Source organism: Salvelinus alpinus, chromosome 30 (genome assembly GCF_045679555.1).
Source record: "Salvelinus alpinus chromosome 30, SLU_Salpinus.1, whole genome shotgun sequence".
Classification (NCBI taxonomy): Eukaryota; Metazoa; Chordata; class Actinopteri; order Salmoniformes; family Salmonidae; genus Salvelinus; species Salvelinus alpinus.
The window spans coordinates 39,009,225-39,151,227 of NC_092115.1; the positions used below are offsets into that span (position 1 = coordinate 39,009,225).

A 142,003-nucleotide genomic window follows, 5' to 3' on the forward strand; every position below is an offset into this window, starting at 1 on the left:
GAGTAACTACAATGTTGCTGATCCATCCCCGGTTATCTCCTATCACAGCCACTAAACTCTGTAACTAAACTCTGTAACCACTCCCTGAGTGGTTATCTTCCTCTCCGGCGACTGAATTAGGAAGGGCGCCTGTATCTCTGTAGTGACTGGGGGTATTGATACACCATCCAAAGTGTAATTATTAACTGCACCATGCTCAAAGGGATATTCAATGTTTGCTTTTTTTACCCATCTACGAATAGGTGCCCTTTGCGAACCACTGGGAAACTTCCCTGGTCTTTGTGCTTTAATCGGTGCTCGGAATTCACTACTTGAGTGAGGGACCTTACAGATCATTGTACTGTATGTGTGGGGTACAGAGGTGGGGTATTCATATACAAATCATGTTAAACACTATTATTGCTCACAGAGTGAGTGCATGCAACGTATTATGTGACTTAAGCACATTTTTACTGAACTTACAGTATTTAGACTTGCCATAACATAATGGTTGAATACTTATTAACTCAAGATATTTTAGCTTTGAATTAATTTGTCAACATTTCTAAAAACATAATTCCACTTTGACATTATGGGGTATTGTGACACAAAATCTCAATTTAATCAATTTCCAGCTGTAACAACAAAATATGGAAAAGGTCAAGGGGTGTGAGTACTTTCTGAAGGCACTGTACATAGAGGCAGGGTAAAGGCAGGTAGATAATAATAAGAGTAAAATAAAGAACAGAGTAGAAGCAGCATATGATGTGTGAAAGTGTGTGTATATAATGTGTGTGTTTTTGGCGTCAGTATGTGTGTGTGTGTATGCATATGTAGTGTGTGTGAGTGTGAGTGTGTGTGGGGGGGGGGGGGGTGTGAGACTTTTAGTTTTTTGTGTGTGAGTGTATTTATAGTATTGTGAGTGTACATAAAGTCACTGCACGATAGGGTCAACGCAGATAGACTGGGTAACCATTTGATAAACAATTCAGCAGTCTTATGGCTTGACGGTAGAAGCTGTTTCGGAGCCTGTTGGTCTGAAAGCCGATGCTCCGGTATCGTTTGTCGGACTGTAGCAGAGTGAAAAGTTTATGGCTTGGGTGGCTGAAGTCTTTGGCAATTTTTCGGGCCTTCGTGTGACACCGCCTGAGTGATTAATAGAAGAGAAACTAAAGCCAGAATAGAAGTGTACCTGGTAGTTGATGTCCTGGCGTCCAGCCCTCCTGTTCATAGTGCTGCTAGTGCTGGGAATGTAGATGAGGAGTCAGGACAGTCTGGGGCTAGACAACTCCGCTCTTCCCCTTCACTTCCCTCTCTTCCTTTTTTCCCTCTCCTACCTGTCTCTCCTCAGAGGACCACGAGGCACTTCTCCTGAAGACTTTCTCTCTTTTCTGCTCACAAACAACAGCATCAATGACCAAAAACACACAAGAACAACAACAACCGCTCATCAAGAAGGCTGTGACTTTTTTGGCCCGATGTCTGTCCACCCTGCTCAGACAACAGTTTGCCCTTCTCGCTCCTCCTAACACACACACACACACACACACACACACACACACACACACACACACACACACACACACACACACACACACACACACACACACACACACACACACACACACACACACACACACACACACACACACACACACACACACACACACACACACACACACACACACACACACACACACACAATCCTGACATGGTGAGCACACAGCAAAGACAGCCTAAAGCTTCACATTTTTCCTTGGTCGTAATTTCCATCGTAGAAAAGATATTCAAATTCAAGGCACTGCTTTATCATGTGTCAAATGCTGCACCCATCTCTCTCTGTGGCTGTACTGTCATGCTGAGGAGAATGAGGCTTGATGTGTAGGGGTTGTGACCCCGGAGTCTCTTCTACACAGGGCTGAATAAGACTGTCACTGTTCTTTTCTCCTCCTCTCTTCTTCCCCCTATCATCTACTCTCCCGCTTTCCTCTCCTTTCCTCTTTTCCTGGATCCTCGCTGTTGTACTCTTTCACACAGCGCAGAGCTGGTGTCTGACACAGAGAGAGAGAGACGTTGTTTGTGTGTATAATATTTGGTGTGTTTGTTGATGTGTGTGTGTGTGTGTGTGTGTGTGTCATATCTACCTGCCGCCTCTGAGGGGTGAGGGTGTGGCTCTACAGGACAGAGCTGTAGGAGTAGGATACACTGGGAGAGACACTGGCTGGGGAAGAGGGGATGTGGGGGGAGGGGCGAGAGAAGTGGAGGGGAGGCAGGGGAAGGAAGGGTGATGTGTCATGTGCCTTTAACTGAGGAGTGGCTTCCGTTTGGCCACTCTACAATAAATGCCTAATTGGTGAGTGCTGCAGAGATGGTTGTCCTTCTGGATGGTTCTCCCATCTCCACAGAGGAACTCTAGAGCTCTATGAGAGTGACCATCGGGTTCTTGGTCACCTCCCTGACCAAGGCCCATCTCCCCCGATTGCTCTGTTTGGCCGGGCGGCCAGCTCTAGGAAGAGTCTTGTTGGTTCCAAACTTCTTCCATTTAAGATTGATGGAGGCCATTGTGTTCTTGGGGACTTTCAATGCTGCAGACATTTTTTGGTACCCTTCCCCAGATCTGTGACTCTAATAAATTCTGTCTCGGAGCTCTACGGACAATTCCTTCGAACTCATGGCTTGCTTTTTGCTCTCGCATGCACTGGCAGGTGTGCCTATCCAAATCATTTCCAATCAATTGAATTTACCACAGGTGAACTCCAATCAAATTGTAGAAACATCTCAAAGATGATCAATGGAAACAGGATGCACCTGAGCTCATTTTCGAGCCTCATAGCAAAGGGTCTAATTTAATCAATTTTAGTATAAGGCTGTAATGTAACAAAAAAGTCAAGGGGTCTGAATACTTTACGAATACACTGTACTCCTGAGAAGCTGACCTGTTGCACCTTCTATAACCACTGCTATTATTATTTGACCCTGCTGGTTTGAACATGTTGACGAACGATCTGGCCTCAATGGCCATGTACTGTTGTAATCTCCACCTGGCGCAGTCAGAAGAGGACTGGTCACCCTCTAGGTTTCTTCTTAAGCTCCTGCCACTGTGCTTCTTCATCTGCATTGCTTGCTCTTTGGGGTTTTAGGCTTGGTATCTGTATAAGCACTTAGTGACAAATGCGGATGTAAAAAGGGCTTTATAAAATACATTTGACTGATTGAGTAGTTGTAGGACATAAATACATAGAGTTTGCTGACTAAATATTTGAAACGGTCCTTTATGGGATAAATGTCATTATTACGTGTGTGATGTATGTGTATTTTCAAAATGGTAGGCTACATATTTGAAACAGCATGTTAAACTTTCATTGAGTCTCCAATATGGGATATATATTATGGAATATGCGATGAAACTAACCCAGTAATTACTTGCATTGGCAATCTGTTTGAATTATCTTTTACATTAAAGTCATAACCATTTAAATATTATACATGATCATATTTGACAATAGGTTATAATCATTATAAAAATCCAACCACGACTTTATTAAACATAATATGATTTTCATCAGATCTGTGCCTTTATAAAGTGCTTAGATGTTTCTTAGGGCAGAAATGCAGTCTTGCAGCAATTTCATGACATTCAAATGCAGTCATGGTTATGTGGAATCTCAATCACTGAAGAGGGTCTAACCGAACTACCGCCTGGGAGGCATGTGCTTCCGCGTATGATGCGAGTTGCTAGCGAACCGAAACAAAAAAAGTGTGAATAAAGTCAATACAAAAAAAAAATTTCTGAAGTTACTGGGTATAAACATATCACATAATCAGAATACAGTTCACTGGCGACAGTATATTTGTTTAGAAGAGGTTCAGAGATCAGAGCTTTTCTCCCTATGGCGAATAGAACAGCCTGCGAGGCAACAACCTTGTCCTCCTCGAGAACCCCTGCCGAACTCCCCTCTTTGTCCAAGAAGATGGCTAAAATAATATAGTAGAAGAAATAACTTTATTACCTTTATTCACTTGTGGCAGTTATTACAACAAATGTGTAGGCCAACAATACAGGTGAGGTGTTTAACAATAAAATAAAATAAATACTAATGTGGGTTACTTAACCAGTTTGACATGGTTTTAGTGAACTTAAGTTGACATAAAACTTTCTTATTCAAACGAAAAGCATAAAATCCAAAGCAGTAGCCTAGATTCAATTAGGTCAAGCATTAACCAGCACCCATGTAGCTTTTAAAAAATATATTTTTTATTGAATCCTTGTTTTACCAGGTAAGTCAACTGAGAACACATCCTCAATTACAGCAACAACCTGGGGAATAGTTACAGGGGAGATGAATGAGCCAATTGTAAACTGGGGATGTTTAGGGGACCATGATGGTATGGGGCCCAGATTGGGAATTTTGCCAGGACACCAGGGTTAACACCCCTACTCTTACAATAAGTGCCATGGGATCTTTAGTGACCACAGAGAGTCAGGACACCCATTTAACATCCCATCTGAAAGACATCACCCTACACAGGGCAATATCCCCAATCACTGCCCTGGGATATCATTTTTTAGACCAGAGGAAAGGGTGCCTCCTACTGGCCCTCCAACACCACCTACAGCAGCATCTGGTCTCCCATCCAGGGCCCAACCCTTCTTACCTTCAGAAACAAGCCAGCAGTGGAATGCAGCGTGGTATGCTGCTGGGTAGCTGATGTTTTTGTGGTGTTGGAGGTGTAACAGTGAGCTGTCAAATCGGATGTTTTTGTGGTAGGGCCCAGGGGTCTCAAACCCTGTTCCTGGAGAGCTACTATCCTGCTCCAGCCCCAGTTTTAACTAACCTGGTTCAGTTTATCAACCAGCTAATTAGGGTAGGCTATTAGAATCATGTGTGCTAGACTAGGGTTGGAGGGAAAACCTACAGGATGATAGCTCATTGGGAACAGGATTTGAGAGCCCTGGTTTAGGCTATATAGAAATAATGATGCGCAAATTCATTGGTGACGCGTCATTCAGGGCAGGTGAGCAGCCACACCTGTTTTGAGCCCCACCTGTTTAGCAAAAAAAAAAAATGTTTTTTGGGGGGCCTGTTTTGCATGTTATTTTGGCATTAGTGACATATCAGTTTGCAAACAATATAAAAAAAAATGGAATTATAAAGCTGCATACAAAAAAAGCTGCATACAAATGTAGTCTATTTTTTGCTTTCTTGAGTGAGGCAGCTCCAAAATGCAGGTGTTTCCGCCTAGCTTAGTGCTTTCTGTGGTGTTGGGGCAGCCAGCTGAAAATACGGAGCGTAGGGGTTGGTAATGTTCTCTAGTTGCTCCGTGATTGGCTCAGTGTTCTGTCACTCATGGGGACACTACATCACTGCAAAATCTACGGGTAGAGCTCGACAATTCAAGCCCCTTGGGTGTTGCCATAGACTTACATTATACGTGCCCGTTCAAGAAGGCTCAAGGTCATTGGCCACAGATAAAATGACATCAGTTCACATTATATCTACCGTAGCTTTGATTGGACTGATCATGTCCACATCATACTTTCAAAATCTTAGCTAGCAAGCTAGACAAGCACTCATCATCATGAATCAAGTCATCAATCTATTGGTAAATCCTTTTGTCTGTGTCTGTGCTCATCGGCCATTGGACATAAACATTACACAACAAGTTGGAAATCTCAAATTCAACAATGAGTGCTGGGGTGCGACTGCAGCCCCGGGTTCAATCCCAGGCTGTGTCACAGCTGGCCGTGACCGGGAGACCCATGGGTCAGTGTCATAGACGTGTGTATAGGTGGCAGGGAAGTCAGGCGCAGGAGAATCGAACTTGGTAAAATGGAGTAGTTTAATAACTTAAAAACATAGCTCCAAAACCATGACAATAATCAAAACAAAGTGGGTACGAGGACCCGTCGCGCACCAATGAAAAATGGATCAATGATGGCTAGAAGACCGGTGACGTTGACAGGCGAGCACCGCCCGAACAAGGAGAGGTATCGACTTCGGCAGAAGTCGTGACAGTCAGCGCACAATTGGCCCAGCGTCGTCCGGGTTAGGGGAGGGATTTCCTTGTCTTATCGTGCTCTAGTGACTCCTTGTGGTGGGCCAGGTGCCTGTAAGCTGACTTCAGTCATCAGTTAGACTGTGTTTCCTCTGATTCATTGGTGTGGCCGGTTTCCGGGTTAAGCGAGCAGTCTGTCAAAAAGCAGTGCGGCTTGGTTCTCAACCTTTTCCGAGTCCATAGGGGAGTTGCAGCGATGAGACAAGATCGTAACTTCTGGCCCATGGCGTCACGTGAATGTTTATCCAGTTTTTTTTTTACCCCCTTTCTCACGAATTTCGTGATATCCAATTGGTAAAATGCATTCAATCCAGCATGACTTCTGCTGCATTCAAAACAACTGGAAACTCTGAACTAGGAAATCTCAGACATCAGTGAGTTCAAGAAAAATGGTAACTGAAAAAAAACTAGTTCAGACTGGGAAAATAATTTTGAACGGTCATCCAACTCAGAATTCCAAATTGGGAACTCGGGCCTCTTTCTAGAGCCCACAAGAAGGACCGCCACGTCACCTTCCTGTTCAAGTGAGCAGAGTACAACAAGGTGAGTACAAAAATGTATTGTATGGTGCTGCATAAATGATGTAATATGCAAGGGAGATATGTATACTGTAGCCAAGAAAGTAATACTAAGTGTATGTTGTATAGTAAGCTGTTAGTAGCCCATGTGCCTCACCCAAATAATTTGGTCCCTTTCCCCCCTCATAACTTAATAATCATCAAATATTGTAAGAGCTTTCATTGTCTGCTTTATGCCCCCTTTATTTATTGGTGTACAGGGAGAACACTGTGAGAACGGCTCATGTTCTGAATTCTGTCGCTGTACATTTCAAAAGTGCTGAACAAATAGTTATATTGACTAGGTCCGTCCTAGTTCGCTCGTTGTCTTAATCGAAATTACTGATTGCCTCTTATCCGCTCGTACAAACTATGGCATAAGGGAACGACATCTCAATTGTCAGTAGAAACCACATTTGTTTAAGCAAGTCAGCCATATCAGCTATGTTTTTAAAAAAGGAAGGAAATGAGGCTGAATTAACTGTTTCGCTGCCAAACAAGGCTCTGCTAATAGCCAGGTGTAGCAGTAGTAAGGATTCACTACATGGTGCTGAAAAGCTCCGCTGTTGGGACAGCTATATGTAGGCCATGACAGTTTGTAGGCACCGTTTGTCACCGTTATAGTTCAATGAATGTATTGTTTAGTGTTCTGTTGTGTAGTGGCTTTGCTGGCATGCACCCCCCTCCCCCAAAAAAGTTTGCCCCACCAAGATTTACATGTTAAAATCTGTTCTGCTCAAATTGAAAATTATTAAACAAAATAATGAGGATTTCTATCAGCCAGATCCGGGTGAAGGCGGCATTGGATTTCTCTTCATGCAACTCCGTGCATCCAATGGAAATGTTCGCTTTAGGCAATAATGCCGGGACCTGCTTGTGGATTTGACAGCTAACGGAGTTCCACCTCCGGCACAATCAAAACATCTGCAATGCGGATGTCGGCTAAAGCGTATCTGATTGAATCGGCCCCTGGGTGTGAGTCCCACACCCATCCAATGAGGTATACCATCACAGCTGAGTGAGTTCCAAGTCAGTGTTTTCATACCTGTCTGGGACGCATGCGAGTCAAGGTTCGAATCCAAGGACTTGGGCCCGGTTTCACAAAAGCATCTTAAGGCTAAGTTTAAGGTTCTAACTTCTAACAATTAACTTGTCCTTACGATGCCTTTGGGAAACCGTCCCTGGCTCAGTTTCTGCGCTGGCGACCACTTATCTCCCACTTCTCTCCCAACAACAGGGATCGATTTGTTATTTTACTACTCTACCGTAAGCCATGTTGTCTTGCGTTTTTTTCCTGTTTTTCAGGATAAACTGACCTAAATCCACTTGCCGTGCATAACATCCAATGGAACGCAGACAGGGGAGTACACTCGGTTCAGGGGTCAATATCTTGCAATAATACAGATAAAGTTGTGGTTTCTTCATGAGTTTTTAGGCTATACTTATTCAAATACAATGGCTCTTTTCTAGTTGTTCTTGTGTAGCAACACTGAACAAAAATATAAACACAACATGCAACAATTTTAAAGATTTTACTGAGTTACAGTTCATATAAAGAAATCAGTCAATTGAAATAAATTCATTAATCTATGAATTTCACATGACTGAGAATACAGATATGCATCTGTTGGTCACAGATACCTTGAAAAAAAGGTAGGGACGTGCATGGATCAGAAAACCAGTTAGTATCTGGTGTGACCACCATTTGCCTCATGCAGCGACACATCTCCTTCACGTAGTGTTGATCAGGCTGTTGATTGTGGAATGTTGTCCCGCTCCTCTTCAATGGCTGTGCGAAGTTGCTGGATATTGATGGCAACTGGAACACACTGTCGTACCCGCCAATCCGGAGCATCCCAAACATGCTCAACGGGTTACATGCCTGGTGAGTATGCAGGCCATGGAAGAACTGGGACATTTTCAGATTCCAGGAATTGTGTACAGATCTTTGCGACATAGTGCTGTGCATTATCATGCTGAAACATGAAGTGATGGTGGTGGATGAATGGCACGACAATGAGCCTCAGGATCTCGTCACGGTAAATCTGTGCATTCAAATTGCCATTGATAAAAAATTATTTTGTTTGTTGTCCATAGCTTATGCTTGCCCATACCATAATCCCACCTCCACCATTGGGCACTGTGTTTCATAACGTTGAGACCAGCAAACTGCTCGCACGCACGACGCCAAACAAGCTGTCTGCAAACTGTCTGGTACAGTTGAAAATGGGATTCATCAATGTAGAGCACACTTCTCCAGAGTGCCAGTGGCCATCAAAAGGGAGCATTTGCCCAATGAAGTCCGTTATGACGCCGAACTGCAGTCAGGTCAAGACCTTGGATGAGCATCCCTGAGATGGTTTCTGAGTTTGTGCAGAAATTCTTCAGTTGTGCAAACCCAGTTTCATCAGCTGTCCGACTGGCTGGTCTCAGACGATCCCGCAGGAGAAAAAGATGGTTGTGGAGGTCCTGGCCTGGTGTGGTTTCAAAGTGGTCTGCGGTTGTGAGGCCGGTTGAACGTACTGCCAAAATCTCTAAAACGACATTGGAAGCAGCTTATGGTAGAGAACATTAAATTCTCAGGCAACAGCTCTGGTGGACTTTCCTTCAGTCTGCATGCCAATTGCACTCTCCCACAAAATTTAAGACATCTATGGCATTGTGTTGTGACAAAACTGCACATTTTAGTAGCTTTTTTGCCCCCAGCACAAGGTGCACCTGTGTAATGGTCCTGCTTTTTATTGCGCATCTTGATATGCCACACCTGTCAGATGGATTAATTATCTTGGCAAAGACAAAATGCTCACAAACAGGGATATAAATCATTTGAGAAAAAAGCTTTTTTTGTGTATGGAACATTACTGGGTTATTTTATTTCAGCTCATGAAACATGCAACCAACACTTTACATGTTGCGTTCATATTTTTCTTCAGGGTACATTTTAAGCAGACAATGGAACATGCAAGGCAAAAACTTAACAAGTAGGCTATTCTATAAAATGTTAAACATTTTTTAAGTCAACAAAAGTGCATCTTTTTAAAAACAATATAAAAAACGCACAAATAAAATGTAGTGTAAAATTCCATTGGCTTTATTGCTCGAGTATGTATGCACAGGATGTTAACATAAAGTTGGTACACAGTGCCCTCATTTGGTTGAACATCCCCACTGCGCCTTCCATTTCCAACCATCTGGCCATGCCAGAGAGGACGGTACCAAATACTTTATAAACTGGGTGGTTTGAGCTCTGAATGATGATTGGCTGAAAGCCGTAGTATATCAGACCATATACCATGGGTATGACAAAACATGTTTGTAATCAGTTCATAATAGCAATAAGGCAACTTGGAGATTTGTGGTATATGGCCAATATACCACGGCTAAGGGCTGTATCCAGGCACTCTGCGTTGCATCGCGCTTAAGAACAGCCCTTAGCCGTGGTATATTGTCAAAATATACCACACTCCCTCATGCCTTATTGCTTAAATAACTAACCCAAGATAGACCACAGCCTGTCATTTCCAATGGGAGCAAATGAATCATAGTGGGCAGAGCCAAGCAAGAGCTAGCAAGATCCTATTGGCGTGTTCTAGCATGTTTTTGCATATTACCATTAAGGAACGTCTACTCTGAAGTGCGTGTGTGCAATAACTCAATTCGTCCTTGCACTTCTAAACTCCTATTTTTAAAAACTTTTGCAAAGGGTAGTTAGTCCCCTCTGTTTGTAACATATTCGAGTTTTGGGAACAGAACTGTATTGAGATCAAGTGTTTAAAAATCGCTGAGAAAATGTGCATAATGTCAGGCAAAATCCATCTCGGGCTATCTTCTCCCACTGCTGGACACTGGGCTTCCTCTCAACACCATATTTGGAGGCGAGAGGAAATGCCAACTGGATGCTTCAGATTTATACATACCGTGAGACATCTGTCTCATTGTTCTATCTGCGATGGTACTACAGCGCAAAACAGATATGATTTTAACCAGATACCCTACCCCAGCCACAAATGGTTCATGTTCATAGTTCTGACGAGATCTCAATTTCGGTTACGTCTGGTATAGACATCTAGTGATTAGCACCCTCACAAGCGTTCAGAGTTTTGTTTAGACGAACGGTGCATAGAAACGTATTACATAGGTACAAGCATGCATGCCTAATGATTTCAACACACAAATGTGGCATAAAATAATGCAGATTTCATTCTTTAAAGCAGCAATCAGCAGTTGAAACAAACCGTACTCCCTGCCCCGGTTTCGGTAAAAAGCTTAGGGATGGGGAAATGCAAGGAATGAACATTCATGATATCAAAATTAAAGTTAGTTTTAGGCATGTTTTGTGTTTGATTACATCTACTTTGTTTACCAACATTGGTGTAAAACAAGCTTATATTTTGGGGTAGAATGGGGCTCAAGAATTAATGGGTACATATAATTAATTTATAAGTCCAAAAATGTATGTAACAACTGCAGATTGCCCCTTTAACAGAAACAATCTAAGCAATTTAACAAAAATGAATATATGAAGGAATATCTAACTAAGAGATTTCTGGGTTTACTAAAGGGTTGGGAGGTTATAAAAAAAGCTGATGAATTTTGTATGAAACAGAGGCCGGGTGGGACAGGCAGGCTGGTAGGGCTACTCTGCTTCTAGCCACTGCCACTCCTTCATCCATCTGTCCATCATTCATTCCTCTGCTCCACGTTTCCAACTGACTGCCTTCTGAGTGCGCCAGCCTCACTGCTGGAAATATGCTTCTCTCCCTCCTGGCTAAATAAATAGAGGGCGAAAGAGAGAGAGAAGGAGACAGAGAAACTGGTAGGTGTGGTTCTGGGTCTGAGACTCTTCCTGTGTTACGACGACGTTGTCTCCGTGGAAGCCTGTGATTCCGTGGGGGCGGTTTCCGAGGCGACAGCTGATTCTGTGGCAGTAGAGGGAACTGTGGCATCAGGGAGGGTCTGCTTCTCTGGGGCGACTGTTGGAAGGGTGAAGGAAGAGAGGTCGACCGGGGGAAAAGATGTTACCCCTGGGGGCAGGAGTGGTAGCTGGGACAGCATGGCAGGCATGGGGGGGAGGGGGGCGACACAGGGCAGGTTCAGAGGAGGGAAGGGGGCGAGTGGAGGGAAACCTGCAATGGAGCGTGGAGAAGAGAGAGATCTGTAAGTGAACACAAGAACATGTACACTAATACATAATGTTAACATTGAGTTACCGCCCCCAGGGGTTAACAATAGCTGCTAACATTAGCTGCTGGTAGTATAAACCCGCTGTTCCAGGTGGCGGTAGCCCATTAATACCTGCTAACGACACAGCGCTGAGGTCTGGTAGTGCGCCGAGGTTGAGGTTGGTGAGGTTTGGAAGTAGGGGGAAGCTGCCCGGGAGAGGCATCAGACCTACAATAGCACACGAATAAACATATATATTTAGTCAGTGTAGAAAAGTGTATGATTTGATCGTTTCAATTTGATCATAAAACTAAATTCTGAGGAGAAACGTGTGCTGACCTGGTAGCGTGGTGGCGGGGTTGAAGGTCGTGGAGGCAGGGTTTAGGGGGCTCAGGGAGGGGCTGATAGAGGTGGGCAGCAGGGGAACAGTGGGGAGACCTGAGAGAGAAAGATGAGCCGTCAGCAGGGTTGGGGTCAATTCCATTTCAATTTCAGTGAATTCCAAACACTGAAACTCCAATTCTCTTCAATGCTTTCAATTAGGAAAGTAGAATTGGGTTTACTTTCTGAATTGAAATGGAATTGACCTCGACCCTAGTCATCAGAACAAAAATGCATTGGAGAGAGAGGATCTTTTTTGACCATCCATAGCATTGACTTAGATCATTCATTTCCAATGGGAGTTTGATAGGAGCAGGGAGGCCATCTGGAGCAAAGTCAAAAATTATAAGTTTAACCCTGGTGTCACATTCCATTTCATAACCATATTATGTTGCGAAAGAGTAAGAGAGATGAGGTACCTGTCTGAAACTCGCTTGGGGTAGTGGGCGGGGCTGAGCTGATTGACAGGCCGGACAGCGAATCCTCAAGCCCCGTGGGGACAGAAGGCATGGCAGGCGGAGGGGTTACAGCTGACAGCTGAACCTGAGCGGGGGAGATAAATAAGACAGGGAAGAAAAAAAAAGAGATGAGAGGGAGGGAGGAATATGAGAGAGGGGCGGTTGATGAACAGGTAAGGTCAAGTGCATTTAAACAAGTAATTATTCATTTGAATGAACATCTTTCCTCTCTGACGTGCCTGTCTGCATTGGGAGTGACATTCTGACATAATGAGCCTCTCATAGCCTTCCCTGATGAGGGGGTTGAGGGGAATCAAATAAGGGGGGGAATGCAAATAAGTAGACACTTCAAATCGATGGCATACTATTATGAGGCTGAGACTAAAGCTACAGTATGGGTACTGTAGACTTGGTCTGGTCATTTCAGCCCTCTAGTTCCAAAATACAGTGGGGCAAAAAAGTATTTAGTCAGCCACCAATTGTGCAAGTTCTCCCACTTAAAAAGACGAGAGGCCTGTAATTTTCATCATATGTACACTTCAACTATGACAGACAAAATTAGAAGAAAAAAAATCCAGAAAATCACATTGTAGGATTTTTAATGAATTTATTTGCAAATTATGGTGGAAAATAAGTATTTGGTCACCTACAAACAAGCAAGATTTCTGGCTCTCACAGACCTGTAACTTCTTCTTTAAGAGGCTCCTCTGTCCTCCACTCGTTACCTGTATTAATGGCACCTGTTTGAACTTGTTATCAGTATAAAAGACACCTGTCCACAACCTCAAACAGTCACACTCCAAATTCCACTATGGCCAAGACCAAAGAGCTGTCAAAGGACACCAGAAACAAAATTGTAGACCTGCACCAGGCTGGGAAGACTGAATCTGCAATAGGTAAGCAGCTTGGTTTGAAGAAATCAACTGTGGGAGCAATTATTAGGAAATGGAAGACATACAAGACCACTGATAATCTTCCTCGATCTGGGGCTCCACGCAAGATCTCACCCCGTGGGGTCAAAATGATCACAAGAACGGTGAGCAAAAATCCCAGAACCACACGGGGGGACCTAGTGAATGACCTGCAGAGAGCTGGGACCAAAGTAACAAAGCCTACAAAAGTAACACACTACGCCGCCAGGGACTCAAATCCTGCAGTGCCAGACGTGTCCCCCAGCTTAAGCCAGTACATGTCCAGGCCCGTCTGAAGTTTGCTAGAGAGCATTTGGATGATCCAGAAGAAGATTAGGAGAATGTCATATGGTCAGATGAAACCAAAATATAACTTTTTGGTAAAAACTCAACTCGTCGTGTTTGGAGGACAAAGAATGCTGAGTTGCATCCAAAGAACACCATACCTACTGTGAAGCATGGGGGTGGAAACATCATGCTTTGGGGCTGTTTTTCTGCAAAGGGACCAGGATGACTGATCCGTGTAAAGGAAAGAATGAATGGGGCCATGTATCGTGAGATTTTGAGTGAAAACCTCCGTCCATCAGCAAGGGCATTGAAGATGAAACGTGGCTGGGCCTTTCAGCATGACAATGATCCCAAACACACCGCCCGGGCAACGAAGGAGTGGCTTCGTAAGAAGCATTTCAAGGTCCTGGAGTGGCCTAGCCAGTCTCCAGATCTCAACCCCATAGAAAATCTTTGGAGGGAGTTGAAAGTCCGTGTTGCCCAGCAACAGCCCCAAAACATCACTGCTCTAGAGGAGATCTGCATGGAGGAATGGGCCAAAATACCAGCAACAGTGTGTGAAAACCTTGTGAATACTTACAGAAAACGTTTGACCTCTGTCATTGCCAACAAAGGGTATATAACAAAGTATTGAAATAAACTTTTGTTATTGACCAAATACTTATTTTCCACCATAATTTGCAAATAAATTCATTAAAAATCCTACAATGTGATTTTCTGGATTTTTTTTCTCATTTTGTCTGTCATAGTTGAAGTGTACCTATGATGAAAATTACAGGCCTCTCTCATCTTTTTAAGTGGGAGAACTTGCACAATTGGTGGCTAACTAAATACTTTTTTCCCCCACTATGTTATTGCAAAAAGGATGACAAAAAAAAAGCATAAAGTGACTGATTGTCTACTGGCTGTCCAGGCAGTTCTAGTTGTTCTGATTCTTGGGTCAAGTTCTGGGTTGATACTAACCTGAGTGAATCCATCCTTGAGTGGGCTGATGGGCTCACCACTGGGAAGAGGACCTGGAAAACTGATCTTCTTCCCCTCTTCAAATGGTCGGGTGGGAATTCTGTGCAGGTATCCGTATCCTATCCCACATCCCAGACTGGAACAAGAGAACAGTAGATGATGTCACTCGTCAGACTGAGGTGTGTGTGTGTGTGTGTGTATGTTTGTTACCTGCCCTCCCCTCCCCAGGCGCTGTTCGGGGTGATGACCACCTCTCTGCAGTTGTCTGTGTCTGTGTTATAGACATACAGCTTCAGCCCCTTCCCTTCATGGGTCTCTATCAGAGAAAACAGGTCCTCCGACTGAGGGAGAGAGGTGGAAGGGAGGGAGAAACTTCAATGACTTATATCAAAATGCTTATTGGCTAGTTTGTGAAGCTCGCAGTCTTTACTCCTAGAGTAGAACGCATGGTGTAGTTTTGTCACTATATGCACCTCGTTCATAACGGTGTCGGCTCCTATGATGTAATCAGTGTGGGGCCGCAAGCCAGCCAGGGCTGCTGGAGAGTTAGGCTCCACCTCCTGAGAAAGAGAAAGATACCAAGAATTACACCTGCCATGACCTAAATTGGGCACACCTTTCGGCTACTGGCTACTCACCAGCACGTGCCAGATGTTCTCATTGGCTCCCTCGAAGCTGCAGAAGCGTATGGAGACTCCCAGCAGGCCCTGGCCACCCCAGAGGTTGCTAGGGATGACGGTGGACTCCCTGAGCTCCAGGGTCTTCGAGGAGTAGACCAACATCCTGACCGGCTTCTCCACACTGGCCTTCAATAGGTCCTTCAGGGTGTCATTGTCCTTGTTCTGAAACAGAGACAGGATAAATTATAGAATTAGAATGAGTAGAACGGACATCCATTAGAGCTGGGATGGGCAATTGGCGGCCCCCTCCTTTTGTAGGCCCGCGGACCAATTAAAACTTACTGTTGAGAGTTAGAATAATACAATACAGAAGGTGCAATTTAGAAATGTGGTTGTGCATCAGCACATTGGTAAATTAGTCTAGCGGTCAGCTATCTAAACTTGTAGTAAGCATGATCTAATTGCCGACCGGGGTGGAGCCAAATTATCATCAGTTATCATATTCCACCCTATGGCAAAATGTGTGGAATTGCAGGGGAGCCGCTAAATGTTTTGCTCACAAGGAGGAGGGGGAGGGGGGGGGGGGGGGTAATGGAGCCACCTCATGATGAGTTCCGTTTTTTTTGGGGCCCCCACCCCAATCAAAGATTCCCCATCCCTGCATTTGAGCTATGTATTATACACCAGCATCCTCACCGCCAGTGGGGGGTTTGTGTATGTGCATACAGTTAGTGTGTTGAACATGCTTATCCCGACAGCATGTCTACGCATACCAGTCTTTCATTGTTGATGGAGACGATGAAGTCAAAGAAAGGCTCCAGTCCTGCCCGGTGTCCTGGAGAGTTCTCCTGAACCTTGGGAGAAGACAGAGACATCATGACTTGTAACAACTGCATTTTGAGATTGAAAGGGAGCAGCTGGAGCAAGGCTTGAACAAGGAGCAGTTACAGGGTAGTCACACTACTGCCTGTGCCATGAGGCCCAGTCTTCTTAGCAGAGGTTAGGGAGCGTCACATCACCTTTGAACATTTAGCAGTAGCCTTAGAATTAAACAGGTATTTATTACAAGCTTCACCTGTAATACCTGAAGGTTGTCTATCTCAACATCAAATAGATGCTTGTCACAACAACATATTCATGTGAAGGTCTGAACATGGAGGTCAGACAAATGTGTAGAAAGAGGCATGATACTGTGACGCTGAGGATTCTGTCAGCAACGTGGCTGCCCCTATAAAAGCTATTGTTTTGACAACTAGCTAGCGTTGAGCTGGCTAGCTCATTCAAACCCCATTCGTATCTGTCTGGTTGTTTTTACAGCTAACCTTGTTTGCTAAACAATACACGCAACCAATAAAACAAATACCTTTCAAACGTTTGACTTGCACAATTCCAAAATGCCACTGTAGCAAATGCTGGGGAAAATAGCGTTAACACTGCTTATTAGTATTAGCTACATGTAGGCCAGAATGTGATCCCCGGCCTCTATTTGACCGTGAGGCAACAATTGCAGTAGGTCCTGCTGAGGGACCACTACTGCGGATTCTTGCTAGCGAGCTAACATTCTTTGCAGACATAAAAAATAAAACCAAACACATTGCTACCCGAAGAACATGGTAGCCTTCGGATCCTCCTCCCGGTATCTCGACACTCTGCAACCCCCCCATGACACCCCTAGTATATATCGTATTTAGGATATATTGTGAGATATTTTCCTGCTTCGGTAATATTGCTACCCGGTACACGTCGCCCACTCTGCCAGCTGAGCGCTTGTGTTGTTACGTGGCAGACCACCAGGAAACAAGGCTGATGGGAGTTTTCCCTAACCGCAGATCTGGCATCAGTTTATCCACCCCAAATTCTAACTTATTCACTTGTGGGGGGGAAATGCAAAACTGACATAAGATCAGTGTGTTGGGGCAAGTGTAGGCTGGTGACGTGACGTGCGCAGGTGTAGTTCTTCAGGTGCTGCTTTTTAATTGTGATATATGATATTGGTATAAATATACTGATATATTACATTATATTGATATGAATCATAAAAGATAAGTATATATGCTGTGAAATGTTCACCTTTTAGATTGATAGTGAATCTAAACTGTCACCGATAAAATACACTACAACAGTGTCATATTATAAACCAATAATCATAAAACAAAGCTATTTGATATGTTTTCATGGTTCTACAACTAGACTATGCTACCAGTGTAATATTTCACTTAGTCACCTTCTGGTGTGTTAACATGTAATTGTTGGAAAGACTTTCAGGGTCGTTCCACCTTAAAAAGCACAAGAAAGAGGATTTCGACACCCGCCATCTTAGATTGTTCTGAAATCAATTCTGTAGTTATCTGTAGTAACATTTATGATTAGCATTCCTAAAACATTACTTTGTTGAAATCTAATGCTATATCTGAGAAATTAAGCTAATTAATTGCACCCAAATTGGTGTTTTTAATTTATAAGATTCAGATATTATTTAAAAAATATAGAACCCAACATCCGATTTGGACCACACGTCCTCCTACCAATGAGTAAGACATGAGGAATCCCCCAAAAATATCAAAAGCCACCCTCGGAATCCCCACATCGATCCCACCCCAACAATCAGTATACCATATCAGTTCTCTATCTCTGACAAGAAGTATGAAGCTGCGGTTTGGAGTATTGCTTCTTCACACTATGTAATGTATTCCCTGTGAATCTGGTGATGTTTTTTCCCCCCAGTTCAGAGAAATTAGTCATTGAAGTCGCTTGCATTATTTACCATGAATCAGTGTGCAAGATGCCACTGTTCCTGCTATAGTGTCAATCTCTTTTATCCATTTTGCTGGTCTCTTCTGTTTATTAAATAGATCACAACATTTCCTTTCAACTTTGGGTAGTAAACCAATAGCTTTTGCACATGATGAAAATAAATTGAGTGGTTGTCCTGACAGTTAAAGCCAGTAAATTCCCAAACACACACTGTATAGTATTTTGTAATGGAGTTTGGGTTGGTTGGGTTTAATGGTAAATGTCACTAATCACACTATATATAGAGCTGTTTAAAAAAAATATTGTTGAAAAACACAAGACTGCCATGCAATGGTTTATAATAGTATTATTTTATTAGGGTTGTCACCGCATTTGAATCCCTAGCCCATTTCTCCATCAAAGGTTTTCATATGAGAATTGTACCATAGGGACAGTCCTCTCAGAGAGCTGACACTTTTGGACTATTCAAGGAGATTTGGGTTGCTAAGAGAAGTACAAACTACATTTCTTTTTAAATAGAGTACTGGCTCGAATTGTGAGGATCTATTAGTTTTCTACACAAAGTTGCAAAGGAAATGTTGTAATCTACACTGAACAAAAATATAAACACAAAATGTAAAGTGTTGGTCCCATGTTTCATGAGCTGAAATAAAATATTCCAAACATTTTTATGAGCACAAAAACGCTTATTTTTCTCAGATATTGTGCACAAATTTGTTTACATCCCTATTAGTGAGCATTTCTCCTTTGCCTAGATAATCCATCCACTGACAGGTGTGGCATATCAAGAAGCAGATTAAACAGCATGATCATAACACAGGTACACCTTGTGCTGGGGACAATAAAAAGGTAACTCTAAAATGTGCAGTTTTATCACACAACACAATGCCACAGATGTCTCAAGTTTTGAGGGAGCGTGCAATTAGCATGCTGACTGCAGGAATGTCCACCGGAGCTGTTGCCAGGGAATTTAATGTTAATTTCTCTAATATAAGCCTCTCTCAATGTCGTTTGAGAGAATTTGGCAGTACGTCCAACCCACAGGAGTTGGTGGCACCTTAATTGGGGAGGACGGGCTTGTGGTAATGCCTGGAGCGGAATAGGTGGAATGGTATGAAATACATCAAACACATGGTTTCCACAAGTTTGTGCCATTCCATTAACTCTGTTCCAGCCATTATTATTAGCCGTTCTCCCCTCAGCAGCCTCCACTAGACCAACCGGCCTCCACGTGTTGGCAGTACGTCCAACCACAGACCACGTGTATGGCGTCCGTGATGAGATCTTGAGGCCCATTGTCGTGCCATTCATCCGCCGCCATCACCTCCATGTTTCAGCATGATAATGCACGGCCCCGTGTCACAAGGATCTGTTCACAATTCCTGGAAGCTGAAAATGTCCCAGTTCCTCCATGGCCTCCATACTCACCAGACATGTCACCCATTGAACACGTCTGGGATGTTCTGGATCGACATGTACGACAGCGGGTTCCAGTTCCTCCATGGCCTCCATACTCACCAGACATGTCACCCATTGATCACGTCTGGGATGTTCTGGATCGACATGTACGACAGCGGGTTCCAGTTCCTCCATGGCCTGAGTCCTCACCAGACATGTCACCCATTGAGCACGTCTGGGATGTTCTGGATTGACATGTACGACAGCGGGTTCCAGTTCCTCCATGGCCTGCATACTCACCAGACATGTCACCCATTGAACAGCGTCTGGGATGTTCTTGGATCGACATGCTATCCAGACAGCGGGTTCCAGTTCCTCCATGGCCTGCATACTCACCAGACATGTCACCCATTGAACACGTCTGGGATGTTCTGGATCGACATGTACGACAGCGGGTTCCAGTTCCTCCATGGCCTGAGTACTCACCAGACATGTCACCCATTGAACACGTCTGGGATGTTCTGGATCGACATGTACGACAGCGGGTTCCAGTTCCTCCATGGCCTGCGTACTCACCAGACATGTCACCCATTGAGCAATTCTGGGATGTTCTGGATCGACGGCATGGAAGAGCACCAGTAAGCCAGTGACTCAGCCCCTGTAATAGGGTTAGAGGCAGAGAATCCCAGTGGAGAGAGGGGAACCGGCCAGGCAGAGAAAGCAAGAGCGGTTCGTTACTCCAGAGCCTTTCCGTTCACCTTCACACTCCTGGGCCAGACTACACTCAATCATATGACCCACTGAAGAGATGAGTCTTCAGTAAAGACTTAAAGATTGAGACCGAGTCTGCATCTCTCACATGGGTAGGCAGACCATTCCATAAAAATTGAGCTCTATAGGAGAAAGCCCTGCCTCCAGCTGTTTGCTTAGAAATTCTAGGGACAATTAGGAGGCCTGCGTCTTGTGACCGTAGCGTACGTGTAGGTATGTACGGCAGGACCAAATTGGAAAGATAGTTAGGAGCAAGCCCATGTAATGCTTTGTAGGTTAGCAGTAAAACCTTGAAATCAGCCCTTGCCTTAACAGGAAGCCAGTGTAGGGAGGCTAGCACTGGAGTAATATGATACTTTTTTTTGGTTCTAGACAGGATTCTAGCAGCCGTATTTAGCACTAACTGAAGTTTATTTAGTGCTTTATCCGGGTAGCCGGAAAGTAGAGCATTGCCGTAGTCTAACCTAGAAGTAACAAAAGCATGGATACATTTTTCTGCATCAATTTTGGACAGAAAGTTTCAGATTTTTGCAATGTTACGTAGATGGAAAAAAGCTAAAGCTGTCCTTGAAACAGTCTTGATATGCTCATCAAAAGAGAGATCAGGGTCCAGAGTAACGCAGAGGTCCTTCACAGTTTTATCTGAGACGACTGTACAACCATCAAGATTAATTGTCAGATTCAACAGAAGATCTCTTTGTTTCTTGGGACCTAGAACAAGCATCTCTGTTTTGTCCGAGTTTAAAAGTAGAAAGTTTGCAGCCATCCACTTCCTTATGTCTGAAACACAGGCTTCTAGCGAGGGCAATTTTGGGGCTTCACCATGTTTCATTGAAATGTACAGCTGTGTGTGTGTCATCCGCATAGCAGTGAAAGTTAACATTATGTTTTCGAATGACATCCCCAAGAGGTAAAATATATAGTGGAAACAATAGTGGTCCTAAAATGGAACCTTGAGGAACACCAAAATTTACAGTTGATTTGTCAGAGGACAAACCATTCACAGAGACAAACTGATATCTTTCCGACAGATAAGATCTAAACCAGGCCAGACCTTGTCCGTGCAGACCAATTTGGGTTTCCAATCTCTCCAAAAGAATGTGGTGATCGATGGTATCAAAAGCAGCACTAAGGTCTAGGAGCACGAGGACAGATGCAGAGGCTCGGTCTGATGCCATTAAAAGGTAATTTACCACCTTCACAAGTGCAGTCTCAGTGCTATGATGGGGTCTAAAACCAGACCGAAGCATTTCGTATACATTGTTTGTCTTCAGGAAGGCAGTGAGTTGCTGCGCAACAGCTTTTTCACAATTTTTTGAGAGGAATGGAAGATTCGATATAGGCCGATAGTTTTTTATATTTTCTGGGTCAAGGTTTGGCTTTTTCAAGGTTTGACACATCCGGTGGATAGAGAGCCGTTTATTATGTTCAACATAGGAGGGCCAAGCACAGGAAGCAGCTTTCAGTAGTTTAGTTGGAATAGGGTCCAGTATGCAGCTTGAAGGTTTAGAGGCCATGATTACTTTCATCATTGTGTCAAGAGATATAGTACTAAAACACTTAAGTGTCTCTCTTGATCCTAGGTCCTGGCAGAGTTGTGCAGACTCAGGACAACTGAGCTTTGGAGGAATACGCAGATTTAAAGAGGCGTCCGTAATTTGCTTTCTAATGATCATGATCTTTTCCTCAAAGAAGTTCATGAATTTATTACTGCTGAAGTGAAAGCCATCCTCTCTTGGATGCTGCTTTTTAGTTAGCTTTGCGACAGTATCAAAAATAAATTTAGGATTGTTCTTATTTTCCTCAATTAAGTTGGAAAAATAGGATGATCGAACAGCAGTTAGGGCTCTTCGATACTGCACAGTGCTGTCTTTCCAAGCTAGTCGGAAGACTTCCAGTTTGGTGTGGGGCCATTTCCGTTCCAATTTTCTGGAAGCTTGCTTCAGAGCTCGGGTATTTTCTGTATACCAGGGAGCTAGTTTCTTATGACAGATGTTTTTAGTTTTTAGGGGTGCAACTGCATCTAGGGTATTGCGCAAGGTTAAATTGAGTTCCTCAGTTAGGTGGTTAACTGATTTTTGTCCTCTGACGTCCTTGGGTAGGCAGAGGGAGTCTGGAAGGGCATCAAGGAATCTTTGGGTTGTCTGAGAATTTATAGCACGACTTTTGATGCTCCTTGGTTGGGGTCTGAGCAGATTATTTGTTGCGATTGCAAACGTAATAAAATGGTGGTCCGATAGTCCAGGACTATGAGGAAAAACAGTAAGATCCACAACATTTATTCCATGTGACAAAACTAGGTCCAGAGTATGACTGTGACAGTAAGTAGGTCCAGAGACATGTTGGACAAAACCCTCTGAGTCGATGATGGTGCCGAAAGCCTTTTGGAGTGGGTCTGTGGACTTTTCCATGTGAATATTAAAATCACCAAAATTAGAATATTATCTGCTATGACTACAAGGTCCGATAGGAATTCAGGGAACTCAGTGAGGAACGCTGTATATGGCCCAGGAGGCCTGTAAACAGTAGCTATAAAAAGTGATTGAGTAGGCTACATAGATTTCATGACTAGAAACCCCACCTCTTTAAGGAATACCTAGGATAGGATAAAGTAATCCTTCTAACCCCCCCCCCCCCCCTTAAAAGAGTTAGATGCACTATTGTAAAGTGGTTGTTCCACTGGATATCATAAGGTGAATGCACCAATTTGTAAGTCGCTCTGGATAAGAGCGTCTGCTAAATGACTTAAATGTAATGTAAATGTAGAAGCTACATAAATTTCATGACTAGAAGCTCTAAAGACAAAAACGCCTGTTTTTGTTTTGTAAATTGAAATTTGCTATCGTAAATGTTAGCAACACCTCCGCCTTTGCGGGATGCACGGGGGATATGGTCACTAGTGTAACCAGGAGGTGAGGCCTCATTTAACACAGTAAATTCATCAGGCTTAAGCCATGTTTCAGTCAGGCCAATCACATCAAGATTATGATCAGTGATTAGTTCATTGACTATAACTGCCTTTGAAGTGAGGGATCTAACATTAAGTAGCCCTATTTTGAGATGTGAGGTATCACGATCTCTTTCAATAATGGCAGGAATGGAGGAGGTCTTTCTTCTAGTGAGATTGCTAAGGCGAACACCGCCATGTTTAGTTTTGCCCAACCTAGGTCGAGGCACAGACACGGTCTCCATGGGGATAGCTGAGCTGACTACACTGACTGTGCTAGTGGCAGACTCCACTAAGCTGGCAGGCTGGCTAACAGCCTGCTGCCTGGCCTGCACCCTATTTCATTGTGGAACTAGAGGAGTTAGAGCCCTGTCTATGTTGGTAGATAAGATGAGAGCACCCCTCCAGCTAGGATGAGTCTGAAGGTGTGCGTGAATGTGTTATGTGTTATTATTGGGGTCAGAGAATGACAGCTTACCACAGGAGGTTGGTGGCACCTTAATTGGGGAGGACGGGCTCGTGGTAATGGCTGGAGCAGAATCTGTCGAATGGTATTAAATACATCAAACATATGGTTTCCATGTGTTTGATGCCATTCCATTCTCTCCATTCCGGCCATTGTTATGAGCCGTTTACCCCTAAGCAGCCTCTGGTGCAGCTTATATACCCATTTCAGACAGAAGTATATTACCTGTAAAATTGTAACTTTCAAACAGCCTATTATTTACCACTTTCTTGCAGGCAGGAAACCTGCCTGTTTGGCCCTGTCCGGGGGTATCGTCGGACGAAGCCCCAGTGTCTCCCGACGCCTCCTGTCTCAGCCTCCAGTATTTATGGAGTATTTCTCCTGTCTTATCTGGTGTCCTGTGTGAATTTAAGTATGCTCTCTCTCTCCTTTTCTCTCTCTCTCTTTCTTTCTTTCTCTCGGAGGACCTGAGCCCTAGGACCATGCCTCAGGACCAACTGGCCTGATGACTCCTTGCTGTCCCCAGTCCACCTGGTCGTGCTGCTGCTCCAGTTTCAACTGTTCTGCCTGCGGCTATGGAAACCTGACTTGTTCACCGGACGTGCTATCTTGTCCCAGACCTGCTGTTTTCAACTCTCTAGAGACAGCAGGAGCGGTAGAGATACTCTGAATGATCGGCTATGAAAAGCCAACTGACATTTACTCCTGAAGTGCTGACCTGTTGCACCCTCTACAACCACTGTGATTATTATTATTTGACTCTGCTGGTCATCTATGAACATTTGAACATCTTGGCCATGTTCTGTTATAATCTCCACCCGGCACAGCCAGAAGAGGACTGGCCACCCCTCATAGCCTGGATCCTCTCTAGGTTTCTTCCTAGGTTCCGGCCTTTCTAGGGAGTTTTTCCCAGCCACCGTGCTTCTACACCTGCATTTCTTGCTGTTTGGGGTTCTAGGCTGGGTTTCTGTACAGCACTTTGTGACATCAGCTGATGTAAGAAGGGCTTTATAAATACATTTGATTGATATACCCTTTTTCATACATATCAGAGGGTGGCAAATTGGCAAATTGGGAAGGGTGGGGTGTTGTTAAACCACATAAATATACCACATCCATGTTCTCCTTTTGGTAGGTAATTTCATTATTAAACATGCAATGAACTACACAGAGGATAAAGTACACTGTGCATTCAGTACCACGGACAGAACTCTTGTTATGCATCTTGTTATACATCTGTGAAAATGTAGGAATCATCACTAGGTCTTTAGGTGGATTTTATTTGACCATGTTTTTTACCCCCTACCCCTTTCAGAGTGTTTTTTTAAATGTATTTTTAAAATGTAACCTTTATTCAACTAGGCAAGTCAGTTAAGAACAAATTCTTATTTACAATGACAACCTACCCCGGCCAAACCCAGACAACGCTGGGCCAATTGTGCACCGCCCTATGGGACTCCCAATCATGACCAGATGTGATACAGCCTGGATTCAAACCAGGGACTTTAGTGACTCCTCTTGCACTGAGATGCAGTGCCTTAGACTGCTGCACCACTCGGGAGCCACTCAGGAGATATACAAAAAGCTGGTATAAAAATGTAGGCGTGGTTAATTAGTGGGATTTTGGTCTGTGTATGAAAGGGATAAGTGATACACAGACCAAAATCCCACTAATTTACCATGCCTGTTATGTTCTACCAGTTTACAAATTGCAAAGGGAAACCCAGCTGCGAGCTGCCCAGTGATGCAAGCCTACCAGACAAGCTAAATGCCTTCTATGCTCGCTTCGAGACAAGCAACACTGAACCATGCATGAGAGCACCAGCTGTTCTGGATCACTGCGGGATCACAATCTCCGTAGCCGATGTGATTACAAAGGAAGACCCAGCCGTGATCTGATGTGAGGCTCGCCAACGACCCAAAATATTGGGAGATCTTGCTCTCCGAAGCCGACTTGAGTTTTTAATTAGGTCAACATCCACAAGGCCGATGGTATTCAAGGGCGTGCTCTCAGAGAATGCGCAGAACACCTGGCAGGTATATTCACAGTCATTTTCAACCCCTCCCTTGACCACCATAATTTCTGTTCCCAGGAACTCAAAGGCTTCATGCCATAATGACTACCACCCTGTAGCACTCACATCTGTAATTATGAAGTGCTTTGAGAGGCTGGTTATGGCAACCCTTAGCCTACAATTTCCACTCCCCCCCCCATCCGTCTGTTTAAGATAGAGCATGGGCTGCATCTCAATCCACCGTATCTGACGATATCGTCGTTCTTCATCTGCGGTAAAAGGTGGCAGAGCTAGAGCGTAGTTTGTCAGACCATGAGACATCCCGAAATGTCTGTAGCGTTCGAACGGTTTGGGCTACACACTAATATAGCTTAGGACCCTGGGACAGGAATGCCTCCCTCTGCAACTGGATCCTGGACTTCCTGACGGGCCCAGGTGGTGAGGGTAGGCAACATAACCTCTGCCATGCTGACCCTCAACACGGAGGCCCCACGGGGGTGTAGGCTTAGTCCCCTCCTGTACTCCCTGTTCACCCATGAGTTCGTCGTCGCTCACGACTCCAACACCATCATTAAGTTTGCTGACGACACGATGGTGGTAGGCCTGATCACTAACAAAGATGAGACAGCCTATATTGGGAGGAGGTCAGGGACCTGGCAGTGTGGTTCCAATGTCAGCAAGACAAAGGAGCTGATCGTGGACTACAGGAAATGGAGGGTCGAGCATGTACACATTCACATTGACCGGGCTGTAGTGGAACTGGCTGAGAGCTTCAAGTTCCTCGGTGTCCATATCACCGGATCTATCATGGTCCATACACACCAACAAAGTTGTGAAGAGGGCACAACAACACCTCTTCCCCCTCAGGATGCTGAAAGGATTTAGCATGGGCGTTCAGATCCTCAAAAAGTTCTACATCTGCGCTATTGAAGGCATCTTGACTGGCTGCATCACTGCTTGGTATGGCAACTGCTTGGCATCCGACCTCAAGGGCACTGCAGAGCCCTCAGATCCTCAAAAAGTTCTACATCTGCACCATTGAAGGCATCTTGACTGGCTGCATCACTGCTTGGTATGGCATGTGCTGGGCATCCGACCGCAAGGCGCTACAGAGGGTAAGGATCTCTCATGGCCCATACACACCAACCTAAAATAGTTAAATAGTTAACCAAATAGCTACCCGGACTACCTGCATTGACCCATTTTGCATCAACCTTTTTAGCTCATCAAATACGCTGCTGCTACTGTCTATTATCTATCCTGTTGCCTAGTCACTTTATTCTAGGTTATACAGTGTATTCGGAAAGTATTCAGACCCCTTGACTTTTTCCACATGATGTTACGTTACAACCTTGTTCTAAAATGGATTAAATAGTTTTTTCCCCCTCATCAATCTACACACAATACCCCATAATGAAACACAGGCAAAACATTTTTAGAAATGTATTCAGACCCATTTTTTGTATTTCACCCCCTTTTTCGATCTTGTCTCATCGCTGCAACTCCCCAACAGGCTCGGGAAAGGCGACCTGCCAAACCGCGCTTCTTAACACCCACCCACTTAACCCAGAAGCCAGCTGCACCAATGTGTTGGAGGCAACACAGTTCAACTGATGACCAAAGTCAGCCTGCAATTGCCCAGCCCGCCACAAGAGCGCAATGAGCCAAGTAAAGCCACCCAAGCCAAACCCTCCCCTAACCCAGACAATTGTGCACCACCCTATGGGACTCCTGGTCACGACCGGTTGTGACACAGCCTGGGGTCTGTAGTGACGCCTCAAGCACTGCAATGCAGTGCCTTAGGCCACTGCGCCACTCAGGAGACTGTATTCAGACCCTTTACTCAATACTTTGTTGAAGCACCTTTGGCAGCGATTACAGCCTTGAATCTTCTTGGGTATGACGCTACAAGCTTGGCACACATGTATTCGGGGAGTTTCTCCCGTTCTTCTCTGCAGATCCTCTCAAGCTCTGTCAGGTCGGATGGGGAGTGTCGCTGCACAGCTATTTTCAGGTCTCTCTAGAGATATAGCCAAGTTATCGTTACTCATTGTGTATTTATTATAACTTTTATTATTATTACGTGTTATTACTTTTCTATTATTTCTCTATTTTCTTTCTCTCTACATTGTTGGGAAGGGCCCGTAAGTAAGTATTTCACTGTTAGTCTACACCTGTTGTTTACGAAGCATGTGACGAACACAATTTGATTTGGCAGGTAAATTCATTAACCCTTCCATTGTTTAACACCTCCTTCATTTGAACTGCAAACAGCACCCATGATGGTAAATAAGGGGCTGTTTGAAAGGGGGTCATATAAACATTGCCTTATATTTTTTTTACAGGTAACATACCCATTTCAGACAGAAAATGTGGTATCTGTCTGCTCTCTCTCTCTCTGTATCTCTGTCTCCGTCTCTCTCTCTCTCTCTCTCTCTCTCTCACTCTCTCGCTCTACTGCCTCCTCCATATTCATTAGTTATTATTGTTATTGCAGGCTTGGAACACCTGCTTCCAAATTACTGCTGTAATGACCAATTACAGTCCAGACTATATTAACACTTTCTACTGTGTGTGAGCTGCTGATAGGCTCTTTGGTTACCGTCAACATAGAACATTCAATGGAATTCCAAATCAACAATTGAAAAGTGGAATTCATTGTCAATGACAATGTTTCTGTTCTTGAATAGGAATCTCAATTCACTAGACATCTATATCTTCATTACTCTGATGTAGACATGTCAGAACTACACAGGGTTCCTTATTCGACAATCGGCACACTTGACTACCTCTGATTGACGCACGGTCTAGAGCCACCACCAGGGGGAGTCATGCCGCATCACGCCACTCAGATGGGTGGCTGACAGCCATAGTGAGCGGAGAGGAATAAAGGTGTAGGAGAGTAGGCTGATTAAAAGGAGAGGAGAGGAAGAGAGGTGAGGAGGCTGAGAGAAGATGGGGAGCTGTCAACAGCTCATCAAGCAGCGGTAGACAGCTGGGGCCAACCAAATCATTTCCCTGGGTGATTAGGTGTGTGTGTGTGATAGCATAAGGGCAATTGGGGTGATTACCACTGAGATTTTGGAGCTGGAGAGAACACTGTGGGTAGGACACAGAGGAGTGAAGTTTCCTTCAGAGGTACAGAGAGAAAGAGAAGTGAAAACGATAAGAGAGAACTGGCTTCTGACTGTAAAGGAGGTCTTCTTTCTTCTAGATGAAGTTCATTTTGCAATATGCTGTCATGTGTCACTCTGGAATGAGGTGTGAGTCTATTTTGTGTGTGTATGTGTGTTTTCTGTACATTTATCAACATGTACAGCGGGGGCTTCAAACTCATTCCATGGAGGTCCTAGCATCCGCTGTCTTTTCCCCTTTCAATTAAGACCTAGACAAACAGGTGAGGGGAGTTCCTTACTAATCAGTGACCTTAATTCATCAACCAGGTACAAGGCAGGAGCGAAAACCTGTGGAATGATGCAAATGTATACACACTCCTATCCAACCAGAAACAGTTGAAACAATAAGACACACTCTGTTTCTTAATAGACTTTATTGTAGCTGCACATTGCATGATTGTGAGTTAAAGTGCCTACTGTACCTTCCTAAAGACAATTCTCCCACTACGGCTTCATACACATTAAGATTGGTCACATGGTTGAGGTCACTGTGCAGTTTACTTAGCTGGTCCCTACATACCATCAAGATATTCAGTCTATTTCTATAAACACATCATTCTTAAATTACTGCAATACACATCCATTTAAAATGGAAGAAATAAAGAAGGATATTACTGTGCAAAGACACTAACTGAAACTCTTAGATTTTCCAATGAGTTCCCAAAACACTGAAGGTACAGTAAATACGTAACATAATACATATATAAGTAAGTATATTACATTTTTGTAATTCTATTTCTGTCAGACAGGAACAATCCTCTTTCTCTCCTTCTTTGAAGAGTACATTCCCCTCTCGATAGCCTTGTGCTTCTTGCTAGATGAAAGACTGGCAAGTTAACACCAGAGTTGACACCGAAGCCAGTAAGGTTGTTTCTCAATTGACACCATCAGTACCATATATATGGCTCTTGGCATATGAATACATGTAAAATCTCCTTATAATCTTATAATAATGAAGTATCATACAGTCAATCTGATCACTGCAAAACATTCAGTCAGAGAGACACAATCACAGATACACACTATACAGATTGCACTGAGGATCAGGGTAATTAAGTAACGTATTTAGAATATCTTACATGTGATTTAGTGTATTTCTGCAATCTCAAGGGCTGTGGATTGCCGTACGTTCCCGATTCACTTTCTTTGGCTCACATATTCACTATAATATATTAATATATCATTGACTAATAACATTATTAATCAAAACATACAGATTACATAGAGGCTATAGAATATACATAAAATATACATTTACAAATGGAGGAAAATACTTCACTTTTGAAACACTGGTAATGTCATAAATAACCCATATTTTAACTTCATATATATTTATAGTAATCATATTAGTATTTAAACATCTTCAAAAATGAAATACTGTTTGCTTGTTCCACACAGGCCAGGAGCCAGTGTTTTACACTCTGCAAGTATAATTTGCCTTTAGACACAGATCCAGGATCAGCTTACCCTCCCCAATACCTAAAATTAATAATATTAACCATTAGGGAGAAAAACATAATACTGACCCTTGATCAGTAACTAGGGGCATTTTCAGCCAATAGTCAACACTAAGGTCATAGTTCAAAGGTCAATACAGCATTATGTTACAGCATGGGATACATACACTGTTACACACACACACACCTTCTCCACAAAACACACACTGGAGATCAAGGTTTAACACTAGGAGAAAGGGTTGGTGCATCTGTCTCTAGAATTATATATATGCTGAGCGCAAGTGATGCATCGTGTATATCATAATATTCATATATCATAGTATATTGTATACTATATGTGCTCTCAGGCATTTCTTTGTTTTCACACACACGCGCATACACACACACACCGATGTAGAGGGTTTCCCTGTGTTACCTTACCTTACATAATTGAATCTACTGAAACTACTGTGCAACACAGACAAATGACTGCTTTACGGACTTGAACACACACACAACACAGTACTCTACTGCAAACACACACATACAAACATTAGTCAAACTTTAGTATTGGAGTGTGCACCCATCATGCCATAAAAGCTGTGGTTTACACATCCTACCTACAGAGAGAATTGTTTAGGACAAATCAAGAACAGCTCCAAAATTCTGTCAGAGCCCGATTAGTGTGGTCACAGGTAAAACATTGAACACTGCAGTGCCGGGCCTCCGGCTACTGTGTTGGCGCTATCTACAGGTCACGCCCCAGCCTCTCGATCTCATCAATAAGGAAGTCGATGTCTGACTGGAGGGCTGCAGGGTTGGAGATGACCATGCGAAAGAAGTTGACCTTCTGGCCCTGAGGCTGGTAGCCCACCATGGTCGTACCAGACTCCATCATCATTGCTTTGATATTGGGCGCCACCTGGAGGATGGGAGGGGAATAGAACATCTTTAGAATACTGGAATTACGTGTCTGGAACATTTGAAAAGATAGAAGACGGTATAACAATGACCTTGTGAAGTTTCTCTCGATACTCTTTGCTGTTGTGTTCCATGCCTCTCAGGCTGGGTGGAATGTACCAGAAACACACATTGGTGTGCTGGGGCTACGGAGAGAAGACACACATTTAGAATATTTGGACCTTAATTAAGGATTTGTTTTATTACTATAATTCTTTCAGCACCCCTACTTCCCTGCGGCTGTGGAAGGAAGGGGGGGGGGGGTGACTGAGGGAGGAAAGGAAAAACTAGGACAGTTGCTTACCACTCCCTCGAACACCATCTCGTATCCCTCTCTGTTTCTGATCTTGTCGTAGAGGTACTGAGACAGGTCCAGACACTTGTCAATGTGCTGCTCAAATCCTACGGTGCCCTGCGGAAAAAAAGATAAATATTACAATGATTAATAAGAGCTGAAAATACAGAGGTGCTGGCTGGGGACAGCAGGGCATTCCTATAAGTGTTGAAACCCCATTGGGGTCTATATGTAATTAGAAGCCTGGATATGACCAAATACTAGATTCATGTAACATTGACTCACCTTGGCCTTCCACATGAGCCAGAACTTAAAGATGTCAACGTGGCGCCCACACTGGATGGCTTTGTCACCCGTGTCATAGCTGACATCATACTGTTTATCAGGCTGGAACAGGTACCCTGCGCACATCGAGTTACAGCCCGCCAGAATACCCTACAGAGAGAAATAACAGGGTTATATAGAGAGTGAGAGTGTCTGTGTGTGTGTGTGTGTGTGTGTGTGTGTGTGTGTGTGTGTGTGTGTGTGTGTGTGTGTGTGTGTGTGTGTGTGTGTGTGTGTGTGTGTGTGTGTGTGTGTGTGTGTGTGTGTGTGTGTGTGTGTACGTGTGTGTGTGTGTTTGTCCTGACCTTCTCTCTGACCAGGATGGCAGAACACTGTAGAGGCACTCCCATCATCTTGTGAGGATTCCACGTGACAGAGTTAGCCCTAAAAGAGGAACAGCAGTCGTTACTGTGTTTGTTGTGTGAATTAAGGAGTGTGTGGGTGTGTGTGCTTGTGTGTGTGTGTCAGTACCTCACCACGCCGCTGAACTTATGGCGATGCTTCCTGGACATCAGGAGACCACCTCCCCATGCACCCTGGAAAAAGAACACACTTACCATTAGAACAATAGGAAAAAAATATATTGTCCCCAAACACACACACACACACACACACACACACACACACACTGTACTCACGTCTACGTGCAACCACATGTTGTATTTCTCGCAGATGTCAGCGATCTCATTGATGGGGTCAAATGCTCCGTAAACAGTGGAACCAGCTGTAGCGTTCACAAACAGTGGATGATAACCCTGGAGGAACACAATATCACAGGAGTCGCAAAGTGACATAACCCTTCATGTAAGAAACAGAGAGAGAAAGAGAGAGAGAGAGAGAGAGAGAGACGGACGGACGGACAGACAGAGAGAGACAAAAAGAGATAGATAGACAGAGAGAGACAGAGAGAGAGATACAGAGACAGAGGGAAGGAGAGAGAGAATCACCTTCTGCTTGACATCGAGGATCTTAGCTTCTAGATCAGCAGGAATAACTCTCCCCCTGAGAAAGAACAGGAACAGAGAATTAGCTGATCTATCTTAATGTATATCTACAGTGGGTCAGGTGCGACCTTTGTGTGTAGCTGTAGTGTACCTCTCATCTGTGCTCAGCAGGACCACGTTCTCTGAGCCAAAGCCCAGAGCTGCCCCTGCCTTCTTGATAGAGTAGTGGCTCTGTGGGATTACAGGAAAATACAGGAACTTAAACAACTTAAAACCAACATTATTGAGGATTTCTTCAGAGTGTGTTTTTGCTTGTGAGTGTGTGTGTGTGTGTGTGTGTGCGCGTGTGCGTGTGACGTACATGTTCTGATGTGAAAAGCACCAGGCGGGGAGCGGCAGACATGCCCTTGGTCTTGACCTCAGGGAAGTACTTGTAGCGAGCGATCATCACACTGTACATGTTAGAGATGGCACCACCTGTGGACAGAGAGAAAATGACTGGTCAGTACAGGACCCTGGACAGCAGCTAGTCCAATACAGGCAGACATGACCACCTGATTTTCGCACTATCCAATGATACATTTCCACATGACAGGACAATAAAGGTATCCAGTCCTGTTGTACATGATCACTTCTATATTGAAAAGATATCAAACAGAATCGGACATGTAGTAACACACATAACGTACTCACATACTGTATGCCTGCACACACACACACACACACACACACACACACACACACACACACACACACACACACACACACACACACACACACACACACACACACACACACACACACACACACACACACACACACACACACACACACACACACACACACACCATATCCTACATACCTGGTGAGAATATGCCGTCCCCCTCTCCTGAGGGCCAGCCTATCATCTCTCTCATCTTCTTCAGCGTCAGCTGCTCCATCAGGACAAACACTGGAGCGATCTCATAGGTGAACCTGCCGGTCAATATATTAATACACGAATCAATCAATTCACACAACTATCAATTCACTCAAAACAATATTTATTGCAACATTTCACTTAAAATATTTCGGTCACATAGACCTTTGACCCTTTTCCTACGTTCCAGCTAAGACTTTACTTCAGGTGAACAAATGTTAAACATATTCAAGGATGTTATTTTTGCACGGCTAAACTGAGCTGAGGACCCAGAGCTACTGCTAGAACTGCAAGACGACCCTATGGACTCAACGTTCCATTAAATTAGCCTCACACACACACACACACACACACACACACACATTTACGCACACAAGCAAATTTTGCTGACAGAGTTGAACTAATTAAAATCTGCCTGATATGAGACAGGGAACAGACATTCATATTCAAATCCCTTTAAAGTATCAGTCAGCGTTTAATTAAAGCACACAAAGCTCTGATGGCTATCTGTCAATTCTGTCAATCACAACAGAGGCTTTGATGCGACTGGCTGAAGGGTGTGTGTGTGTGTGTGTGTGTGTGTGTGTGTGTGTGTGTGTGTGTGTGTGTGTGTGTGTGTGTGTGTGTGTGTGTGTGTGTGTGTGTGTGTGTGTGTGAGGAGGGAGGGAGGGAGGGAGGGAGGGAGGGATTGAGGGAGGGAGGGAGGGAGGAAGGGGGGAGGGAGGGGGGGGGCTTGTGTTGGGGAGAGATAAGAAGGCTTTAGCCCCAAATCTATTTCCTGCTTCAGAGTGGAGGAAGAGGAAGAGAGAATGAAGGAGAGAGCGAAGGAGAGAGAGAGGGAGCACAGATGTGGAACCAATGGAATGGAGAGAAAAGGGAAGACAAGATGCAGATGTAGAGACAGAGGGAGATGACAACAGAGAGGCTTTTGTTTCAACCTCTATTGAATATTGAGATCAGGGTTTGGCTCATTTCAGAATTGAATTGAGAATGCTTCATAAATTAAATTCTTGAATTTGAATTACATTTGAATTGAAGTAGTAAACAGGACACAGAATCACAATTCAAATTTGAATCAATGGAAAAACAATTGAATTCAGTGAAACTCAATGAAATGCCTCTTCTATTCCACATTATGTGTAGTCTATACAAATATACATCTTGTACATAAAACATCAAACAGGTCGTTATATACATGCATATAAAATATTGTTGAAAAAAATTGAAATTAATCTTCAAATTAATGGTCAAGGAAGACAAAACTTGTATGCGAATCAGTGGAGGCTGCTGAGGGGAGGACGGCTCATAATAATGGCTGTAACAGAGCTAATGGAATGGCATCAAACACATGGAAACCATCTATTTGATGTATTTGATACCATTCCACCAATTCCGCTCCAGCGATAATCACAAGTCTGCCCTCCCCAATTAAGGTGCCACCAACCTCCTGTGATACGAATATTCTAAGTTACTATATTTAATTAATCACTTACATTTTTCAATATGGGGAAAATACAACATTTCCCAGAATGCATTAGTTTAACCCTCAAGTTGACCCCGAGGCCTTCAAAAAGAAGCAAAACAAATGAAATGGTTGGTGGAAAAAGAATAGTCTATTCTAAGCACTAAGGTTAAAAGGTATACAGTATGAGCATTGTTTCCAGAGGAAAGTGATATATTCTTTGGTATCTGGAAGTGTGACCTTTAAGATTCAATGAAACTCTCATGTTCTATGACTGAGTGGAATTCATTTGAAATGCACTGAATTGAATTCTACTTCCTGTTATTCAAATTAAACTTCTACATCCTGTGGGGAGTGGCCAATTCAATTCAAATTTCAATGAGTTGAACGGGAGTCAATTCAAACATTCTAAATTGAGCCCCACCCTGGCTGAGATGTTGTGATCTGATCATTTCAGAAAGAGAGGGCAAAATCTCTGGTTGACTGAAAGGATCTATGACATTTGTAAGCGACTCTGGGTTGGGTTGTGTGAATTTTGTGGCCCTAAGGCTATGTACCTCTGATGCCTGACCTCCCCACATCCTTCCCCTTCCTTCCCCGCCTCTCTCACCCCTCCACCTACTGGTGCATTTCCAATGACAATTTACCCCAGAGTTTTACCCAAAAGGCTCAGACTATTCTGTTTCCACTTACGAGTGCCGGCACCCGTGTTTCGCCATAGCTCTGGTGGACTAAATTGGAGCCAAGGCAAGGCCCTGGGTATATTTCAGCTAGCATTTACATAACAATGGCTAACTGTGAACTTTGACACCTTCTCACAAAAGCAAAAGTCTTGAATGATGCAAAGGCTGTTGATTCTGCTCGTCACAAGTCTTTAGTGTCACACTCCTGATGGAAACATGATCACATTAGCAGCACACTAGTTTTGGGGGTAAATCTCATTGGGAAAGCACCACTACTGTGTAACAAGGCCAGTTACACAACACACACACAACCCCTCTTCTACCCTTCACAGCCCTCACCTCATCATCTGGGGACAGGGGAGCCGCACTGACAGACACACAAATACACACAGAAGAGGGGAGGAAGAGAGAGGGGAAGGGGAATAAGACATGGCCGAGAGAGGAATGGAAGACATTTGTGGCAAAGAGGGTAGTGGGGGGAAGAGAGCATTTAAAAAAAAAACTTTATGTAACTAGGCAAGCCAGTTAAGAACAAATTCTTATTTACAATGACGGCCTAGGAACAGTAGGTTAACTGCCTTGTTCAGGGGCAGAACGACAGATTTTTACCCTGTCAGCTCAGGGATTCAATCTAGCAACCTTTCAGTTACTGCCCAACGCTCTAACCACTAGGCTACCTGCCGCCCCAAGAAGAAGGAGGAAGGAGGGAGAGAAAAGTAAAGGGAGAGCAAATGAGAATGAGAGCGAGAGAACAGAGAGGGAGAGAGAGAGAGGGAGAGAGAGAAAGAGCGAGAGAGAGAGAGCGAGATAGATAAATCTCGGCAGCAGCCCTATAATTAATGTGCATTTATTCTGGTTGTAGCAGCCATCCTGGAGAGAGTTTGATTAGAACATTAGGTGCCAGTCAATACACCAGCACAGATTATGACTGACGGGCCCTAATTACAGACAAGACAGACAGACAGACAGACAGACAGACAGACAAGACAAGACAAGACAGACAGACAGACAGACAGACAGACAGACAGACAGACAGACAGACAGACAGACACACACACACACACACACACACACACACACACACACACACACACACACACACACACACACACACACACACACACACACACACACACACACACACACACACACACACACACACACACACACACACACACACACACACACATGGCCGGCTTAAGAAATCATAGGTCCCGGGGCTTTTTTTTTTTTTTCAATGATTGGCAACTCTGACTGACAAACTGAGATCAATCTGGTCTTCAATTCAAACAATGAATAGCCCAGGCCAATGAAGCGACACACAGATTGTACAATATTAGCAGGCAATATATATATATATATACAGTACCAGGCAAACCATATCATTCAAGGGTTTTTCTTTATTTTCACTATTTTCTGCATTGTATAATAATAGTGAAGACATCAAAACTATGAAATAACACATATGGAATCATGTAGTAACCAAAAAAGTGTTAAACCTTGAATTCTAAATAAATCACAACAGTGTCACCAGCAAGCACCCCACAACATCACACCTCCTCCTCCATGCTTCACGATGGGAACCACATATGCAGAGATCATCCGTTCACCTACTCTGCGTCTCACAAAGACACGATAGTTGGAACCAAAAATCTCCAATTTGGACTCATCAGACCAAAGGACAGATATCCACTGGTCTAATGTCCATTGCTCGTGTTTCTTGGCCAAGCAAGTCTCTTATTATTATTGCTGTCCTTTAGTAGTGGTTTCTTTTCAGCAATTCGACCATGAAGGCCTGATTCACGCAGTCTCCTATGCACAGTTAATGTCGAGATGTGTCTGTTACTTGAGCTCTGTGAAGCATTTATTTGGGCTGCAATCTGAGGGGCAGTTAACTCAAATGAACTTATCCTCTGCAGCAGAGGTAACTCTGGGTCTTCCTTTCCTGTGGCGGTCCTCATGAGAGCCAGTTTCATTACAGCGCTTGATGGTTTTTGCGACTGCACTTGAAGAAACTTTCAACGTTCTTGAAATTTGACTGACCTTCATGTCTTAAAGTAATGATGTACTGTCGTTTCTCTTTGTTTATTTGAGCTGATTACCAAATATGGCTATCTTCTGTATACCACCCCTACCTTGTCACAACACAACTGATTGGCTCAAACGCATTAAGAAGGAAAGACGCATTAATAAGGTAAAGGTAAATGGTGGCTACTTTGAAGAATCTCAAATATGAAATATATTTTTATTTGTTTAACAATTTTTAATTTTTGGTTACTAAAATATTCCATATATGTTATTTCATAGTTGTGATGTCTTCACTATTATTCTACAATGTAGAATATAGTAAAAATAAAGTAAAACCCTGGAATGAGTAGGTGTGTCCATACTCTTGACTGGTACTGTGTGTGTGTGTGTGTGTGTGTGTGTGTATACTGTATATATATATATTATACTAAAGGGCTCAATGACTCAGAAAAACACAGACTAAATGTTGTAACCATATTACAAAATGTCACTGTTAGAACATCCTATTTGCCTTACTTACAAGCAGAGCACAATCTTATATAAGGAAGACAGAATATTTTGACAAATCTGCCGATTTTGGCTGAGAACAAAGGATAATCATTTTTCCTAATCTCGGGCAATAATATCTATAATGGCGATCATTATCACAATCACAGCCAATCATTGGTCTTTTCAGGGTGAAAATTACCCTTCAGTCACCTGCCTGTCCTATGGGACAGCCCCTAAATGCCCTCATATTATCCCCAACCCAGACCCCCTAAGTGACTCTGAGCACCATTGTGTCAGTTGTGTGCATGTGTGTGTGTGTGTGTTTGTGTGTGCAAGTGCAAAGGAAAATCAGTCTTTATCTACAGGGACAATAGAGCCAGAATGAGTCCTCCACAGGGAGCCGGGGCAGTCAGTCGCTGAGTGTGACAGGATTTTCAGTGCCGCCGGGCGGCCATTGTGTGTGGGGCCCAGCTGGGCTATCTGCTAAGACCAGCTCACAATGAGCCTGCAGTCAATGGGGCGTTAACACTATCTCCTGAATCTGGGCCAGGCTGAACTGGTGTGTGTGTGTGTGTGTGTGTGTGTGTGTGTGTGTGTGTGTGTGTGTGTGTGTGTGTGTGTGTGTGTGTGTGTGTGTGTGTGTGTGTGTGTGTGTGTGTGTGTATCACAATTTAGTGTTCCTGCTCTCTGAGTCTCTCTCTCTCGGCATGGTTCCAAGTTTCCAACCGAGAGATGAGATGGAGTTTTCCAAGCAGGGTGATTGCCTAAGCTAATGTTTAAGAAAGAAGTGAAGCGTCTCTTCTTTTCAATCTTGTTCTGTTACTATCAAACTCTGATCTTGAATTCTTCTTGTTTTATTACCATTAATGAACATGTCTGGTCTCTCAAAATCCTGTGTTCTAATAAAGCAATAAGGCCCGAGGGGGTGTGATATATGGCCAATATACCACAGCTAAGGGCTGTTCTTAGTCACGACTGTCCCTGAACAAAGCAGTTAACCCACTGTTCCTAGGCTGTCATTGAAAATAAGAATTTGTTCTTAACTGACTTGCCTAGTTAAATAAAGGTAAAATAAAAAAATTAAATAAAAGGAATATATATATATATATATACCATGGCTGTCAGCCAATCAGAATTCAGGGCTCAAACCACACAGTTTATAATTAAGCAATAAGGTCTGAGGAGGTGTGGTATATGGCCAATATACCACGGCTAAGGGTCTTATGCATGATGCAACGCGGAGTGCCTGGACACAGCCCTTAGCCGAGGTATATCTGCCATTTGTCACAACCCCCCGAGCTGCAGTATTGCTATTATAAACTGGTTACCAACGTAATTAGAGCAGTAAAAATAAACGTTTCGTCATACCTGTGGTATACAGTCTGATATACCACGGCTGTCAGCCAATTAGCATTCAAGGCTCGAACCACCCAGTTTATAATCATGTATTGTCTGTGATCTCTCTTGTATGTGTATTTCTCTCTTGCAGCTCTGGCATTGCCCTGCTTGCTCTCTCTTGTAATGTTGTAGTCATTTCTCTTTGTTATTTATTTGGTCTTTCACGGTCCTGTATTACTATTAAGTTATTAACCCGTTTCTCCTCTCTACATATGTGTTGTCATTGCATTCTCTCTTGTAGCCCAGTCCTGTATTGTGTGTCCTGTATCCTGTGTTGTTTAGCTCTGCAGAGCTTCATGCCCTCTGTCAGAGTGGGCCACCAACTAAAACTGAGTTCTGATCAATGTTCAATAACCAGCCCGTGGGGCGTGTGTGTGTGTGTGTGTTATCTGAGATGTACAGTATTCAGGCCTACTGTTCGATACACGGTTGGTACAATGCCAACATCAGTCAGGTCAAAACCAAAATTGTATACAACGGTCTTATATGAACTTCATTTTAAACACCTTTGACCTAACCAATCAGAGGCCCTGGCCTTTGTTTAACCCCAGAGGTTAAAGATTTCCGATTCCGATTCTGTACTGAGCAGGTCTGAGGGGAACCAGACTTCCTGAGAAATAATGATTTTATTATATTTTTTGCTACATGGCGGAAATCCTTTAAATGTCAATCACAACCCACGGGGGCTTTCCAGCAAACGTTAGCTAGCCAGCACTGTGATGTCCACATCACACGCACACACACACACACACACACACACACACACACACACACACACACACACACACACACACACACACACACACACACACACACACACACACACACACACACACACACAGCAGTGTATGTCTCACATGTTGGTGTTGGCTGTAGATGTGAGCCACTCTCCAGCCAGCCCAATGATGTCCAGCCCAGTAGAGAGCTGGTTGAAGAACCGCGGATGACCTGGGACACAAAGAGAGAGAGATGAGAGATTCTATCTCAATGGGACTTCCTGGATTAAATAAAGGTTCCTAAAGAAACAAAAGAACATAGTGGAATATTTGCCTGGATGGTTTCTATAACCTTATAAAAACACTCCGTGTTTTCTTCGCCCTGGGGGCTGAAACAGTGTGTGTGTTCTTTTCTGCTATTAAAACAAACCACATTCACTCTTCTCTGTATTCCTATTGTGTCCCGAGCCGCAGTGAAACATTTGCCCTGGAGGTGCAGAGAAACTATACTGGGGACACAAAGCACGTATCCACTGATAACAAGGTTACATGACAACCACTTTGTCTGAATTCACATGAAGATGCTCACAAAGCTTGAAGTGTAAGTTTGAAAGATATTAAACAAACAACAATCATCATCACTAGGCTACTACTGTTGTATTTACAGTTGAAGTCGGAAGTTTACATACACTTAGGTTGGAGTCATTAAAACTCGTTTTCAACCTACCACAATTTTTTTGTTAACAAACTATAGTTTTGGCAAGTTGGTTAGGACATTTACTTTGTGCATGACACGAGTAATTTTTCCAACAATTGTTTACAGACAGATTATTTCACTTATAATTCACTGTATCACAATTCCAGTTGGTCAGAAGTTTACATACACTAAGTTGACGGCGCCTTTAAACAGCTTGGAAAATTCCAGAAAAGGATGTCATGGCTTTAGAAGCTTCTGATAGGATAATTGACATAATTTGAGTCAATTGGAGGTGTACCTGTGAATGTATTTCAAGGCCTATCTTCAAACTCAGTGCCTCTTTGCTTGACATCATGGGAAAATCAAAAGAAATCAGCCAAGACCTCAGAACAAAAATTGTAGACCTCCACAAGTCTGGTTCATCCTTGGGAGCAATTTTCAAACACCTGAAGGTACCACGTTCATCTGTACAAACATTAGTACGCAAATATAAACACCATGGGACCACACAGCCGTCATAACGCTCAGGAAGGAGACGCGCTCTGTCTCCTAGAGATGAACGTACTTTGGTGCGAAAAGTGCAAATCAATCCCAGAACAACAGCAAAGGACCTTGTGAAGATGCTGGAGGAAACCGGTATCTATATCTAAAAGTATCTATATCCACAGTAAAACGAGTCCTATATCGACATAACCTGAAAGGCCGCTCAGCAATGAAGAAGCCACTGCTCCAAAACCGCCATAAAAAAGCCAGACTACGGTTTGCAACTGCACATGGGGACAAAGATTGTACTTTTTGGAGAAATGTCCTCTGGTCTGATGAAACAAAAATAGAACTGTTTGGTCATAATGACCATCAATATCTTTGGAGGAAAAAGGGGGAGGCTTGCAAGCCCGAAGAACACCATCCCAACCGTGGAGCACGGGGGTGGCAGCATCATGTTGTGGGGGTGATTTGCTGCAGGAGGGACTGGTGCACTTCACAAAATAGATGGCATCATGAGGTAGGAAAATTATGTGGATATATTGAAGCAACATCTCAAGACATCAGTTAGGAAGTTAAAGCTTGGTCGCAAATGGGTCTTCCAAATGGACAATGACCCCAAGCATACTTCCAAAGTTGTGGCAAAATGGCTTAAGAACAACAAAGTCAAGGTATTGGAGTGGCCATCACAAAGCCCTGACCTCAATCCTCTAGAAAATTTATGGGCAGAACTGAAAAAGCATGTGTGAGCAAGGAGGCCTACAAACCTGACTCAGTTACACCAGCTCTGTCAGGAGGAATGGACCAAAATGCACCCAACTTATCGTGGGGAGCTTGTGGAAGGCTACCCGAAATGTTTGACCCAAGTTAAACAATTTAAAGGCAATGCTACCAAATACTAATTGAGTGTATGTAAACTTCTGACCCACTGGGAATGCGATGAAAGAAATTAAAGCTGAAACAAATCATTTCTATTATTCTCTACTATTATTCTGACATTTCACATTCTTAAAATAAAGTGGTGATCCTAACTGACCTAAGACAGGGAATTTTTACTAGGACTCAATGTCAGGAATTGTGAAAAACTGAGATTAAATGTATTTGGCTAAGGTGTAAGTCAATTTCCGACTTCAACTGTATGTCATGTAGCCCCCTAGACGGACTGACTGAAAGACTGACTGACTGGTTGAAGAGCGCAATATCGGAGATATGAAAGGCGAAGCGGATTTGCTCCCTCTCTGTTGGCATAGTGCAGTACCGTGGACAGAGAGTCATTGGAATGAAGGCATGGGAATCAACTGCGGTAAGCTAATTAACACAGACAATTTTTTCTTAGCTATCATCACCTTGTGTGTGTAAATGATAAATGATTTAAGCTAAAGGTCTTTAGGAAGGAAAACCCAAGGGACAGCTTGAGTGTTGTTGTTCCTAACGGCTTGTAAAAGCACATGCAGGCTTGCATCCCTGCCGGCGGTACTTGGTTTAATAAGAAGAGAGAAGGAGAAGAGGTTGTCAACAGAATTACCAGGGGAATAGCAACCCGTCATTGTGATTGGTTGTAGCCTATCGAGGGAAAAGCTTATGCTTAAATGGTTTTGTGTAGAATTCCATTTTGCTCATGTGGTGTTAACACTAGCAGATGACCGTGACAAAGATAAAACATATTGTAGCCCAATGCACTAATTAACGTGAAAAACATGACATGCAATATGTTCAATAAAACAGTGCATTAAACACTTCCAGATAGCCTATACAATATAAAAATATTATAGGCTATAGTCCTACTATATAGGTTGGTTTAGTTTCATATAACCTAACCATTTAAGCGTACAGCAATCTTGTTTGTTTTGGATTGGAAAGTAGCTTTAAAGAGCAGAATTTACTGTCTTTATTTCTAATCTAATTTCCAATTAACGAAGGAGAGAAATAACAGCCTATCTTAATTAGCTTTATAAGTTAAGGCTTTTTCCAATGAAAAGCTTTTAGTCTGCCTGGCTTGGTGAGAGAACTGATTTTATAAGAAATACAAAGAATAGAAAAGTTATACACACAAAAACTGTCCTAAAAGCATGAAAAGCAAACATCTGGTCTAAAACTTGTAACATATTTCACGGGATTATGTTGTGGCCAGTTTAGTGGTCTATGGTGTACAGTACGTACCTGTTCGCACGCCGTACTTGAGCGTGTCCCTGCAGTCCACAAGGATCTGCTCAAGGGACTCTGGCTGGTCAGAGAGCTCGAGGTTGAATCCCTCCATGCCCTCGAGCAGCTGATGCGGATGGTGGAAGTCCAGAACCTTGGTGGAACGGTCGAACGTCTTCCTGACGTAGTTGGTGAGGATGTCCACAAGTTCCAATAAGAACTGCATAGTCGCCTCTTCTCCATTTTTGGCGGGAAGTAAATCTAGAAGAATTAGGGGAAAAGCATTTACAAAACAAAAACAAATGTATGTAGAGGCTGGATTCCCTCATAGATAAGGGGGCCTGTAACGGCTATAACAAACAAACAACATTGTAGGTCTAGACCAGCGTTCACTATGTCTAGAAAATGAAAGATAAAAAAGAGTAGGCCTATATTGAAAGTCTGGCAAGAATAAACTTCTCTTACCTCTCGCAAACATGTTGGAGAAATCGGTCTCAGTGCGGCGGAAGCGCGTATCCCGGTCGCTGTTGACACAGGAGAACAGGTTCTTCTGGCGTTCTGAGAGCGAGCCTGCGAGCCGGCCTTCCTCCCCTAGACTGTTATTCTTCTGCAGGAACCCTAGGGTGTTGCACGGAGGGGCAAGAGTGGGGGAACACGCTTGGTTACCACTGCCCAACATCACTAGATAAATAACTTGATAATAACTTTTATTCAAAGACCTGAGTTTTATCTATCCTTGTTATCAGTTACAAATGCAACACAGGTCTTGTGGTGTCCTCTCTCAGACAGCGCTTATATACCCGGGTGGTAATCCCCATATAGCAGGAGGGTTATGGATCAATGTATGGATGAGGGTTGCCTGTGTATTTCTGTGTGTCTGTGTATGTGAGTGTGTGTGTGTGCTTGCATGGGTGCCCTGCCCAACTCTGCACAGTGACATCAACCCATAACCCAGCCATGCTGGAAATAGTTTTTTTTGGACAGTAGTTACACCTAACAGAAACAGGTCGTTTTGGATAGTCGGTACACCTAATGGAAACAGATTCTTATGGACAGTATTTACACCTAATAGAAACAGGTTATTTTTGACAATTGTCAAACCCAATGGAAACAAGGTATTTTGGACAGTAGCAATACCTAATGGAAGCAGGTTGTTTTGGACAGTAGTTACACCTAATGGAAGCAGGCAATTTTGGACAATAGGTACACATAATGGAAACAGGTTCATATGGACAGTATTTACACCTAATGGAAACAGGTTATTTTGGAAAGTATTTACAACTAACAGAAACAGGTTATTTTGAACAATTGTCAAACCTAATTGAAGCAGGTTATTTTGGACAGTAGTCACACCTAATGGAAGCAAGTTGTTTTGGACGGTAGTTACACCTAATGGAAACAGGTTCTTTTGAACAGTAGATACACGTTATTTTGGCTAGAAGTTACACCTAATGGAAACAGGTTTTTCGGACAATTGTTACACCTAATGGAAGCTGGTTATTTTGAACAATTGTTACACCTAAAGGAAGCAGGTTGTTTTGGACAGTAGTTACACCTAATGGAAGCAGGCTATTTTGAACAGTAGGTACACCTAATGGAAGCTGGTCATTTTGGCCAGGAGTCACACCTAATGGGAGCAGGTTGTTTTGGACAATTGTTACACCTAATGGAAGCAGGCTATTTTGGACAGTAGTTGCACCTAATGGAAACAGGTTATTTTGGACAGTATTTACAACTAACGGAAACATGTTATTTTGGACAGTAGTTACACCTAATGGAAGCAGGTTTTTTAGGACAGTAGTTACACCTAATGGAAACATGTTCTTATGGACAGTATTTACACCTAATGAAAACAGGTTATTTAGGACTATTGTCAAACCTAATGGAAACAGGATATTTTTGACAGTAGTCACACCGAATGGAAACATGTTATTTTGGACAGTAGGTACACCTAATGGAAACAGGTTATTTTGGACAGTATTTACAAATAATGGAAACGGGTTATTTTGGGCAGTAAGTACACCTAATGGAAACAGGTTATTTTGGACAGTATTTACACCAAATAGAAACAGTTTATTTTGGACAGTATTTACACCTAATGGAAACAGATTATTTTGGACAGTATTTAAAACTAACGGAAACAGGTTATTTTGGACAATTGTCAAATCTAATTGAAGCAGGTTATTTTGGACAGTAGTCACACCTAATGGAAGCAAGTTGTTTTGGACGGTGGTTACACCTAATGGAAACAGGTGATTTTGAACAGTAGATACACTTAATGGAAACATGTTATTTTGGCTAGCAGTTACACCTAATGGAAACAGGTTTTTCAGATTATTGTTACACCTAATGGAAGCAGGTTGTTTTGGACAGTAGTTACACCTAATGGAGCAGGTTGTTTTGGACAGTAGTTACACCTAATGGAAACAGGTTATTTTGGACACTTGTTACACCTAATGCTACCAGGTTATTTTGAACAGTATTTACAACTAACAGAAACAGGTTATTTTGAACAATTTTCAAACCTGATGGAAACAGGTTATTTAGGACAGTAATTACACATAATTGAAACAGGTTATTTTGGACAGTATTTACACCTAATAGAAATGGGTTATTTTGGACAGTAGTTACACGTAATTGAAACGTGTAACTGTTATTTTGGACAGTATTTACACCTAATAGAAATGGGTTATTTTGGACAGTATTTACACCTAATGGAAACAGATTATTTTGGACAGTATTTACAACTAATTTACAACTAACGGAAACATGTTATTTTGGACAGTAGTTACACCTAATGGAAGCAGGTTTTTTAGGACAGTAGTTACACCTAATGGAAACATGTTCTTATGGACAGTATTTACACCTAATGAAAACAGGTTATTTAGGACTATTGTCAAACCTAATGGAAACAGGATATTTTGGACAGTAATTACACCTAATGGAAACACGTTATTTTGGACAGTAGTTACACCTAATGGAAGCTGGTTATTTTGGCCAGTAGTCACACCTAATGAAAGCAGGTTGTTTTGGACAGTAGGTACACCTAATGGAAGCAGGCTATTTTGGACAGTAGGTACACCTAATGCTACAAGGTTATTTTGGACAGTATTTACAACTAACGGAAACAGGTTATTTTGGAATTTGTCAAACCTGATGGAAACAGGTTATTTTGGACAGTAGTCCCACCTAATGGAAGCAAGTTGTTTTGGACGGTAGTTACACCTAATGGAAACAGGTTCTTTTGAACAGTAGATACACGTTATTTCGGCTAGAAGTTACACCTAATGGAAACAGGTTTTTCGGACAATTGTTACACCTAATGGAAGCTGGTTATTTTGAACAATTGTTACACCTAATGGAAGCAGGTTGTTTTGGGCAGTAGTTACACCTAATGGAAGCAGGCTATTTTGGACAGTAGGTACACCTAATGGAAGCTGGTCATTTTGGCCAGTAGTCACACCTAATGGGAGCAGGGTGTTTTGGACAATTGTTACACCTAATGGAAGCAGGCTATTTTGGACAGTAGTTGCACCTAATGGAAACAGGTTATTTTGGACAGTATTTACAACTAACGGAAACAGGTTATTTTGGACAATTGTCAAACCTGATGGAAACAGGTTATTTTGGACAGTAGTTACACCTAATTGAAACAGGTTCTTTTGGACAGTAGTTACACCTAATGGAAGCAGGTTTTTTAGAACAGTAGTTACACCTAATGGAAACATGTTCTTATGGACAGTATTTACACCTAATGGAAACAGGTTATTTGGACTATTGTCAAACCTAATGGAAACAGATTATTTTTGACAGTAGTCACACCAAATGGAAACATGTTATTTTGGACAGCAGGTACACCTAATGGAAACAGGTTATTTTGGACAGTATTTACACCTAATTGAAACAGATTATTTTGGACAGTATTTACAACTAACGGAAACAGGTTATTTTGGACAGTATTTACACCTAATAGAAACAGGTTATTATGGACAGTATTTACACCTAATGGAAACAGATTATTTTGGACAGTATTTACAACTAACGGAAACAGGTTATTTTGGACAATTGTCAAACCTAATTGAAGCAGGTTATTTTGGACAGTAATTACACCTAATGGAAACACGTTATTTTGGACAGTAGTTACACCTAATGGAAGCTGGTTATTTTGGCCAGTAGGTACACCTAATGCTACCAGGTTATTTTGGACAGTAGTTACACCTAATGGAAGCAGGCTATTTTGGACAGTAGGTACACCTAATGCTACCAGGTTATTTTGGACAGTAGTTACACCAAATGGAAGCTGGTTATTTAGGACAGTAGTCCCACCTAATGGCAGCAGGTTGATTTGGACAGTAGGTACACCTAATGCTACCAGGTTATTTTGGACAGTATTTACAACTAACGGAAACAGGTTATTTTGAACAATTGTCAAACCTGATGGAAACAGGTTATTTTGGACAGTAGTTACACGTAATTGAAACAGGTTATTTTGGACAGTAGTTACTCCCAATGGAAGCAGGTTCTTTAGGACAGTAGTTACACCTAATGGAAACATGTTATTATGGACATGATTTACTCCTAATGGAAACATGTTATTTTGGACTATTGTCAAACCTATCGGAAACATGTTATTTTGGACAGTAGGTGCACCTAATGGAAACAGGTTATTATGGACAGTATTTACACCTAATGGAAACAGGTTATTTTGGACAGTATTTACAACTAATTGAAACAGGTTATTTTGGGCAGTAATTACACCTAATGGAAACAGGTTATTTTGGACAGTATTGACACCTAATAGAAACATGTTATTTTGGACAGTATTTACAACTAATGGAAACAGATTATTTTGGACAATTGTCGAACCTAATTGAAGCAGGTTATTTTGGACAGTAGTCACACCTAATGGAAGCAAGTTGTTTTGGATGTTAGTTACACCTAATGGAAACAGGTTATTTTGAACACTAGGTACACCTAATGGAAGCTGGTTATTTTGGACAATTGTTACACCTAATTGAAGCAGGTTATTTTGGACAGTAGTCACACCTAATGGAAGCAAGTTGTTTTGGACAGTAGTTACACCTAATGGAAACAGGTTATTTTGAAGACTAGGTACACCTAATGGAAGCTGGTTATTTTGGACAATTGTTACACCTAATGGAAGCAGGTTATTTTGGACATTTGTCACACCTAATGGAAGCAGGTTGTTTTGGACATTATTTACACCTAATGGAAACAGGTTTTTCAGATTATTGTTACACCTAATGGAAGCAGGTTGTTTTGGACAGTAGTTACACCTAATGGAGCAGGTTGTTTTGGACAGTAGTTACACCTAATGGAAACAGGTTATTTTGGACACTTGTTACACCTAATGCTACCAGGTTATTTTGAACAGTATTTACAACTAACAGAAACAGGTTATTTTGAACAATTTTCAAACCTGATGGAAACAGGTTATTTAGGACAGTAATTACACATAATTGAAACAGGTTATTTTGGACAGTATTTACACCTAATAGAAATGGGTTATTTTGGACAGTAGTTACACGTAATTGAAACGTGTAACTGTTATTTTGGACAGTATTTACACCTAATAGAAATGGGTTATTTTGGACAGTATTTACACCTAATGGAAACAGATTATTTTGGACAGTATTTACAACTAATTTACAACTAACGGAAACAGGTTATTTTGGACAGTATTTACACCTAATGGAAACAGATTATTTTGGACAGTATTTACAACTAACGAAAACAGGTTATTTTGGACAATTGTCAAACCTAATTGAAGCAGGTTATTTTGGACAGTAATTACACCTAATGGAAACACGTTATTTTGGACAGTAGTTACACCTAATGGAAGCTGGTTATTTTGGCCAGTAGTCACACCTAATGAAAGCAGGTTGTTTTGGACAGTAGGTACACCTAATGGAAGCAGGCTATTTTGGACAGTAGGTACACCTAATGCTACAAGGTTATTTTGGACAGTATTTACAACTAACGGAAACAGGTTATTTTGGAATTTGTCAAACCTGATGGAAACAGGTTATTTTGGACAGTAGTCCCACCTAATGGAAGCAAGTTGTTTTGGACGGTAGTTACACCTAATGGAAACAGGTTCTTTTGAACAGTAGATACACGTTATTTCGGCTAGAAGTTACACCTAATGGAAACAGGTTTTTCGGACAATTGTTACACCTAATGGAAGCTGGTTATTTTGAACAATTGTTACACCTAATGGAAGCAGGTTGTTTTGGGCAGTAGTTACACCTAATGGAAGCAGGCTATTTTGGACAGTAGGTACACCTAATGGAAGCTGGTCATTTTGGCCAGTAGTCACACCTAATGGGAGCAGGGTGTTTTGGACAATTGTTACACCTAATGGAAGCAGGCTATTTTGGACAGTAGTTGCACCTAATGGAAACAGGTTATTTTGGACAGTATTTACAACTAACGGAAACAGGTTATTTTGGACAATTGTCAAACCTGATGGAAACAGGTTATTTTGGACAGTAGTTACACCTAATTGAAACAGGTTCTTTTGGACAGTAGTTACACCTAATGGAAGCAGGTTTTTTAGAACAGTAGTTACACCTAATGGAAACATGTTCTTATGGACAGTATTTACACCTAATGGAAACAGGTTATTTGGACTATTGTCAAACCTAATGGAAACAGATTATTTTTGACAGTAGTCACACCAAATGGAAACATGTTATTTTGGACAGCAGGTACACCTAATGGAAACAGGTTATTTTGGACAGTATTTACACCTAATTGAAACAGATTATTTTGGACAGTATTTACAACTAACGGAAACAGGTTATTTTGGACAGTATTTACACCTAATAGAAACAGGTTATTATGGACAGTATTTACACCTAATGGAAACAGATTATTTTGGACAGTATTTACAACTAACGGAAACAGGTTATTTTGGACAATTGTCAAACCTAATTGAAGCAGGTTATTTTGGACAGTAATTACACCTAATGGAAACACGTTATTTTGGACAGTAGTTACACCTAATGGAAGCTGGTTATTTTGGCCAGTAGTCACACCTAATGGAAGCAGGTTGTTTTGGACAGTAGTTACACCTAATGGAAGCAGGCTATTTTGGACAGTAGGTACACCTAATGCTACCAGGTTATTTTGGACAGTAGTTACACCTAATGGAAGCAGGCTATTTTGGACAGTAGGTACACCTAATGCTACCAGGTTATTTTGGACAGTAGTTACACCAAATGGAAGCTGGTTATTTAGGACAGTAGTCCCACCTAATGGCAGCAGGTTGATTTGGACAGTAGGTACACCTAATGCTACCAGGTTATTTTGGACAGTATTTACAACTAACGGAAACAGGTTATTTTGAACAATTGTCAAACCTGATGGAAACAGGTTATTTTGGACAGTAGTTACACGTAATTGAAACAGGTTATTTTGGACAGTAGTTACTCCCAATGGAAGCAGGTTCTTTAGGACAGTAGTTACACCTAATGGAAACATGTTATTATGGACATGATTTACTCCTAATGGAAACATGTTATTTTGGACTATTGTCAAACCTATCGGAAACATGTTATTTTGGACAGTAGGTGCACCTAATGGAAACAGGTTATTATGGACAGTATTTACACCTAATGGAAACAGGTTATTTTGGACAGTATTTACAACTAATTGAAACAGGTTATTTTGGGCAGTAATTACACCTAATGGAAACAGGTTATTTTGGACAGTATTGACACCTAATAGAAACATGTTATTTTGGACAGTATTTACAACTAATGGAAACAGATTATTTTGGACAATTGTCGAACCTAATTGAAGCAGGTTATTTTGGACAGTAGTCACACCTAATGGAAGCAAGTTGTTTTGGATGTTAGTTACACCTAATGGAAACAGGTTATTTTGAACACTAGGTACACCTAATGGAAGCTGGTTATTTTGGACAATTGTTACACCTAATTGAAGCAGGTTATTTTGGACAGTAGTCACACCTAATGGAAGCAAGTTGTTTTGGACAGTAGTTACACCTAATGGAAACAGGTTATTTTGAAGACTAGGTACACCTAATGGAAGCTGGTTATTTTGGACAATTGTTACACCTAATGGAAGCAGGTTATTTTGGACATTTGTCACACCTAATGGAAGCAGGTTGTTTTGGACATTATTTACACCTAATGGAAACAGTTTATTATTGACAGTATTTACACCTAATGGAAACAGATTATTTTGGACAGTATTTACAACTAATGGAAGCTGGTTATTTTGGCCAGTAGTTACACCTAATGTAAGCAGGCTATTTTGGACAGTAGTTGCACCTAATGGAAACATGTTATTTTGGACAGTAGGTAACCTAATGCTACCAGGTTATTTTGGCCAGTAGTTACACCTAATGGAAGCTGGTTGTTTTGGACAGTAGTCACACCTAATGGAAGCAGGTTGTTTTGGACAGTAGTTACAACAAATGGAAGCAGGCTATTTTGGACAGCAGTTGCACATAATGGAAACAGGTTAATTGGACAATTGTTACACCTAATGGAAACATGTTATTTTGGACACTTGTTACACCTAATGGAAGCAGGTTATTTAGGACAGTAGTTACAACTAATGGAAGCAGGTTGTTTAGGACAGTAGTTACACCGAATGGAAACATGTTCTTATGGACAGTATTTACTCCTAATGGAAACATGTTATTTTGGACTATTGTCAAACCTAATGGAAACAGGTTATTTATGACAGTAGTTATACCTAATGGAAGCTGGTTATTTTGGACAGTAGGCACACCTAATGGAAGCAGGTTGTTTTGGACAATTGTTACACCTAATGCTACCAGGTTATTTTGGACAGTATTTGCAACTAATGGAAACAAGTTATTTTGGGCAGTATTTACACCTAATGGAAACAGGTTATTTTGGACACTAGGTACACCTAATGGAAGCTGGTTATTTTGGACAATTGTTACACCTAATTGAAGCAGGTTATTTTGGACAGTAGTCACACTTAATGGAAACAGGTTCTTTTGGGCAGTAATTACACCTAATCGAAACAGGTTATTTTGGACAGTAGTTCCACCTAATGGAAACAGGTTATTTTGGACAGTATTTACACCTAATGGAAACAGATTATTTTGGACAGTATTTAAAACTAACGGAAACAGGTTATTTTGGACAATTGTCAAATCTAATTGAAGCAGGTTATTTTGGACAGTAGTCACACCTAATGGAAGCAAGTTGTTTTGGACGGTGGTTACACCTAATGGAAACAGGTGATTTTGAACAGTAGATACACTTAATGGAAACATGTTATTTTGGCTAGCAGTTACACCTAATGGAAACAGGTTTTTCAGATTATTGTTACACCTAATGGAAGCAGGTTGTTTTGGACAGTAGTTACACCTAATGGAGCAGGTTGTTTTGGACAGTAGTTACACCTAATGGAAACAGGTTATTTTGGACACTTGTTACACCTAATAGAAGCAGGTTATTTAGGACAGTAATTACACCTCATGGAAACACGTTATTTTGGACAGTAGTTACACCTAATTGGAAGCTGGTTATTTTGGCCAGTAGTCACACCCAACTGAAGCAGGTTGTTTTGGACAGTAGTTACACCTAATGGAAGCAGGCTATTTTGGATAGTAGTTGCACCTAATGGAAACATGTAATTTTGGACAATTGTTACACCTAATGCTACCAGGTTATTTTGAACAGTATTTACAACTAACAGAAACAGGTTATTTTGAACAATTTTCAAACCTGATGGAAACAGGTTATTTAGGACAGTAATTACACATAATTGAAACAGGTTATTTTGGACAGTATTTACACCTAATAGAAATGGGTTATTTTGGACAGTAGTTACACGTAATTGAAACGTGTAACTGTTATTTTGGACAGTATTTACACCTAATAGAAATGGGTTATTTTGGACAGTATTTACACCTAATGGAAACAGATTATTTTGGACAGTATTTACAACTAATTTACAACTAACGGAAACAGGTTATTTTGGACAGTATTTACACCTAATGGAAACAGATTATTTTGGACAGTATTTACAACTAACGAAAACAGGTTATTTTGGACAATTGTCAAACCTAATTGAAGCAGGTTATTTTGGACAGTAATTACACCTAATGGAAACACGTTATTTTGGACAGTAGTTACACCTAATGGAAGCTGGTTATTTTGGCCAGTAGTCACACCTAATGAAAGCAGGTTGTTTTGGACAGTAGGTACACCTAATGGAAGCAGGCTATTTTGGACAGTAGGTACACCTAATGCTACAAGGTTATTTTGGACAGTATTTACAACTAACGGAAACAGGTTATTTTGGAATTTGTCAAACCTGATGGAAACAGGTTATTTTGAACAGTAGTCCCACCTAATGGAAGCAAGTTGTTTTGGACGGTAGTTACACCTAATGGAAACAGGTTCTTTTGAACAGTAGATACACGTTATTTCGGCTAGAAGTTACACCTAATGGAAACAGGTTTTTCGGACAATTGTTACACCTAATGGAAGCTGGTTATTTTGAACAATTGTTACACCTAATGGAAGCAGGTTGTTTTGGGCAGTAGTTACACCTAATTGAAACAGGTTCTTTTGGACAGTAGTTACACCTAATGGAAGCAGGTTTTTTAGAACAGTAGTTACACCTAATGGAAACATGTTCTTATGGACAGTATTTACACCTAATGGAAACAGGTTATTTGGACTATTGTCAAACCTAATGGAAACAGGTTATTTTTGACAGTAGTCACACCAAATGGAAACATGTTATTTTGGACAGCAGGTTACACCTAATAGAAACAGGTTATTATGGACAGTATTTACACCTAATGGAAACAGATTATTTTGGACAGTATTTACAACTAACGGAAACAGGTTATTTTGGACAGTATTTACACCTAATAGAAACAGGTTATTATGGACAGTAATTACACATAATTGAAACAGGTTATTTTGGACAGTATTTACACCTAATAGAAATGGGTTATTTTGGACAGTAGTTACACGTAATTGAAACGTGTAACCACCTAATGGAAACAGGTTATTTTGGACAGTATTTACACCTAATGGAAACGGGTTATTTTGGACAGTAGTTACACCTAATGGAAACAGATTATTTTGGACAGTATTTACAATTAATTTACACCTAATGGAAGCAGGTTGTTTTGGACAGTAGTTACACCTAATGGAAACAGATTGTTTTGGACAGTAGTTACACCTAACGGAAACAGGTTATTTTGGACACTTGTTACACCTAATAGAAGCAGGTTATTTAGGACAGTAATTACACCTCATGGAAACACGTTATTTTGGACAGTAGTTACACCTAATTGGAAGCTGGTTATTTTGGCCAGTAGTCACACCCAATGGAAGCAGGTTGTTTTGGACAGTAGTTACACCTAATGGAAGCAGGCTATTTTGGATAGTAGTTGCACCTAATGGAAACATGTAATTTTGGACAATTGTTACACCTAATGCTACCAGGTTATTTTGAACAGTATTTACAACTAACAGAAACAGGTTATTTTGAACAATTTTCAAACCTGATGGAAACAGGTTATTTAGGACAGTAATTACACATAATTGAAACAGGTTATTTTGGACAGTATTTACACCTAATAGAAATGGGTTATTTTGGACAGTAGTTACACGTAATTGAAACGTGTAACTGTTATTTTGGACAGTATTTACACCTAATAGAAATGGGTTATTTTGGACAGTATTTACACCTAATGGAAACAGATTATTTTGGACAGTATTTACAACTAATTTACAACTAACGGAAACAGGTTATTTTGGACAGTATTTACACCTAATGGAAACAGATTATTTTGGACAGTATTTACAACTAACGAAAACAGGTTATTTTGGACAATTGTCAAACCTAATTGAAGCAGGTTATTTTGGACAGTAATTACACCTAATGGAAACACGTTATTTTGGACAGTAGTTACACCTAATGGAAGCTGGTTATTTTGGCCAGTAGTCACACCTAATGGGAGCAGGGTGTTTTGGACAATTGTTACACCTAATGGAAGCAGGCTATTTTGGACAGTAGTTGCACCTAATGGAAACAGGTTATTTTGGACAGTATTTACAACTAACGGAAACAGGTTATTTTGGACAATTGTCAAACCTGATGGAAACAGGTTATTTTGGACAGTAGTTACACCTAATTGAAACAGGTTCTTTTGGACAGTAGTTACACCTAATGGAAGCAGGTTTTTTAGAACAGTAGTTACACCTAATGGAAACATGTTCTTATGGACAGTATTTACACCTAATGGAAACAGGTTATTTGGACTATTGTCAAACCTAATGGAAACAGGTTATTTTTGACAGTAGTCACACCAAATGGAAACATGTTATTTTGGACAGCAGGTACACCTAATGGAAACAGGTTATTTTGGACAGTATTTACACCTAATTGAAACAGATTATTTTGGACAGTATTTACAACTAACGGAAACAGGTTATTTTGGACAGTATTTACACCTAATAGAAACAGGTTATTATGGACAGTATTTACACCTAATGGAAACAGATTATTTTGGACAGTATTTACAACTAACGGAAACAGGTTATTTTGGACAATTGTCAAACCTAATTGAAGCAGGTTATTTTGGACAGTAATTACACCTAATGGAAACACGTTATTTTGGACAGTAGTTACACCTAATGGAAGCTGGTTATTTTGGCCAGTAGTCACACCTAATGGAAGCAGGTTGTTTTGGACAGTAGTTACACCTAATGGAAGCAGGCTATTTTGGACAGTAGGTACACCTAATGCTACCAGGTTATTTTGGACAGTAGTTACACCTAATGGAAGCAGGCTATTTTGGACAGTAGGTACACCTAATGCTACCAGGTTATTTTGGACAGTAGTTACACCAAATGGAAGCTGGTTATTTAGGACAGTAGTCCCACCTAATGGCAGCAGGTTGATTTGGACAGTAGGTACACCTAATGCTACCAGGTTATTTTGGACAGTATTTACAACTAACGGAAACAGGTTATTTTGAACAATTGTCAAACCTGATGGAAACAGGTTATTTTGGACAGTAGTTACACGTAATTGAAACAGGTTATTTTGGACAGTAGTTACTCCCAATGGAAGCAGGTTCTTTAGGACAGTAGTTACACCTAATGGAAACATGTTATTATGGACATGATTTACTCCTAATGGAAACATGTTATTTTGGACTATTGTCAAACCTATCGGAAACATGTTATTTTGGACAGTAGGTGCACCTAATGGAAACAGGTTATTATGGACAGTATTTACACCTAATGGAAACAGGTTATTTTGGACAGTATTTACAACTAATTGAAACAGGTTATTTTGGGCAGTAATTACACCTAATGGAAACAGGTTATTTTGGACAGTATTGACACCTAATAGAAACATGTTATTTTGGACAGTATTTACAACTAATGGAAACAGATTATTTTGGACAATTGTCAAACCTAATTGAAGCAGGTTATTTTGGACAGTAGTCACACCTAATGGAAGCAAGTTGTTTTGGATGTTAGTTACACCTAATGGAAACAGGTTATTTTGAACACTAGGTACACCTAATGGAAGCTGGTTATTTTGGACAATTGTTACACCTAATTGAAGCAGGTTATTTTGGACAGTAGTCACACCTAATGGAAGCAAGTTGTTTTGGACAGTAGTTACACCTAATGGAAACAGGTTATTTTGAAGACTAGGTACACCTAATGGAAGCTGGTTATTTTGGACAATTGTTACACCTAATGGAAGCAGGTTATTTTGGACATTTGTCACACCTAATGGAAGCAGGTTGTTTTGGACAGTATTTCCACCTAATGGAAACAGGTTATTTTGGACAGTATTTACACCGAATGGAAACAGGTTATTTTGGATAGTATTTACACCTAATGGAAACAGTTTATTATTGACAGTATTTACACCTAATGGAAACAGATTATTTTGGACAGTATTTACAACTAATGGAAGCTGGTTATTTTGGCCAGTAGTTACACCTAATGTAAGCAGGCTATTTTGGACAGTAGTTGCACCTAATGGAAACATGTTATTTTGGACAGTAGGTAACCTAATGCTACCAGGTTATTTTGGCCAGTAGTTACACCTAATGGAAGCTGGTTGTTTTGGACAGTAGTCACACCTAATGGAAGCAGGTTGTTTTGGACAGTAGTTACAACAAATGGAAGCAGGCTATTTTGGACAGCAGTTGCACATAATGGAAACAGGTTAATTGGACAATTGTTACACCTAATGGAAACATGTTATTTTGGACACTTGTTACACCTAATGGAAGCAGGTTATTTAGGACAGTAGTTACAACTAATGGAAGCAGGTTGTTTAGGACAGTAGTTACACCGAATGGAAACATGTTCTTATGGACAGTATTTACTCCTAATGGAAACATGTTATTTTGGACTATTGTCAAACCTAATGGAAACAGGTTATTTATGACAGTAGTTATACCTAATGGAAGCTGGTTATTTTGGACAGTAGGCACACCTAATGGAAGCAGGTTGTTTTGGACAATTGTTACACCTAATGCTACCAGGTTATTTTGGACAGTATTTGCAACTAATGGAAACAAGTTATTTTGGGCAGTATTTACACCTAATGGAAACAGGTTATTTTGGACACTAGGTACACCTAATGGAAGCTGGTTATTTTGGACAATTGTTACACCTAATTGAAGCAGGTTATTTTGGACAGTAGTCACACTTAATGGAAACAGGTTCTTTTGGGCAGTAATTACACCTAATCGAAACAGGTTATTTTGGACAGTAGTTCCACCTAATGGAAACAGGTTATTTTGGACAGTATTTCCACCTAATGGAAACAGGTTATTGTGGACAGTATTTACACCGAATGGAAACAGGTTATTTTGGACAGTATTTACACCTAATGGAAACAGATTATTTTGGACAGTATTTAAAACTAACGGAAACAGGTTATTTTGGACAATTGTCAAATCTAATTGAAGCAGGTTATTTTGGACAGTAGTCACACCTAATGGAAGCAAGTTGTTTTGGACGGTGGTTTTTCGGATTATTGTTACACCTAATGGAAGCAGGTTGTTTTGGACAGTAGTTACACCTAATGGAAGCAGGCTATTTTTGGACAGTAGTTACACCTAATGGAAACATGTTATTTTGGACAGTAGGTACACCTAATGCTACCAGGTTATTTTGGACAGTAGTTACACCAAATGGAAGCTGGTTATTTTGGCCAGTAGTCACACCTAATGGAAGCAGGTTGTTTTGGACAGTAGTTACAACAAATGGAAGCAGGCTATTTTGGACAGCAGTTGCACATAATGGAAACAGGTTAATTGGACAATTGTTACACCTAATGGAAACATGTTATTTTGGACACTTGTTACACCTAATGGAAGCAGGTTATTTAGGACAGTAGTTACAATTAATGGAAGCAGGTTGTTTAGGACAGTAGTTACACCGAATGGAAACATGTTCTTATGGACAGTATTTACTCCTAATGGAAACATGTTATTTTGGACTATTGTCAAACCTAATGGAAACAGGTTATTTATGACAGTAGTTATACCTAATGGAAGCTGGTTATTTTGGACAGTAGGCACACCTAATGGAAGCAGGTTGTTTTGGACAATTGTTACACCTAATGCTACCAGGTTATTTTGGACAGTATTTGCAACTAATGGAAACAAGTTATTTTGGGCAGTATTTACACCTAATGGAAACAGGTTATTTTGGACACTAGGTACACCTAATGGAAGCTGGTTATTTTGGACAATTGTTACACCTAATTGAAGCAGGTTATTTTGGACAGTAGTCACACTTAATGGAAACAGGTTCTTTTGGGCAGTAATTACACCTAATCGAAACAGGTTATTTTGGACAGTAGTTCCACCTAATGGAAACAGGTTATTTTGGACAGTATTTCCACCTAATGGAAACAGGTTATTTTGGACAGTATTTACACCGAATGGAAACAGGTTATTTTGGACAGTATTTACACCTAATGGAAACAGATTATTTTGGACAGTATTTAAAACTAACGGAAACAGGTTATTTTGGACAATTGTCAAATCTAATTGAAGCAGGTTATTTTGGACAGTAGTCACACCTAATGGAAGCAAGTTGTTTTGGACGGTGGTTTTTCGGATTATTGTTACACCTAATGGAAGCAGGTTGTTTTGGACAGTAGTTACACCTAATGGAAGCAGGCTATTTTTGGACAGTAGTTACACCTAATGGAAACATGTTATTTTGGACAGTAGGTACACCTAATGCTACCAGGTTATTTTGGACAGTAGTTACACCAAATGGAAGCTGGTTATTTTGGCCAGTAGTCACACCTAATGGAAGCAGGTTGTTTGGGACAGAAGTTACACCTAATGGAAGTAGGCTATTTTGGACAGTAGTTGCACCTAATGGAAACAGGTTATTTTGGACAGTATTTCCACCTAATGGAAACAGGTTATTTTGGACAGTATTTACACCGAATGGAAACAGGTTATTTTGGATAGTATTTACACCTAATGGAAACAGATTATTTTGGACAGTATTTAAAACTAACGGAAACAGGTTATTTTGGACAATTGTCAAATCTAATTGAAGCAGGTTATTTTGGACAGTAGTCACACCTAATGGAAGCAAGTTGTTTTGGACGGTGGTTTTTCGGATTATTGTTACACCTAATGGAAGCAGGTTGTTTTGGACAGTAGTTACACCTAATGGAAGCAGGCTATTTTTGGACAGTAGTTACACCTAATGGAAACATGTTATTTTGGACAGTAGGTACACCTAATGCTACCAGGTTATTTTGGACAGTAGTTACACCAAATGGAAGCTGGTTATTTTGGCCAGTAGTCACACCTAATGGAAGCAGGTTGTTTGGGACAGAAGTTACACCTAATGGAAGTAGGCTATTTTGGACAGTAGTTGCACCTAATGGAAACAGGTTATTTTGGACAATTGTTACACCTAATGAAACATGTTATTTTGGACAGTAGGTACACCTAATGCTACCAGGTTATTTTGGACAGTATTTACAACTAACGGAAACAGGTTATTTTGAACAATTGTCAAACCTGATGGAAACAGGTTATTTTGGACAGTAGTTACACATAATTGAAACAGGTTATTTTGGACAGTAGTTACACCTAATGGAAACATGTTATTTTGGACAGTAGTTACTCCTAATGGAAACAGGTTCTTTAGGACAGTAGTTACACCTAATGGAAACATGTTATTTCAGACAGTAGGTACACCTAATGGCAACATGTTATTTTAGACAGTAGGTACACCTAATGGAAACAGGTTCTTATGGACAGTATTTACACCTAATGGAAACAGGTCATTTTGGACAATTGTCAAACCTAATGGAAACATTGTTATTTTGGACAATAGTCACACCTAATGGAAGCAGGTTGTTTTGGACAGCAGTTACACCTAATGGAAGCAGGCTATTTTGGACAGTAGTTACACCTAATGGAAACACATTCTTTTGGACAGTAGTTACACCTAATGGAAACACATTATTTTGGACAGTAGTTACACCTAATGGAAACACGTTATTTTGGACAGTAGTTACACCTAATGGAAACACATTCTTTTGGACAATAGTTACACCTAATGGAAACACGTTATTTTGGACAGTAGTCACACCTATTGGAAATCTGTCATTTCGGACAGTAGTTACACCTAATGGAAACACGTTCTTTTTGGACGGGAGTTACACCTATTGGAAATCTGTCATTTCGGACAGTAGTTACACCTAATGGAAACACGTTATTTTGTATGGTAGTTACACCTATTGGAAACATGGTATTTGTATATGAAATTATTAATACATATCTACTTAATTTAATTGTTCTATTGAAACACTATTGAGAAAAAAGTATTAGAAAGTATTATGTCAGATTGACAAAATGTATTCAGGTAATCACGTTTCAGTTGAATTTGAACAAGTACCTCTCAAATGAATCAATTGTGTCAGCTCTAGCTCTTTTTCAGTTGCATTTGTCATAACTACTAAATGAAATAAAAAACACCAATACATTACAAAGTTTAATTTCCAATTAACAATGGTACAGTAAAGAGGTCAGTAGGGAGCTTTGTGCTCCCATCTACTTCTTACTCAACCATGAAGTGCATTGCCAGTTCCTGAACCTGCAGTCTATCAATTGAACTAACCTACAGACCAGTTTAACTACACTGACATAATCAGTTACGGTTACATAAACTTTTAACATGTGGTTGTTAATCTACCTTAGTTGAACGCACTGACTGAAGTCGCTCTCGATAAAAGTGTCTGCCAAATTTCCAAAATGTAAATGTACAAATGTACAGCATGCTGACGATTAATCTAATGAGCTCTGCCCCCTAAAAAGACAAACTCTTTGACCAAACAAAATTTGCTCAGTTAATTTCTACGTGAATGAATCTGGTGCACATCAAATTCCACCGAGTTAAATCAGTAAATTCTACAAGAAACAATTACATTCCGCAATAAAACATGAATTGTTCGTGTAATGTTAACAAAATATGATAGAGCAATCCTAAAGGCAGCCACAAATGTTTGTGTAGAGGAGACATTTTGGAAGGGAAAGGGGATAACTAGTTATCTGAACAACTGAATTGATTCTACCAAAATGTGTCTCCGCATTTAGGCCAACTCATTCGAATCAGACTGGGGTTAATGATGGATGAGAGACATTTAACGGGCTTTGGATAGGCTAGTCTATTTTTTACTAAAGTCCGTGTGTATTAATAGCCCATTGATTTTAGAGAAAAAACTATAGCAGACTACCACAAGAAAAGGTCGTTATGGAAGGATTTAAACATATATTTTCACGTCATACAGTTTTAAGTAAATTATTCTATCAAAATCGGATGTTAAAATGTTTTGCAATATCGAACAGACGAGACCCTCAATATCGAACAGACAAGGCTCTCTCAAACAGAACCCCTTTTCTGTTTCAGAGCTTCAGAGATCCTTTCATTTAAACGTACTCCCCTAATCTTGGATGGCAGATTGGCACTGATTATTTGACAAGATCAGCAGCCTCGACAACTGCTGGTTGGTTCTCGTTAATCTTCCCTCTCATCCACAGGACGCGTCTCTTTACTGAAAGGAGCTGACGACTGTAACGGCCTGTAAATCCAACACTGACATAGGCCAACATCTAACAACTCAGCACAATTTTCTGAAGACTGTTTGTGACAACAGAGGGATTTTTCCGTTTTCTCCTCCACACAATTTTTTTTATTTCAACCCCGAGCACAAAGCGATTCCTTATCAGCCCAAAGGGGATATTATAGAAACGAGGGTAAATTATTGGGCCTGGTGCATAATGAACAGAAATTTGAAAATTACTCATAAGGCCAAAGCAATGTCCTCTATAAAATGAATCAGTCAGTTTATTGAATAAACATGTTTCCTCGTACATTGCGGTAAATTATTTCGTTATTAAGGTTATTTGCAGGGTTGTAAGGGAGGTTAAATTGTGTTAATTTTATCCGGCAGGGGGCGTCCTCATTACGGGGCAGGTTACCTAATTATGTGGGCCCTCGGTACGAATTATAGTTCTGCATCGTAACTCTCGAGCTAAAACCAATTTATTCTTAGGCTAATGACATCCTCTTCTTTGTTTTTGGATTGAACCAATGGTAGGACAATGCATACTTTTGCAATTAAATGTTAACTTGACATTATCAAAACCCTGCCACCAAAACATGTTGGACTGAAATCAATGAAAGTAGGAAGGATTTCTTAAAGCAAATATATTTTTCTCAATGTGTGATGACGTCAAACCAATCCTAGATGTAATCGAAAAACGATTAAATATACAGTGTCCAGGGAAAAAAGGTCCTCTAAGATTCCTGTTGGAAAAATACTGGATTCAATCGTTTCACCTTGTTTTAGCTGGATTGGCTAACGTAACAGAGGCTTTATGGAACCTCCCAGATTTACCAAACCCACGCTCTCCCACGTCATCTCATCGACGTCATCACATCTCATTTTATAAGGTATATAAAAAAATACGTTTTGCATAAAGGGACCCAAATCCATACCACCTCCAAACGGAAAGGCTAGGAAATTAATGTTTAAAAAAATAATAAGTCGTTGATAAAATAAAATACAAAACTGGAATTAGAACATTTATTATTTAGTCTATAGCCCTAGTTTATGCACACACCATGTTGGCAGCTAATTCTGCATTAAAAACCTATTGGACAGCTCTATCTCGACAAATATTCAATGTTTAGGCATTTTCTACATTTCTGAGGCGAATTGTTACTTGCTGTAGTGTAGGCCTGTATCCTATCCTTTGCCAACTGCAGAGATATGGATAGGAAGGGACATGGGGTGCCTCGCGGGGTCGGGGCGGGAACCCCGGCGCGCCGTGCTTGGCCTAAAGCTAATTGCCAACTGACCTTTAGGAGATGAGAATGTGGAGTGACAGTCAGCGACGGCCTTGCCCTAATATTAGCATATTATAGCATCATTATGCTGGGTATGGAGACGGGCCTATGAGGCTTCATATGCCTACAAAGTCAAATGACAACGTTTCTCGTAGGCTATTGCAGTGAATCAAATTAGATTGCCGTTGTTGATGATTCATGGGTCTAAAACTTACCACATATCTTCATCCCCAGTTTCCGCGTGCATCCTTGCATCCACGCGTCATAGTCTAAAACAGAATGTTTGGGGAGAATGTTTGAAAATTCGATTCTGGAATAATGAATGGTGTGATTTGGGTGACAGTGGATTCGTTTTTATAAAGCGTATGGTGGCAGTGTATGGCACAACGGAGTGAAGCAGCATGAAGCAGACTATCATGCAGAAGAAGCAGCAGCCTCTACAGCTCACGCCACCCCTTCTCAAACCCCATTGGGAGGAAACAAAGCAGCGCTGACCTTAGATCAGTGCGGTTATTAGCCTATTCCTGAACATTCGAATTGTTCCGAATCCACACAGTCCAAACAAAATGGGCCATTAGAGGCCCACACTGGCACGCACCCGGCAAAGGGGACGTTTTAAACAAACACCCGTGAAATTAGCTCGCGAAGGAGAGCAGAAATTAATTGGGTGAAACACAGTATTTTGACTGGCGCGAGATGGTGATGTCTGGCTGGCCGTTTGGACACACACACACGCACGCACACACCAGGCAGTATAGGGAGAACTACTGCAGCATAGGGAAAACAACCTATAGGCTACGTATTTTGGTATTGCATGAACATACAGATGGAAAATGGCATCATAGCCACACAAAAAACACAAGCACACTGAGTCAAGCAATGGGACGGTAACAAGGCACATCTATATGCATATGAGCCTTATGGTGGTGTTATTTGTCTAGGATTTAAGACCCGGATAGAACGTCTCGAGGTGTCACTCAGAGCGCAAGGTAAGCGCTGCCCGAGACACACTCGCACACAGGAACCACAGGCAGCCTCAGGTATGTGTGCGAGACAGAGCGTGGCAGCGAGATAATGGCAACAATCAACAGTAGCAGCAGAGAAACAGGCAGAGTATAAACAACATCACAGGCTTTTTGAAACGGTTACGCATTCTGTAAAACCTGTCAAACACATTCTTCCTCTGTCAAATAGCCTATCAAATGAAGTAAATTTTCCATATTAGGCCAATGGCTTTACTGGCAGAAATTTTAGGCTGATTAACAAGGCCTAGGCTTCCATTTTCTAAAACAAATATGACTTGGCCTAGGTCTAAAGAGAAGAGGGTTTGGGAATTTTTCTTAACTAAAATGTAACTGTCAGTGGTAGACTAAAAGGCTAATTTCAGTAATACCTACTAAATGCCCTCTTCTTTCAGTGTTCGATGGTAAAATTGGCCAACACATCCCATTGACATCCCTCCTCCGCGTACACTTCGCCAATGTCATAGAAAACGAAAGCAAGCCATCATCACGAGCAACCGAGTGCCTGCAATTATCAGCCATTTCCCTGCGTAATTGCGCTGGTAAGAGCTCTCTTAGTGATGCAGGACTACACTCTCATGCAGTGATGCAGGACCACACATTGGAAAGATTTGGAGGAGAAATAATTGAAATTATTTAAAAAATTTATCACGAATTTGAATGCTAATATTCAGAATATATATTTAGCCAATAAATAATAGCATAGGCCTACATTTAGTGTTTAGGTTATTAGGCCTATTTTGAAATCGAGAATATTTTAAACATTATTTGATAGGCCAAATTAAAAAAAGGCATAACCTAAGGAAATTCGATAGGCTTATTCCAAATAATTGTGTTTTCTATTCCAAAAATAATTCCTTCCCGATGCCATGTGCTGAATACATAACGACGCTCTATGAGGCAATTACAGGAGGTCCGTTTCTCAGTGCGCGCCGCTGATCCGTTAGACAGCGGCAGGCAGTTGTGATAGCTCTGTTTTTAACCGGAATGATTAACGACGTCGCCCACACGGTAAATAGCCAGAGTGAGACTCGTTTTTATCAGGCAGAGAGGGAGTGAGGTAGGGAGAGGGAGAGAGAGGAATGAGAAGAAAGAGACCTACTTGTGGATGAAGGTCGTAAATTGGCGGAGTTGGGGTCCTGGTCCCCGCCGGCGGCTGTCGGTTCAGACGTGGCCATCAGTCCTCCGTTATTCCCGTGCGCTCCGGGACTCTTATCAGATTATCAACGAAAACAACCAACCGGTTGCTGAAAACAAACGGCCCAGTGTTAAGATAGATAGCTAATATTAAACAACTAAATAACCGCATTCATGTTTGAAAGTTTGTCTATTTACATAGCCTAAAATAGGCAACATTAGTTGAATTTGATCAATGAAATTGAGCTTTAAATATCCGTGCAGTGACCATAAACGAAGAGGATGATGCATCATTTGCTGTATTATCTGCCTCTTTGACGGGAATAATTTATTCTAGAACATGGCTAGCATTTGCCGATCGAAGGGAGATAAATCAGTGGTGATCGTTTTGAGAAGATTTGTCTCGCGCCACACACGTAGGCCTACCCGGGCGCGTGGGTCCCTCTGTCAAATGCAGAAATACATTCGGACGATAACATCGCTGGCATTCAATACTGGACCCAAATATAGTCTGCAAATCTGACAGAAATTTAAGGCTACGCTATTCTAAGCTTAGCCTATAAACACCAACGAAAAACTGTCCCTAGTGAAGTTTTTATGGGTCGTTAAAGCGAAATCATCCCCATCTCAGAGCCATCAGTCTTGGGCGCTCGAGCTAAGCGATGAGCACCAGACCGTTCAGTCTACTTAATTAGATCAAAGAGCACGAAAACAAAGGATTTTCGTGCCTTCAATATAAATCAAATAAATAGGCCTAGGTCTAATCCACAAACAAATCATCCTTAACAGACCTATTCATAATGAGGAATATGCTAAACGAAAAACCCTATCACAATGATGTGCAATGGAATTATTTGACACATTTTGCCAAGTAATTATTGGTTTAGTAAGATAAATATATAATTGATTGGGCAGCCTACTGAAATCCGTTGGAAAATGGATTGACATAGCATATCGATTTTTAATTATGATGATCTTTGAATAACCACGGCGAAGCCAGCATCAGTCAATGTTATTGTTAATAAGGAATAGTTAGGCTAATGATGGAATCGTGCTACTCATATAGGCTATAAATAACAATAGCCTACCATTGCTCATAACATGTTAATTGTTTCTTAATTACAAACTTTTGAACGAGAGAGATATGGAAATCTGAACATTCAAGCGACAGGTCTTTTGCAAAAAAAATTATGCTTTTCTAAACCAATCTCATCCTTTTTTCGACTCCAATAAGAATGAGCATCGCAACAATGTAGCAGTTGTTGAGCGCTGTGCAGCGTTCAAAAACATAAACTCACTGTTATATTATGGAAAAATAAATCAATATTACAATATAGGCTGTTCGGAAACGTGAGAGCGCTCGCGCTATGAGACGATAGGCTACCTTACCGTCTGCGGGTGCACAGGTTGTCGTGTCCAGAAACTATCACCAAAGAACCGAATTACAGTTCTCTATCCACCCAACGTTCTGAGACGCAAGACAGTCCAAAACCAACAACACCGGAATACCAATGGAGTACGAAAAATTCCATCCAGCAGCGTGCGAGTGACCTTTTTTCCCTCAAGAATGTTTCATTTTTTTTATTATTTCTGAGCGCCTGAATCGCCTATTTATCCACTTTTACGCACGCACACGTGAGTCATAGCATTACCTCCCTCTGGCACGAAATTAAGCTTCTTCACGACCACTGACGTGTCCCCTTTTCTGTGAGTGGGATACTTTATTTCAGCAGGTTTGATTGTCATGAGAAATGCATAGCCCCATTACGATCCCCAATCACGAAGTGTCACTCTTAGGAAGTTTGATAGCAATCAAGTCCTCAATAGCCTACTTACTAACCTAGGTGATGTTCAACACGACCAAAAATAACAACGGAGGTTTTATTTGCGTCACTGGCACCTGTCAATCAAAGGAAAAATGTGACAAAATTGTGTTGGCCAACACTAGTAGCCTAGCAGATATGGACTTAAGATGGACTCCATTTTGCTCAGAAGGCTAGGCATATCGATGAAATGTTATCACAAAGAAATGGACAAGTGCTAGCCTATTCATTTTCTTCTGTGCTGTTGTCCAGATGTAGTTTTGTGGATTGCGACGCTAGACTGATATGATGACTCTAGACACGAGGGGGCGCCTCGACTGCGTTCACAGATCTCTGTGGTCAGGCAGCGTTGATGGAATTTATTTCCAAAATGGTGAAAACCATGTAATCTCTTGCCTATGCTGTGCTGAACAACATATTGTTTGGAACATGTCCAAATAAATATCCTATACCTCCTAGCCTATATAGGCTGAATAGTAAAACAAGAAAAAGATTAGCATGGTATACACACCTGAGGAAGTTTAGGGAATTGACCTATCAACTCCATTATCCCAAGCAGCAGGGCTCCAATGGGAAGTGTTCTCTACACAGTCCACTCCCCTGCCTAATGCCCCTGCTTTCACTCTCTCTTTCCTCTTTCACCGCTCCCCTTCTTTTGGGATTTTCTCTTCCTTTCCACTTGTTCTCTCTTCACCCTGTCAGAACAGACCTTTATAAACAGTGCATTTGGAAAGTATTGAGACCCCTTCCCCTTTTCCCCATTTTTCTACCTTACAGCCTTGTTCTAAAATGGATTAAATTGCACTACCGTTGAAAAGTTTGGGGTCACTTAGAAATGTCCTTGTTTTTTAAAAGAAAAGCAATTTTTTTGTCCATTAAAATAACATCAAATTGATCAGAAATACAGTGTAGACATTGTTAATGTTAAAAAAAAATTATTTCGCCAGTTGAGAACAAGTTCTCATTTACAACTGCGACCTGGCCAAGATAAAGCAAAGCAGTGCAACACAAACAACAACACAAAGTTACACATGGAATAAACAAACATACAGTCAATAATACAATAGAAAAGTCTATATACAGTGTGTGCAAATGAGGTAGGATAAGGGAGGTAAGGCAATAAATAGGACATAGTGACGAAATAATTGCAATATAGCAATATATATGACTATACAATATAAATTACTATTGTAGCTGGAAATGGCTGATTTTTAATGGAATATCTCCATAGGTGTACAGAGGCCCATTATCAGCAACCATCACTCCTGTGTTCCAATGGCATGTTGTGTTAGCTAATCCAAGTTTATAATTTTAAAAGGCTAATTGATCATTAGAAAACCCTTTTGCAATTATGTTAGCACAGCTGAAAACTGTTGTTCTGATTAAAGAAGCAATAAAACTGGCCTTCTTTAGACTAGTTGAGTATCTGGAGCATCAGCATTTGTGGGTTCGATTACAGGCTCAAAATGGCCAGAAACAAATAACTTTCTTCTGAAACTCATCAGCCTATTCTTGTTCTGAGAAATGAAGGTTATTCCATGTGAGAAATTGCCAAGAATCTGAAGATCTCATACAACGCTGTGTACTACTCCCTTCACAGAACAGAGCAAACTGTCTCTAACCAGAATAGAAAGAGAAGTAGGAGGCCCCGGTGCACAATGGAACAAGAGGACAAGTACATTAGAGTGTCTAGTTTGAGAAACAGAACAAGTCCTCAACTGGCAGCTTCATTAAATAGTACCCGAAAAACACCAGTCTTAACGTCAACAGTGAAGAGGCGATTCCGGGATGCTGGCCTTCTAGGCAGAGTTACCCTGTCCAGTGTCTGTGTTCTTTTGTCCATCTTAATCTTTTATTTTTATTGGCCAGTCTGAGATATGGCTTTTTCTCTTTGCAACTCTGCCTAGAAGGCTATGTTTCACAAGTTTGAACAGCACAGTACAGTACTGCACAGTTCAGTACACTAGAGCACAGTAGAGTATAGTACGGTACAGCAGTATTTAATTTAGTAGAGTACAGTACAGTAGAGTTTAATTCAGTAAGAGTACAGTACAGTTTAGTTCAGTACAGTAGAGAGTACATTAGAGTAAAGGAGGTGTCACGTTCCTGACCTTGTTTTCCTTTTGTATTGTTGTGTTTAGTGGGTCAGGACGTGAGATGGGTGGGCAGTCTGTGTTTGTTCTATGTTAAGTGTCAGGTTTAATTGACCTTGTATGGCTCTCAATCAGAGGCAGGTGTTTTCGTTTTCCTCTGATTGAGAGACATACATAGGGAGGTTGTTTCACATTGTTTGTCGTGGGTGGTTGTCGCTGTGTCTGTGTTTATTGCACCACACGGTACTGTCTCGTCTCTCGTTCGTTCTTTCCTGTTCATGAGTGCATTGTTTTTTATGTTCACCAGTTCAGGTCTGTTTAACGTCGTTTGTTGTTTTGTAGTTTATGCAAGTATAAGTTTTTGTGTTCGTCTTCGTCAGCAAATAAATCTATATGTATTCACAACCCGCTGCACCTTGGTTTAATCCCTGCTCCTCCTCTTCGGATGAAGAGGAGGAGGAGAGTCGTTACAGAACCACCCACCAAATTACCAGAACCAAGCAGCGGGGAAAAGGACAGCAACCACAGAAATCCCAGGACTTGTGGACTTGGGAGGACGAGTTGAACGGAGAAGGACCCTGGGCACAGGCTGGGGAGTATCGCCGCCCCAAAGCTGAGCTGGAGGAAGCGAAAGCTGAGCGGCGGCGATATGAGGAGGCAGCACGGCAGCGGGACAGGTACGAGAGGCAACCCCAGAATTTTTTTTTGGGGGGGCTAGAGAGGAGTGTGGCTAAGCCAGGTAGCAGACCTGAGCGCACTCCTCGTGCTTATTATAAGCATCGCGTCACTGGTCAGGCACCGTGTTATGCGGTTAAGCGCACGGTGTCGCCAGTGCGTGCCCATAGCCCGGTGCGCTATAGAGCAGCCCCCCGAAAGTGTCATGTGAGTGTGGGCATCCAGCCGGGGCGTATTGTGCCTGCTCAGTGCGGGTCCAGGGTATCCTGCTCCGGCTCTGCATGCTGTGTCTCCGGGGCGCTGGGAGGGTGCAGTGCGTCCTATGCCTACGCTCCGCTCGTACCGGGCAAATGTGGGAGTGGAGCCTAAGAGAGAAGTGCGCGTAGTAGGCACTAGATCTCCAGTGCTCATCCACAGCCCGGTTCAACCTGTGCCTGCACTCTGGAGGGTACGGGCTGGTGTAGTATTCCAGCCTGGGGGAGTGGTGCCAAGGCTGCGCACCAGAGCTCCAGTACTCCCCCACAGCCCGGTCCTTCAGGTGCCTCGTAACATCAAGCCTCCTGTAGGTCTCTCCAGCCTGGTGGGTCCTGTGGCAGCCCCACGCACCAGGCTGTCTCTCCGTCTCCTCCCTACAGGTGTGCCCATCTGCCCAGCGGCGCCTGAACTGCCCGTCTGCCCAGCGGCGCCTGAACTGCCCGTCTGCCCAGCGGCGCCTGAACTGCCCGTCTGCCCAGCGGCGCCTGAACTGCCCGTCTGCCCAGCGGCGCCTGAACTGCCCGTCTGCCCAGCGGCGCCTGAACTGCCCGTCTGCCCAGCGGCGCCTGAACTGTCCGTCTGCCCAACGGCGCCTGAACTGCCCGTCTGTCATGAGCCTGCAAAGCTGCCCGTCTGTCATGAGCCTGCAAAGCCGCCCGTCTGCCATGAGCCTGCAAAGCCGCCCGTCTGCCAAGAGCCTACAGAGCCGTCCGCCAGACAGGAGCCGCTAGAGCCTTCCGCCAGACCGGATCAGCCAGAGCCTTCCGCCAGACCGGATCAGCCAGACCCTTCCGCCAGACCGGATCAGCCAGAGCCTTCCGCCAGACCGGATCAGCCAGAGCCTTCCGCCAGACCGGATCAGCCAGAGCCTTCCGCCAGACCGGATCAGCCAGAGCCTTCCGCCAGACCGGATCAGCCAGAGCCTTCCGCCAGCCAGGACCAGCCAGAGCTTTCCGCCAGCCAGGACCAGCCAGAGCCGTCCAGCCAGGACCAGCCAGAGCCGTCCAGCCAGGACCAGCCAGAGCCGTCCAGCCAGGACCAGCCAGAGCCGTCCAGCCAGGACCAGCCAGAGCCAGCTAGCCAGGATCCGCCAGAGCCAGCCAGCCAGGATCCGCCAGCCAGTCCGGTGTTGTCCCTCAGTCCGGAGCTGCCGTCCCTCAGTCCGGGGCTGCCCCTAAATCCAGCGGGACCCATGTCTAGGGTTCCCAGTCCAAGGTCGGTGGCGAGGGTCGCCACCTTGAGGAGGCCACAGAAGCGGGGATTTATTATGGTGGGATGGGATCCACGTCCTGCGCCAGAGCCGCCGCCGCGGACAGATGCCCACCCAGACCCTCCCCTAGACTTTTTTTTATGGTGCGTCCGGAGTTCGCACCTTAAGGGGGGGGTTCTGTCACGTTCCTGACCTTGTTTTCCTTTTGTATTGTTGTGTTTAGTGGGTCAGGACGTGAGATGGGTGGGCAGTCTGTGTTTGTTCTATGTTAAGTGTCAGGTTTAATTGACCTTGTATGGCTCTCAATCAGAGGCAGGTGTTTTCGTTTTCCTCTGATTGAGAGACATACATAGGGAGGTTGTTTCACATTGTTTGTCGTGGGTGGTTGTCGCTGTGTCTGTGTTTATTGCACCACACGGTACTGTCTCGTCTCTCGTTCGTTCTTTCCTGTTCATGAGTGCATTGTTTTTTATGTTCACCAGTTCAGGTCTGTTTAACGTCGTTTGTTGTTTTGTAGTTTATGCAAGTATAAGTTTTTGTGTTCGTCTTCGTCAGCAAATAAATCTATATGTATTCACAACCCGCTGCACCTTGGTTTAATCCCTGCTCCTCCTCTTCGGATGAAGAGGAGGAGGAGAGTCGTTACAGGAGGGTACAATACAGTATATTATACTGTACTATACTCTACTCTACTGTGCTGTACTATATTTGTCTTTACTTTTCTTTACTGTACTCTCCTGTGATCTACTGTACTGTGCTGTCCAAACTTAGTCCAGTCTGGACCGGACCAATTCTGAACCAATCATCGTTGTCTGTTTGGGCCAAATCAAGGCCGGTCTGTACTGGACCAAATTTGAACCAATTATAGACATCTATGTTTGGGCTGAATATAGGCAGGTCCGGACCGGACATCTGTGGACGTTGAAATCAAGTCCAATTGATGCACAATGTCTTGTAATATTTATTTCTGCTTGGACCCCAGGAAGAGTAGCTTCTGTCTTGGCAACAGCTAATGGGGATCCTCATAAAATACTAAATCTGGGGCCAAATCAAACAGGGCCAAATCAAGGCCGGTCCAGACAAAATCTGAACCAAACATAGACGTCTATGTTGGTCCGCACCGCACCAAAATCAAGGCTGGTCATGACCAAAAAAAGACAGCTGGTCCAGAAGACGTCAGGACCAAAGAAAAGACCCCCAAAAGACGTAGGTGCCGGTCCATACTGAGTGGGATGTGATCGTTTTAATGATTCCGGTTCTACTTGCAGAAATCTAAAGAGCAAGTTTCGACATAGTACAGGAGTAGTTACTGCGAAATTAACCCTTTGTGTTGAAGAAGCCGGAAAGACACAGATATTAGGACAGTGAACTTTATTGTGTTATTTACAGTGCCTTCAGAAAGTAGTCATACACCTTGACTTATTTCACATTATGTTGTGTTACAGCCTGAATTCAAAATTGATTAAATCTATTTTTTTCTCACCTATCTACACACAACACCCCATAATGACAAAGTGAAAACATGTTTTTCGAAATTTTTGCAATTGCATTGAAAATGAAATACAGAAATATCTCATTTACATAAGTAATCACACCCCTGAGTCAATACACGTTAGAATCACCTTTGGCGGTGATTACAGCTGTGAGTCTTTCTGGGTAAATATCTAAGAGCTTTGCAAACCTGGATTGTACAATATTTGCACATTATTCACTTTAAAATTCTTCAAGCTCTACCAAGGTGGCTGTTGATCATTGCTAGACAGCCATTTTTAAGTCTTGACATAGATTTTGAAGCAGATTTAAGTCAAAACTCTAAGTAGGCCACTCAGGAACATTCAACGTCGTCTTGGTAAACAACTCCAGTGTATATTTTTCCTTTTCTTTTAGGTTATTGTCCTGCTGAAAGGTTCATTTGTCTCCCAGTGTCTGTTGGAAAGCAGACTGAAACAGCTTTTCCTCTAGGTTTTTGCCTGTGCTTAGCTCTATTCCATTTATTTTTTATCCCTAACAAATCCCTAGTCCTTGCTGATGACAAGCATACCCATAACATGATGCAGCCACCACCATGCTTGAAAATATGAAGTGTGGTACTCAGGGATGTGTTGTGTTGGATTTGCCCCAAACATAACGGTTTGTATTCAGGACATAAAGTAAATTTCTTCGCCACAATGTTTACAGTTTTACTTTAGTACCTTATTGCAAACAGGATGCATGTTTTTGAATATTTTCATTATGTACAGGCTTCCTTTCCACTCTGTCATTTAAGTTAGTATTGTGGAGTAACTACAATGTGGTTGATCCACTGTATCTGTAACTGTTTTAAAGTTACCATTGGCCTCATAGTGAAATCCTTGAGCGGTTTCCTTCCACTCTGGCAACTGAGTTAGGAATGACAGCTGTTTCTTTGTAGTGACTGGGTGTGTTGATACACCATCCAAAGTGTAATTAATAACTTCACCATGCTCAATGGGATATTCAATGTCTGTCTTTCTTATTTTTACCCATCAACCAATAGATGCCCTTCTTTGCGAGGCATTTGAGAACCTCCCTGGCCTTTGTGGTTTAATCTGTTTTTGAAATGCACTGCTCCACTGACCTTACAGATCATTGTATGTGTGGGATACAGAGATGTGAACAAGTCCTCAACTGGCAGCTTCATTAAATAGTACCCGAAAAACACCAGTCTTAACGTCAACAGTGAAGAGGCGATTCCGGGATGCTGGCCTTCTAGGCAGAGTTACCCTGTCCAGTGTCTGTGTTCTTTTGTCCATCTTAATCTTTTATTTTTATTGGCCAGTCTGAGATATGGCTTTTTCTCTTTGCAACTCTGCCTAGAAGGCTATGTTTCACAAGTTTGAACAGCACAGTACAGTACTGCACAGTTCAGTACACTAGAGCACAGTAGAGTACAGTAGAGTATAGTACGGTACAGCAGTATTTAATTTAGTACAGTACAGTACAGTAGAGTTTAATTCAGTAAGAGTACAGTACAGTTTAGTTCAGTACAGTAGAGAGTACATTAGAGTAAAGGAGGGTACAATACAGTATATTATACTGTACTATACTATACTCTACTGTGCTGTACTATATTTGTCTTTACTTTTCTTTACTGTACTCTCCTGTGATCTACTGTACTGTGCTGTCCAAACTTAGTCCAGTCTGGACCGGACCAATCCTGAACCAATCATCGTTGTCTATTTGGGCCAAATCAAGGCCGGTCTGTATGGGCCAAATTTGAACCAATTATAGACATCTATGTTTGGACTGAAAATAGGCAGGTCATTCAAAAATCACGTTAAACGCTATTATTGCACACAGAGTGAGTCCATGCAACTTATTATGTGACTTTGTAAGTACATTTTTATCCCTGAACTGATTTAGGCTTGCCATAACAAAGGGGTTTAATACTTGTTGACTAAAGACATTTCAGCTTTTCATTTGTAATTCATTTGTAATCATTTCTAAAAACCTAATTCTAGTTTGACATTGGGGTATTATGGGGTATTGTGTGTAGACGGGTAACACAAAGTCTCAATCCATGTTAAATTCAGGCCGTAACACAACAAAATGTGGAAAAAGTCCAGGGATGTGAATACTTTCTGAAGGCACTGCATGTCACGGCTGACTAGGTGTGTTGGTAGGAATCAGGTGCAGAAAGCAGAGAGTTCCAGGGGAAAAATGCACTTTATTCCGGCACCGAAAATGGTAATACCCAAAACACAGGGCGCAAAACACTGACCAACCCAAACACAGGGTCAACACGGTCCGGAGCACAACAACACCTACGACACAAACGTGAACACAAAAATAATCCCGCTCGACAAAGGGCGGGTTCCACACGCTTACATAGGGAAGCAAATCAAGAAAACACAAAACGGAACAGGTGCAACTAATAAGACAAAACTAACAGAAAAGGGAAAAGGGATCGGTGGCGGCTAGTAGTCCGGTGACGACGACCGCCGAGCACCGCCCGAACAGGCGGGGGAGCCAACTTCAGCGGGAGTCGTGACACTGCACATGAAGATTAAACAGGTACAAACATGTGTGTGCTGTGACTGCCTCACCAAGACAATATAAGAATGTGAAATAAAAAACAACTACATTTACGTTTTTATATATTCATATAAAAGGGAAAGTAACTACCGGGTGTTGACTGTCAGACTGGGCAGTGTGCTGGTGACAGCTATGGGGTAAGGTGAGAGGGTGAACATGGTTTGTCTCCCCAGCTTCTCTTCCTCCTCTTAATTTGATGATGAGGAGAGGGAAGAAGAGCTGTCTGAGCTCTGTACATAGTCTTCATCACTCCCAGAATCCTCTGAGTCAACTTCATCACTGGAGTCTGAACCATCATCACCATAATATGTTTCCTCATCTTGGCTTTTTTCCTTTTGCTCGGAGGAAACATTATATAGGAACAAAGCAAAGTCAAGGGTATGTTTGAGAGTATCCACTACACACCTAATTTAACTAATCAATTACTCATTACCACTTTGATAAGCTATATCAGGTGTGTCAGTGCTGGGCTCGAACAAAAGCTTGTATACATTGTACTCTTCAGAACCAGAGATGTGACCACTTGAATCCAACCTGCAACCATTGTCACACAGCCAAGTCTTCTTTCCGCAATAACCTTTGTGTGTGTGTGCGTGTGTGTGTGTGTTGGACTGAGCCACTTGCCTCTCTGCAGGTTCTCCTGGATGAGAGGAATGAACTGTCTGGTCTCTGGATTCTCTGGTTCATAGATCAGAACTGGAAGAACAAAGCACAGATACATTAATCGTCCACAGGTTGGCTAATTAATAAATGTATTGATTGATTGGTTGATTTACACAATGAGAGAGAAGTGAACAAAAGGCACGAAAAGAATCAAACAATGAATGACAGAACTTATTTGACAAACAGGCTTACTCATCTGACACTGTTTCTTTGCCAGCACAACGTCTTTCTCCATCACAGACTTGAGGTACTGAAGTCACAGACACATATGTAAGTCACAGTGCATCCAGGTAGACCCCCCTACAAATGATTTTACCAGAAATCGTGATTCCTCGATTAATCAGGGACAATTACATCTCTGGCTGATATTAATCTATTCATTTTCAATCAGCGCAATGTGGAACTTGGTCTGAACTGAACTTCAAAGGTAATTACATTTTCTCAGCAGTCATGCAAAACGTATTAAAAACATTGGTGGAAAACAGATTGTTCAGATGTTCCAATCTACCAATCTATCTATAGCCAAGGCTAAGCTCTACTACTGTTCCTGTCATACTCCACTCACCTGTTACAGCTGAAGCCGACTGTTGGGGTTTCTTAATGTCCTTCATCTTCAGGTCATGGCTGAGGATCACAGGCGATCCAGCGAAATCAACGCTTATGTCATTCTCACCTCCTGCACAGAGCACTTCCAATCTCACAGGTGGAGAGTCCTGAGTGAGAGAACGACACATTACATATGCAGTCTAATAAATGATAAATGCAATAGCTTAGTATTTTTGTGTGTGCTTTCTTAGTGTCGATTACCTACCTTCACCGGATGTGATACTGCTTGTGTAGGAAGGTTCCTTCTGAAAAACAAAAAACACATTTATGCATCACATGGGAATTCAACACCATGTCGGATGTTGAATGGTGTAGTTAGAACTGGTGAATCCTTACATGGGTGTGGCAACAATAAGTTTTGCTTCCACTGTTTCTAGAACAAAAAAATAAGTTAAGGGAGTCATCAGTCTGAAACCAACTCATCCAGGTCAGGGTAGAATGGAAAGCACAGGTTGTTTGTTTCACCCTGTATACCAGATCTTTACACACGGAGTAGGCTAATTACATACAGTACCTTTAGAGTGCATTTAAAGTTTGATTTAATTTAGTCCTATTCTTTAACTTGAATCCAACATATCAGTTATGTTGGTTCCTTGGAAGCTGTGGGAACGTACATTTTTGGTTTCCTGTGGTTCTGGGAACACCTGTTGTATTCGGCACATGTGACTAATAAGATTGGATTTGACTTGATGCTGAAGAACTGAACTTCCCACAGAAGAACGTTGTTTTTAAAGACCTGTGAACTATCTGAGCACATTCCCAATGTCAAACCAGTTGGAGCGTTACTCAAATGTGATGAAATGTAACCATGTTTGAACTTTTAGGAAACGTTCTATTAAAGTAATGAAATACCCAGCAAATAATGTTATTCTGTCAAATCCTTAAATGTGCTGAGAATGTTATAAAGCCAAGCAAGTATCCTGCACCATTACCAGAACGTTCGATTCAATTTCAAACAACAGAAAACATAGATAGACAGAATATAATAGACAGATGGACACAAATGCCAACAAACATCAATGACATCACACCTGTTCAAACCCACATGTTCCCACAGCATCCATACCCATTCCATTGGTCTCACTACAACATTCCCTCTCATTGTTCATACCTTGGCCGTTTCCAGTGCTTGTAACACTCTATATTTAAATTATAATGCATTTGATTCATCCACTGTCTTAACAATGGAGGATCATTTGATTTCCAGTTTTTAAGTAAACGTTTCTTCAAAATGATTGATGAGAAAATTATGGTCCAACCCATTGGGTTGAACTGAACACCTTGCCCTCATGTGCCATGAAAAATGCAGATAGACCGATTCAAATAAATCTTAAATTGTAAAACTTCTGATAGACAGCTTTTTGTATTATTATTATGGTTTTTACCCCCTTTTTCAATGTTGTCTCATCGCTGCAACTCCCCAACAGACCCGGGAGGCGAAGGTCGAGTCATGTGTCCTCCGAAATATGACCCGCCAAACCACGCTTCTTAACACCCACCAGCTTAACCCGGAAGCCAGCCACACCAATGTGTTGGAGGAAATACCGTTCAACTGCCGACCGAGGTCAGTCGGCGGGCGCCCGGCCTGCCACAAGGGGACGCTAGAGCATGATGAGCCAAGTAAAGCCCCCCCCCCCGGCAAACCCTCCCCTAACCCGGACGATGCTGGGACAGTTGTGCACCTCCCTATGGGACTTGCGATAACAGCCGGTTATGATACAGCCCGGGATCGAACCCAGGTCTGTAGTGACCTGGGTTCGGGTTTTAAGGCGCAGCCTTAAACCGCTGCGCCACTCGGGAGGTCCGACAGCCAATTTTCTGACTCTAACTTCCTAACTAACTTTCTAACTTTACACTAAAGACATAACTCTGCCGTTGGGCTGTAGAATGTGTTAAAAAAATAAATCTTGTATACTAAATTCTATACATTAGTTTATACTGGATTAAGCGTACATTTTCATAAACTGTAATTTCATTAATTATGTTCCAACACTCCCTCCATCTTCTGCCAATATCAGTTCTTTTTAGTTTCAGTCCCAATAGTTTCTAATTCTTTCTAAGAGATTGTCAGTTGGATAGACTCTCTGCAAGGTTGTGTATATCTTATCTATCATATTAGTATCATTTTCTGACTGAAACAGGATTCCCTCAACATTGCTCTGATGTCTAAAATATTTCAAATTGAAATGTCATTAGTACAAATTTGCTTTTTAATTCTGTCATGGAAATAATTGTATTTCCTATCACCAAGTAATTTATGGTTTCTATGCCTTTTAGTTTTCCATGTGGACCAATTTATAGGTGAATTGTGAAAAGCTGTACAAGGATTGTTCCATAGGGGTGTGTTTTTGGGAGTGATATTGGTTCTTGTAGAATCTGTTGAATTTCCTTCCATATTGTTATAGTGTTCTTAACTATAAAGTTGTTAATGTTCTTAGCTTTATCTGTTGAAAATAGACACGGAAAAGATTATGGGGATGAGCAGGCACATATTTAATATGTACCCATTGTTCCTCTTTAGTGCATTTATCAATATGATTCAAGTAAAAGCCTTGGGTGGCGAGTTGATACAATTCCACGTCTGGAAGGTCAAAACCACCCTCAGACTTTGGGTGAGTTAAAACGTTCCTTTTTATTCAATGAGTTTATTTGCCCATATAAAGTACATTAGGAGAGGAGTTAGAGTGTAAAAGCCCTAAAAAGGCACAGTGCCTCAAAATACAAAGAAGTACGTTGCTTTATGTTTAATGTTTGGGCTCCCGAGTGGTACAGCGGTCTAAGGCCCTGCATCTCAGTGCTACAGGCATCAATACAGACCCTTGTTCGATTCCAGGCTGTATCCCAACCGGTCGTGATCGGGAGTCCCATAGGGCGGTGCACAATTGGCCCAGCGTCGCCTGGGTTAGGGTTTGGGTGGGGTAGGCCGTCATTAAAATAAGAATTTGTTCTTAACTGACTTGCCTAGTTAAATTAAGGTAAAATTCAAAATTCAAAAATGGTGTGTTAACTGTCTGCTCAGACTACATGTTCACACATTCTATATATGTAATGTATACAATAACTATGTATTCATACTATGACTCTTCCATTTCTTGGAATGTCGACCACCCTCATATGACATGTCTGCTAAAATGTTTCATCTGGTTCTTCAAAGATAGACGGAACAGACCAGGTTAACTTTGGAACATGGAATGTGCACAGGCTCCATGTTTGCAAAAAAAAGCATAAGGTTCTTGAACATTTAAAGAGGTTGTCAGCAGATGTGATTTTCCTGCAAGAGTTACATTTCCAAAAAATAGAATATTTAAAGAAGAGCTTGGTTGGAGAGGCCTATGCGGCCACCTACTGTAGTAAACAGCAGAGGTGTAGGTATTCTGATGAATAAGAATACACCCTTTTCCCTTATATCCCAGCACACGGACCAAGGACGTTTTCTAATGTTAAATTGTACCTTACATGGTGAAAAATACACATTGATTTCATCGTATATCCCCCCAGGGGCAAATCTGGTGGTTTTAGATTGAATTCAAGTTATATTAGATCAAATCCAGATTATTTTAGCAGGTGACCTAAATCACATAGAAATAAAAAATACAAATTCAAGGAGCCTCCAAAGAGGCTGAAAAATGTTATATCTATGAATAATTTACAGGACACCTGGAGATTACGATTCCCAACTATAAAATACTACTCCTATTCTTTCTCTAACTAAGAAAAGCTTTTCAAGAATTTAGTACATTTCTTTCTCCAAAAATGCACTCAACAATTTACTGGGTTAAAAAAAATCTATGACATGGTGATATCGGATCATTGCTTCATTACACCAACAGAACATCATTTAAAAAAGTATACTCGGCAATAACAGACTTAATATGGGCAAATAAACTCATTGAATAAAAAGGAACGTTTTAACTCACCCAAAGTCTGAGGGTGGTTTTGACCTTCCAGACGTGGAATTGTATCAACTCGCCACCCAAGGCTTTTACTTGAATCATATTGATAAATGCACTAAAGAGGAACAATGAGTACATATTAAATATGTGCCTGCTCATCCCCATAATCTTTTCCGTGTCTATTTTCAACAGATAAAGCTAAGAACATTAACAACTTTATAGTTAAGAACACTATAACAATATGGAAGGAAATTCAACAGATTCTACAAGAACCAATATCACTCCCAAAAACACACCCCTATGGAACAATCCTTGTATAGCTTTTCACAATTCACCTATAAATTGGTCCACATGGAAAACTAAAAGGCATAGAAACCATACATTACTTGGTGATAGGAAATACAATTATTTCCATGACAGAATTAAAAAGCAATTTTGGACTAATGACATTTCAATTTGAAATCTTTTAGACATCAGAGCAATGTTGAGGGAATCCTGTTTCAGTCAGAAAATGATACTAATATGATAGATAAGATATACACAACCTTGCAGAGAGTCTATCCAGCTGACAATCTCTTAGAAAGAATTAGAAACTATTGGGACTGAAACTAAAAAGAACTGATATTGGCACAAGATGGAGGGAGTGTTGGAACATAATTAATGAAATTACAGTTTATGAAAATGTACGCTTAATCCAGTATAAACTAATGTATAGAATTTAGTATACAAGATTTTTTTTAAACACACAAATTCTACAGCTCAACGGCAAAGTAATGTCTTTAGTGTAAAGTTAGAAAGTTAGTTAGGAAGTTAGAGTCAGAAAATTGGCTGTCGGACCTCCTGAGTGGCGCATCGGTTAAGGCTGTGCCTTAAAACCCTAACCCAGGTCACTACAGACCTGGGTTCGATCCCGGGCTGTATCATAATCGGCTGTTATCGCAAGTCCCATAGGGAGGTGCACAACTGTCCCAGCATCGTCCGGGTTAGGGGAGGGTTTGCCCGGGGGTGCTTTACTTGGCTCATCATGCTCTAGCGTCCCCTTGTGGCAGGCCGGGCGCCCGCCGACTGACCTCGGTCGGCAGTTGAACGGTATTTCCTCCGACACATTGGTGTGGCTGGCTTCCGGGTTAAGCTGGTGGGTGTTAAGAAGTGTGGTTTGGCGGGTCATATTTCGGAGGACACATGACTCGACCTTCGCCTCCCGGGTCTGTTGGGGAGTTGCAGCGATGAGACAACATTGAAAAAGGGGGTAAAAACCATAATAATAATACAAAAAGCTGGCTGTCAGAAGTTTTACAATTTAAGATTTATTTGAATCCGTCTATCTGCATATTTCATGACATATGAGGGTGAGGTGAGATACCCAATGGGTTGGACCATACTTTTCTCATCAATCATTTTGAAGAAACGTTTACTTAAAAACTGGAAATCAAATGATCCTCCATTGTTAAGACAGTGGATGAATCAAATGCATTATAATTTAAATATTGCGTGTTACAAGCACTGGAAACGGCCAAGGTATGAACAATGAGAGGGAATGTTGGAGTGAGACCAATGGAATGGGTATGGATGCTGTGGGAACAAGTGGGTTTGAACAGGTGTGATGTCATTGATGTTTGTTGGCATTTGTGTCCATCTGTCTATTATATTCTGTCTATCTATGTTTTCTGTTGTTTGAAATTGAATTGAACGTTCTGGTAATGGTGCAGGATACTTGCTTGGCTTTATAACATTCTCAGCACATTTAAGGATTTGACAGAATAACATTATTTGCTGGGTATTTCATTACTTTAATAGAACGTTCCTAAAAGTTCAAACATGGTTACATTTCATCACATTTGAGTAACGCTCCAACTGGTTTGACATTGGGAATGTGCTCAGATAGTTCACAGGTCTTTAAAAACAACGTTCTTCTGTGGGAATTTCAGTTCTTCAGCATCAAGTCAAATCCAATCGTATTAGTCACATGTGCCGAATACAACAGGTGTTCCCAGAACCACAGGAAACCAAAAAATGTACGTTCCCACAGCTTCCAAGGAACCAACATAACTGATATGTTGGATTCAAGTTAAAGAATAGGACTAATTTAAATCAAACTTTAAATGCACTTTAAATAAACATTTGATTTGGTCCTATTCTTTAACTTAGATTTTTGGTTGAATCCAACATATAAATTATTAATTTGTAAACAACCTTGAATTAAAAACTTAGGCTGCAGGGATTGGGGTAAGGGAGAGATAAAACCCATGGTGTATTTATATATGGGCCCCATTCTGGAGAGCTCTCAGCTCTGTCTTGTTAGCTGTGCACTCATGATACGCTCTTATCTATTCATTTGTAGGAGTTTGGAGTCAGTCACACTCTGCTGTACAACAGACAGTTTACTTTGAAGTTTACTAATCAAGTAAGGGAGAAGAGACTTCATTTATTCAAACAATCATACTTTAATATCGATTTGTTATTGCAATAATGGAGCTGGTCAACGACCAGCCGTAGGTGATCATTGAGAGCCCAATAATACAGAAACGCAAGGGGTTTATAAAGAAAAGCAAAAACTGATTAGTCATGGTTGGTTCCACCCCTCCCCGGCAGCTCTCAGCTCTGTCTTGTTAGCTGTGCGCTCATGATACGCTCTTATCTATTAATTTGTAGGAGTTTGGAGTCAGTCACGCTCTGCTGTACAACATACAGTTTACTTTGAGTTGAGTCAGATCTCTATCCATCTTTGTCTCCCTCTTCTCTTACCCTTGTGGTAGATATCAAGTGATCTGGAGCAATGCTTGCAATAGTCTTACCCTTTGATTTTCTATTAGTTTACAATTCTAAAACCAGGCGAAAAGGGAATCGGAATAATATCAAAAAAGGAACATCACGTTCTCTTGCCCTTGGCTTGCAGGCCCGCTCCTGCCCATGTCAAACACACACTGTAGGCGTACTAGCCCACTAGTCTAGCAAGTAACACAGTGCTTGCTGGGCATGACCCAGTGAGCGGCACTTTCCACCTGCCGGTGCTGGATCGAGGTGAGCGCTTTTCTCTGTGGTGGATCACGTAACTGTGCATTTGTGCTCAGTTTTAGAAGGCCCAATCTTGTGTTTACTAATTTACTTACACCACCCTTCTCGTTCTCTCTCTCTCTCTCTCTCTCTCTCACACACACCCGTTGTAGGCTAATTATCCAGTACAAAGAAATGCACTCTGTTCACAAAGATTACCGAATCTTGTCTGATGCTTAGGCTACTTATCACATTAGGAATACATTTTTTTCTTAGCCTCCAAATGCTCTATTTGCAGGTGATTTTTATTTTTGTCTGGCACAAAAAAGCAAAGTTTGGTAAAAATGAGTTATGTGGCTCATGGTCATGCTTAAGCAAACAAACCATGAAGGTATATAGGTGGCTACAATTTACACTTTTTTAGTTATTTAATTAAATTATGTTTTTAGAAAAGCTAAAAGCTAAAGTCTAGGTATCTTATTTTAAATAAATAAAATATTGAAAGAAAATGGCATTGCACATCTCACTATTAACATCCTCACTATGATGAGGTTTTTATGTAAGGTCCTTCTTTTCATAGTCGTGCCATATCATGTCCAAATCTTCCTAAAGTATCAACAAAAATTACTGTATAACTAGATGATTTGAACATGATTTTGAAAATGCTAATTTAGGTACCATTAACTTGCATTGGATTGCCAGGGGTGCTAGTTGCTCCCAACACACACACACTCACTCAATTTGACGGCTTTATCAAAAACGGATTAAATATCTCTAACATCTCATTTATCTTTAGGTTCCCCTAATGGTAAGTATATAAAATGTTTGTAGATGTAACTTAACCCTTGTGTGGTGTTCGGGTCTGTGGGACCCATTTTCAATGTTTACTAAAATAAAAATGATACAATTGTCACGCCCTGACTTTAGTTATATTTTGTTTTCTGTTTTGTGTTGCTGAACCTTACAGGACTGTTTCGTTTTCGTTTCACTCTCTTTGTTATTTTGTTTAGGGTTTCTGTTCTAATAAAAATAACATGAACACTTGCCACGCTGCGCTTTGGTCCGATGACTACTCTTCATCCGAAGACGAATATCGTTACAACAATGAATAATTATTTCAACCTGAGACTCATTGGCCTTGGCTCATTTTCTGTGAAGAACTTGTAAAATAACACCTTTTCATTGAGAGCATACTGTGCACCCCCTTACGCATTTATATTACATACTGTATGTGGTGTTCGGGTCCACTGGACCCGAGGGTAATAAAAGTGTGGGAAAGTGTGTATGAAGGTGAAAACAAGTAAAAATGAAACAAAAAGGTTTGCTGTGTGCCTTCACTCTGTCTTCCTCCTTCCTGGGCCTGCTGTTCCAACATACTGTAGCACCAATAACCTGTCTGTCTCCCTGCTTGTCTGCCTGTCTCCCGCTTTTCTCGCACTCTTTACCCTTTGTAGTGTGTGAAACTACACAATGTCTTGCGTGAACCAGCACAATGTTATTACAATACATTATTTCGAAACATTATTTCAATACATTGTAAAAAATGCATTATTTTCCCACACTACTCCAGCCAGTTGCAAATTGAGGGAGGGACACAAGAAATAATAGCATTGCATGTCTGGCTCCTTACCACAATCAATCAGTATAGCAAAAATAATCTCTGCTCAAAGGGCCTTAGAAATAAATTTTGCAGAGAGAGAAGCTAGCGTGGAAGGAGCGTCTTCCACTTTGGAAGATTAATAATTTTCTGAATTTTCCATGTCTCTGAGTCTGACAGTGAGTTGGAAGAAGAGGATGAGATTGACCCTGAGCCAGCCTCAGGACCAGCCCGTTAGCAGCCAGCCCCAGGACCAGCCAGCCAGCAACCATTTCATCAGCAGCCTGTAGTAGAAGAAATATGGATGTCAAAAAATTGTGAAATTGAATGGTCTTTCTTGCCCAAGGAATGAGCCACCCCGCATGGCTGCCAATGTGATAAGGATGCAACCAGGGCCGACACAGATGGCGGTTACTCATGTGCAGGACATAAAATCTTCTTTTGAACAGTTCATCCAAGACACCGTCCAGAAAATCATTCTGGACTGCACTAATTTGGAGGGAATGATTGTTTTTGGAGAGAGATGGAAGGAGATGGACCAAACTAATTTACATGCATACTTTGGGGTTCTTATCCTTGCTAGTGTTTTCAGATCTAATGGGGAATACACAGAATCCATGTGGGATGCAGAAACTGGCAGATAACTTTTCTGTGCAACAATATCTCTGGAAAACTTCCCCATTATTTCCAGGATTATCCGCTTCGATAACCGAGACACCAGATCAGCTTGGCGGCAGAGAGACAAGCTAGCTGCAATCAGGTCAGTGGGACAAGTGGGTGGACCGCCGTCTCCTGTTTTACAAACCTGGGCCCAACGCTACTGTTGATGAGTAGTTTATGCCATTTAGGTGCCGTTGCCCCTTCAGGCAGTACATATCGTCTAAACCCGCAAAATATGGAATCAAGATCTGGGCTGCCTGTGATGCTGCTTCATCATATGTGTGGAACTTGCAATTGTATACGGGGAAGCCAGATGGAGGAGCCCCTGAGAAGAACCAATGGATGCGGGTTGTCCTGGACGTGACACAGGGACTCAGTGGGCACAACATCACATGCAATAACTTTTTTTTACTTCGCACAAGCTGGGACAGGAGCTCCTCAAGAGGAAGCTGACGATGGTAGGAGCAGTATGAAAAAAACAAGCCAGAGCTCCCACCTCAGCTGTTGAATACACGAAATACAATTCCTCTAAGTTTGTGTTCATGGCCCTAGTGTCTTACGTGTCAAAGAAAGGCAAAAATGTGGTACTCATGAGTATGCTGCATAGGGATGTGAGAATCTGTGGCCAGGATCATCAAAATCCAGAAATCATAATGGATTACAATGCCACAAAAGGAGGGGTGGACAATTTAGACAAGCTGGTGACTGGCTACAGCTGCGAAAGAAGAACCCTACGCTGGCCACTTGTGATATTCTTCAACATCTTGGACATCTCGGCGTACAACGCGTTTGTCATCTGTATGGCGCTGAACCCAGATTGGAACAGAGGGAAGTGTCGTGGAAATTCTAATCAAGTAAGGGAGAAGAGACTTCATTTCTTCAAACAATCATACTTTAATATCGATTTTTTATTCCAATAATGGAGCTGGTCAACGACCAGCCGTAGGTGATCATTGAGAGCCCAATAATACAGAAACGCAATGGGTTTATAAAGAAATCCCAAAACTGCTTATTCATGGTTGGTTCCACCCCTCCCCGGCAGATTGGGGCATCATAAGCTACCCTGTTTTCTTCTTGTGGCTATGTGTATCAGGTGTGTGAGGTCGTAGCACACAAACAAGTGATAACAGCAGTTCCGTTACTCCTTTCTCTAACAAGCTAGTCTCTGTTCTCTTCATATCTCCACACACCTGTGCCCTTGGAAGATAGTAAAATAACAGGATGGAGTGAATAACTGTGGTAACTCTGAGGCTCTTTGTCTTATGCCGTGTGACCAAGTTATTCAGAGGCAAAGATGATTGGAAACAATACAGGTTTATTCTGTTCGTCAAGTTTATCTCCAACTGGAGTTGACAAGAATGTCCTTGACTACACGCCTAGACCAGCTGTGGGGAGGTAAAAGGGGACCATCCAATCTCAGAAGCACAGCATTGGTAGAATAGAAATCCTCCTCAGCATATAATTGTTAACTATTAATATTAAACAAATCAGGTAAATATGTAATTTTTCTCTCACAGACGCTCCAGAGGAGACGGCTCTTTCTCAAGGAGCTGGGCAAGGCATTGGTAGGTCCTCAATCCCAAGGACCCCAGCTTCTGCAGCTACCGTGAGGATTCAGGAGGAGGATGCTGGTGCCCCATCCGCCCAACCCACAGAACCAACAACTCCAATACCGGAAGTAAGTGTGAATGATGTTGAATGTGTGTGTCCTACTCTCCTACCTTGGCCTGCTGTAACTATATATGTGAGTGAGTGAGAACTCCTGAACTAAATATTTTCATCATTCTAGACTGCAGCCGGTAGCAACAAGAAGAAGCGCTGCGATGTGTGTGGACCCAAGAAGGACAGGAAGACAGGATACACATGCATGAAGTGCAATAAATACATTTGCAACACACACACATTAAAACTCTGTACCTCGTGGTGTGTAGACCGGCCTGAATTTGTGTTCAATGTGGCTCATTTATCATTTCAATAAAATACTGTATGTTAAACTTGTCCTTCCAATTTGTGCTGTTCTAAGCAATAAACATCAATAGTGATGAAAATCTTGCTTCATTTATATTTGTTCAAGATAAACATGATTTATTTCACCCATGTCTAGATTATAATAGATTTTTGTTGACAAAAATCAAATTTTATCCAAAAAAGGAATAGCTTTTTTATTGATAAATGTGATCTAGGAGAGGTAAATGTCAAATATTAAACATGTATGCTGTCTATATTGCTTGTAATTGATATGTCAACATTTAAGTATTAAGTACTGAGTATTTGTACATAAATTGTTGTGGCTGTATTGTTTTAAAAACCCAATAATGTTCTGGGTCCATCAGACCCGCGGACATTGGGTGAATAATAAAAACATAAGGGTTAATTAGATTATATACTACTTTAGAGAAATTACTAAATATTAGATCAACTTACCTCAGAAGGGTTAATTAGATTATATATTACTTTAGATAAATTACTAAATATTAGATCAACTTACCTCAGAATCGTGATGTAAGAGGGACTTAAAAAATGTAGATGAGACCGATACAATCTTAAATTGAGCAAGAGTAGAGGTATTTTTTAAAGCTTGTCCTGATATAGCTTTGGTAGACCTTCAATACAGTTGTTGGCTCTGCCACACTACTCCTTCCACACAGGGCTTTCAGGTGGTTGATAGATTGTTTTCCTCCATGTTCATAATGTGGATTGTCCACTTCATGTCCTGTTCAAAGGTAACCCCCAGGAATTTGGATGTTTTCTCTGTTTTGAGATTTTGCCCATGCAGTTTCATGGTGAGTGGTAACTTGAGTGGTAACTAAAAATGTTTTATTGTTTGTTTTGCAGAAGAGGACACACTGTGGTTTAGTTGGACTCGCCATGTGTTGGACCATTTTAAAATTTTGTCTATGCATGTTTGGAGCTTCTTCGCTGCTTTTTGTGGGTGCATGGGTGATGTCCAATAGCAGAGGTCATCGACAAATTGGGACATATTCCCTACTGTAAGGGGAGGGTAATAAATATCAGATATGTAAAATAAAAACAGGAGTGGACTCAGGACCGCACCTTGTGGGACTCCGGCCTTGGGGGTGAAGGGAGTGGAGAATGATGGACCAACTTTAACTTTTATTATCTGGTGGGTGAGAAAGCTCTGGATGAGAAGAGAAGTAGAGAAGACCTTGGTGGCACATTTTGTCAAAGGCCTTCTCAATGTCAAAGAACACGGCAAGGATAAAAACTTTTTTGTTAAAATCTTTTAAAACACTTTCTTAAAATGTCTGTTGCGGATCTCCCTTTTCTAAAATCGTCCTGATGAATGCCATGCACCTCCCAGGCCTCTATGTGGTTGCTCAGTCTCTTGTTAAAAACGCTTTCTAAAAGTTTCACCAGGTTACTTATTTAAAAAACTGATGGACCGATGATGGACCGATAGCTTGTGACATTTTATGGGTATTTTCCAGATTTCTTGATCATTGTCACCAGTGCCGACTTCCAGGGTGTGGGGAAGTGGCCAGTTTTGGAGGCAGGCAGAGAAGAGCTGACCCAGCAGGTTCAGGTAATATTGTGGAGCTTCTATGAGGAGCCTGTTGTCAACCTCATCCTCTCCTGGGGCTTTTACCTAAGTCACTTTTATATGGGTCTTGAGTTCTTCTGGTGTCACTGGTTCTGTAAGGTTTGTTAGGGAGTATTGGTACTTACACACAGCCGGAAATGCTACTGACACATAATATAGCATCGCATAACATAGTACAGCGTTTCTCAACTTTTACTATACCAGTGATTGGCTAAACATGGTCCTCCTTCTTTTTTAACCAGCTTATGTTTAAAATAAATAGAACATGTTGAAACACCACTGGAGACACAACGAACCCCTATAACCGTGCCTGTGTTGCGTCCCTGTTGTGAAGTCTGTCTCTGCATCTTCTCTGCTGTCACTCTCTCTGTCTGTGCTTCTTCTTGTTCTCTTCTGTGGTCACTCTGTCACCAGAAGACCAATGGACCACATTGCCTGTGCTGGGCCCACCAACATCCTAGTTGTGAATGAATAAACACATTTATTAGATAAAGAAGAACAATTACTGAATAAATACCTAATAGATGACCATTGGCTCATGATACCTTATAAAAGCCAAACGACTTAGAGTGCAAATTAGTGCCTGGCTGTCATACATGTTCCCCCCTATCCTGAGGATTAATGACTATTACATACAGTGCCTTCGGAAACTATTCAGACCACTTTACTTTTTCCACATTTTGTTACATTACAGCCTTATTCTAAAATCGATTAAATAAAATATAAATCCTCAGGAATCTACACACAATATCCCACAATGACAAAGCGAAAACAGGTTTTTAGATTTTTAGGCAAATTTAAAATAAATAAATAACAGAAATACCTTATTTACATAAGTATTCAGACCCTTTGCTATTAGACTCGAAATTGAGCTCAGGTGCATCCTGTTTCCATTGATCATCCTTGAGATGTTTCTACAACTTCATTGGAGTCCACCTGTGGTACATTCAATTGATTGGACATAATTTCAAAAGGCACACACCTGTCTCCATAAGGCCTCACAGTTGACAGTGTATGTCAGAGCAAAAACCAAGCCATGAGGTGGAAGGAATTGTCCGTAGACCTCCGAGACAGGATTGTGTCGAGGCACAGATCTGGGGAAGGGCACCTAACAATTTCTGCAGCATTGAAGGTCCTCAAAAACACAGTGCCCTCCATAATTCTTATATGGAAGAAGTTTGGAACCAACAAGACTCTTCCTAGAGCTGGCCGCCCAGCCAAACAGAGGAATCAGGAGAGAAGGGCCCTGGTCAGGGAGGTGACCAAGAACCTGATGGTCACACTGACAGAGCTCTGGAGAGACCAAAATGTGGAAAAAGTAAAGTGGTCTGAATAGGCACTGTATGTAATTCAGATTAATAAGTCATTAATCCTCAGGATAGGGGGGAACATGTATGGACACTTACCACGCTGCACATTGGTCCGATCCTTGCTACTCCTCTTCAGACGAAGAGGAAATCCGTTACAGGTACTCCCCTGCCCACTTAGCTAAGAGTTTAAATATACAGCCAAAGCATTACGGAACTGGCAGTCTCTCTGTTTTCTTCTATTGAATTTTATATAAAAACTTCTGTGTTTGTCATAGAACAATGGGATCAGTTGCTGTGGATGTGGATAGATTTCCAGCATTGTGCTTGGTTTGACAGTGCTTCAGCTATCCTTCCACCAAGAAGTGACGGGCCCTCGGATGAGCGAATAACATTTTAGGCGGGTCTTCCTAGCCTCCCTTGTTGTTGGATATGTAATGTAATCTGACAACACTCGTCACAACACTCGTCACTACAGTTCATAAACTAAGACCCTTGCCTTGCTGGCTGAAGAGACTAAGTGTCACGTTCTGACCTTAGTTTCTTTTTATGTCTTTGTGTTAGGTTGGTCAGGGCGTGAGTTGGGGTGGGTAGTCTATGTTCTTTTTTCTAGGTTGTTGTTTTCCTATGTGTTTGGCCTGGTGTGGTTCCTAATCAGAGGCAGCTGTTTATCGTTGTCTCTGATTGGGAGCCATATTTAGGTAGCCTGTTTTCCATTGTGGGTGTTGTGGGTGATTGTTTCCTGTTGTAGTGTTTGTTTCACATTTCAGGACTGTTTCGGTTTTCGTTATTATTCACTTTGTTATTTTTGTATTTTGTCGTGTTCAGTTTTATGAAACTATCATGGACACTTACCACGCTGCATTTTGGTCCTCTTCTCCTGCACCATTTGAGAATCGTTACACTAAGATTCAGAAGCAAATAAACATTGATAAATAATTCAAAGCCACAGACAGTCCCCAAAGTCACATTAAACAGATTAATAAGGATTATTTAGCAATTACTATGCATTAATTCAGTGTTTCATTGTAATAGCATACGTGATGCCTTGTATTTAATAAAAAGCACTGCCTAAATGTCTAATATATGTCTATTGGCTTATGTGTTATATAAATGCCAATCTAATTACTTTTTAGGCAATTGCAAAATTAGTGCCTGTCATATGTGTTCCCCAGAATCCCCCCTACCCTAATTGAGTGTTAATTGGCCTACTATTTCATACGATATACAGCCAAAATATTAACTGGCAGCTGTAGGCCACATCTTTTTCAGTTTTCTCCCGACCTCGATTGCAGCAGCAGCTGATCTGTCTGTGCCAAGCCTAGCATAATTTGTCACAGACACAGTCACAGCACTCAGACCAGCAGAACCAGCTGAACTTTGACAAATTTAGCAGCGTATTCCTCAAGAGATGTTTTTTTTAGGTCTCTCTGTAACGAACGTTGTAATCCTCCTCGTCTGAGGAGGAGCAAGGATCAGACCAAAACGCAGCGTGGTATGTATCCATATTTATTTGAATACTTTTAAACACGAACAAAAACAATAAACAGAACGAAACCAACGACGCTACAGTCCTGAACTTGAGAACATACACTGCTCAAAAAAATAAAGGGAACACTTAAACAACACAATGTAACTCCAAGTCAATCACACTTCTGTGAAATCAAGCTGTCCACTTAGGAAGCAACACTGATTGACAATAAATTTCACATGCTGTTGTGCAAATGGAATAGACAACAGGTGGAAATTATAGGCAATTAGCAAGACACCCCCAATAAAGGAGTGGTTCTGCAGGTGGTGACCAAAGACCACTTCTCAGTTCCTATGCTTCCTGGCTGATGTTTTGGTCACTTTTGAATGCTGGGGGTGCTTTCACTCTAGTGGTAGCATGAGACAGTGCAGCTCATCCAGGATGGCACATCAATGCGAGCTGTGGCAAGAAGGTTTGCTGTGTCTGTCAGCGTAGTGTCCAGAGCATGGAGGCGCTACCAGGAGACAGGCCAGTACATCAGGAGACGTGGAGGAGGCCGTAGGAGGGCAACAACCCAGCAGCAGGACCGCTACCTCCGCCATTGTGCAAGGAGGATCAGGAGGAGCACTGCCAGAGCCCTGCAAAATGACCTCCAGCAGGCCACAAATGTGCATGTGTCTGCTCAAACGGTCAGAAACAGACTCCATGAGGGTGGTATGAGGGCCCGACGTCCACAGGTGGGGGTTGTGCTTACAGCCCAACACCGTGCAGGACATTTGGCATTTGCCAGAGAACACCAAGATTGGCAAATTCTGGCAAACTATTTTGCAGTCTTATGGCTTAGGGATAGAAGCTGTCTTGGAGCCTGTTGGTCCGAGACCCGATGCCGGACAGTAGCAGGGAGAACTTGCCGGAAGGTAGCAAGGAGAACAGTCTATGGCTTGGATGGCTGAAGTCTTTGGACATTTTTCGGGCCTTCCTCTGGCGCTTTGCGGTCGAAGGAGGTGCAGTTGCCTTACCAAGCGGTGATGCAGCCAGTCAAGATGCTCTCAAGGGTGCAGCTGTATAACTTTTAGAGGATCTGAGGGCCCATGCCAAATCTTTTCAGCCTCCTGAGGGGGATGAGGCGCTGTCGTGCCCTCTTCACGACTGTGCGGGTGTGTGTAGACCATGTTAAATCCTTAGTGATGTAGATGCTGAGTGACGTGTTGTCAATGATGTCTCTAAGGAGTTTCCCGTGGTTTGTGGTATTACAGTTAAAATCGGTGTGTTTTGCATTCAAATCTACCATGATCAGGGTGGGGTTGCCTTTTTGGGTGAGGGTGTTTTAAAGTTTATCAGGTGGGCAGTAGACTGATGCAACCACTAGTTTATGTAGTGGTTGATGTTGATTTTGTACGTTACATATTCGTTGTTGTTGGTTTCAGCTTCTGTGAGGTTAAAAGGGATTTAATTGCATTCGATGTCTTTTCTTACCAGGAGTGCCACGCCTCCTCGGGTGCCTACTGGCTGCTCCTTCCTGATCATATTAAAAACTGGCACCCGGGAATGTGGTATTTATTGCTAAAAACGTTTGGTTGATGGAAGCGATATTTACACCCTTTTCCCTCATTAACTTGGCCAACTGCGTTATTGCCTCTAATGCCTCTTATGCTGATATGTAAAAAGAGGTTAATAAAAGGGGTTTTGAAGGGGGTTATGACTAAAACGGAAGCTGGACGGGAGTTCAAAGGTTCAAAACTTTTCTCAAACCATTTATTTTACCTCGGACCGGCTAAAGGTCCTGAAGTTTCTGCACAAGTGCAGGATTCTCCACGTAGATTTTCTATGTACCTGCTGCTCACCTTCCCCTCGCTTCACGTTTCTTACGTATCTTTTGCTCAATCTCCCCCTCTCTTCACGTTTCTCTCTTTACTCACCCTCTTGCGAACCCTCAACCAATTTGATTGCCATGGTGATGTAGCCTACGTCTCTGCCTCATATTTCTGAACAACCAACATAAAAACCCTGCATCTATTTGAAGGAACATTCCAAAAATAAATATATTTTGTAGGCTAGTCTAGGCTACAACCTTCTGTCTGTAATATTTATAATTATGCTGCCATATCATAGCTTGAGTAGTTGAGTACCCCACGATTTCATAGACAGTACATGATTGAAATTCGCTAGAGCAGCTGTTCCACCTCTGGGCAGCCGAAGCGTGTAGCCGGTAACCAGTTTGACAGTGGGCAAGTTCGTTTTGGATGGCCCAGTGCCAAATGCTATTTGTCATATCATAGCCTGAGTTGCTGAAAAAAGAAGAGTACTATTTCGAACAGCCTGTCTCCTCCTTAGCCAATGTTTGAAAAAAGATGACGATGAAAAAATGAAATGTAAAAGGTCAGAGAAAAGTTGGATCCACAGCCAAAACACGGTAAGAGACTTGGGGTGGATTAAAAATAGATGGAAAAACTGGTATTAAAGGGTTTAAAAGTTGGTTTCTTCAAAGGCCCAGTGCAGTCAAAAATGAGATTTTCCTGTGTTATTATATACACTCAGTGCTAGCTTATCTAGTACTGGGTCAGACCCCTCTTTGCCTCCAGAACAGCCTGAATTCTTCAGGGCATGGAAACGTTGCTCAATTGGTATCAAGGGACCTAACATGTGCCAGGAAAACACTCCCCACACCATTACACCACCACCAGCCTGTACCGTTGATACCAGGCAGGATGGGGCCATGTAGTCACGTTGCTCACACCAAATCTTGACTCTGCCATCAGCATGACGCAACAAGGACTTGCCAGACCAGGTGTTTTTCCACTCCTTAATTATCCAGAGTTGGTGATCGCTTGCCCACTGCAGCCGCTTCTTCTTTTTTTTAGCTGATAGGAGTGGAACCCGGTGTGGTCGTCTGCTGCAATAAGCCCATCCGTGACAGGGACCGACGAGTTGTGCGTTCCACGATGTCGTTCTGCAGGCCACTGTTAGCTTACTTGATTCTTATCATTCTCCTTCGACCTCTCGTCAACGAGCTGTTTTTGCCCACTGGACTGCCGCTGACTGGATGTTTTTTGTTTGTCACTCCATTCTCGGTAAACTCTGGACACTTTCGTGCTTGAAAAGCACCGGAGGCTTCTGAGATACTGGAACCGGCGCACCAGGCACCCAATGATTATACCACGCTCAAAGTCGCTTAGGTCACTCGTTTTGCCTGTTCTAACGTTCAATCAAAAAGTAACTGAATGCCTCGATGCCTGTCTGCCTGCTTTATATAGCAAGCCGCGGCCAGATGACTGTCTGTGGGAGCGAACCATTTTAGTGAATGGGGTGGTGCACCTAATAAACTGGCCACTGAGTGTATATTTCCAGACTATGAGGTTGGTATAATACTGGGAAATTTTGAAGGTGATGATAATGCCCTTTTAGTGTATGACCTGTGTGAAAAGACAGCTTGAAAATTCTTTCTGTTTTGGTGGGATGGAGTTTTGGCGTTCCTGCCCACTGGGCACACACTGGTTGAATCAATGTTGTTTCCACGTCATTTCAAGGAAATTGCATAGAACAAACGCGTAATAGACATTGAATTGGCGTCTATGCCCAGTGGGTAGTAACATCTCCAGGTGGTAAATTAATTATTAGACCAGTAAGAAAGAGAATTCCAAACCTCAATGCAAATCACAGCTAGTTTTCAGTTCTCCCCTTCCCACTCAGACCACTCCCAGACTGTCCTAGCAAAATTATTGCTTGAAAATTGCTCTTTGCTAAGACGCAATTTTGGTTTCTTTTTAACGACTTTAATTTTAAACAATCACAGTAAGTTACTTAATTGTTACCCAGAAATTATTTGATAAACGTCCGCACTCTCCAGATTTTTTCAAATGGATTTCCTCACGAGCAGATGTTTCAGCTCCTCCTGTAGTTGAGTGAGGTTGTTGGTTCCTCTGAGGGGCTGGGAGCTGTGAATGTTTGATGTTCTGGATTGGTTTATGGTGGTGGTGAGGGCTATGTAGGTGGGGCAGCTCCTTGAGGCTGAGGAAGGCCCTCCTCTACAATTAGCACATTTGGTGTCTTTGTCTTTTGTGCACTCTTTAAGGTGATGGTTCTCCCCAAACCTCAACTGGTTTTTGCACTGGGTGGAGATGTGGTTCAACTTTAAAACATGGCTGGACTGCGGTGGGTGAGTTTGCCTTTCCCACTCTGTAGAAGCCTTCGTGGAGGAGTCTGATGGAGTGTCCTGCTTTGGAAAGGTGGATTCTTGTGAAAGTGGTGGGGAGTTGTGTTTGACTGCTGATAATCCTGTTTTTCTTTCCCAGCTCTGTGCTGATGTCCTCAACTGGGATTGAGGTGTGGAGCTCTTTGATGATGACTTGTTTCATCAGCCTCTCCTGTGGGTCTCCATCCCTCCTCTGCTGGGCTAGACGGCATGATAATTGTGACCCAGCGAAGGTGTCCTCAGGCCAGGGAGTGAGGTGCCTGTTCAGTGATGGGATGTCTTTTTTAAATACAAAGATCCCTCCTCAGATGAATCAGTTTGACCAATAAAATATTAGGTTTGCATTGCATGATCTCTTGTGTTATTTTGCTGTCGTTGTTGAAGGTGTTTTGGTGAAAGTTATCAATGACGACAGGGGTGATGGAATGGAGGGATTGACCAGGTTTACAGTTTGGTGGGTGTGGACCAGAGTCTGGGTTGGGTTTAATTTCACCATATCTTCCTCGGTTACTGGTTACTGGTTACCACTTCTGCGAAGGCTATTTCTGGTCTGGGGCAAAGCCAGGTAGGCCTAGAAAAGCATTGAGCCACTCCCTGGGCAAAACCATTGCCTCAACAAGCTGGGGTGCACATACACCTAATTTATAAGCTGAAGACATTAAAGTAGAAGCTTCATAACATCACATAATATTTACAGGACTTTCTCAATCAAATTGTTGTACATTTTGAATATGAGAAATGTCATTAAATTAAATAGCTAGCACTAGGAAATGGGGAGTAAGACTTCATAGCTACAGTCTAGCCTACACATGTTTAACACCAGGGGTGTATTAATTAGTCGGATTCCATAGAAAAATGTTTTGCCTGTTCCAAAACGTTTTGCAACGGAAACTGTTTACTCCAACCGGAAAACGGACAAATTCATGTAGGTCCCTCACTTTTTTGTTTTGTTTGCTCTGTTTGCTTCCATTTTGGTTCCTAGAGTAAAAGGTAAATGGTTTCTGTTGCAAATAACGTTTGGAAACAGATGAACATTTTTGCAACGGAATCCACTTAATTGCTACACCCTAGTATAAATACAGTGGCATGTTTTAATGTCCGCTACCTGGCAGCCTAGGCCTACCAGCATTTTGAACAGTCAGTTTACTTTCCTGTGGACATTTTGTCTCAAATTTCCAACGGGATGAGGACCAACCAAGTGGACAACCGGCAGAATACGTTCAAATAACTATTTATACTAAAATTCTACAATACAAGTCACCTTCGCAGAAATTGCTGGCTTGCTATTAGGTCAGGACGCGTGCAATGTCTTCAAGAGGAGAGTGGGGCTCGATCTTGGTCGCGAGTGTGATGTACACAGGTACGCCTGTCGCCATCATCACACCTCATGGGCAACTGAACTCAGCTCATACCTTCAAATTAACTCAACTGACTCTTACTGGAAAATATGTGCACATGCACCAGCCCAGGGCAGTGGTGTTAATCAGTAGGGTAGCTTAATCTATGGCATAGAGTAGCCTACAGATAAACACCACTTTCAAATTGGAGAAGGTAAACACATTTGAGTGACAGGTCAGTTAATTTACCAACCACAGATACAGAACTCAAATCATTCTGCATAAAATAAAATGGTGGAATTTCAATATTATGTGCCTTTAGATTTACATAAAAAAAGAGTCTTCTCGTCACTCTGTTTGACTGAGAGGTAAAGCCCCAGGTGAGTCTTCTCATTACTCTGTTTGACTGAGAGGTAAAGCCCCAGGTGAGTCTTCTCTCATGTGAAGCGCTGTCAGTTTGCAGCAGGTTCAGCTCAAGACAGGGTTGAGGAGCTAGACAGAGGCACATTAGATGATTTATGTGTGTCTCCACAGCCTTTCAAAGATCAGCTGCACACACACACACACACACACACACACACACACACACACACACACACACACACACACACACACACACACACACACACACACACACACACACACACACACACACACACACACACACACACACACACTTTGGTCCTTAATGAGGCAGCTGATACTAAATGCTCCCTTGGGGATACCACCACTTACTGCCATGCTCCTTAACCGTGTGTGTGTGTGTCTGTGTGTGTGTGTTCTGTGTCAATATGTGTGCAAAGGATAATATCAGTCTTGTTGCAAGAAACAAAAGATGCATTGTCATGGTAACAGTAAGCATGAGAGAGGCAGGTCCACAGAAAGGGATGACCCCCCAGCTTTCAGGATAATTTCACTTTCATATACTGGAGCCTGAAAGGCATGGTATAGGATCATCATCCCAGCTACACCCTAACTATGACAACGTCTAGGAGCAGAGTGTGAATTATGCAACAAAAGTAACACTTTTGGGGGGGGGGTAATTTAACCATTCTCCTATTTGTTTAAAATGTAATTTGTACTGCTACAGTGGTAAATATGAAAATATAACCTTATTCCAAATGAAACGAAGACCCCTACATCTGTCTCATTGTTAAAACCATTTTCCCCCCATGTGGCTGCACTTGTCATTGAGGGTTGTCACGATCATTAGAATAACTGGACCAAAGCGCAGCGTGATCTGGGTTCCACTTCTTTTTATTTCTAGGTGAAACTCACAGCAAAACAAAAACAATAAATCTCAAAACGAAACGTGAAGCTAACAATAGTGCTAACAGGCAACTATACATAGTCAAGATCCCACAAAGCGGGCCTCCCGGGTGGCGCAGTGGTCTAGGGCACTGCATCGCAGCGCTAGCTGTGCCACCAGAGACTCTGGGTTCGCGCCCAGGCTCTGTCGCAGCCGGCCGCGACAGGGAGGTCCGTGGGGCGACGCACAATTGGCCTAGCGTCGTCCGGGTTAGGGAGGGTTTGGCCGGTAGGGATATCCTTGTCTCATCGCGCACCAGCGACTCCTGTGGCGGGCCGGGCGCAGTGCACGCTAACCAAGGTAGCCAGGTGCACGGTGTTTCCTCCGAAACATTGGTGCGGCTGGCTTCCAGGTTGGAGGCGCGCTGTGTTAAGAAGCAGTGCGGCTTGGTTGGGTTGTGTTTCGGAGGACGCATGGCTTTCGACCTTCGTCTCTCCCGAGCCCGTACGGGAGTTGTAGCGATGAGACAAGATAGTAATTACTAACAATTGGATACCACGAAATTGGGGAGAAAAGGGGGTAATTTTCTTCTTTTTTTAAAATAAAAAGATCCCACAAAGTACAAAGGGGAAATGGCTGCCTAAATATGATCAGCAAATAAGAGATAACGACAAACAGCTGCCTCTGATTGGGAACCATACCTGGCCAACATAGAAACATAATCACCTAGATGACCCACCCTAGTCACACCCTGACCTAACCAACATAGAGAATAAAAAGCTCTCTATGGTCAATACAGTCCTGTATTTCAACCCCTTTTCAGGTGTCCTGACTTCTCTTTCTACAAAAAGGTCCCTTTGTCAGCAAGATGCATCAATTAATTCAGGCTACAAGAGTATAGACCTAATGACAATTGCTGAATTGTCATGCCCTGACCGTAGAGAGCTTTTTATGTCTCTATTTTGGTTTGGTCAGGGTGTGATTTGGGTGGGCAGTCTATGTTCTATGTTCTATGATTTGTATTTCTGTGTGTTTGGCCGGGTGTGGTTCTCAATCAGAGGCAGCTGTCTATCGTTGTCTCTGATTGAGAACCATACTTAGGTAGCTTTTTCCATCATGATTTTTGTGGTTAGTTATTTTCTGTTTAGTGTTTTGCACCTTACAGGACTGTTTCGGTTATTCTCTTGTTATTTTGTTATAGTGTTCAGTTTTCAATAAAAAGCATGAACACTTACCACGCTGCGCTTTGGTCTGACTCCTCTTCTTCAGACGACGAAAACCGTTACATGAATGTCATGACACTTGGTGTTTTGTAACATATCTCTTTCCATTTATCAAATGGCTGGGTACACAGTGCACCATATGGATGCTGGAATTATTTTGAAGTGATTTGTTTGACAATTAGATGAAAACATCATGACTGTTAATGTTCATGCCACAGTAGAAGGTAATGAAATGTTTTAACGTTAAATTACATGTCTTTACTATTAGGCTCATAAAAACGTTTAATAGGGGGTGCTGTGGGAAGAAAAAAAAAACTCCCCCTGAATGTCAAGGTATAATTCACGCTCTGTCTAGTGTGAGAGACAGATGGACAGAGCGCATGTTTGAATCAACAAACACATGCGTCATAGTGAGCACACACACACTCACACCTACCTGCTACTGCAAGTTGAGGGGGAAATTTATTTCAGACAGATGACATGATAAGAGAATAATTTCATGCTTCTGTGATTTCCCCTGCAGCCCACTCGCAGGCTGTGTGTGTGTGTGTGTGTGTGTGTGTGTGTGCGTGTGTGTAGTCCTCTCACAAGACTTATATGCTAGGGGCCAGAAACCTTTTCGATATAGAATCCAAATGCACCAAAAATTGTTGTGAGCAGGTATTAAATCTCAGTATCAACACTAGCTCTTAAAGCTGTTATTGAGACATCACAATGCTCAATGTTGATGTCACTCCACACATAAAAAAATGCTATACTAACACGTATGAAGGTAAGACGCAGGTGCAGACAATGTCGAAGTAATAAAAGTTGATTAAATCGAACATGGGCAGGCAAAGGTACAGGGCGGCAGACAGGCTCAGGGTCAGGGCAGGCAGAGGTCAGTAATCCAGAGTAGTGGGGCAAAGGTACAGGGCGGCAGACAGGCTCAGGGTCAGGGCAGGCAGAGGTCAGTAATCCAGAGTAGTGGGGCAAAGGTATGGGACAGTAGGCAGGCTCAGGGTCAGGGCAGGCAGAAAGGTCAAAACCCTGGAAAACTAGAAAACAGGCACTATAGACAGGACAGGAGCAAGGGAAAAAACACTGGTGGGTATGAATGAACAAAACAAACTGGCAACAGACAAACAGAGAACACAGGTATAAGTACACAGGGGATAGTGGGGAAGATGGGCGACACCTGGAAGGGGGTGGAGACAATCACAAAGACAGGTGAAACAGATCTGGGTGTGACAATACTGTAAATCACGTGTCAAACTCATTCCACGGAGAGCTGAGTGACTGCGGGTTTTCGCTCCTCCCTTGTACTTTGATGAAATAAGGTCACTAATTAGTAAGAAACTCCCCTCAACTGGTTGTCCAGGTCTCAATTGAAAGAGAAAATGATAAAAACCTGCAGACACTAGGCCCTCCATGGATATGGGTGAAGGGAATGGGCAGGATATATACAAATTAAATACTATAGTTAAAAGAATGTAGCATTTCTGCTGACTGTAGTGTTTTTGCAGACATTTCTGTAGTATTTACTACAGTGATTTTTTTGTGCATAATACTGTAGTATTCTGCTGTAGTATACTGCAAAATTATATACTAATACTACATGTTAGCAGGATAATACAGTGTGTAGCAGTGGAGGCTCCTCAGAGGAGGAAGGGGAGGACCATCCTCAGTGAATTTCATAAAAATAAAATTCGTAAAACATTAAGTTATCGTTTTTAGATTAAATAAATATAATCACGTCACCAAATAATTTATGAAAATACACTATTTTGCAATGAAGGTCTACAGTAGTCTCAACAGCACTGTGTAGGGTAGCACCATGGTGTAGCCGGAGGGCGGCTAGCTTCCATCCTCTTCTGGGCCATTGACTTCTGTACAATACCTAGGAGGCTCATGGTTACCTTCCATAGACTTACAGTCATTTTGAAAAACATTTCTTAAACTGAAGCAAACGGAACAAAAAGGGGATAAACATACCTGAATTTGTCTGATAGAAACTCTTGTTTGCAACTGTTGGACTAATGTAACGTGCACGGTGGGAGTCGGGAAACAAGTACAGGGAGTGCAAATGTAATCATAAATAGAGCGTAGTACTAAACAAGAAACACGAAAAGCGTACAGACATGAAACAGAGTAAATAACACCTGAGGAAAGAACCGAAGTGAGTGACAGATATAGGGGAGGTAATCAGGAAGGTGATGAAGTCCAGGTGAGTCTCGTGAGGCTCGTAACGATGGTGGCAGGTGTGCGTAATAATCAATAAACTGGCGACGTCAAGCGCCGAAAAGGGAGTAGACGTGACTAATGATTGCACCCTAAATCATCTAGATGCAGGCAAGAGCATGCAAGGCGGTATTGAATGTGTCACTGTCTGTCCATGTGTCACTGTTTGTCACCTCAAATTGTGATCACCTAAGTTGTAAACTTGAATTCATAGGCTAGGTTGTAGCAACCTCATTATGGGTATACAGAAAATTAGAGTATCATGTAGTAGCCTAAACCTATCGCTGTTACAATGAACTGGGTGAATAGAATATGAATGACAGTCATCCAATATGCTGTAACAGAAATAAGGCCATGCTCATGAAGAAAATGAATCGTCCTCCCTCATCTTAAAACCTCTACAGGATCGGTGGGTCTCCCGGGGGACGGTTGCCCTAATGTAGGCTAATGCGATTAGCATGAGGTTGTACGTAACAAGAACATTTCCCAGGACATAGACATATCTGATATTGGACCAAAGCTTAAATTCTTGTTAATCTAACTGCGCTGTCCAATTTTCAGTAGCTATTACAGTGAACGAATACCATGCTATTGTTTGAGGAGAGTGCGCTGTTATGAACTTGAAAATGTATTAATAAACTAATTAGGCACATTTGGGCAGTGCAGTGCAGTTTAACAAGAATTTAAGCTTTCTGCCAACATCAGGTCCTGAGAAATTTTCTTGTTACTTACAACCTCATGCTAATCGCATTAGCCTACGTTAGCTCAATCGTCCTGTGGATGGGACACCGATCCCGAAGAAGCTTTAAGAGGGGACACTGACCGCCACTGGTGTGTAGTATCCAGTGCGTGTACAGTGTAGTATATAGTGCGTGAGGTTTCCCAGGCAGAGAGCTCCTGTATATTTTGTAAATATTTAATCACTTGTACGTGTTTTTTGTAAGAATCTTTTAACTTTCTTTTTGGTTTTGAATAGCCGAATGTGTATAGATCTGGTCTGGATTGCATCGATTGGTTTAATTCCCGTGAATTAATGGCAAGTCAGCTTTCTAAAGATAGCTAGCTAGTGATGCTATCAAGCGAGTGTATTTTAATTTGAATGCACCAGCCTATTTTCTGTTGTTTCTACAGTCTCCTGAACCCAATGAGGAGGAGGACTACAATGCATGGCGAGCTGACATCGGTCTGGAGGTATCCTCCGAAGTTCTGAGCAGGCTTTCATCATAATGCTGAGTGAGTGGAGAGCTCAAAAATGAAATTCATCTCATTCTACAAGACCAGAGTCCATGGCTACGGAGAAGTCGCAGTCGGATGGCGGGGAGGGCGATGGAGAGGCTCATCTCCCCCTGTTGACCTGCCTCTGCTCAAGCCCTATTGACTATAGTTCCATCTGTTGGAGGCTTGAAACACTCAAATCTTTCAACTCCGGCTGAAAATCGTAGTCCAGACCTACTCTTATCATACAGTATCTGTTTTATTTGATTCTTGATTGTCTCCCTTTTTCATGCCCTTTGAAATTATTTTTCTAATGCAAAGTGCTATAGAAGTTGAATAATAATAATAATTACTATAGTATTCTACAGTGTGCTACAGTTTACCACAGAACTCTATAGTAAGTACTATAGTATTCCATAGTAAACTGTATTTTTTTAAATATTTGGTTGTTCTGACATTGTGATGAATACTGAAATCCAGAATCTGAACATTACAATGCAACAATTGTGACATTGTGACATGCTTGGCATCCTGGCTACTGAAGGGTTGTTATGACATCACACACAGATTCATGAAATCAAGCATCATTTTAGCAAAGGTTATTTTGGTAATGTCACAATGCATGCAACATCAATGGAGCTGCTCAAATATGCAAATCATATCTGTTCCATACACTGACTAATCGTGTGTGTGTGTTTCTGGTGTATGGCTCGCTTCATGCTTCAAAGCTCTTGGAAAGCAGCAGCTAATTAAAAATGCAAATTGCACTCAGAGCTGATCTGAGAGAAATGATAATTACTCCAGTATGGCACCAAAGTGTGTGTGTGTATAAGGTTGTGGGTGTGTTGCTAATGTCACCAGTCCTCAGAGGGTGAAATGGATGTCAGAAAGACGTTCAGAATTCTGACGCTCAGCGCCACAGGGCAAAAGCCAGGGGCCTCAAACGTAAATGTATCAAAGGTGTTTGTGGACAAAAATACTCTAATGCCCGATGTCCAGCAGATGCGTATTATTTTTGTATTGCCAGATGTCTAGCCCACATTTTCCGTACATGATGCACATGTGCCTCACTTTTCAACTAGTCTGTGTGTGTACTTCCGTTTGTACCACAGCAGGGTAAAGTAATGCACGAGTTGAAAATATTGAACCACGCGGTAGACAGAACGCACCGCAGCCTAGTGTGGCATCCTTCACGTAGAGTTGCTCCATTGACCATGAACGACTTCCACCGGAACACAAAGAGGTTAATACATCTGGTGGACATGAGGCGTTGACCTTGCGTGTGCCTGTTTCCCTCAAAGGTTGGTATTTCTCCATTTTGAATTTCACGGGAAAGTGTGCCTATCTCCATGCACAGCTCAGACCATGTGTATGCACAACTTCTAGTGGTTGAAGAATTACATGCAAATGCTGTTATTCTGGGGGAAATGGAGGTGTGTGACGCAGAGCAATTCTAATCATAGTAAGCTAATAAAAACATGAAAACAGATGCCTCTGCCGTTGGTAAGGAATTGGGATTGTTTAGCTGTCACGTTCCTGACCTTATTTTCCTTTGTTTAGATTTGTTTAGTTGGTCAGGACGTGAGCTGCGTGGGCAGTCTATGTTATGTGTTTCTATGTTTTGGGTCATTGTTAATTAGCCTTATATGGTTCTCAATCAGGGGCAGGTGTTTGACGTTTGATTGAGAACCATATTAAGGTAGGTTGTTCACACAGTTTGTTTGTGGGTGATTGTCTTCCGTGTCTGTGTATGTACCACACGGGACTGTTTCGTTTGTCTAGTCTGTTCCTGTTCGTGCGTTCTTCGTGTTATGTAAGTTCTCATGTCCAGGTCGGTCTACGTCGTTTTTGTTATTTTGTAATTTATTCAAGTGTGCTTCGTGTTCGTCTTGTTTGAATAAATTCATTATGTACTCCACAAAAGCTGCGTTTTGGTCCGATCCCTGCTCCTCCTCAGACGAGGAGGAGAACGAACGTTACATTAGCAGCATGCACGTAGCCTAATATGTTTCTTTGACTTGTATTATATGGGCCCAAATCATATTTTCTGACATGACTGGTTTATTCCTGCTACACAACAAATATTAGCCTACCATTTGTCCATCACTCATTCAATAGCCAAGCATGCTGGCAAGTAAATAAAACAGTAGCCTACACAGTATAGGTAGCCTACAGTATTGCTGTGAGAAAGGAGCGTGACATACTGTAGCCTAAATAATCTCAGTCTATTCCAAGACAGGAGATCGAAACACAATCATATTTCGATAAACAAAATATTGAACAACAATTCGTCTTTTGGATAGAAGTGTGGGCTGTGGAATTTACTTTTAAATAGTTCAAATAGACAACCGATCATACAGAATTGGTGGCCAGTGTTGGCAGTCGATTGAAGCGACATGCATTTTTAGTTTGAAACATTCTGCCCACAAACCCACAAATGTGATCAAATTGACTATTTGGCTTTCTTTTAGAAACTGACATGGCCCAGTTCCAACATTTCCAAATCATACAGCAAATGAGGGCATTTTTGTTACCGTAAAAGGTGAATGGAGGGTGTTTTCCAGGCGAGTGTGTAGCACTCGTTCACCAGCGCACTAATAGTATGGCGCTACAATCTCCACTCATGCCAGAATTTAGTAATACATCTATGCACCTTTGATAAATGAGGCCCAGTCCTGGACGATGGATAGTGATATCCTGAACTCCATTTCCCTTATTTGTTCCTGCCCATTATAAGAAGAAGGGTAATTTCACAGCGAGATTCACATTATTTATTTTGCCGTAAAGGGAACAGGAAACAGCCAGGTTCCTTCCAATGTAATTGCCTCTCCAATTATCATATTAATGGGCTTCTGATGGTGTCTCTCTCTTTCTGGCAATTGGACTGAGACTATGATAGCAAATCACACGCGCAGGCACATACCGTGGGGAACAGTCTAAAGCAATCACACGTGAAGAAACCCCAATGGCCCTACAGGGCCGAAGCTGGCCGCCTTATTGGGAAATGTCTACCAAACATTGAAAACGGAGAGCTACTCACCTTAGTGTGACTTTTTATATGTTGAACAACACTATTTATCAACACATCTAAATATTAAAATCGTATTTGCCACATGCTTTGTGAACAACGGGTGTAGACTAACAGTGAAATGCTTACTTACGGGTCATGTTCCAACAATGCAGAAAATTGTGACACAAGGAATAAATACACAGTGAATAACGAATAACAATAATGCGTAAAAATAAAATGGCTATATACAGGGAGTACTAGTACCGAGTCGATCTGCAGGGTTACGAGGTAGTTGAAGTACATTAGCTATAGGTAGGGTTACAGTGACTAGGCAACGTGTGTGTGTGTGTGTGTGTGTGTGTGTGTGTGTGTGTGTGTGTGTGTGTGTGTGTGTGTGTGTGTGTGTGTGTGTGTGTGTGTGTGTGTGTGTGTGTGTGTGTGGCGTCAGTATGCATGTGTGCGCATGTTATGTGTGTGTGGGTTATGTGGTTTATGTGCAGGTAGTCTGGGTAACCATTTGATAAGCTTTGTAGCAGTCTTGTTTACCAGTCTTATGGCTTGGGCGTAGAAGCTGTTCAGGGTCCCGCTTGCAGTGCAGTAACAGAGAGAACAGTCTATGGCTTGGCCAGTGGTGGTCGATTCCGTTTAAGATGATGGAGGATCATTTTTGTAATGGACATGGCCATATTTCACCCAAAACCCTGACAAACTTTTACAGATGCACAATCTAGAGCATCCTGTCTGGCTGTATCACAGCATGGTACGGCAACTGCACCCCCCTCAACCGCAAGGCTCTCCAGAGGGTGGTGCGTTCTGCACAAAGCATCGCCGGGGCCTACAGCACCCGATATCACAGGAAGGCCAAAAAGATCATCAAGGACATCAACCACCCGAGCCACTGCCTGTTCACACTGCTACCATCCAGAAGGCAAGGACAGTACAGGTGCATCAAAGCTGGGACCGAGAGACTGAAAAACAGCTTCTATCTTAAGGCCATCAGACTGCTAAACAGCAATCACTAACTCAGAGTGGCTGCTGCCTACATTGAGACCTAATCACTGGCCACGTTAATAACTGGATCACTAGTCACTTTACACAATGCACTCTAAATAATGCCACTTTAATAATGTTTACATATCTTACATTACTCATATCACGTGTATATACTGTATTTTATACCATCTATTGCACCTTGCCTATGCCGCTCGGCCATTGCTCATCCATATACGTACATGTTCTCATTCACCCCTTTAGATTTGTGTGTAATTAGGTAGTTGTTGGGGAATTGTTAGATTACTTGTTAGATATTACTGCACTGTCGGAACTGGAAGCACAAGCATTTCGCTACACTCGCATTAACATCTGCTAATCATGTGTATGTGACAAATGAAATGTGATTTGATTTGATTGCAGCATATAGGATGACTGTCATTCACATTCCATTAATCAAGTTCAATGTAACATTGATAGGTTTAGGTTACTACATGATGCTCGAATTCCCCCTGTGCCCATCATTTACTACAACCTAGCCTATGAATGAAAGTATACAACGTAGTTGAACAGGTTCGAGAGCATTTTGAGTAATCACGGTGACAGACAGTGACACATTCAATACCGCCGTGCACACTCTTGCCTGCATCTAGCTGACCTAGAGTGTAATTGTTAGTCCAAAAGTTGCAAACAAGAGTTTCTATTGGACAAATTCAAGCTTACCTTGACTTGCAAGCGTTCCAGTGTTGGATAGCCATAGCCAGCTAGCTAACATCGCATCCCTGGAGTTTGAGTATGCTGAACTAGCTAGCTCCAGTCAATGCCAGCAGGCTAAGTAAGGGAAAGTGAAAGTGAAAAAATATATTACAAAATACAGCTCTCTCTCTCTCTCTCTCTCTCTCTCTCTCTCTCTCTCTCTCTCTCTCTCTCTCTCTCTCTCTCTCTCTCTCTCTCTCTCTCTCTCTCTCTCTCTCTCTCTCTCTCTCTCTCTCTCTCTCTCTCTCTCTCTCTCTCTCTCTCTCTCTCTCTCTCTCTCTCTCTCTCTCTCGCTTCTCCTTAATTTTGGAAAAAAAATGGTTTGTTCAAAACAGTTCTACTATTGTCTTCCTCTCTCTTTCAGTAAACTAGTCACCACATGTTATGCAATGCAGTGTTACTGATAGGTTGGAGGATGTCCTATGGAAGTTGTCATAATTACTGTGTAAGTCTATGGAAGGGGGTGAGAACCATAAGCCTCCTAGGTTTTGTATTGAAGTCAATGTACCCAGAAGAGGACAGAAGCTAGCTGTCCTCCGGCTTCACCATGGTGCGTGCAATTTCTTTTCTTCATCTGACACAGCTTGATATAGAGGTCCTGAATGGCAGGGAGCTCAGATCTAGTGACATACTGGGCAATACTCAGCACTCTCTGTAGCGCCTTGTGGACGGTTGCCTTGCAGTTTCCGCACCAAGCGGTAATGCAGCCAGTCAAGATGCTCTCAATGTTGCAGCTTTTGAAATTTTTGAGGATCTGAGGGACCATGGCAAATCTTTTCAGCCTGATGAGGGGGAAGAGGTGCTGTCGTACCCTCTTCACAACTGTGGGGGTGTGTACCTTGTTAATTCCTTAGTGATGTAGACACCGAGGATAGGGGCGTGCTCACCCCTCCGTTGCCGGGTTGTTGTCTTGGCACCACACTGCCAGGTCTCGGACCTCCTCCCTATAGGCTTCATCGATGTCTGTGATCATGATGATGGTGTTTTAGTCGTGCACGGTCACACAGTTGTGGGTAAAAAGGGAATACAGGAGGTCTGTGTCTGTGTGTCTGTGTGTCTGTGTGTATGAGAGAGAGATACAAAGAGAGAGAGAGAGAGAGAGACAGTTGCACATATGCCCAGGCCGTGAGCAGAGCAACAGGCCCAACCCCCGCTAATACACCACCCCAAGCCCCATCCTGCGACCTAAGAGGTATGTATCAGATGCTCAACATGCTCTGCTCACACCTACTGTAATGGTCCGGACCTAAACCACACAGAAAACAACACTAGACACTATGGAACACAAAACTTTTACTATCTCATCCTGGAATATACAAGGTCTGAGGTCATCTGCCTTTGGTCGTGTTGGATTCTGGGGTAAACTTTGAACATTGCTATACTCAGAAGTACAGGACCATTATTAACATAAGAGACATGAGGGGTGTCATAATGAAGCTTGGGAGGGGCGGAGTGCAGGAAAAACAATTGCATGTGACAGTACTGATAAGGGAAGAAACCGTTGAAGGCTCATATCACTTAGTTCCCTGCTTAGCAAGAATGATGCAATGTTTAAAGATAAGGAGGAGACTCAACCTAAAGTGGGGTATGAATACCTCCAGGCGGGAAGCCATTTTCTTTGTCAGAATTACAGCTGTAACGACCCTTTGGGAAGAATTCAACTTGGTTAAGCTTCTCTAGTGTCCGTGAGTTATTCACTCAGAAAAATTAGAACCTAACAGTCTAAAGAGCAGGAACCGAGACTGCGTCAAAAAAATTGGAAATACAGACATTGTCATCCTACAAGAAACATGGTATAGAGGAGACGGACCCACTGGTTGCCCTTTAGGTTACAGAGAGCTGGTAGTCCCAACCACCAAACTACCAGGTGTGAAACAGAGAAGAGACTCAGGGGGTATGATAATTTGGTAACCACTAGGCTACCTGCCGCAGACCTAACCCACTCTATTTATTTATTTATTTATTTATTTTTATTTAACCTTTATTTAACCAGGTAGGCAAATTGAGAACACGTTCTCATTTACAATTGCGACCTGGCCAAGATAAAGCAAAGCAGTTCGACACATACAACAACACATAGTTACACATGGAGTAAAACAAACATATAGTCAATAATACAGTGAAAAAAAATAAAAATAAAATAAGTCTATATACAATGTGAGCAAGTGAGGTGAGATAAGGGAGGTGAAGGCAAACAAATATATGTATAAATAAATAAAAATATAAAAGGCCATGGAGGCGAAGTGAGTACAACACAGCAAGTAAAATAAAAACAAAAAAAAAACAATGGAATGGTTGGTTTGCAGTGGAAGAAAGTGCAAAGTAGAGACAGAAATAATGGGGTGCAAAGGAGCAAAATAAATTAATAAATAAATACAGTAGGTAAAGAGGTAGTTGTTTGGGCTAAATTGTAGATGGGTTATGTACAGGTGCAGTAATCTATGAGCTGCTCTGACAGCTGGTGCTTAAAGCTAGTGAGGGAGATAGGTGTTTCCAGTTTCAGAGATTTTTGTAGTTCGTTCCAGTCATTGGCAGCAGAGAACTGGAAGGAGAGGCGTCCAAAGGAAGAATTGGTTTTGGGGGTGACTAGAGAGATATACCTGCTGGAGCGCGTGCTACAGGTAGGTGCTGCTATGGTGACCAGCGAGCTGAGATAAGGGGGGACTTTACCTAGCAGGGTCTTGTAGATGACCTGGAACCAGTGGGTTTGGCGACGAGTATGAAGCGAGGGCCAGCCAACGAGAGTGTACAGGTCGCAGTGGTGGGTAGTATATGGGGCTTTGGTGACAAAACGGATGGCACTGTGATAGACTGCATCCAATTTATTGAGTAGGGTTTTGGAGGCTATTTTGTAAATGACATCACCGAAGTCGAGGATTGGTAGGATGGTCAGTTTTACAAGGGTATGTTTGGCAGCATGAGTAAAGGATGCTTTGTTGCGGAATAGGAAGCCAATTCTAGATTTGACTTTGGATTGGAGATGTTTGATGTGAGTCTGGAAGGAGAGTTTACAGTCTAACCAGACACCTAGGTATTTGTAGGTGTCCACATATTCTAAGTCAGAGCCGTCCAAAGTAGTGATGTTGGACAGGCGGGCAGGAGCAGGCAGTGATCGGTTGAAGAGCATGCATTTGGTTTTACTTGTATTTAAGAGCAGTTGGAGGCCACGGAAGGAGAGTTGTATGGCATTGAAGCTCGCCTGGAGGGTTGTTAACACAGTGTCAAAAGAAGGGCCAGAAGTATACAGAATAGTGTCGTCTGCGTAGAGGTGGATCAGAGAATCACCAGCAGCAAGAGCGACATCATTGATGTAAACAGAGAAGAGAGTCGGTCCAAGAATTGAACCCTGTGGCACCCCCATAGAGACTGCCAGAGGCCCGGACAACAGACCCTCCGATTTGACACACTGAACTCGATCAGAGAAGTAGTTGGTGAACCAGGCGAGGCAATCATTAGAGAAACCAAGGCTGTCGAGTCTGCCAATGAGGATGTGGTGATTGACAGAGTCAAAGGCCTTGGCCAGGTCAATGAATACGGCTGCACAGTATTGTTTCCTATCGATGGCGGTTACGATATCGTTTATGACCTTGAGCGTGGCTGAGGTGCACCCATGACCAGCTCTGAAACCAGATTGCATTGCGGAGAAGGTGTGGTGGGATTCGAAATGGTCGGTAATCTGTTTGTTGACTTGGCTTTCGAAGACCTTAGAAAGGCAGGGTAGGATAGATATAGGTCTGTAGCAGTTAGGGTCAAGGGTGTCCCCCCCTTTGAAGAGGGGGATAACCGCAGCTGCTTTCCAATCTTTGGGGATCTCAGACGACACGAAAGAGAGGTTGAAGAGGCTAGTAATAGGGGTGGCAACAATTTCAGCAGATAGTTTTAGAAAGAAAGGGTCCAGATTATCTAGCCCGGCTGATTTGTAAGGGTCCAGATTTTGCAGCTCATTTAGAACATCAGCTGACTGTATTTGGGAGAAAGAGAAATGGGGAAGGCTTGGGCGAGTAGCAGAGGGGAGGGCAGTGCTGTTGTCCGGGGTAGGGGTAGCCAGGTGGAAAGCATGGCCAGCCGTAGAAAAATGCTTATTGAAATTCTCAATTATAGTGGATTTGTCGGTGGTGACAGTGTTTCCTATCTTCAGAGCGGTTGGAAGCTGGGAGGAGGTGTTCTTATTCTCCATGGACTTTACGGTGTCCCAGAACTTTTTTGAATTTGTGTTGCAGGAAGCAAATTTCTGCTTGAAAAAGCTAGCCTTGGCTGTTCTAACTGCCTGTGTATATTGGTTTCTGGCTTCCCTGAAAAGTTGCATATCACGGGGGCTGTTCGATGCTAATGCAGAACGCCATAGGATGTTTTTCTGTTGGTTAAGGGCAGTCAGGTCAGGAGAGAACCAAGGGCTATATCTGTTCCTGGTTCTAAATTTCTTGAATGGGGCATGCTTATTCAAGATGGTGAGGAAGGCATTTTTAAAAAATGACCAGGCATCCTCTACTGACGGGATGAGATCAATATCCTTCCAGGATACCCCGGCCAGGTCGATTAGAAAGGCCTGCTCGCTGAAGTGTTTCAGGGAGCGTTTGACAGTGATGAGTGGAGGTCGTTTGACCGCTGACCCATTACGGATGCAGGCAATGAGGCAGTGATCGCTGAGATCTTGGTTGAAAACAGCAGAGGTGTATTTGGAGGGCAAGTTTGTTAGGATGATATCTATGAGGGTACCCGTGTTTACGGAATTGGGGTGGTACCTGGTAGGTTCATTTATAATTTGTGTGAGATTGAGGGCATCAAGCTTAGATTGTAGGGTGGCTGGGGTGTTGAGCATGTTCAAATTTAGGTCGCCTAGCAGCACGAGCTCTGAAGATAGATGGGGGGCAATCAGTTCACATATAGTGTCCAGAGCACAGCTGGGGGCAGAGGGTGGTCTATAGCAGGCGGCAACGGTGAGAGACTTGTTTTTAGAGAGGTGGATTTTTAAAAGTAGAAGTTCAAATTGTTTGGGAACAGACCTGGATAGTATAACAGAACTCTGCAGGCAGTCTTTGCAGTAGATTGCAACACCGCCCCCTTTGGCCGTTCTATCTTGTCTGAAAATCTTGTAATTGGGGATGAAAATGTCTGAATTTTTGGTGGTCTTTCTAAGCCAGGATTCAGACACGGCTAAAACATCCGGGTTGGCAGAGTGTGCTAAAGCAGTGAACAAAACAAACTTAGGGAGGAGGCTTCTAATGTTAACATGCATGAAGCCAAGGCTATTACGGTTACAGAAGTCATCAAAAGAGAGCGCCTGGGGAATAGGAGTGGAGCCAGGTACTGCAGGGCCTGGATTCACCTCTACATCACCAGAGGAACAGAGGAGGAGTAGGATAAGGGTACGGCTAAAAGCTATGAGAATTGGTCGCCTAGAGCTACTAGAGCAGAGAGTAAAAGGAGGTTTCTGGGGGCGATAAAATAGTTTAAAGGAATAATGTACAGACAAAGGTATGGTAGGATGTGAATACAGTGGAGGTAAACCTAGGTATTGAGTGATGATGAGAGAGATATTGTCTCTAGAAACATCATTGAAACCAGGTGATGTCATCGCATATGTGGGTGGTGGAACTGAGAGGTTGGATATGGTATAGAGAGCAGGGCTAGAATCTCTACAGTGAAATAAGCCAATAAACACTAACCAGAACAGCAATGGACAAGGCATATTTACATTAAGGAGAGGCATGCTAATCGAGTGATCAATAAGGGTCCAGTGAGTAGAGGTTGGTTGGGGTCGTGGCGATCCAGACAGCTGGCCGGGTATATGGCTATCGGTAGCAGCATAGGATGGAGGTCTGTTTGTAGATACCTCGTGCGTTTCCGTCGGTAGGTTAGTGGGGTTCCGTGTAGTGGGGTTCCGTGTGGTAGAGGGGATCAATCCAAATTGGCAAATTAGATATAGTGACCCAAGGAAATAATAAAATAAATAAATAATAATAATAATAATAGTTGTCCAATATACTTGTTCAAATAGCAGCCGATAAGACAGCTAACGATTAGCGGGCCTCAGATGAGCGTTCAGGTAACGTCGGGACGGAGGTGCCAGTTGGATAAATCCCTCGGGCAGATAACGGCGGCAGTCAGTCGTGAAGGCCCGGTGGGGTTCCGTATCTGCAGCAGCAACAAAAGAAACGGGTCCGGATGGTGATGGAACTCCTCAGCTGGCTAGCTCCAGAATGATTAGAGTTTGCTCCGGGGTCGACGTAAGCCAATAGTCACACGGTTTGCAGCTAGCTAGCTGCGAAATCAAGGTACAAGTGTCCAGAGCCTGCGGCTGGAATCCGGGGAAACTGAGAGAAAAAGAGTCCCGGAATGCTCCGGTCCGAGTCGCGTTGCACAAAAGTGCCGGTAGATTATCGAGCTAAAGGAATAGCTGATGACCACTAAACGTGGGCAGCTGAAACACCAACGCTAGCCAGCAAACCGGCTAATTTCGGGGCAGCTACAGATTAGCTTCTGGCTAGCTATCGGAGTAGCTTCTGGTTAGCTTTCAGGCTAGCTTCTGAATTAGCCCCTGGCTAGCTTCCACGATGGATTTTCAGATTGAGGTAAATAATACTTTTTGTAATTGGTGAAGCGGGTTGCAGGAAAGCTTTTGCAGGAAAGCTTTTGTAGTTGAGTTCTTGGATAATAAAATAGATAAAAGATATGCGAAGAAAGGTGTAAATATATATATATACAGGACACGAACAATACGGAACAGAAAAAGACGTCTGAACTGCTAAGCCACCTTGGACGATTTGCACATATACATATTATATATTAAATTTGTCTAAACAGGAACATTTTACATCTGGCTAGAAATGTATAAGGAAATTATCTCAACAAAGAAACATTTCCTCATGTGCATTACCTATATCCCCCCAATACATCAAATCAAATCAAATCACATTTAATTTGTCACATACACATGGTTAGCAGATGATAATGCGAGTGTAGCGAAATGCTTGTGCTTCTAGTTCCGACCATGCAGTAATATCTAACAAGTAATCTAACAATTTCACAACAACTACCTTATACACACAAGTGTAAAGGAATGAAATAAACATTAAAAAAACAAAATACTGCATAGTTTCCTGAGAGGCGGCCATCTCTGTCGGCGCCGGATTATAAAATCCCCATACTTTAACGATGACAGCTTCTCCATTCTAGCCATTTCTAACCATTTCCAGGGCCAGGGACATGTACTAGTCTGTGGCGACCTAAATGCCAGAACTGGACAAGAACCTGACACTCTCAGCACACAGGGGGACAAACACCAACCTGGAGGTGACAGTATTCCCTCCCAAATATGCCCCCCTAGACACAACTATATAAAAAAAAATGTTTACCTTTATTTAACTAAGCAAGTAAGTTAAGAACAAATTCTTATTTTCAATGACAGCCTAGGAACAGTGGGTTAACTGCCTTGTTCAGGGGCAGAACAACACATTATTACCTTGTCAGCTCGGGGATTTGATCTTGCAACCTTTTGGTTACTAGTCCAACGCTCTAACCACTGGCTACCTGCCGCCCCTAACTATGACAAAATAACAAACAAAAACAGGTTACAACTCCTGCAGCTCTGTCGCACACTGGGTCTGTACAATAGTAGGCTTCGAAGGAAACTCCTACGGTAGGTACACCTACAGCTCATCCTTTGGCAGTAGTACTGTAGATGACTTTATCACTGACCTCAATCCAGAGTCTCTCAGAGTGTTCACAGTCAGCCCTCTAACACCCCTATCAGATCACAGCAAAATCACAGTCTGCTTGAACAGAGCAATACCTAATCATGATGCATGAAAGCCAAAGAAACTACACATTATTAAGAAATGCTATAGATGGAAGGAAAGTAGTGTAGAAATCTACCAAAAAACAACTAGGAAACAACAAATTCAATCCCTTTTAGACAACTTCCTGGACAAAACATTTCACCGTAATAGTGAAGGTGTAAACTTGGCAGTAGAAAGCCTACACAGTATATTTAACCTTTCAGCTTCCCTATAAAATCTAAAAATGTCAAGCAGACAACATAAGAAAATGAACAACAAAGACAAATGGTTTAACGAAGAACGCAAAAACCTAAGAAAGAAATTGAGAAACCTATCCAACCCAAAAAAATAGAGACCCAGAAAACCTGAGTCTATGCCTTCAGTATGGTGAATCACTAAAACAATACAGAAATACACTACGGAAAAAGAAGGAACAGCAGGTCAGAAATCTGCTCAATGGAATTGAAGAATCCATAGAATCTAACCACTTCTGGGAAAATTGGAACACACTAAACAAACAACAACACGAAGAGTTATCGATCCAAAATGGAGATCTATGGATAAGTCAATTCTCCAATCTTTTTGGCTCTAAAACAAAAAAAACAGCAAAAGCATATACAAGATCAATTACAAATCTTAGAATAAGCTTTTAAAGACTACCAGAACCTGCTGCATTCTCCAATTTCATTGAATGAACTAAAGGACAAAATGCAAACCCTCCAACCCAAAAAGGCCTGCGGTGTTGATGGGATCCTAAATTAAATAATAAAATATACAGACCACAAATTTCAATTGGCTATACTTAAACTCATTAACATCATCCTCAGCTCTGGCATTTTCCCCAATATTTGGAACAAAGGACTGATCACCACAATCCACAAAAGTGGAGACAAATTTGACCCCAATAACTACCGTGGGATATGTGTCAATAGCAACCTTTGGAAAATCCAATGCATTATCATTAAAACTTCTTAGGTCCTTTTTACAGAATTGACGTGCCCAAAGTAAACTGCCTGTTACTCAGGCCCAGAAGCCAGGATATGCATTTAATTGGTACCATTGGATAGAAAACACTTTGAAGTTTGTAGAAATGTTAATATAATGTATGAGACTATAACACAATTGATATGGTAGGAGAAAATACAAAGAAAAATCAACCAGAACTTTTTTTTTTGCGATCCCATGCTCTTATAATGGAAAGCTATGGGTCCTATGCAATTCCAGCTCCCAGATTGCAATTCCTATGGCTTCCTCTAGATGTATTTGTTCAAGGTTTGTTCAAGGTTTCAGGCTTGTTTCTTCCAAAACAAGGAAGAATTATGAGTTTTGGTACAGGGAGTCACAGTTGGAAATCAGTCTGTCGTCGTGTGACGAAGATTGAACATACTACATACTTCTTTCCGTATGAAATATTATAGTTTAATTACATTTTAGGGTACCTGAGGATTGAGTAGAAACGTAGTTGGACTTGTCTTAACAAAGTTTAGTGGTAGCTTTTTGGATTCCTTTGTCTGCATGTTGAACGAGTGGATTACTGAAATTGATGGCGCCAACTAAACAGACCTTTGGGATATAAAGAAGGATTTTATCTATCAAAATGACAATGCATGTTGTAGCTGGGACCCTGTGGATTGCAAACAGAGGAAGATTTTCAAAAGGTAAGTGATTATTTAATCGCTATTTGTGATTTTATGAAGCCTGTGCTGGTTGAAAAATATGTTGATGTGGGGCGCCGTCCTCAAATAATATGCTATGTAATACAGCTTTTACAGCTTTTCGCTGTAAAGCCTATTGTAAATCGGACAATGCAGTTAGATTAACAAGATTTTAAGCTTTTAACATCTTTGATATAGGGGGCAGCATTTTCACTTTTGGATGAATTGCGTGCCCATAGTGAACTGCCTCATACTCTGTCCCAGATGCTAATATATGCATATTATTATTACTATTGGATAGAAAACACTCTGCAGTTTCTAAAACTGTTTGAATGATGTCTGTGAGTATAACAGAACTCATATGGCAGGCAAAAACCTGAGAAAAAATCCAAACAGGAAGTGAAAATTCTGAGAGTGGTCGTTGTTAAAGTCATCGCCTATTCAATTCCCTGTAATATATGGATCTGTTTGCACTTCACATTGCCTTCCACAAGATGTCAACAGTCAGTAGAACGTGGAATGAAGTTTATGCTGTGTTGTGGGACCGGATGGGAGGGGAATGAGTCAGTGGTCTGGCAGATTGCCAGTTCTTGGTCACGCGCTTTCCTCATGTTGTCGCCTTGCGTTCCATTACTTATACAGACATGAAAGAATGCTTCGGTTGGAACGTTATTGGATATAAATGATAACAACATCCTGAAGATTGATTCTCTACTAAATTTGACCAGTTTATTCGACCTGGAATATAACTTTTTGAAGTTTTCGTCCGACGTTTGCCTGCATCTGCGCGAGCGTTTGGAGACGTGTACTACACATGCTAGCAAAATAAGTAATGAACATTATCGAACAGAACAACGATTAATCGTGGAACTAGGATTCCTGGCACTGCATTCTGATGAAGATAATCAAAGGTAAGGGAATATTTATGATGAAATTTCGTATTTCTGTTGACTCCAACATGGCGGAGAAATGTTGTTAAATCTGAGTGCCGTCTCAGATTATTGCATGGTGTGCTTTTTACGTAAAGTTTAAAAAACAATCTGACACAGCGGTTGCATTAAGAACAAGTGTATCTTTAATTATATGTAAAACATGTATCTTTCATCAAAGTTTATGAGGAGTATTTCTGTTATTTGACGTGGCTCTCTGTAATTACTCCGGATATTTTGGAGGCCTTTCTGAACATGGCACCAATGTAAACCGTGATTTGTGGATATAAATATGCACATTATCGAACAAAACATAAATGTATTGTGTAACATGATGTCATATGAGTGTCATCTGATGAAGATGTTCAAAGGTTAGTGATTAATTTTATCTCTATTTCTGGTTTTTGTTACTACTATCTTTTGCTGGGAAAATGGCTGTGTTTTTCTGTAGTTATGTACTGAGCTAACATAATTGTTTGGTGTGCCTTCCCCGTAAATCCTTTTTGAAATCAGACATCTTGGCTGGATTCACAACACGTGTAGCTTTAATTTGGTGTCTTTCATGTGTGGTTTCATGAAAGATTGATTTTTATAGTAATATATTGGAAGTTGGTGCGCTACATTTTTTCTGGATTTTGGCCAAGTGGGACGCTACCATCCCACCTATCCTAGAGAAGTTAACCGATATAAGATACTTGTATGTTCATAAATGTTTAATATTACGATTATTTATTTGAATTGCGCGCCCTCCAATTCCACAGGATGTTGTTGTCAGGTGTACGCTGACGGGACGCCTAGCACTACAGCACACTTGTACATTTCCTAAGTGACATTTTTTTACTGAGCAAATGTCAAATTGGCATTTTACCAAATTACCATACGACAGACCACGTATTCACCCTGCACACCCTAATTGACAAACAAACAAGGCAAAGACTTCTCATGCTTTTGACTGAATTTGGCATGAGAGCCTGCTATACAAATTGAAGGAAAGCGGTGTTGGGGGATACACATACAACATTATAAAATCCATGTACACAAACAGGAAGTGTGCAGTTAAAATTGGCAAAAAACACACATTTCTTTACACAGGGTCGTGGGTTGAGACAGGGATGCAGCTCTTCAACATACAGTGCATTCGGTAAGTATTCAGACCCCTTGACTTTTTCCACATTTTGTTACGTTACAGCCTTATTCTAAAATGGATTAGGGAGGTGACCATGAACCCAATGGTCACCCTGACAGAGCTCCAGAGGTCCTCTGTGGAGATGGGAGCACCTTCCAGAAGGGCACCATCTCTGCAGTACTACACCAATCAGGCCTTTATGGTAGAGTGGCCAGACGGAATCCACTCCTTAGTAAAAGGCACATGACAGCCCACTTGGAGTTTGCCAAAAGTCACCTAAAGGACTCTCGGGCCATGAGAAATAAGATTCTCTGGTCTGATGAAACCAAGATTGAACTCTTTGGCCTGAATGCCAAGTGTTATGTCTGGAGGAAACCTGGCATCATCCCTAAGGTGAAGCATGGTGGTGGCAGCATCATGCTGTGGGGATGTTTGCAGCAGCAGGGACTGGGCGACTAGTCAGGATTGAGGGAAAGATGAATAGAGCAAAGTACAGAGAGATCATTGATGAAAACCTGCTCCAGAGCGCTCAAGACCTCAGACTGGGGCAAAGGTTCACCTTCCAACAGGACAACGACCCTAAGCACACAGCCAAGATAACGCAGGAGTGGCTTCGGGCCAAAGTCTCTGAATGTCATTGAGTGGCTCAGCCAGTGCCTGGACTTGAACCTGATTGAACATCTCTGGAGAGACCTGAAAATAGCTGTGCAGCGACGCTCCCCATTCAACCTGACAGAGCTTGAGAGGATCTGCACAGAATAATGGGAGAAACTCCCCAAATAAAGGTGTGCCAAGCTTGTAGCGTCATACCCTGGAAGACTCGAAACTGTAATCGTTGCCAAAGGTGTTTCAACAAAGGACTGAGTAAAGGGTCTGAATACTTATGTACATGTGATATTTCAGTTTTTTATTTTTAATACATGTTCAAAAATAAGACAATTATAGGGTATTGATGAGAGCAAAAACCAATTTGATCAATTTTAGAATAAGGCTGTAATGTAACAACATGTGGAAAAAGCCAAGGTGTCTGAATACTTTCCGAATGCACTGTATATATCAACGAATTAGCGAGGCACTAGAACAGTCTGCAGCACCCACTTTTACCCTACTAGAATCAGAAGTCAAATGTCTACTGTTTTCTGATGATTTGGTGCTTCTGTCCCCAACCAAGGAGGGCGTAAAGCAGCACCTAGATCTTATGCACAGAGTCTGTCAGACCTGGGTCCTGACAGTCAATCTCAGCAAGACAAACAATAATGCTGTTCCAAAAACGGTCCAGTTGCCAGGACCACAAATACAAATTCCATCTGGACACCATTGCCCTAGAGCACACAAAAAACTATACCTACCTCGGCCTAAACGTCAGCACCACAGGTAACTTCCACAAAGCTATGAACGATCTGAGAGACAAGGCAAGAAGGGCCTTCTTAGCCAATAAAAGGAACATAAAATTCGACATCTCAATTAGGATCTGGTTAAAAATACTTGAATCTGTTAAATCAGTCATTGCCCTTTATGGTTGTGAGGTCCAGGGTCCGCTCACCAACTAAGAATTCACAAAATGGAATAAACACCAAATAGCATTTTTTTTGCATTCATAATTCTGCCCAAAAATCCTCTGTGTACAACGTAAAACACAAAATAATGCATGCAGAGCAGAATTAGGCCGATACACGCTAATGATCAAAATCCAGAAAAGAGACGTTAAATTCTACAACCACCTAAAAGGAAGTGATTCCCAAACCTTCCATAACAAAGCCATCACCTATAGAGAGATTAACCTAGAGAAGAGTCCCCTAAGCAAGCTGGTCCTGGGGCTCTGTTCACGAACACGAACAGACCCCACAGAGCCCCAGGACAGCAACAGCAACACAATTAGGCCCAACCAAATCATGAGAAAAGAAAAAGATAATTACCTGACACATTAGAAAGAATTTACCAAAGAACAGAGCAAACTGGAATGCTATTTGACATTAAACAGAGATTACACAGTAACAGAATACCTGACCACTGTGACTGACCCAAAATGAAGGAAAGCTTGGCCTTGCTATTGAGAGAGGCCACCATAGACAGACCTGGCTCTGAAGAGAAAACAGGCTATGGGCACACTGCCCACAAAATGAGGTGGAAACTGAGCTGCACTTCCTAACATCCTGCCAAATCTATGACTGTATTAGAGACACACTTTTCCCTCAGACCCAATTTTGATGAACTCCCATATCTATTGGATGAAATACCATAGAGTTCCATCACAGCAGCAAGATGTGTGACCTGTTGCCACAAGAAAAGGGCAACCAGTGAAGAACAAACACCACTGTAAATACAACCCATATTTATGTTTATTTATTGTCCCTTTTGTACTTCAACTATTTACACTGCATATAACCCATTCCTTTGAAACTTATGAGTGTAATATTTCGAGTTAATTTTTGATTATTTCACTTTTGTTTATTATCTATTTCACTTGCTTTGGCAATATGAACCTATCTTTCCCATGCCAATAAAGCCCTTCGAATTGAATTGAGAGATGAGGCGTTAGACTGGTTGACCCTCATAATGGCTTTCCCACATCTGTGAGCCATGAGGGAGCACAGAGGCATCAGTTAGAGGCCTGTTTGGTCTATTAAATGAGCGGTCTTGTTTCTGTCCTTGAGCCAAGGGCTGTTACTGCTAATCTGAATCACATTACTGATCCTTTGCATATAAAAACAGTGGTTAAAGTGAATGAATTATGCCTCAAGGTGTATTACGCCCCTCTGTAGCACCTTGCGGTCGGGTGCCTTGCAGTTTCCGTACCAAATGGGGATGCAGCCAGTCAAGATGCTCTCAATGTCGCAGCTGTAGCACTTTTTGAGGATATGAGGGACCATGCCAAATCACTTCAGCCTCCTGCGGGGGAAGAGGCGCTGTCGTGCCTTCAATGTTGCAGCTGTAGAGAACAGAAGGTGTGTGTGTGTGTGTATGTGTGTGTGTGTGGATGAGCAAGAGAGAGGAGGGGTCAGACTGGTTGACCCTTGGCTTTCCGACGTCTGTGAGCCCTGAGGGAGCTAGCCACAGGCACCGTCTGAAACCAACACCACAAACAGAAACAGAGGTTGTGTGTGTGTGTGTGTATGCGTGGGTGCGCGTGTGTGTTTGCTGGGCTGGCGAGAAACTCAGAGGCATCAGTTAGAGGCCTGTTTGGTCTATTAAATGAGCAGTCCTGCTTCTGTCCTTGTAACATGAGCCAAGGGCTGTTATTGCTAATCTGAATCACATTACTGATCCTTTGCATATAAAAAGAAAGCTGTTACAGTGAATGACTTCTGCCTCAAGGTGTGTATGTGTGTGTATGTGTGTGTGTGTGTGTGTGTGTGTGTGTGTGTGTGTGTGTGTGTGTGTGTGTGTGTGTGTGTGTGTGTGTGTGTGTGTGTGTGTGTGTGTGTGTGTGTGTGTGTGTGTGCGTGCGTTTGTAACTTCCGTTACGATGGAAACTGAGTAGATTCAAGCTGATAAAGAGATCTGTCCAATTTATTGTGAGATTAATATAATTGAGACAGGAAAGTGATGTGTGATTTGTGTTGGACTGTTGCTTTGACACACTCTTGTGACAACCCTCCCTCTCTGTCTGCCGAATTCTTTCTTTTTGATCTTGTTTTCCTTATTAGGATGTCGGTGGGCGGAGCTGGGAGGGTCGTCGGCGACATGGGACACACATGGGCTCGGGTGTGTCCCGGGATAAATACACCTCTTCACCATTCATTGAGGAGACTCTCTCCATGCAGACACACTGCTAGATTTTGGTTGTGACATTTTGTTTGTTTGCTTTGGCACCTTTCAACACCCCTCATTATCACATTAATGCACGCAAACACTCACTTACACTACTGATTACTGACTACACACACCATTGTTAATTGTATTTAGTTTACTTCAGTTAATAAATATATTTTGTTATTCCTTATCTCCACATTGTCTCCCTTTTTGTTACGGACTTCGAGCCGGTTTGTGACACTCTACACGCTTGTATTTGAGACAGTGGCTGGTATAGGAGCTTCAGACTGGTTGCCACACTGTAGAGTGTAAAGGGACATTATCCATTCCTGTCAGAGATAGTAAATATGTGTGTCCCAGCTTCATCAGTGGTTCTTCTATGCACCTCTCGGCCAAACATCTGTCTATCAATGCATGGATTCACCCATCCATCTTTTCCCATCAATCTCTACATTGCTTCTCAATTCCTTTCGTTGTCTCTAAATTTTCTCCCTCAATCCATCTGTCTCACCCTCTCATCACTCTCTCCATTGCCTTTCTGTCGTTCCGTTTTTCATCTCTCTCTCTCTCTTATGCATCTGTTTCTCTTCTTCACTGCTCTACTCATTCTCGTTTCCTCTCTCAATCACTTTCTCTAAGAATGCACACATACACACATACACACACACACACACACACACACATTTACATACATTTCCCTCTGAAATGTCGGAATATGTGTATGGACAAAATGGGGCAGGTAAAGGAATTTGACTGATGAATAAATGCTATGGGATTATAATGATGACAGAACTACGTGAGTTCGTTTTTTGAATTTCGTGGTCGCACATTGAGATTCGTAGTTGCAAGTACGATTCGCAAATGTGCGATTGAATTTTGCAAGCTTGTATCATGATGTGGAAAGATTTAACAACGTCGCTAACTTGTAACTTGACATTTGAATACATTCAGTAAGATTTGGAAGTGTCATTCATTTTCAGAATTATTACAAATCCATTTGCGAGTATGAATATTCTTCTGTGAATCAAAAAAAACACTTGCAGATTTTGAATCTGCACGCTCTGAGTTCTGTCACTGTTGTCATGTTACCAAGAGATTTGTAAGCTTGTAAAACATTTTGTAAGTTTGTAGAAAGATATTTACAAGTGAAAATGAGATTTGCGCTCTGGGGGCTGGACCTTTTACTCCTGCCCGATCAGTTCCCTCTGCCAAAACCACAACCGCCTAATCATTGGCTGGATTGTTCCATCAATCAAATCTCAGGAAGTAGACCCACATGAGCAAGAAAGGGTGAAGTGAATGAAACAAAAACGATCTACTTGAAAGTAATCGTCTTGCTTATGTGAAATATATTGCTACATTTCACACGAACTCCAGACCAGCCATTGCATTTACAGCCGCAATTGCATTAGCTTACTGGCCAACGACATTCATCGTAGCTTAACTAAAAACTGGCTAGCTTTATCAGGCAGCTTTAGATGAGAGGGGAAAACAAAAATATACTGTATGTGATAGTTAGTTAAACCATCTGATTGATGAAGTTGATTATAAATGCCATTAGCTAGCTAGATAGCTAAATTGAAACTGCTGAGGTAAAGCTAGCAGTCAATGCTTATGAACGTGATTGAAGAACGGCGCCGGAGGAGATGGCTGCCGTTTGCCAATTGTGCTATTTTGTGTGTTTTTTTCGCGTTGTCTGGAACTTCTTTTGTACATAATGTTTCTGGTACCGTCTCTTATGAGCAAAAAAGAGCTTCTGGATATCAGAACAGCGTTTACTCACCTCGAACTGGACAAAGTTTTTTTTTTAAAGAGTCGGACGCAAAGGATTTACTCCAGATAGCGGACCAGGCCCAAATCCCCGTCATTCGCATGAAGAAAAGACACTGATACAGGGGACGCAGGTCCGGGTACCTTGTGAGAATTTGTCGGCAAGTTGGTAACTCGCCTCCACCATCTGTCCTATTGGCCAATGTGCAATCATTGGAGAATAAACTGGCTATCCTACCAAAGGGACATAAAAAAGTAAAAACTGTTTCACCGAGTCGTGTCTGAACAACGACATGGATAATATACAGTTGGCTGGTTTTTGCGTGCATCGGCAAGACAGAACAGCTGCCTCCGGTAAGACAAGGGGTGGCATTCTGTGTTTATTTGTAAATAACAGCTGGTGCATGAAATCAAATATTTCGGAAGTCTTAAGGTTTTGCTTGCCTGAGTTAGAGAATCTCATGATAAGCTGTAGACCACTCTATTTACCAAGAGAGTTTTCATCTATATTTTTCGTAGCTGTCTATTTACCACGACAAACCGATGCTGGCACTAAGACCACACTCAACGAGTTGTATAAAGCCATAAGAAAACAAGAAAATGCTCATCCATAGGCGGTGCTTGTAGTGGCAGGGAAATTTAAATCCATTTTACCTCATTTTTACCAGCATGTTACATGTGCAACCAGAGGAAAAAAAATAGAGACCACCTTTACTCCACACACAGAGACACGTACAAAGCTCTCCCTCGCAGTCCATTTGGAAAATCTGACCATTATTCTATCCTCCTGATTCCTGATTACAAGCAAAAACTAAAGCAGGAAGTACCAGTGACTCGCTCAATACAGAAGTGGTCAGATGACGCAGATGCTAAGCTACAGGACTGTTTGGTAGCACAGACTTCCTTGCTGTTTATGATATATGCATAGTCACTTTACCCCTATATGTACATACTGTATACATATTACCTCAACTACCTCGACTAACCTGTTCCCCCACACATTGACTCGGTACCGGTTCCCCCTGTATATAGCCTCATTATCGTTATTTTATTGTTGCTCTTTTATTTTTTACTTTAGTTTATTTAGTCAATATTTGTATTAATTCTTATTTTTCTTAAAACTGCATTGTTGGTTACAATCTTGTAAGTAAGCATTTCACTGTAAGGTCTAGCTATTAAAAATAGTTGGTGTTCCCAGCAGTGAAATTTGAGCAGGGAGGTTAATTTCGTCCTCCTCTCAGCTCTTTTCCTCAGGTTGAAGCACATCCCTAACACCCAGAAAGATGTAAAGAACTTGGGAATATCACAAGGTTATATAGAAACAGATCCATACATGTTATTCTCTACCATGCAGAATTGTCGCTAAACTTGTAACTTGGGAAGCTCATTCAATGGTACCGAAGTGGGTGAGTTTTTGCTCAATTTAGACCACAATCACTTGAATGAGGTGTTAGATAAGTGTTGGAACAAAAACCGGTACACTCCTTTGTAAAGAACCTATGGCTGTCATGACTTCTATTGACTTAATACAGTTACCATTTTCTTTTGTTAATCTATGCAGGTTTGTCATATGATTTCGAAGGGCCTGGTGGAGATGGATACAACCATAATCCATGGCAGGACATTTGCCTGCATCCAGGTTGAGGCCTGCTACCAGCAGGAACATGGAGCACTCCATGTCAGTAAGTCATGCATATTTTATTTACAGTATACAGTGCATTCCATATTTTGTTACGTTACAGCCTTATTCTAAAATAGATTTTTTTTAAATCCTCCTCAATCCACACACAATACCCCATAATGACAAAGCGAAAACAGGTTTTTAGAAATGTTGGCAAATTTATTAAAAGTAAAACACAGAAATGCCTTATTTACATCAGTATTCAAACCCTTTGCTAAGAGATTAAACTCAGATGCATCCTGTTTCCATAGTTCATCCTTGATATGTTTCTACAACTTCATTGGAGTCCACCTGTGGTAAATTCAAATGATTGGACATGATTTGGAAAGGCACACACCTGTCTATATAAGGTCCCACAGTTGACAGCGCATGTCAGAGAAAAACCCAAGCCATGAGTTCAAAGGAATTGTCCATAGAGCTCCAAGAGTATTTTGTTGAGGCACAGAACTGGGGAAGGGTACCAAAACATTTCTGCAGCATTGAAGGTCCCCAAGAACACATGGAAGAAGGAAGAAATTTGGAACCACCAAGACTCTTCCTAGAGATGGCTGCCCAGCCAAACTGAGCAATCGGGGGAGAAAGGCCTTGGTCAGGGAGGTGACCAAGAACCTGATGGTCACTCTGAAAGAGCTCCAGAGTTCCTCTGTGGAGATGGGAGAATCTTCCAGAAGGACAACCATCTCTGCAGCACTCCACCAATCAGGCCTTCATGGTACAGTGGCCAGCCTACTTGGAGATTGCCAAAAGGCAACTAAGGACTCTCAGACCATGAGAAACAAGATTCTCTGGTCTGATGAAACCAAGATTAAATGCCAAGCTTCATGTCTGGAGGAAACTTGGCAACATCCCTATGGTGAAGCATGGTGGTGGCAGCATCATGCTGTGGAGTGTTTTTCAGTGGCAGGGACTGGGAGACTAGTCAGGATCGAGGGAAAGATGAGGAGAGCAAAGTACAGAGAGATCCTTGATGAAAACCTCCTCCAGAGCGATGAGGACCTCTGGGGCTAAGGTTCACCTTCCAACAGCACAACAACCCTAAGCACACAGCCAAGACAATGCAGGAGTGGCTTCGGGACAAGTCTCGGAATGTCCATGAGTGGCCCAGCCAGAGCCCGGACTTGAACCTGATCGAACATCTCTTGAGAGACCTGAAAATAGCTGTGCAGCGACGCTCCCCATCCAACCTGACATAGTTTGAAAGGATCTACAGCGAAGAATGGAAGAAACTCCCCAAATACAGGTGTGCCAAGCTTGTAGCGTCATACCCAAGAAGACTCGGGGCTGTAATAGCTGCCAAAGGTGCTTCAACAAAGGACTGAGTAAAGGGTCTGAATATTTATGTAAATATGACATTTCTGTGTTTTTTTCCCCCAATAAATTTGCAAACATTTCTAAAAGCTGTTTTTGCTTTGTCATTATGGGGTATTGGAAAAACGGTTTACTCAATTTTAGAATAAGGCTGTAACGTAACAAAATGTGGCAAAAGTGAAGGGGTCTGAATACTTTCCGAATGCACTTTTTATATAGCTAATACTACACTCATATGCAGAGTGGAGAAGCCCTATGCACCATAAACCTGTCTACTCCTGGAGTAACTCCCTGTCAGAGAGACTGATTATAGGGTTTTGCCGTAGTCCCTGGGCCAATGGGAGGTCAGGGGTGAGGGTTTAGGGGTCAGAGAGAGTGAGAGCGAAGTTACAGACATGAAAATACAACTTCAACCACAGAAGAAGGCTACTTTCAAACCAAAATGCATGATGCACATGCCTAACACAGCTGTTTTACTTGTTTAATTGGTGGGATAGTCTCTGCAACTTTTCTGACGGACAGCACAACACAAGCCTAGCCCCCCCCCCTCCAACACACTCCTCCTATTGAAACCCATTGAGTTGCTGCGTCTTTTACTAATTAATTTGACTGATTGGAAGGCACCCTTATAGTCCTCAGTAATCAACAATGTAAATGTTAACTCTCTTGCTCTCTCTCTTTCAATACCTCTATCCATCTCTCTAAAGGTGCTAGAGACAGAATATTCCAAGGACCTCCTAGAGCCTTCAGACCAACTACCTGCGATCTCTCCAGATCCCAGAGAAGTAAGCTCCTCTGGTAATATACTTTATGCACTATGAAAACCTCCTTCACTATGGATCTGTCTGTGTGATGACATATAGCATATTATCCAGGGTGTAATACCTCTAGGGTCCTTTGGTGGTCTGGCAGCATGCTGCTTTCTAGTGATTTTTCAGCTATCAATAAACAGGCAGTGGAATTAAGTAGTTTGACAAGTGTTCAAAAGTCAGTAACAAGTCTTTAAAATATAGCTTAAAATATATTTAAAAATATATATATTCGAGAAACCTAGTTAACATTAGTGATTATAGTGGGACTTAGCTAGCTAGCTTTCCCCCAGCAGTTTCAATGTAGCGATCTAGCTAGCTAATGGCATTTATAATCAACTTCATCAATCAGATGGTTATCTAACTAGCAAATATATTCGTTTTTCACTAGCATCTAAAGCTGCCAGAGGCCAGCTACAGTAGCTAACACAATAGCGGCTGTCAATGCAATGGCTGGTCTGGAGTTTTTCTGAAATGTAGCTGTCACGCCCTGACCATAGAGAGCCATTGTTTCTCTATGGTATAGTAGGTCAGGGCGTGACTGGGGTGTTCTAGTCTATTATTTCTATGTTGTGTTCTAGTTAATTATTTCTATGTGGCGTTCTAGTTTTCATATTTCTATGTTGGTGTTCTTGATATGGTTCCCTATTAGAGGCAGCTGGTAATCGTTGTCTCTAATTGGGGATCATATTTAGGTTGTCACGTTCGTTATAGCGATGAGACCAAAGCGCAGCGTGATTTGAATGCATCTTCTTTTAATAAAGAAAGAACACGGAATGAACTATACAAAAACAACAAAACGAACGTGAAGCTATATAATCATAGTGCTGACACAAGCAACTTAACATAGACATAGATAATCACCCACGAAATACTCAAGGAATATGGCTGCCTAAATATGGTTCCCAATCAGAGACAACGATAAACAGCTGCCTCTAATTGAGAACCAATCTAGGCAACCATAGACATACAAAACCCCTAGACTGGTCCCAAACCCCATAAACATACAAAAACCCTAGACAGGACAAAAACATATAATCACCCATGTCACACCCTGACCTAACCAAAATAATAAAGAAAACAAAGAATACTAAGGTCAGGGCGTGACAGTGGTAGCCTTTTTTCCACCTGTGTTTTGTGGGATATTGAATTTTGTATTTTGAGTAAGTGTATGTAGCACCTCTGTAGTCACGGTTCGTTGTTCATTTATTGTTGCACTATTAATAAATTATGTGGAACTGTAATCACGCTGCGCCTTGGTCCGTTTCTAGAAACGATCGTGACAGAATATCCCACCACAACGGGACCAAGCAGCGTGCCCGGGAGGAAATGGCATCCTGGTCTTTGGAGGAGATCAGGGAGAAAATAAGTTGGACCTGGGAGGAAATAATGGAAGGACAGGAGATCCTCCCTTGGCAGGAGTCACAGCAGACGCAAGGAGAGAAGTGAGAACAGCGACGACGCCGGGGTTCGCGGCCACAGAGAAAGCCCAAAAGACAGCCCAAATTGCTTTTTTTGGGGGGGGGACACGGGGTGGTCGACGGAGCCGAGGTGTGAACCAGTGACAACATGGGAGGAGGTAGAGAGGTGGTCGGTCAACCCAGGGAGAGTGCCAGAGCCCGTTTGGGAGTCAATGGAACAGTGCGAGGAGGGATACCGGAGAATGGAGTTGGCGAGGAGTATGCGAGTAAGCAGGCGTTTGGAGGAGCGTGTTACCAGTCCGGTGCAATCTGTGCCGGTCCCACGCATCAGGCCTTCAGTGCGCCTCCCCAGTCCGGTACGTCCTGTGCCTGCTCCTCGCACTCACCCAGATGTACGCCTCCACAGCCCAGTCTGTCCTGTGCTAGCTCCTCGCATTTTCCGTGCGAGGTGTGTCATCGAACCGGTACCATTGATGCAGGCTATACGCACCAGGTCTCCAGTGCGCCTTCACAGTCCAGTACGTCCTGTTCCTTCTCCCCGCACTCGCCCTGAAGTGCGTGTCACCAGTCCGGTGCCACCTGTACCGGCCCCACGCATCAGGCCCCCAGTGCGCCTCACCAGTCCAGTACGTCCTGTGCCTCCTCCCCGCACTCGCCCTGAAGTGCGTGTCACCAGTCCGGTGCCACCTGTACCGGCCCCACGCATCAGGCCTCCAGTGCGCCTCCCCAGTCCGGTATGTCCTGTGCCTGGTCCTCGCTCTCGCCCCGAGGTGTGTGTCACCAGTCCGGTACCACCAGTGCCGGCCCCACGCACCAGGCTTCCTGTGACGATCCCCAGTCCAGAGCTTCCGGCGACAGTTCCCAGTCCAGAGCTTCCGGCGACAGTTCCCAGTCCAGAGCTTGCGGCGACAGTTCCCAGTCCAGAGCCTCCGGCGACAGTTCCCAGTCCAGAGCCTCCGGCGATGTTTCACAGTCCGGAACCTCCAACGACGGTCCACGGTCCGGAACCTCCAACGACGGTCCACAGTCCAGAATCTCCTGAGACGGTCCACATCCCGAACCTCCTGAGACGGTTCACAGTCCGGAACCTCCAACGACGGTCCACAGTCCGGAACCTCCAACGATGGTCCACAGTCCGGAACCTCCAACGACGGTCCACAGTCCGGAACCTCCAACAACGGTCCACAGTCCGGAACCTCCAACAACGGTCCACGGTCCGGAACCACCTGAGACGGTCCACGGTCCGGAACGTCCTGAGACGGTCCAAGGCCCGGAACCTCCTGAGACGTCCACGGCCCGGAACCTCCGGCGACGGTCAACTGTCCGGAGCTTCCAAACATGGCGTCCAGTCCAGCTCCATGGCAGGAGCCCTCCTCTGCGCCGATGCCCAGTCCAGACACGCCGTCCATTCCCGCTCCATGGCAGGAGCCTTCCTCTGCACCGAGGTCCAGTCCAGGCACAGTGTTCAGCCTGGGTTCATGGCTGGATCCGCGGGATGAGCGGGTTCTTCGTCCCGCACCAAAGCCACCACCAATGCTGGCGGATCCACGAGCTGAGTGGGTACTTTGCCCCGCACCGGAGCCGCCACCGACACTAATCACCCCCCCCTACCCTCCCCGTTTGGTTTCAGGTTTTGCGGCCGGAGTCTGCACCTTTGGGGGGGGGGGGTACTGTCATGCCCTGACCATAGAGAGCCATTGTTTCTCTATGGTATAGTAGGTCAGGGCATGACTGGGGTGTTCTAGTCTATTATTTCTATGTGGTGTTCTAGTTTATTATTTATATGTGGCGTTCTAGTTTTCATATTTCTATGTTGGTGTGCTTGATATGGTTCCCAATTAGAGGCAGCTGGTAATCGTTGTCTCTAATTGGGGATCATATTTAGGTAGCCTTTTTTCCACCTGTGTTTTGTGGGATATTGAATTTTGTATTTTGAGTAAGTGTATGTAGTCACGGTTCGTTGTTCATTTAATGTTTATTGTTTTTGTTAAGTTTCACTATTAATAAATTATGTGGAACTGTAATTACGCTGCGCCTCGGTCCGTTTCTAGAATCGATCGTGACAGTAGCATTATATTTCACATGATAAGCAAACTACTGTCATGCCATTTCACACAACAACACAAACAAATCAATAAACACAGAGAAAAAAATTATGATTACTTTCAAGTAGATCGTTTTCGTTTCATTTCCCTCTTCTTCTCTTCTTCGTCTTCTTTGTCTTCTTCTTCCTCTTCTATGATATCATGACAGTCCGCAAACAATCGTTTAAGTGCATGCCGCCACCTACTGTGCTGGAATGTACGATAAATTATAGTCCGCCCAATTCTGTACTACTTCTCTTCTACTCCACCCTCCCCCTCCCCCCAAAACCCCTCCCCAACACCATTAAACTTTATCTATATCATGCTGAAACACTCCACCCTTAGGATTGTTCAGCAATCATAACATCTATTACCCCCAATATCTCTTTCACCGTCTCCACAATAGCCTTCAACCTGGCATTTCTGCTTTCCACAACCCGAGTCGTATCGATAACCTTCCCAATAAAAGCTATGAAGTCAACTTTATTAATTATCAAAGTGTCCTTTGACACCGCACATTCATGAGCACAAGATTTTGGAACGGGCCTCGAAACCATGCCAGGACCATCAGAAGCACCAGCCCACCACTATAGGTACATCCATGTAAGATCCATCAGTCTGACAGTAGGTCCACTTACTACAGGTACATCCATGTAAGATCCATCAGTCTGACAGTAGGTCCACTTACTACAGGTACATCCATGTAAGATCCATCAGTCTGACAGTAGGTCCACTTACTACAGGTACATCCATGCAAGCTCCATCAGTCCACACTGTAGTTCTACCAATCTGTTTTACAGCCTCTGCATACGATACATCATGACTGATTCTACAGTATATCTCTGAGCCTCTCTAGCCTCTCTATGTACCTGGCATCCACCTAATGCTGCACCGTGTTCTCCCCCACAATTACAGCACATAACCTTCACATTGCTTCCACATTCACCGTAATCATGTGCCCCTCCACACTTGGAACATCTTTTCTTTCCTTTACACTGATCAGCTACATGTCCCATTCTTTGGCATTTAAAACACCGACTGACTTGACTAGTTAAATAAAGGTTAAATAAAAAAAAAGAGAGGCCCTTTGGTCTCAAACACAATCACCACTTTCCACTCCAACACATCATTGCTCTTGCTTCCTACCATGGCCATCTTTATGCTTTCTTTACTAGACGCTCCACTGCTTTCTGTATCATGATCTCTTCTTCCTATGTCTTTCCACTACCGACCATTTCGGTTATTGACCCTCATCCTCCCGCTCCATACCATCAGAATTTACACCCATATTGTTTGCATTCCAGCACAGCTGTTGCTTCTCCATCTTTTTCTCCATTTCCTCCATTTCGTCCTCACTACTCGCCGCCATTTCCCATTCCCCGAACAACACTCTTCATTAATCAAGGAACTTCATGTGAACAACGTACACAACTCGACCTCGGCGTCCTACCTCATCTTCTCTTGCTCATGTGGGAAGCTACTTCCTGAGATTTGATTGATGGAACAATCCAGCCAATGGTTAGGGGGTTGTGCTTTTGGCAGAGGGAACTGATTGGTCAGGAGTACAAGGTCCTGCCCCCAGAGCGCAAATCACATTTTCACTTGCAAACATCTTTCTACAAACTTACAAAACGGTTTACAAGCTTACAAATCTCTTAGTAAAGTGACAACAGTGACAGACTCAGACCACGCGCAGGTTCATCTATCCATGAGAGTACTTTAATAGCTCCCATATATTATAGAATAACTTTAGTTGGAGATGGTTACTGAAGGTCTGGTGAGTGGGACACTCCATACATCTAACCCCTCTATTGAACAGAGAACACACTCACGCAGGCCGGCAGGCAGGCAGACACACACACATACATACTTCCATCTTGGCCTATTGCTTGATAAAACCAGTAGATTGTCTCATAGTCTGTGACCTTTGAATTGAAATCAGAACCAGATGGGGCCTGTGTGTTTGTGTGTGCATATATGTATGTGTCACACATTCTATCGGGCCCAGAAGGGACTACAGACCCCAAGGTATATCTCTATCCCTTTACTCATCCATCCCCCTTACTCTATCACTCACCATAGTCACCGCTGGGAAGAGAGAGAAGGCACCAGCGGACAGATGGCAGATGGTAGAAAAACATCATCATTCCATCATTCTCCTCTCCTCCACTCCTCACTAAGATGGATGAGTTGTTCCTTCCTTTTCCTCCTCCAGTCTTTCCTAAACGAGAGACTACACATTCCCAGTGATTGTGCAGATGGTAGGATGTCTAAGGGATGGGAAGGCAGCTAGATAACTCCAGCGGCTTCTGTGCGTTTGCAGACTGTAGCTGATCCATACTGATGAGAACGCTGTTGTACTACTCTGATGTCATGTAGCTTTAGCATCAATGGCAGTTGCCTTGGGGAAAAGGGGGAGGAGTTTATGTGCGCATGTGTGTTGTGTGTGTGTAAGTGTCACGCGAGCGGAACAGGTGAACCCAAGAACAGACTCAGACGAGGAGACTGGGATGAGGTAACCAAGGTATTTATTGAAACACAGGGGGGAAGATTGAGTGCAGGCCAGAGGAAGCTCGGGCGGGTTGCTAGAAACCAGGTGCGGCGGCTGAGGCTGGAGCAAGAGGTGTGGGGACAGGGTAAGCAGGTCCGGAGGGAAATCAAAGGGAGCGTAGAGTGGGGAATCCAGGACAGAGTAGCAGGACTGACGAGAAGTCGGACTGGAGACAGGGACCAGAGTCAGAGCAGGCAGAATGGGCAGAGATTACGATCTGGCAGTGTGGAAGTGGCAGGACTGAGTATTTGTAGAGGTCTTGATTACGGAACAGGTTGCAGCTGGTGGGGATCTGCTCTGACTCCAGCACACCTGTCTCCACACACACACACACACACACACACACACACACACACACACACACACACAAGGAGAGAGCACTGGGTGAGTGTCGGCAGGTCAAGGAGACACCGGATGAGCACTAGAGGGCGTGGCAGGAGCAGATGTGACAGTAAGTGTATGTATCTGTAACGCTCGTCTAAGTCGTCCTCCTCATCTGACGAGGAGAGGCGAGAAGGATCGGACCAATATGCAGCGTTGGTTGAATACATAATGAATTTATTAAATCAAGACGACGAACACGAAGAACACTTGATAACTACAAAACAATAAACGATGTGAACAAACCTGAACTAGAGAACATATAACATGAACGCACAAACAGGAAGGAACACACGAAAATGAATGAATGAACGAAACGAAACAGTACCGTGTGGTGCGACATACACAGACACAGCAACAGTCACCCACAAACAAACAGTGAGAACAGCCTACCTTAATATGGTTCTCAATCAGAGGAAACGTCAAACACCTGCCTCTAATTGAGAACCATATCAGGCAACACATTTAACCCAACATAGAAACACATAACATAGAATGCCCACCCCAACTCACGCCCTGACCAACTAAACACATACAAAAACAAGGAAAACAGGTCAGGAACGTGACAGTATCCTATGGTAAAAAGGGCTGAGTGTCCGGAGAACAGGTCTGAAAGATGAGGCCATTTGAGTGACAGGTTGATTGGCCATATAATATAGCCTCAGGAAAATGTACAGTATTCTGCTAGCCTCAGTCATTGTTGTAAACGCTCCCATGGGATAAAGCAGCAGTCACAACACTAAGAGGAGTCCATACCGCTGCCAATATGCATATAATGCATTTATAAAGTACCGTGAGCAGTTCTGAAGGCTTATAGCAAGTCTTAGTGTTCTCTAGGGTCATGTAAGTGACTATGAATGAATTCACTGGGGCATTGGATGCATTATAAAAAAGTGGTCCACACAAAAGTGTTACTGAAAGATTTAGTGACCCCAGCACTACTGTTATGGTGGTGTGATTCATAGAGCATAACACAGGCTGTCATAAAGAAAATACTGTTCCAGCTAAATTAACACTTCATATGGATCTTTGAAATATGGAAGCCTTTATGTCATAAATCAAATACCGTCTAAAATCTCGGAGTAAAACTGTCAAATCCGTCTCTCCCTCCCCTCTCACTTTCTTCTGTCTTCCTTTCCGTCTCTCTCTTCTCAGTCTCTCTATCTCTCTCTTTCTTCTCAGTCTGTATTTGTCACTCCCTGATCTGTTTCACCTGTTTTGTGCTTGTCTCCACCCCCTCCAGGTGTCACCCATTTTCTCCATTATTCCATGTGCATTTATACTTGTGTTTTATGTTTGTCTGTTGCCAGTTCGTCTTGTCACGTCAAGCGTACTAGCGTGTTTTTCCCCCCTACTCCTGGTCGCCCTATTCCCTGTTTTCTAGTTCTTCCAGTTTTGACCATTCTGCCTGCCCTGACCCTGAGCCTGCCTGCCATTCTGTACCTTTCTGACTCTGCCCTGGATTACTGACCTCTGCCTGCCCTGACCCCGAGCCTGCCTGCCATTCTGTACCTTACTGGCTCTGCCCTGGATTACGGACCTCTGCCTGCCCTTGACCTGTCTTTGTCCTGCCCCATGTTTGGTCAATAAACGTCTGTGATTCGAACTGTCTGCATCTGGGTCTTATCCTGAGTCGTGATACCCTATCTATCGCTCTCTTTCTTCTCAGTCTATCTATCGCTCTCTTTCTTCTCAGTCTCTCTTTTTCTTCAGTCTCGTCTCTTTCATCTCTCTTTCTCTTTTCTCAGTCTCTTTCTTTTCTCTCTCTGTCTCTTGCCATCTTGTAATCTCTCTCTCTCTCTCTCTGCTTCTCCAACCTACAGCCATTGTCACACGGGCACAGGCACAACCACAGCGGCCGTAAGTCTTCTACCATAATAACCTGTGTGTGTACCCGTGTCTGTCTGCATTTAGTTGTGTGTGTGTGTGTGTGTGTGTGTTCTGCGTGTGGCCATCTGTCTACTCCCACAATAACCCATGTGAGTGGTGATAAGAGCTGAGACATTACTGAACGTGTGTTCAGATCACACATACACGCTTCCCATAATATTTCACATGAGAAAGAAAGGAGGGCATACATCACTCCGACAGAGGGAAAAATAGAGAGAGTCATTTCCTCGCTTATCTCTACCCACACAGTCACTGTCAGAGATTTATAAAACATGGCCTTAATGTTCCTTTCTTCTCTTTCGTTCTCCCTCTCTTTCGCTTTCTATTTCTACTTCTCTCTATCCACCCTCTCTCTGTGGTCTGAAAAGATGCTTGAGGGTTTGTCTCTCTCTCTCTACTAAGACACTTAAAAAAAAAAAAAAAACGTCATTACAGCATTCGTCGAGTTTTTAGAGTTGGAGGGAAAAATAAAAATGATTTCCATATGCAATATCAGCCTGAGAAGGGAGAAGGAGAGAGAGAGAGAACACAGGGGATGGAGTTGGCAGCGAGAAATAGGAAATAGACTTACACACTGAGAAAGGGAGAGCAAGCAAGAGAGCCAATTGTTCTTGTCACAGTACTCATCTCTCCTCTCCTCCACTGCAGTACCTAGGAGAAGAGATGTTTCATTTCTGTTCTATTTATACTCAGCATGTACAGTACCAGTCAAAAGTTTGGACACACCTACTCATTCCAGGTTTTTAAAAATGTTTTACTTGTGAAGGCATCAAAACTATGAAATAACACATATGGAATCATGTAGTAACCAAATCAAAATGTATTTTATATTTTTGATTCCTCAAAGTAGCCACCCTTTGCCTTGATAACAGCTTTGCACACTCTTGGCATTCTCTCAACCAGCTTCATGAATTCATGAATTCATGAATGCATTTCAATTAACAGGTGTGCCTTGTTAAAGTTAATTTGTGCAATTGCTTTCCTTGTTAATGCATTTGATCCCTATTTTGCAAAAGACCAAGTCCATACTATGGCAAGAACAGCTCAAATAAGCAAAGATAAATGCCAGTCCATCATTACTTTAACTCATGAAGTGCAGTCAATGCGGAATATTTCAAGAGCAGTCGCAAAAACCATCAAGCGCTATGATGAAACTGGCTCTCATGAGGACCGGCACAGGAAAAGAAGAACCAGAGTTACCCCTGCTGCAGAGGATAAGTTCATTAGAGTTAAATGCACCTCCGATTGCAGCCCAAATAAATGCTTCACAGAGTTCAAGTAACAGACACATCTCAACATCAACTGTTCAAAGGAGACAGGCCTTCATGGTGAAATTGCTGCAAAGAAATCACTACTAAAGGACACCAGTAATAAGAATAGACTTGCTTGGGCCAAGAAACACGAGCAATGGACATCAGACCGGTGAAAATCTGTCCTTTGGTCTGGTGAGTCCAAATGTGATATTTTTCGTTACAACCGCCGTGTTTCTGTGAGTCGCAGAGTAGGTGAACGGATTATCTCTGCATGTGTGGTACCCACCGTGAAGCATGGAGGAGGTGTGATGGTGTGGTTGGTACTTTACTGGTGACACTGTCAGTGATTTATTTAGAATTCAAGGCATTCTTAACCAGCATGGCAACCACAGCATTCTGCAGCGATACGCCATCCCATCTGCTTAGTGGGACTATCATTTGTTTTACTAGACAATGACCCAACAAACCTCCAGGCTGTGTAAAGGCTATTTGACCAAGAAGGAGAGTGATGGAGTGCTGCATCAGATGACCTGACCTCCACAATCACACGACCTCAACCCAATTGAGATGGTTTGGGATGAGGTGGACCGCAGAGTGAAGGAAAAGCAGCCAACAAGTGCTCAGCATATGTGGGAACTCCTTCAAGACTGTTGGAAAAGCATTCCAGGTGAAGCTGGTGGTGAAGCTGGTGGTGAAGCTTGTTGAGAGAATGCCAAGAGTGTGCAAAGCTGTCATCAAGGCAAAGGGTGGCTACTTTAAAGAATCTAAAATCTAAAATATATTTTGATTTGTTTAACAGTTTTTTGGTTCGTACATGATTTCATATTTGTTATTTCATAGTTTTGATGTCTTCACTACTGTTCCGTACAATGCAGAAAATAGTAAAATAAAGAAAAATCCTTGAATGAGTAGGTGTTTCCAAACTTTTGACTGGTACTGTATGTGTGTGTGTGGGTTAGTTTGTTAATAGCTTAATAATGTCCCCTGATAAACAACCAGCTCTAAACTCTCTGGGTATTACATTCAATAAGGGACAGGACTTCCTAATGAAGACAGATACGAAGCATACACCACACACACACACACACACACACACACACACACACACACACACACACACACACACACACACACACACACACACACACACACACACACACACACACACACACACACACACACACACACACACACACACACACACCCACACACCACGTATTTAAATAATTTATGGGATTAGTCTGGGATTGCTTAAACTGGCCTAAAATAGCAACAAGATCTCACAGTTTTATGTAATGTCTTGACGTCCTTGTACAATTGTATATTTTTGACTAGTAAACTGACTTCATCTCTCGATGTCCTGTATTTAGGCACACAGCTCCTGCATGAGCTCCAGACAATTTAGGCAGACAGAAATTACTCTACGGTTAAGTTAAGCAAACATAAACAATTCTAGGGTTAAGTTCAGTCATGAATTCTGATTGGTTAAATTAAGGATTAAGGTTTGGGATAGGCTTAATTAAGTTCAGGCATTTATTCCGGTTGGTTAAAACCTCTTAAGGATCCGCCCCTTAAATGTTTTTTGTTGTTGCCTAAAATGACATATCCAAATCTAACTGCCTGTAGCTCAGGACCTTTGAGCTACAGGCAGTTAGATTTGGATATGTCATTTTAGGCAAAAAAAACATTTAAGGGGCAAGGATATGCATATTCTTTGTTTAAATGTGAAATGGATGTAGGAGAATATAACACATTAGATCTGGTAAAAGATAATACAAAGAATAAACATGTGTTTTTTGTATTTTTTTGTACCATCATATTTTAAATGCAAGAGAAAGGCCATAATGTATTATTCCAGCCCAGGCACAATTTTCTATTTTCCCCACTAGATGGCAGCTGTGCATGTGCAAAGTTTTAGACTGATCCAATGAACCATTGCATTTCTGTTCAAACTGTTGTATCAAGACTGCCCAAATGTGCCTAATTGGTTTATTAATAACTTTTCAAGTTCATAACTGTGCACTCGCCTCAAACAATAGCATTGTATTTCACTGTAATAGCTACTGTAAATTGGACAGTGCAGTTAGATTAACAA

General features: G+C 42.3%; 3 protein-coding genes and 2 long non-coding RNA genes across 10 annotated transcripts; 2 read left to right on the forward strand and 3 right to left on the reverse strand.

The window, feature by feature from the left end:
- Positions 1-9,661: 9,661 nt before the first annotated feature.
- On the reverse strand, positions 9,662-17,165 carry LOC139559715 (Golgi reassembly-stacking protein 2-like). 3 transcript variants are annotated; one of them, XR_011671815.1, is made up of 11 exons: positions 16,979-17,165; positions 16,151-16,231; positions 15,396-15,599; positions 15,231-15,317; positions 14,968-15,098; positions 14,758-14,893; positions 12,557-12,680; positions 12,096-12,194; positions 11,889-11,984; positions 10,058-11,719; positions 9,662-9,973 (listed from the first exon to the last, which is right to left on the reverse strand). XR_011671815.1 is itself a non-coding variant. In XM_071375952.1 (10 exons), exons 1-10 carry the CDS (start codon positions 17,039-17,041, stop codon positions 11,445-11,447), a joined length of 1,296 nt encoding a protein of 431 aa, XP_071232053.1. In that variant the 5' UTR covers positions 17,042-17,165; the 3' UTR covers positions 9,662-11,444. The 3 variants fall into 3 exon arrangements, 2 of the variants coding, with proteins under 2 accessions (XP_071232053.1, XP_071232054.1); XM_071375952.1 differs by having other exon boundaries at positions 9,662-11,719; XM_071375953.1 differs by lacking the exon at positions 16,979-17,165 and adding an exon at positions 16,741-16,963 and having other exon boundaries at positions 9,662-11,719.
- Positions 17,166-29,261: 12,096 nt separating this feature from the next.
- On the reverse strand, positions 29,262-68,396 carry LOC139560456 (glutamate decarboxylase 1-like). 4 transcript variants are annotated; one of them, XM_071377257.1, is made up of 17 exons: positions 68,306-68,396; positions 66,431-66,575; positions 64,522-64,575; positions 44,346-44,498; positions 43,899-44,141; positions 40,700-40,790; positions 33,726-33,838; positions 33,225-33,340; positions 33,015-33,094; positions 32,867-32,921; positions 32,558-32,674; positions 32,391-32,455; positions 32,225-32,303; positions 31,881-32,030; positions 31,605-31,712; positions 31,354-31,446; positions 29,262-31,262 (listed from the first exon to the last, which is right to left on the reverse strand). In XM_071377257.1, exons 2-17 carry the CDS (start codon positions 66,504-66,506, stop codon positions 31,089-31,091), a joined length of 1,767 nt encoding a protein of 588 aa, XP_071233358.1. In that variant the 5' UTR covers positions 66,507-66,575; positions 68,306-68,396; the 3' UTR covers positions 29,262-31,088. The 4 variants fall into 4 exon arrangements, with proteins under 4 accessions (XP_071233358.1, XP_071233356.1, XP_071233355.1 ...); XM_071377255.1 differs by lacking the exon at positions 68,306-68,396 and adding an exon at positions 68,118-68,234; XM_071377254.1 differs by lacking the exon at positions 68,306-68,396 and adding an exon at positions 67,855-68,051.
- Positions 68,397-70,390: 1,994 nt separating this feature from the next.
- LOC139560227 (uncharacterized) lies at positions 70,391-73,101 on the forward strand. The gene is made up of 2 exons (XM_071376803.1): positions 70,391-71,058; positions 71,692-73,101. Exons 1-2 carry the CDS (start codon positions 71,031-71,033, stop codon positions 72,711-72,713), a joined length of 1,050 nt encoding a protein of 349 aa, XP_071232904.1. The 5' UTR covers positions 70,391-71,030; the 3' UTR covers positions 72,714-73,101.
- Positions 73,102-84,448: 11,347 nt separating this feature from the next.
- Positions 84,449-88,890, forward strand: LOC139559956 (uncharacterized). Its single transcript, XR_011671852.1, has 3 exons — positions 84,449-87,841; positions 88,505-88,665; positions 88,777-88,890. It is a non-coding gene; the product is annotated as an uncharacterized lncRNA (long non-coding RNA).
- Positions 88,891-88,974: 84 nt separating this feature from the next.
- LOC139559957 (uncharacterized) lies at positions 88,975-109,610 on the reverse strand. Its single transcript, XR_011671853.1, has 3 exons — positions 109,487-109,610; positions 92,712-92,760; positions 88,975-91,006 (listed from the first exon to the last, which is right to left on the reverse strand). It is a non-coding gene; the product is annotated as an uncharacterized lncRNA (long non-coding RNA).
- Between the last annotated feature and the right edge of the window lie 32,393 nt (positions 109,611-142,003).

Excerpts from the sequence above, each read along its gene's own strand:
- LOC139559715 (XM_071375952.1), bottom strand. The coding sequence starts at position 17,041 with ATGGGGGGGTTGCAGAGTGTCGAGATACCGGGAGGAGGATCCGAAGGC. Across the intron at positions 16,232-16,978 it reads AAGGCTACCATGTTCTTCGG|GTTCAGGAGAACTCTCCAGG; the intron begins GTAGCAATGTGT and ends TCTTCTCCCAAG. Across the intron at positions 11,720-11,888 it reads CAGCGCTGTGTCGTTAGCAG|GTTTCCCTCCACTCGCCCCC; the intron begins GTATTAATGGGC and ends GCTCCATTGCAG.
- LOC139560456 (XM_071377257.1), bottom strand. The coding sequence starts at position 66,506 with ATGGCCACGTCTGAACCGACAGCCGCCGGCGGGGACCAGGACCCCAAC. Across the intron at positions 33,839-40,699 it reads TCTACAGCCAACACCAACAT|GTTCACCTATGAGATCGCTC; the intron begins GTGAGACATACA and ends ATTGACCGGCAG. Across the intron at positions 32,456-32,557 it reads ACATGTGGTTGCACGTAGAC|GGTGCATGGGGAGGTGGTCT; the intron begins GTGAGTACAGTG and ends TTCTTTTTCCAG.
- LOC139560227 (XM_071376803.1), top strand. The coding sequence starts at position 71,031 with ATGAGGAGGCAGCACGGCAGCGGGACAG. Across the intron at positions 71,059-71,691 it reads GCAGCACGGCAGCGGGACAG|GTGTGCCCATCTGCCCAGCG; the intron begins GTACGAGAGGCA and ends TCCTCCCTACAG.